The 144,179-nt window shown below is 45.5% G+C and overlaps 4 protein-coding genes and 1 pseudogene across 4 annotated transcripts in view; 1 reads left to right on the top strand and 4 right to left on the bottom strand.

Moving 5' to 3' along the window:
* The window catches only part of ambra1b (autophagy/beclin-1 regulator 1b), a 32,185-nt gene extending 16,447 nt beyond the window's left edge, over positions 1 to 15,738 (bottom strand). The window contains exons 1-5 of the mRNA XM_085780325.1: positions 15,624 to 15,738; positions 8,238 to 8,490; positions 7,336 to 7,394; positions 4,847 to 5,030; positions 459 to 631 (exon numbers count right to left, since the gene is read on the bottom strand). Coding sequence (XP_085636451.1) covers positions 459 to 631; positions 4,847 to 5,030; positions 7,336 to 7,394; positions 8,238 to 8,369 — 548 coding nt within the window. The 5' untranslated portion in view covers positions 8,370 to 8,490; positions 15,624 to 15,738. The remainder of the gene's footprint in view (positions 1 to 458; positions 632 to 4,846; positions 5,031 to 7,335; positions 7,395 to 8,237; positions 8,491 to 15,623) is intronic.
* A 7,881-nt stretch (positions 15,739 to 23,619) lies between these two features.
* nox5 (NADPH oxidase, EF-hand calcium binding domain 5) lies at positions 23,620 to 52,062 on the bottom strand. The gene is made up of 17 exons (XM_085780665.1): positions 51,929 to 52,062; positions 50,390 to 50,540; positions 48,845 to 49,055; positions 45,126 to 45,363; positions 35,823 to 35,976; positions 35,553 to 35,725; positions 34,072 to 34,254; positions 33,782 to 33,914; positions 33,230 to 33,372; positions 31,313 to 31,407; positions 31,063 to 31,165; positions 30,662 to 30,706; positions 29,251 to 29,375; positions 28,763 to 28,847; positions 28,251 to 28,350; positions 27,254 to 27,420; positions 23,620 to 23,933 (listed from the first exon to the last, which is right to left on the bottom strand). The coding sequence occupies exons 1-17, from the start codon at positions 52,046 to 52,048 to the stop codon at positions 23,802 to 23,804; spliced, it is 2,358 nt and encodes a 785-aa protein (XP_085636791.1). The 5' UTR covers positions 52,049 to 52,062; the 3' UTR covers positions 23,620 to 23,801.
* On the top strand, positions 41,529 to 42,701 carry LOC146986674 (general transcription factor II-I repeat domain-containing protein 2A pseudogene; annotated as a pseudogene).
* Positions 52,063 to 60,531: 8,469 nt separating the features above from the next.
* rpgrip1l (RPGRIP1 like) lies at positions 60,532 to 91,743 on the bottom strand. The gene is made up of 25 exons (XM_085780525.1): positions 91,647 to 91,743; positions 90,698 to 90,836; positions 89,470 to 89,801; positions 88,395 to 88,494; positions 87,062 to 87,205; positions 86,880 to 86,985; positions 85,661 to 85,807; positions 84,245 to 84,318; positions 83,997 to 84,136; positions 81,772 to 81,878; positions 81,605 to 81,655; positions 77,982 to 78,164; positions 76,524 to 76,641; positions 74,865 to 75,326; positions 73,767 to 73,944; positions 72,758 to 73,080; positions 71,792 to 72,030; positions 69,399 to 69,485; positions 66,778 to 66,831; positions 66,513 to 66,630; positions 65,836 to 65,927; positions 64,602 to 64,788; positions 62,803 to 62,887; positions 62,543 to 62,679; positions 60,532 to 60,804 (listed from the first exon to the last, which is right to left on the bottom strand). The coding sequence occupies exons 1-25, from the start codon at positions 91,723 to 91,725 to the stop codon at positions 60,647 to 60,649; spliced, it is 3,840 nt and encodes a 1,279-aa protein (XP_085636651.1). The 5' UTR covers positions 91,726 to 91,743; the 3' UTR covers positions 60,532 to 60,646.
* Positions 91,744 to 134,096: 42,353 nt separating this feature from the next.
* LOC146986671 (uncharacterized) overlaps positions 134,097 to 144,179 on the bottom strand; it is a 41,859-nt gene continuing 31,776 nt past the window's right edge. The window contains exons 7-10 of the mRNA XM_085780524.1: positions 141,431 to 141,517; positions 136,547 to 136,619; positions 135,223 to 135,318; positions 134,097 to 134,245 (exon numbers count right to left, since the gene is read on the bottom strand). Coding sequence (XP_085636650.1) covers positions 134,097 to 134,245; positions 135,223 to 135,318; positions 136,547 to 136,619; positions 141,431 to 141,517 — 405 coding nt within the window. The remainder of the gene's footprint in view (positions 134,246 to 135,222; positions 135,319 to 136,546; positions 136,620 to 141,430; positions 141,518 to 144,179) is intronic.

Here is a 144,179-nt window from a genome sequence, read left to right as displayed (position 1 = left end):
TGATTCTTAACTCATTGAGTGCCAACCACGTAATTTCTCGTTTTTCGTTCCAAAAACGTAATTTTACGTTTTTTGCTTTTTTTATTTATTATGAAACTAGACACTTTAACACACCGTATGTGTAAATTTGGGGACTCTATGATGAGCAGAACTGAAATAGATGACGATCAAAAACTCATGGAAGTTCTGGAAGTTTTTATCATAACTCGGCTTTTGCAAACGGAGTTCTGCATGTGGATGCAGCGCAGCTTCTCTGCTCTGGGGTTATGGTGAGAGGAGGACCTGAATAAATGTTGAACGGTCCCTTTAAGGTTTCTTTTATTTTGAAACTCTCCCTTAGCCATTAGCCGTTAGCCGCTGGCCGTTAGCCGCTAGCCATTAGCTATTAGCCGCTGGCCGTTAGCCGCTGGCCGTTAGCCGCTAGCCGTTAGCCGCTAGCCGTTAGCCGCTGAACCCACCGGACTCTCTCGGTGTCGCTGCCCGTCTTGACCACGGCGAAGGGCTCGGGGCGGCTCCAGTCCCAGAAGTGCAGCTCGTTGTTGGTGGCGATGAGCAGCAGCTGCGCCGTGGGGTGGAAGGCCAGCGAGGCGATGGCCACGTTGCTGTCGGTGAACCAGCTCTCACTGCCGCCCTGAGGACACACACACACACACACACACACACACACACGGGTCAGCTGACCTCATCGCCTCATCGCCATCACCCAGAGCACTGTGGGTAAACACCGTCACCGTGGAAACGTGAGCGGCTCGGCTCATTTCCATGTGCTAACAGCAGTTTTGAATATCTGGGATGACATCATCATCATCGTCGTCGTCGTCGTGCTGTGTGGTTATTAAAGTTATTCAAAATCCTGAATCTTGAGTATTTATTTCTAAACAACATCACGACTCCTCAGCCTTTAAGAGTATTTTATGTTTTAGGGACGGGCGATGGGTTTAGAATCATCCAATAGTCGTTCAAAGAAAAAGAAAAATCAAATTTGTTTATGAGACGATTTGTTCTAGGATGAGTTTACCACAAGTTGTGTGTCTACTTGTTCTGTTATTGGTCAGTGTAGCCCAAAAATGTAAAATGTTGCACACTAAAATGTGAATTTAAAACATTATAGTTTCTGCATTTATCAAAGTATTTATCAGTAATACAGTGAAATGAGAGGAAATGTGAAAATTTACTTTGCAAGTCGATTTCAGTGTGCACACCTGTCACCTGTCCAACACACTGTGACTTCATAAGACTAAAACTGTTTAGTGAGGTAGATCCTGGATGGCTGGCAGGGGCGCCGGAAGTGGGGGTGCGGCAGGGGCTGCAGCACCCCCTGGTGGCGAAAGTTGAAAAATTGCGATGACAATAAAATGATAGATTATAAATATTTGTGGTTGCTGTTTCTGTTCCACAACATTGTAAGCCATACTTGAGATGAACCACTTTTTGTTAACAATTGTGTCCCCACCACAAAATTAACTTAACATTATCCTAATGAAGAATGACGAAAAAATGTTGATAAACTATAGGCAGCCGAAGCAGTGTGCACGGCGCGGAGCTTCTGCCGGAGCCAACTCGCAACAATATAGCTTTGATTAGGCTACAGTAGTTCTCAGACTCTCTCTGTCATCTCCCCCTTTGGAGAAAGAGGAGTTTTCAAGCTGCACCGTGGGGAGGGGGGCGAGAGGGGTCTCTTGAGGGGGGCTGGTGGGGAGAGAGGAGGTCGATTGTACCGGATAAGACAGCATCCGATATGTTTGGGTGCAACAAAGTCACTGTTAACAAAATCAACATCTAATCTAATCTGTCCCTTCAAAATAAAGTTTGTAACGTGTGTTTGGAGCAGCTGCTGACAGATGTGCAGCTGACAGTGACAGTTTCCTCCCTCCCTCACGTCTTAACGACGGGACAAAGTCTCTTGGACATATAAGCCTATATTCTGTGTTTTTCCTCTCTTTAACCGTCTCATTTCAGTTTTTGCCGGTTGGAAATCATCTGGTGCGCACCCGCTGTTTCTCTGGCGCTTGCTCACTCACTCACTCTCGATGCGCATATGTTATAAAAAATAAAAATAAAAAGGAAAAAACACAGATGCGCAAATTGAAATGACCTACTGTAGTGAATGTAGTCTAACAATTCAGTGACCAGCTGATCACCAGCTTGTCGTGCCCCACCTGTCACGTCTGAACACAACTACGGGCTTCTTTTTTTTTTTTTTTGCCGTGGTCCGGTGCAGAATTAATAAAAACAAATAATGCTCGTCAGTCCGACCGCATGGGGTCCAGGGTCTAGGCTTCAACACTGGTCGGACCTGGTCGGGTATCTGGAGCCAGAACCGGTCCACTAAAGACCAGAGTCTGTTTGAGAACGGCAGCCTACTGTCTGGGAGACGTTGTCAGGTGCGGTGTTACGGTGCGACGGGGGGGGGGTACAGAACCCCCCCCCGCACCCCCTGGCGAAAACTTCTTCCTGCGCGTCTGATGGTTGGACGATGCTGAGAAGCTAAAACATCTTCTTCAATTTAATATATTTGCATTTTCTATATTTCTTGAAAAGTCCTGGGCAACGAGACGAAGAGCGACGTTCAGATGAGAACTGACAGGAATCTGAAGTTGTTTATTCAGCGGGTAACACCAACAGGAAGGACTAAGGTCTAGTTTTACATTTGTCAGTGAATGTGTCTTGTAATTCCATATGGGATGGATCCACAGTGGTGGCATGACACCAAAATAAAACATTCATTCATTCATTCCATGGGTGCAGATCCCAGAATTTCTGAAAAACATGAATTGTCCCCCCCAATAAAAATACCCCAAACTATTCAAAATTGAACAAATGTATTTTCAGACTTCACATTCTTCACATTTTAGATTCGCATCTAAAAAGAAATGGTGGAACATAATGTTTGACAAATATATTTCTGACTCCACATCCCATCTCTGGTCTCTGGTCTCCTCCACTACGATGCAGATGAACGGATAGTTTCTTACAGACATCAGCAGGCTTTAAAGAAACGACCCCCTCAATCTTAGGGCTTCATATTTGGATATTCATCCATATCGATTAATCATGCATAAAGTAGTCCCATACACTGGGAGAATAGGAAGATGGGGAGAAGAACTGGGGATCTGGGAGGGTCAGAGGGAGGCGAGAGATAAGAACGTGAGTAGATATTATATGTCTGAGACCCTTAACATTATAATTTACTAGTGATACGTGCTAGGCAATGGCAAGGCAAGGCAGTTTTATTAGTATAGCCCGTTTTTACCAACAGTTTGTCTCAAAGGGCTTTACATCCCATCATAACAACATCCTCTGTCCTTAGACCCTCACATCCACTGAGGAAAAACTCCATGGAAAACCCTTTTAACAGGGAAAACCAGGAGAAAGCTCAGGGTGAGCAACAGAGGAGGGATCATCACCCAGGACAGAGATGTTGGTACAGACAAGACAGCGCTGTTGGCTGTTTAGGACAAATAAACAAGAAAGATAAGCACAATAAATGATTCCCTGTGCAGGACTTTTTGAATGATATGGCGAGCCTCTACCAAGTTGTGATTTATGGCAGGGCTTGACGCTAAGCTTTTTTCCAAGTAGCACTGTGCTACCATGCTGAAAAATTTAGTAGCACACAACATTTTTTAGTAGCACAATAAAAATTTTGTAGTTTTGGTGAAAATATCATTTTCAAACAAATAAAGTAGATTTAGCCTATAATTCTAACCCTGTAGACTAATTTTTAATGTTTTAACTGGCTCTTTGCCTTAACAAAAATCAGGAAAGACAAACAAGGCAAATATGTGTGAGAAAATAGAATATTTATTACAACCAATATTAGTTTTTAGTTTTACGCTGTATGTGTGTGCATGTGGCCCAGGGGTGGGGGTATTGATGAGCAGTGAACCTATATTTCCCTCAGTATAAAAAGCTGAACATTACATACAGGGCTCTATACTACACTAAGATTTTTTAGGAGCACAATGAAAAATGTTGTAGCAGGCTGTTTAAGCCTTAAATAATGCTGAGGGTCCAACATGACCCATTTTTACATTTGAGAACAGTAAAAACACCAAACATGTTTCCTCAACAACCTGTCACACAAACGGCTCCATGTTGCCCCTGTGTGATGTTCAGGGACAGGTCAGACAGGGAGCTTTGAGGTTGAAGTTTATATGAATGTTGCACTGTGAGACTGTGACCACATGTCAGCTGTTCTCACCGCGACAAGCGGTTTTTTTTTTTTTGGATAGCTCCGCGGTAGCCTCGGAGGCCACGTACCACCTAAGGGCTTCCTTCACCTGGGGCAGAGCTCCGTGTGAAACAGTAGGAAAGACACAGCCCGAGACCGTGTACCGGAGGAAGAAGCAGGTCGAACGTGCACGGAAAAAAAGCGCTTCGCACCGAATGTGCGCTGCTACGGTGTCGCCTTGGCGTGCATGACGCGCGTCTACCTTGAAAGTAATGTGCGGAAAAGACGTTACATCTGAACGGCCCCGATGTACACAAGCTTTAATCAATGCGACGGCCAAAATCACCAAACAGGCAGGGGGGGCGGGGCGGGGGGGATACTGCTCACGTTAAACAGCATGCAAAGCGGTGCATGCAGTTTCTGTCCGAGTCGCACTGATGCGACTGAATGCAATTTTTTATTCGCACGGGCTATTATCAACTCGCAAATGCGAGCAAAACTGTCGCACTGTCGAGCCCTGTATGGTGGCATGTTATGAGTTGCATACGGGCAAAAAAAAATAAAAATCACTTTTGTGTCCCCCCCAATCCTGACATTGTATCTGCCCCCCTGATTCATTCATTCATTCATTCATTCACAGACCCACACCCAGAGGTGGAGGCGTGTACTCACGTGCAGGTCCCAGATGCGGACCTCTCCGTCCAGGCAGCCGGACGCCACCAGGCCGGGGATGGTGGGGTGGAAGGTGACGCACCACGGCGTGCGGCGGTGCCCCACCAGGGAGTGGAGGCACTTCCCCGTCTTCACCTCCGTGATGTAGATGTTGTGGTTGACGTGAGTCGAGGCCATGAGCGTCCTGCGGGCACAGACATGGTCACCGTGACGACTGACAGGACAGCAGTGATGTCACCACTACACATTCTATAGGTTCGACTACTGGCAGAGAAATAACCGCCATCACTAGGAATTTATTAACTTCACAACACTGTAGCTGTGTCTCAGTTCAGGGGCTGCATCCTTCGGAGGGTGGATTTGAAGGCCGATTACGTCACAGCGCTGCGTGAAGGCTGTCTTGTCCCAATTCGTCTAAATTCGAAGGCTCCTCCAAATGCGTCCTCCTTTCCCCTGCATTCGGAGGATGCATCGCTACTATCCTTCGCGGCCTCCCGTATCCCAAGATGCTTTGCTGCACTGTTGTTGTTATTAGCAACCTAGCCGTTAGCTATCGAACGGAGCAGCTCTGTGCTGTAGCCACGGTAACCCGGCTCTGCGGCCGGCTCAGAGGCGTGGCTGCCCGCTGCTGAGCTCTGCTCTGCTCTGGCTGCACAGGTGAGGAGCGGAGGCAAAGCATCTTGTGTGTGACAACTTTTAATAAGAAAGCTATGAAAACACATTACTCTGCTCTTTATTCTCTACTCCCTTAACAGCCTGAAGCTTAGCCCCCTGGCTGCTGTTCAATGGTTAGTTTATTAGTATATTAATGATAACTGCCCTTGTATTTATTCTACTTCTTTAAAAAAAAAAAGAAGTGAGGAGCGGTAGAGCCGTTGCAAGCGCCACGTTTAAATGTTTAACGTCCGGCCGTTGTTTACGTTCGGCCGTTGTTTACGTTGGGATCAGGAAATGCTCTGAAGGCTAGACCGTCACATTTACCGACCGTTGATGCAGCCGACGGAGGAGGCTCCGAAGCCGTTGCCTCCGGAGACCGCGTAGGCTGGGTCCTCCGAAGGCTGCAGCCCCTGAATTGGGACACAGCTTGTGATATATACATATACAGCTCTGTTTAAAATGAAGAGAGCACTCTGGTTTTACTCTTTATAGGTATGTGTTTGAGTTAAATTAAATTAAACATTTTGGTTTTATTCTATCAACTACTGACAACATTTCTCGCAAAATTGAAATAAAAATATTGTCATTTAGAGCTTTTATTGGCTGAAAATGACTAAACTAGTCTAAATAACCAAACTATCAAGTCTTTTCAGACCTTGAATAATAATAATAATAATGCAAAGAAAACATGTTCATATTTATTCCTAAGAATATTTGAACTCAGGAAGAGTTTATAAACCAGTTTTAGTGGGATAATGTCGATGTTTAATCCCAGCAGTGGTTTTTATTTATAATCTTCCTATAAAACCAGATGTGGTTCAGGTGATGACCTCATCAGAGTCTCATTAAGGAGAATGAGTTAAAAAAGAAAAGAGAAGAATGACTGTCATACATGTAGAGATGCTTTTATAAGAAACATTTGTGAAAGTGCTCTCTTAGTTTTTTCCAGAGCTGTATATATAGAAATATAAATACATTACTGATTATATACGCTAAATATTTGAAGTATCTATTAATATATAATCAGTTATTGATCCCCAGGGGAAATGTTTGAAATATTAAAGTCATTAATCATCATCTAAACCAAACGACAGAAGAAGTTTATGACGACGTGACGTCTGTCTTCAGGCCGTTGAGTCCATGTTTGATCACAAACTGAAACTATCCATCACAAAGGTTTGAGACATGTTTGGTTTCTTACATCTGTATAATGTAACTTTAAGTGAATAATGTTTAACTTGTCACGTTGCACTTAGAGCTGAAACAATTAATCGATTATTAAATGAATCCTCAACTATTCTGATAATCTAATAATCAGTTTGAGTAGTTATTAAATAAAATAAAAAGCTCCAGATTCTCTGATTGCAGCTTCTTCAATGTGAATATTTCTGGTTTCTTTGTTCCTTTATGACAATAAACTGAGTCTCTCTTTGGTTTGTGGACAAAACAAGACATTTGAGGACGATGTCGTCTGGTGGTTTGAGAAACACTGGTTGGTTTATTGACCAAACAACTAATCGATTAATCGTTTAAATAATCTACAGGTTAATCAATAATGAAAATAATTGTTAGTTGCAGCTCTAGTTTTTAGCACTGAAAGTCAAACCCGTGTCAGACCACCACACTAACATTTCCTACCAGTTCATTGTGGTTCAGTTCATCCTAAACGGTTCAGATTGTGGTTCATTATCTTTGTTGGAAAGTGACATACTGAGGAATCTTTATGGTTAATTAACCGTCTCGTTTCATAAAGGGTTAATAGTGAGAAGGAGTAAAGGTGACATCAGTGAGTGACAGCTGCTTTCAGATGATAAAGATGAAGATGATCTCACCTGTCGGGGCTGAAGGCCAGCAGGAAGGTGGAGCGGGGGCTGTCAGGCAGCTCCACTTTCTGTCAGACACAAACACACAGACATGATGACGTCATGTAAACAGGAAGTCCCTCCCCCTCCTCTTCCCAACCAGCCAATCAGAGGCTGCTGTTACCCCTCCTCTCTTCCCAATCAGCCAATCAGAGCAGGGTTCCTACAGCTTAAGCCAAGTTAAATTTAAGACTTTTTAAGACTTTTTTAAAGCCACTTGAAATGAAATTTAAGACCGACTTCATAATAAACACAAATGCAGAAAAAAAAAAAGAAAAACCCCACATCAATTACATCATAGGGTTAGGGACAATTTGACCCACTTTCCTCTGTGATCCAAGGTAAAGTGACTGCTACATGAACATTGGATTGTGTCTCTTTCCAGCTGTCCTTTCAAAATAAATGTCTCTTTCCAGCTGTCCTTTCAAAATAAATGTCTCTTTCCAGCTGTCCTTTCAAAATAAATGTCTCTTTCCAGCTGTCCTTTCAAAATAAATGCAGAAAAAACAAAAAACACTGACTCTGGAGCTGGAGGCGGTGAGAGATTTAGCGTTGACGGCCGCCACTAACTTCTCTATGTCTGAATATTACCAATTATTTTGAGATTTGAGACTAATTACAATCATAAAATACAAACTTACCAAGTGTTAACATTTTTAAGACTTTTGAAAAATTGATTTAAGACATTTTAATGCCAATTAAGGCCTTGTTTTTAGATTAATGAATTCAATGCCTTTTAAGACTTTTTAAGGATCCGTAAGTATTCCCTGCAGAGGCTGCTGTTACCCCCCTCCTCTTCCCCACCAGCCAATCAGAGGCTGCTGTTACCCCCCTCCTCCTCCCCACCAGCCAATCAGAAGCAGCGTTGTTACCTGGCTCTGCCACTTCATCCAGCGGACCTTCTCCTCCACCAGCAGCTGCAGGAGCCTCTGGGAGCCGCGGGTCTGAGAGCCTCGCTCCCGGCTGCACAGGATCCTCACCGAGTTCCTCTGACGGGTCGCCATGACGACGGCCGCCTGGCGGGCCGCCCGGCGGGCCTGGGGGGCGGGGCCTCGGTGGCCGGGGCCTCGGCTGATTGGCTGCTCACTCCCACTGCTGCCAGTCCGTCGCCATGCAGGGTTTAGGCTGGAGGGGGGCAAAGGTCAAGAGGTCAAAGGTCAAGAGGTCAGCAACACCACAAACACACCCACAAGACTGGATCTCTGAACCAGAACCAAGACCAGGTCTCCTGACACCTGGTCCTGGACCTGGACCTGGTCCTAGTTCTGGTTCTGTGGGAGATTTACAGACTGAGGAGGACGAGTTCAAAATGCAGAGAAGGATGGTGCGTCCGGTCGTGACTGAGCCGAGGAAAGAGGGCGGAGCCTATAAACAGTCTGTGGGCGGAGCTACTCATTTATTCATTAGAAGTTGAATGGAGCTGATTAAACTAGTGAATTACTGCATTTACATGCACTTCAGTACCCCGATTTCAATCGGGTTTTTTAAGTACCCCGAATTTGTGTTTGTGCATGGAAACACCATTTCCCGATTCCAGAAATCGGGACAAGCTCATATCTCAGAGACAGCAACCCCGTCTCCTGACGTGCTGAGCCAGCCAGACTACTCCGTCACCTCGGGAGAGAAGACGGCCGTTAATTAACTTACCCGTAGGTTTTTAGATGTTTACTGCCGGCTGGTTATATTATTTTTAGGAGATAAATGCTGGTTTCATTGATGAAATCTAATAATTGTGGCAGTTGCCTTAGTTTGTTTGAATGAAAAGTGAAGCTTCATGTGTGTATTGGAGGAGCAGCGCTGCCTAACGTGTGTACAGAAATCACCACTTTTACATCAATAAATGCATGTTTTACAATGAACCGATCAGTCTGCATTGAATTTACCTTTCTTTTATTAAGTTATATAACATGGCAGCATTTTTAATTTGTAAATTTTCGGACCTATATTTCCTAGTAGTTGCGCTTCCTGTTGTAAATAATAAACATGAATGAAACACACATACGCACGTAAGACGCAGTAATCAGAAACCGGGATACTGTATTTATCATGTATACAGAGATACTGAATAACCGGGGTTCTCTAACTTCATGTAAACACCATACCCCGAATTTGATCAATAATCGGGGTACTTAAAAAACCCGATTGAAATCGGGGTACTGAAGTGCATGTAAACGCAGTCACTGATGCTGCTCTGGATCGAGTCCTTCCTCCTGTTCTGACTCTGTTCAACAGCAACAACTAGGGCTGTGACAAGATTTAACTTGACGATATTTCTCGTCGCGTTAAAAATCTATCTCGCGAGATTTATTTATTTTTCCGGGGAATCCGAGTGTCCGAGTAGTGAAATGGCACAGGGGGGGGGGTCGCTGCTGCCACTACTTAAAAAATTCCTACAGGAAACACTGCACATAATATCCTATTGTTTGCACTTGAAAAAAAGAAAAGAATATTTAATTTTATTTATTTTATTTTAACTTTTATACATTTTAGTTTTAGTTTCAATTTGTGGAAGAAGTTAAAAGCTCATGCTTACATCATGCATGTAAAGACTAGAAAGATAATAAAACATTTCAAAATGCATGTGCAACTCGGTTAAATAAAAGTCTGTTGGTCCAGTCATAGATTTTGTCATTGTGTAGTTTTCTTAAAATCTCGTTTCGTCTCGTTCTCGTGAGATGAGTGTATCGTCACACCCCCAGCAACAACATAGCCAGGAGAGAAGAGTTTACTAAAGGCCTGTCCCATGTAGACGCCTCTCTCTCTCTCTGGTAGAAGACGGCTCAGTTCAGCTGATATTAAAGACAAAACCAAAAAACAAAACACCAGTTGTCAGAGGAATCTGGGTTTGGACCGTTAGAACTGGTTCTTCTCTTATAGATGATCATTATGAAGATCTAACGGATATAATCGATCCTGGAGAAGAATCCTTTAACTCCGTTGTTGTGGTCTGTGTTTCCATCACCACGACTCTGTCCCTGAGGAGCTTCACCACTTCTATGTCCGTCTCCTTGGTAACAGTAACCACCGGTAGTGGGATTTCAAAATAAGAGCGTCTTAAGGGTACACTACAGCCGTAACCAAGGTAACGCTCTTCTCACTATCTGGGCTCCAGGTTATCGTTGAGACGACACGTCATCTCTCCTGAGCAGGTGATTGGCCGGTAGAAGACCGAGGCCACGCCCCCCCACCGATGACAACAGAGAAGTCCTCGGTGCGTAATCTCTGGTTGATGACAGATCAGACTACACAGATATCACCATGGTAACATGGTAGATGATAAATAACCTTATCCACCGCTCCATGGATTCATTTCTCACCGGCTTCTTCATTTCTCTCCGACTTAACGGATCTAAACCATCTTTAAGGATAATAATTTTGTCTTCATGGCGCCTCCGTGTTAACTCGTCTAAGGTGTCGACGTGTTTCATGTTGTTTTTTGTTGTCATGGTGACGACTTTGTTTCCAACAAGTTCTCACGGTTCTTCAGGGTTTATCCGTACAACATGGCCGACACTCCCCTCAATGATGTCAATGAATACTACCTATAGGCGTTAATACGAAAAACCACAATAGTGTGGCGTCTGGACCTGCTGGGCTCGGATCATCAAGGTTGTGTCCGAAATCATTCACTCATTCCCTCCTCCCTCCTCCCTATATAGTGAATTCAATATAGTGGACTATATAGTGACTCACTGGTCAAATAAAAAAACACTTTCGGACACTACTCCGCCGCACAGTTAATGACGTATTACGTTGCGTAATTAAAACGTTCCGACAGCGATTGTAACAGCTGGTGCAGGTACCATGGATACAAACATGGCAACGGCCGGTGTAGAGGAGTAAAGCAATATATTCAGCGGTAATATATATATTTAAGCATCTAAGATGTTCAATCAAACCCACATAGTTTGAAACAACATTCAAAACACACACAGCCAGTGTCACACTAAGCATAAAGCCCGCTAGCTTAATGCTAACGTTAATGTAAAACACCATAGACGGGCTAACAGAAATTAGCCTCGCTATCCAGAGTCTGTGGTCAGTTTATAACTCTTGTTAGGAAATTTGCTCTGACGTTTGTTGTGGGAGTCTGTGGAAGCTGCAACCGGACAACTCTGGCAGCTGGACACATTTATTGAGGCTGCTGCACTACTGCATTTATTTGGTAGCTACACCGGTCGTTCTGGACCGGTGTGTTAACGGCGTCGATCCGTGACCGCAATGCATGATGGGATATCTTGCTCCGGTTAGTGACCATGGGATGTTCACTACATTTCGCGGTGAATTGTGGGATAGATTCAGTCACTATATAGTGAACATTAATAATCACTAAACATTCGGACACCACTACAAAATGGCGTGGTCACTATATAGTGAGTAGGGGGGGATTTCGGACACACAGCAAGACTTTTAATAACTTGGTCGGGTCGGACCAAGGACGACTTCTTTTTATTTTATTTTGCCGTGGTCCGTCTGAGACTGAATGCAGCGGGTCCAGGTTTCTACATCTGAGGACCGGACCTGACCGGACCGGACCGAACTGGACCGGACTGGACTGGATCAGACCGGACCGGGTCTCTGAGAACTGTAGCAGGATGATTCAGTGATTCAATGAGGTAATAAATGTCTCTGTGGTCACCGACAGGATTCCCACTCTTTTCTTGAAATCATTTTCCAGCACTTTTCCAGGACGTTTCCAGGACGTTTCCAGCTGCTCCAGTCTGACAGTATGACATCACGCCAACACATCCTCCGTCCCATTCAGGCTGTGGAGCTTATTATTTTGTACATTTAACCAGTTTGTTTTGTTTCTCCCTCATCCTCTCTCCCAGAAGTCTGGTTTAATAAAGATGTGCAGTCTGTGGCTCCAACTCATCTATGACACAATAATCTCTTACATGCTTAGAAATTAAGACAATTTTATCATAGAACAACGCAAAACCATGTTGTTTTAGTTTTTAAACCACAGCTACAACAGTTCTCTATCTGTCCCTCATCAGAGAAGAAACACTCAGCAACTCCATGTCCATAGTTTTCTCTCTAGGAACGTCTTTGGGACAGAAATCCTCCGTGAGGTCTGAAACAGTCAAACTGAGCTCTGGCAGCTGCTGTCATGATGGGATCAATCATTTTCCAGGACAACTCAAAGCTTTTCCAGGACATTTTAACTGTTTTTCTCAATTTCCATGTGTTTTCCATGACTGGAAAATTGGTCAACCATTTTCCAGGTTTTCCAGGTTTTCCAGGACGCGTGGGAATCCTGCACTGAGTGGTCTCTGTCACTACCCGATCTGTGACAGCTACGTACGGCAACTCCACTTGGACAAACTTAGTTGAATTGACTTAGGATCTTATTGACATAGGATTTTATAAAAAAACACTTTGGTAACACTTTACAATAAGGGTCCCTTAATTAACGTTAGTTAGTACATTATTAAGCATTAATTAACTGTTTACAGTTATATTAACAATCATTATTATGTATTACTTAGGATTAGGAAACACATTAATGAATGTAGTCTGTTAGTAAGCAGTTAATTAATGTTTACTACTCAAAGTTAGTTAATAAATTAAAAGTTGAATAATGTAATTAGTTATCATTATGTATGCATTACTCAGCATTAAGTAACACATGCGTTTATATATTAATGCTTAATAATGCACTAACTAACGTTAATTAAGGGACCCTTATTGTAAAGTGTTACCAAAACTTTATTAGTAATGTAAATTGAGGGTTGGTTGTGGTGGTTTGGATCTTGATGCTCAGAAAACAGGAACAGCGTCTTTTCTCGCCGGCCTCATCACCATGACAACCACAACTACCACAACGCAGCTGTCTTGTGACGGACGTCCGCGTTTTTTTTGTTTAAAAAAAAAAATCATTTCCACAGTAGGCTACCGCATTTTAAATGTACAGAACTTTAATAAGCAGACTTCTGCTTGTAGGTAAATCAGGCAGCGACCTGATGAAGTTTGTCCAAGTGGAGTTACCGTAGGCAGCTGTCCAAGATGGCGGCTGCGCAGACCAGTATTGTCACAAATCAGGTAGCGATGCAGATCGGGGAGTGACAGGGGGGTTGACCTCCTCTTCCTCCTCCTCCTCCTCCTCCTCCTCTTCTTCCTCTCTCTCCTCCTCTTCTTCCTCTCTCTCCTCCTCCTCTTCCTCTCTCTCCTCCTCCTCTTCCTCTCTCCTCTTCCTCCTCCTCTTCTTCCTCTCTCTCCTCCTCCTCTTCCTCCTCCTCTTCCTCCTCCTCCCCCTCTCTTCCTCCTCCTCTTCCTCCTCCTCCCCCTCCTCATCTCTCCTCTTCTTCCTCCCCCTCTCTTCCTCCTCCTCTTCCTCCTCCTCCCCCTCCTCATCTCTCCTCTTCTTCCTCCTCTCTCCTCCTCCTCTCTCCTCTTCCTGTCTCCTCCTCTTCCTCCTCTCTCTTCCTCTTCTTCCTCCTCCTCAGCAGGTTGTGTTCACCTGAAGGGGGCGTGGCCTCACCTGGCCTCAGGTGCTGCTGTCATCAGTCCCTGACCCAGAGTTACCATGGTAACTGACTCCAGCTCCATGGTAGTAGGCTACCATAACGACCAGAGTTAACCCTGAAGTTTCCTCGTTACCACGGTGATGCTGCTCCACGGACAGGACAATGTGTGTGTCTTTTTGTCTGTCTGTGTGAGCAGGGTTCCTACAGCTTAAGTCAAGTTAAATTTAAGACTTAAGACTTTTTTAAAGCCACTTGAAATGAAATTTAAGACCGACTTCATAATAAACACAAATGCAAAAAAAACAAAAAACGTCACCACATCAATTACATAGAGTTAGGGACAATTTGACCCACTTTCCTATGTGATCCAAGGTAAAGTGACAGCTACATGAACATTGGATTGTGTCTCTTTCCAGCTGTCCTTTCAAAATAAATGTCTCTTTCCAGCTGTCCTTTCAAAATAAATGTCTCTTTCCAGCTGTCCTTTCAAAATAAATGTCTCTTTCCAGCTGTCCTTTCAAAATAAATGTCTCTTTCCAGCTGTCCTTTCTAAATAAATGCAAAAAAAGTCAGAAAAAAAAAAAACACTGACTCGGGAGCTGGTGGCGGTGAGAGATTTAGCGTTGACGGCCGCCACTAACTTCTCTATGTCAGAATGTTACCAATTATTTAGAGATTTGAGATTAATTACAACCATAAAATACCACTCACCATGTGTTAACATTTTTAAGACGTTGGAAAAACTGATTTAAGACATTTTAATGCCAATTAAGGCCTTGTTTTTAGATTAATGAATTCAATGCCTTTTAAGACTTTTTAAGGATCCGTAAGAACCCTGGTGTGTCTTTCTGTTTGTGTGTCTTTATGTCTCTATTTGTGTCTCTGAGTGTGTGTGTGTGTGTGTGTGTGTGTGTGTGTGTGTCTCAGTTTGTGTCTTAGTGTGTGTCTTTCTGTCTCTGTGTGTGTTTGTGTGTCTTTCTGTCTCTGTGTGTGTTTGTGTCTTTCTGTTTGTGTCTTTCTATCTCTGTGTGTGTTTGTGTGTCTTTCTGTCTCTGTCTGTGTTTGTGTGTCTTTCTGTCTCTGTGTGTGTTTGTGTGTCTTTCTGTCTCTGTGTGTGTTTGTGTGTCTTTCTGTCTGTGTCTTTCTATCTCTGTGTGTGTTTGTGTGTCTTTCTGTCTCTGTCTGAGTTTGTGTGTCTTTCTGTCTCTGTCTCTGTGTGTGTTTGTGTGTCTTTCTATCTCTGTGTGTGTTTGTGTCTTTCTGTTTGTGTCTTTCTATCTCTGTGTGTGTTTGTGTCTTTCTGTTTGTGTCTTTCTGTCTCTGTGTGTGTTTGTGTGTCTTTCTATCTCCGTTTGTGTGTCTTTCTGTCTGTGTGTCCGTTTGTGTCTCTATTTGTATCTTGTCTCTTTGTGTCTGTCCCACATAAACACCCTGAAGCTTCGTTTCTACTCATCTGTCCCAATATGTCTATGTATCTCTGTCTTTCTGTCCCTCTTACGTTACCCGCAGCAGCTAGCAGCAGCTAGCCGCCGTTAGCCGCTGTTAGCAGCTACATTAGCTTGTAGCTTGTTCCGGTTTTCACCCAGAAGCAGAAAAAAAACAACAAACCTCCGATTTTTACAGGATTTTTCTCTCGAACCGACCAGATCAACATCAACCACCAGAACCAGAACCACCAGGCCCGGTAGGACAGAACCCAGTCTCTGTGTGTGTGTGTGTGTGTGTGTGTGTGTGTGTGTGTGTGTGTGTGTGTGTGTGTGTGTGTGTGTGTGTGTGTGTGTGGCCTACCGTCGCTCTCCGGCGCTGCTGCTGCCATCACATCACAGGAGCTAACAGGCTACTAACAAGCTAACAAGCTAACAGGCTAACGGCGGCAGAAAAACGGCCGTTTCTGCCTTGAACATCGGTGTGTTGTGTCGGTGAGGGGGGACTCGAACCGGGTCCGCCGGGCTCAGCAGCAGACCGCCTCCATCTGTGTGATCTGGACCCGGGACCGGAGCGGAACGGAGCGGGGATCGGGGCTTCTGGGTCCAGTGTTTGATTAGCTGCTGCTGCTGCACCGACACCCAACCGCTGCTGCAGCGGAACCAGCTAGCTCCTAGTTAGCCGTTAGCCACATACACAGGCTGAGCAGCAGAGCGCCGAGCGATGAACCAGCTAGCTCCCAGTTAGCCGTTAGCCACATACACAGGCTGAGCAGCAGAGCGCCGAGCGATGAACCAGCTAGCTCCTAGTTAGCCGTTAGCCACATACACAGGCTGAGCAGCAGAGCGCCGAGCGATGAACCAGCTAGCTCCTAGTTAGCCGTTAGCCACATACACAGGCTGAGCAGTAGAGCGCCGAGCGATGAACCAGCTAGCTCCCAGTTAGCCGTTAGCCACATACACAGGCTGAGCAGCAGAGCGCCGAGCGATGCAGCGGAACCAGCTAGCTCCTAGTTAGCCGTTAGCCACATACACAGGCTGAGCAGCAGAGCGCCGAGCGATGAACCAGCTAGCTCCTAGTTAGCCGTTAGCCACATACACAGGCTGAGCAGCAGAGCGCCGAGCGATGAACCAGCTAGCTCCCAGTTAGCCGTTAGCCACATACACAGGCTGAGCAGCAGAGCGCCGAGCGATGCAGCGGAACCAGCTAGCTCCCAGTTAGCCGTTAGCCACATACACAGGCTGAGCAGCAGAGCGCCGAGCGATCAACCAGCTAGCTCCCAGTTAGCCGTTAGCCACATACACAGGCTGAGCAGCAGAGCGCAGAGCAATGCAGCGGAACCAGCTAGCTCCCAGTTAGCCGTTAGCCACATACACAGGCTGAGCAGCAGAGCGCCGAGCGATCGATGCTGAACCAGCTAGCTCCTAGTTAGCCGTTAGCCACATACACAGGCTGAGCAGCAGAGCGCCGAGCGATGCAGCGGAACCAGCTAGCTCCTAGTTAGCCGTTAGCCACATACACAGGCTGAGCAGCAGAGCGCCGAGCGATGAACCAGCTAGCTCCTAGTTAGCCGTTAGCCACATACACAGGCTGAGCAGCAGAGCGCCGAGCGATGAACCAGCTAGCTCCCAGTTAGCCGTTAGCCACATACACAGGCTGAGCAGCAGAGCGCCGAGCGATGCAGCGGAACCAGCTAGCTCCCAGTTAGCCGTTAGCCACATACACAGGCTGAGCAGCAGAGCGCCGAGCGATCAACCAGCTAGCTCCCAGTTAGCCGTTAGCCACATACACAGGCTGAGCAGCAGAGCGCAGAGCAATGCAGCGGAACCAGCTAGCTCCCAGTTAGCCGTTAGCCACATACACAGGCTGAGCAGCAGAGCGCCGAGCGATCGATGCTGAACCAGCTAGCTCCTAGTTAGCCGTTAGCCACATACACAGGCTGAGCAGCAGAGCGCCGAGCGATGCAGCGGAACCAGCTAGCTCCTAGTTAGCCGTTAGCCACATACACAGGCTGAGCAGCAGAGCGCCGAGCGATGCAGCGGAACCAGCTAGCTCCTAGTTAGCCGTTAGCCACATACACAGGCTGAGCAGCAGAGCGCAGAGCAATGCAGCGGAACCAGCTAGCTCCCAGTTAGCCGTTAGCCACATACACAGGCTGAGCAGCAGAGCGCCGAGCGATCGATGCTGAACCAGCTAGCTCCTAGTTAGCCGTTAGCCACATACACAGGCTGAGCAGCAGAGCGCAGAGCGATGAACCAGCTAGCTCCTAGTTAGCCGTTAGCCACATACACAGGCTGAGCAGCAGAGCGCCGAGCGATGAACCAGCTAGCTCCCAGTTAGCCGTTAGCCACATACACAGGCTGAGCAGCAGAGCGCCGAGCGATGCAGCGGAACCAGCTAGCTCCCAGTTAGCCGTTAGCCACATACACAGGCTGAGCAGCAGAGCGCCGAGCGATGCAGCGGAACCAGCTAGCTCCCAGTTAGCCGTTAGCCACATACACAGGCTGAGCAGCAGAGCGCCGAGCGATGCAGCGGAACCAGCTAGCTCCCAGTTAGCCGTTAGCCACATACACTGGCTGAGCAGCAGAGCGCCGAGCGATGAACCAGCTAGCTCCCAGTTAGCCGTTAGCCACATACACAGGCTGAGCAGCAGAGCGCCGAGCGATGCAGCGGAACCAGCTAGCTCCCAGTTAGCCGTTAGCCACATACACAGGCTGAGCAGCAGAGCGCCGAGCGATGCAGAGGAACCAGCTAGCTCCTAGTTAGCCGTTAGCCACATACACAGGCTGAGCAGCAGAGCGCCGAGCGATGAACCAGCTAGCTCCTAGTTAGCCGTTAGCCACATACACAGGCTGAGCAGCAGAGCGCCGAGCGATCGATGCTGAACCAGCTAGCTCCCAGTTAGCCGTTAGCCACATACACAGGCTGAGCAGCAGAGCGCAGAGCGATCGATGCTGAACCAGCTAGCTCCTAGTTAGCCATTAGCCACATACACAGGCTGAGCAGCAGAGCACAGAGCGATCGATGCTGAACCAGCTAGCTCCCAGTTAGCCGTTAGCCACATACACAGGCTGAGCAGCAGAGCGCCGAGCGATGAACCAGCTAGCTCCCAGTTAGCCGTTAGCCACACAGGCTGAGCAGCAGAGCGCCGAGCGATGAACCAGCTAGCTCCCAGTTAGCCGTTAGCCACATACACAGGCTGAGCAGCAGAGCGCCGAGCGATCGATGCTGAACCAGCTAGCTCCCAGTTAGCCGTTAGCCACATACACAGGCTGAGCAGCAGAGCGCCGAGCGATCGATGCTGCAGCGGAACCAGCTAGCTCCCTGTTAGCCGTTAGCCACACACACAGGCTGAGCAGCAGAGCGCCGAGCGATGCAGCGGAACCAGCTAGCTCCTAGTTAGCCGTTAGCAAATACACAGGCTGAGCAGCAGAGCGCCGAGCGATCGATGCTGCAGCGGAACCAGCTAGCTCCTCGTTAGCCGTTAGCCACACAGGCTGAGCAGCAGAGCGCCGAGCGATGCAGCGGAACCAGCTAGCTCCTAGTTAGCCGTTAGCCACTTACACAGGCTGAGCAGCAGAGCGCTGAGCGATCGATGCTGAACTAGCTAGCTCCCAGTTAGCCGTTAGCCACATACACAGGCTGAGCAGCAGAGCGCCGAGCGATGCAGCGGAACCAGCTAGCTCCTAGTTAGCCGTTAGCCACATACACAGGCTGAGCAGCAGAGCGCAGAGCAATGCAGCGGAACCAGCTAGCTCCCAGTTAGCCGTTAGCCACATACACAGGCTGAGCAGCAGAGCGCCGAGCGATCGATGCTGAACCAGCTAGCTCCTAGTTAGCCGTTAGCCACATACACAGGCTGAGCAGCAGAGCGCAGAGCGATGAACCAGCTAGCTCCTAGTTAGCCGTTAGCCACATACACAGGCTGAGCAGCAGAGCGCCGAGCGATGAACCAGCTAGCTCCCAGTTAGCCGTTAGCCACATACACAGGCTGAGCAGCAGAGCGCCGAGCGATGCAGCGGAACCAGCTAGCTCCCAGTTAGCCGTTAGCCACATACACAGGCTGAGCAGCAGAGCGCCGAGCGATGCAGCGGAACCAGCTAGCTCCCAGTTAGCCGTTAGCCACATACACAGGCTGAGCAGCAGAGCGCCGAGCGATGCAGCGGAACCAGCTAGCTCCCAGTTAGCCGTTAGCCACATACACTGGCTGAGCAGCAGAGCGCCGAGCGATGAACCAGCTAGCTCCCAGTTAGCCGTTAGCCACATACACAGGCTGAGCAGCAGAGCGCCGAGCGATGCAGCGGAACCAGCTAGCTCCCAGTTAGCCGTTAGCCACATACACAGGCTGAGCAGCAGAGCGCCGAGCGATGCAGAGGAACCAGCTAGCTCCTAGTTAGCCGTTAGCCACATACACAGGCTGAGCAGCAGAGCGCCGAGCGATGAACCAGCTAGCTCCTAGTTAGCCGTTAGCCACATACACAGGCTGAGCAGCAGAGCGCCGAGCGATCGATGCTGAACCAGCTAGCTCCCAGTTAGCCGTTAGCCACATACACAGGCTGAGCAGCAGAGCGCAGAGCGATCGATGCTGAACCAGCTAGCTCCTAGTTAGCCATTAGCCACATACACAGGCTGAGCAGCAGAGCACAGAGCGATCGATGCTGAACCAGCTAGCTCCCAGTTAGCCGTTAGCCACATACACAGGCTGAGCAGCAGAGCGCCGAGCGATGAACCAGCTAGCTCCCAGTTAGCCGTTAGCCACACAGGCTGAGCAGCAGAGCGCCGAGCGATGAACCAGCTAGCTCCCAGTTAGCCGTTAGCCACATACACAGGCTGAGCAGCAGAGCGCCGAGCGATCGATGCTGAACCAGCTAGCTCCCAGTTAGCCGTTAGCCACATACACAGGCTGAGCAGCAGAGCGCCGAGCGATCGATGCTGCAGCGGAACCAGCTAGCTCCCTGTTAGCCGTTAGCCACACACACAGGCTAAGCAGCAGAGCGCCGAGCGATGCAGCGGAACCAGCTAGCTCCTAGTTAGCCGTTAGCAAATACACAGGCTGAGCAGCAGAGCGCCGAGCGATCGATGCTGCAGCGGAACCAGCTAGCTCCTCGTTAGCCGTTAGCCACACAGGCTGAGCAGCAGAGCGCCGAGCGATGCAGCGGAACCAGCTAGCTCCTAGTTAGCCGTTAGCCACTTACACAGGCTGAGCAGCAGAGCGCTGAGCGATCGATGCTGAACTAGCTAGCTCCCAGTTAGCCGTTAGCCACATACACAGGCTGAGCAGCAGAGCGCCGAGCGATGCAGCGGAACCAGCTAGCTCCTAGTTAGCCGTTAGCCACATACACAGGCTGAGCAGCAGAGCGCCGAGCGATGCAGAGGAACCAGCTAGCTCCCAGTTAGCCGTTAGCCACATACACAGGCTGAGCAGCAGAGCGCCGAGCGATGCAGCGGAACCAGCTAGCTCCTAGTTAGCCGTTAGCCACATACACAGGCTGAGCAGCAGAGCGCCGAGCGATGCAGCGGAACCAGCTAGCTCCCAGTTAGCCGTTAGCCACATACACAGGCTGAGCAGCAGAGCGCCGAGCGATCGATGCTGAACCAGCTAGCTCCCAGTTAGCCGTTAACCACATACACAGGCTAAGCAGCAGAGCGCCGAGCGATCGATGCTGAACCAGCTAGCTCCCAGTTAGCCGTTAGCCACATACACAGGCTGAGCAGCAGAGCGCCGAGCGATCGATGCTGAACCAGCTAGCTCCTAGTTAGCCGTTAGCCACATACACAGGCTGAGCAGCAGAGCGCAGAGCAATGAACCAGCTAGCTCCCAGTTAGCCGTTAGCCACATACACAGGCTGAGCCACATACACAGGCTGAGCAGCAGAGCGCCGAGCGATGCAGCGGAACCAGCTAGCTCCCAGTTAGCCGTTAGCCACATACACAGGCTGAGCAGCAGAGCGCCGAGCGATGCAGCGGAACCAGCTAGCTCCCAGTTAGCCGTTAGCCACATACACAGGCTGAGCAGCAGAGCGCCGAGCGATGCAGAGGAACCAGCTAGCTCCCAGTTAGCCGTTAGCCACATACACAGGCTGAGCAGCAGAGCGCCGAGCGATGCAGCGGAACCAGCTAGCTCCCAGTTAGCCGTTAGCCACATACACAGGCTGAGCAGCAGAGCGCCGAGCGATGCAGCGGAACCAGCTAGCTCCCAGTTAGCCGTTAGCCACATACACAGGCTGAGCAGCAGAGCGCCGAGCGATCGATGCTGAACCAGCTAGCTCCCAGTTAGCCGTTAACCACATACACAGGCTAAGCAGCAGAGCGCCGAGCGATCGATGCTGAACCAGCTAGCTCCCAGTTAGCCGTTAGCCACATACACAGGCTGAGCAGCAGAGCGCCGAGCGATCGATGCTGAACCAGCTAGCTCCTAGTTAGCCGTTAGCCACATACACAGGCTGAGCAGCAGAGCGCAGAGCAATGAACCAGCTAGCTCCCAGTTAGCCGTTAGCCACATACACAGGCTGAGCCACATACACAGGCTGAGCAGCAGAGCGCCGAGCGATGCAGCGGAACCAGCTAGCTCCCAGTTAGCCGTTAGCCACATACACAGGCTGAGCAGCAGAGCGCCGAGCGATGCAGCGGAACCAGCTAGCTCCCAGTTAGCCGTTAGCCACATACACAGGCTGAGCAGCAGAGCCTAGAGCGATGAACCAGCTAGCTCCTAGTTAGCCGTTAGCCACATACACAGGCTGAGCAGCAGAGCGCCGAGCCATGCAGCGGAACCAGCTAGCTCCTAGTTAGCCTTTAGCCACATAACCAGGCTGAGCAGCAGAGCGCCGAGCTGCTCATCGATCGATCCTCACACCAGCTCGGGTTTCTACTGGGATCAGATCACTGTTGTTGACATTGTGAATGTGAATTTTCCCGTAAACTGTGGCAAGATATTTGTAGATTCATTTTAGATAATATCTGCTGTGGTTTTGAGCTCCTCTGGCAAAATGTCCTTTTTGGATTTATAAAGAGTGACACTCCAGCTGAAAAAGAATATTTTTAAATTAATCTCATTTTAATTCTTGCAAAGTTTTATATCCACAAGTGTAAATTTGCCAAAGTAAAACTCATTTTTTGTGTTTTCATGAAAGAACTGGAGGTGTATTTCAAGTCAGTTTCCTCTGCTAATAACAAGAAAGCTATCAAAACTATAAGTCTGTGCTCCCACTTTAATATCTTTAATTCAATTTAATTTCCATTGCTCATATCCCCTGGTGTGTCTTACTTTTTTCTTCTCCTTTTTATTTTTATTTTTTTACTATTATTTATTTCTATTTATGTATGTATTTATTTTATTGTCACGTCATTTTGTTATCCAATTGTTATTAATATGATGCTCATCATATGGTTTTATGCACTGTTTGTGTATTTTGTAAAACAATAATAAAGTTGTTAAAAAAATATATATATTTATTACTTATTTGATTGTTTGTTTGATTTGTTTTGACTAGAAATGACATTTTGACTAGAAATAAGACAAATATTCTTGGTAAGATATTTGAGTTTTTGCAGTGTACCAAATTAGCCACTGTGGCTATAACTCTGGCACATTTACATTGATGGTAAAACTGACATGTTAATTAAAGTGCGCTGTCCCTGTTCCTGTCCCTAAATACATGAATTGAATTAAATATGTGCTAATTTGCATATATTTCCAGAACAGAAATCTGAACAATGGATAAAGCCACTTTGTTTTATTGTGTTGACATATTAGACTCTTTAGTTTTTACAGAGGAGGATTGTGGATATCTCTTTTTATCACTCTGTAAATGAGAAAATACTGTCACCAGCCCTAATCATCTTTATAAATACAATATTATAAAGGTCTGTTTTTATTAGTTCAGATCAACCCAGTAGAAGACGGTTTAGTTTGCAGCAGTGTGGGCGGCGGGCGCTCTGACATCGACTACACAACCTGGGAATAACTCATATTAGTCTGACTCTGGATCAGTTTCATGATAGAGGAGAAGTTTGAACTGGATTTTCATAAACGACAGTAAAAACACAGGAACTTAATTAATAATAATTCATGTTTTAGTTTGTTACTTCAAACTTTCTGTTTCTTCACTTCTTTGTTTTATATTGAAGACTTCATTTATCTGAATGTTAAAGTTCATGTAGATAACAGAGAGAGGACGACACATCATGTTGTATTATATAATTTAATATAATAATAAAGAGCATCAGTGTGAGGACACAACGTGGGCACAGACTGATGACATCATCGATGAGGTCACAGGTGAGACTTTATTATCTGACAGGTGTTTGTCACCTACACACAACTATTACACAAACCTACTGACAACAACAACACACTGAGGCAGGAAACACAGGAGCTGCTGGGCCCACACACATATACACACACACAACCACACACACACACACACACACACACAACCACACACACACTCACACACACACACACACACACACACAGACAGACACACACAGACACAACCACACACACACAGACAGACACACACACACACACTCAGCCGGGCCTCAGAAGTTCTCCTTGTAGAAGTGGAAGCCGAAGTGTTCACACTGAGCCTTGATGACTTTGGCCAGAGCCGGAGCTCCACAGTAAAACACATGGACCTTCCCCTTGTTCTCCTCCGACACCTTCTGGAACACCTGAACACACACACACAGAGAGACACACACACACACACACACACACACACACACACACACACAGAGAGAGACACACACACACACACACACACACACAGAGAGACACACACAGAGACACACACAGAGAGACACACAGACACACACACACACACAGAGACACACACAGGTTGAGCAGGTTATTCACAAGTTTATTTACAGGAACCAAAATCTCCCTGTCACTTTTCAAAATGTCTTTATACCTTCACTTATAATCAGTAGTGGAGTTGAGGGGGGATAAAAACAATCAAAATCATCCCCCCTGAAATAAAAACAATCAAAATCATCCCCCCTGAAAAAATGCCACCCCCCCTCTCCATCCCTCCCCTTTTTACATTAAATGTTGGACATATAACTTGTAATTATAGGCTGTCAAATCAATTTTAACAGCGTCAATTTCTTTTTATCTATTGATAGTTGATTTCATTAAAAAACATTTGCACAAATCAAGCCTATCCACTTTTCCATGTTGATAAAAGTATTAAAATGATAATTCAAGGGACATTTAGGCTATAATAGATAAAAATGTGAGATTAATTTGCGATTAATCGCGAGTTAAGTAAGTATGACATTCATGAGATTAATCGGGATCAAATATTTTAATAGATTGACAGCCCTCATTATTTCATCATTAGAGAGTTGAATAAAATAAATAATAAAATCTGAGGGCACAAATAAAAAAATGAAAATAAACTTGGCTTGATTTGATTTGAGAGGATTAAGAAGTCTTATTTTCAGTGTTTTGTTTTGATATTGAATTTACATGAATTATCCCCCCGTTTTTTTTAAGGTGAAAAAAATAGACCATCCCCCCTGAATTTTTTTTACAACTCGACTACTGCTTATAATGTACATTCTCACCGTACTAGACACAGTAATAATCTTACTCTATATTTACCCTTCACCCCACATCACACCATCAGTTTAATATGACTTATATGGAATGGACGACCTCCTTCACTAAGATCCATTTCTTCTTATTCACTTTTTAAAAAACAGCTAAAAATACATCTCAACTTCTCTTGAATTTCCTGCTCTTTCCTCTCTCTCTCTCTATTTCGCTCTCTCCATATCCCACATCCTCACTTTGTCTCTTTATGAGTTTAATGAATTAATTTTTTTTGTACCTTATCTCTATTGTCTCTATTTGTTACCGAATCACTTTGCACTTTATCTCTTTATTTTTTCTCATTTTTGTTCATTTTGCTCATATAACGTTGATTATGTACAGTACGCACTTAATCTCTTTTTTTTTTTCTATGTTCATTTGTTAGCCATTGAAATGTGTCTTGCTGTGATTTGTTATAGGGGTGGAACTTATGTACGAGCCAACCGGCTTCGTTCCCTCCGTGCACCGTTGAAATTTGTGTGCTAAATAAATAAACTCTAAACTCTAACCAGTGGTGTAGTCTAATGTTTCCTAGTGGGTTAACTGCTTTCTAGGTGGTAAACTGTTCATACTTGTATCACATAGACGCTGCTTCTCTAACTGTTTTATATCAAGGACCTAGACCACGGACCCCCATTGGACAAAACACCAGAAATACACAAACTATCAATGTAATGTTTAAATTAGGCGTAGCTACATTTTTGAAAGATTATAGGGACATTTCTGGAAAAAAAAGTGGTACAATTTCTCCACAAAAGTTGAAACATTTCTAAAAAACAGTGGTAAGATTTTCAAAAAAATAAACAAAAAAAGTTTAGAAAAAAGGGGTAAAATTTCTTTTAAAAATTCTAAGAAAAAGTGGTAAAATTTCAGTTGGGGACCCTGTCAGTGCCCGATCCGTACCCGGAACACCATCCGTTTCAGACGCTTCACTTCCCCCCTTCTTTAAGTTTACAGCGACACCGCGGATATGCATGAAAACAGAGACGTTCTATGAGGAAAAACACAAGCACGTCGCAACGAATTCCCCTCTGTTCTATTTCTGATTAAATTAAATGTGACCGATCAGTTAATATAAAACATTTATTTATTGATGTAAATGTGGTGATTTCTGCTCCTGAAGCTTCACTTTTCATTTACACAAACTAATCAATGAGACCATCAATTAATCTGCTCCTTTCTCCACCGGCATGACGACGTCTGGGTGACCGGTCGATCACAGGTTCGATCCCTTCAGCCGGCTGCTGCTGCCTCTGAGATGAGCCGAACTGACCATAGATAGGACTCTAAACTGTGACTTTCTCGCATTAAAAATATATTTAAAATGAATAAAGTGACGTTTTAACAACGCTACAGCGGCTTTTAGCTGCTCTACTGCTAGGCTAGCAGTTAGCATTGCTGCTAGGCTAGCAGTTAGCATAGCTGCTAGGCTATCAGTTAGCATAGCTGGCGCACGCGCAGAAGCGTCTGGAACAGATCTTGTTCCGGGTACGGATCGGACACTGACAGACCCCCTTGAACTTAAAGCAGAAGTAAGGTGAATGTTTGTGTTAATCTAAGTCTTAAATAGTTGTATCTTCCGACAGCAATCACTTCTATAGAGTGTTTGGTCTGAAACACGGGTCTGTCAGTCACTCTGCTCTGCTCTGAGCCCAGGAGAAAACTTTCCTTGTATCCTACAACCTTTATCCAATGAGGAGAGAGAACGGCATAAAGGGGCAGTCCTCTCTGTGTGTGCAGCCAAGGGATGCGCCTGAATGTGGTGACGTAGGGACGAGGACCAATAGATCCATGACGAGGGCGGGGGCTGCTAACTCCATCGGCTGACAAGACGTTATGGTGCGTTCAAGGCAGCCCGTAACTGGTGTTTTTCCGACCTGTGAAGTGGTACCAGTTCGATCTGGTACGAGTTCACGGGTCAGAAGTTACGAGTGGCCGTTATAGTGACTTTCACAGGTAAAACAGGTCGGAGAAACACGAGTGGGTTGCCTGGAACACTACAAAGTCGTAAGTTGTGACTTGAAGCTGTAATTTACGGTTTCAAAAGCCTGCCTGGAACGCAGCATTAGCCAAAACCACCGGATCGCTTACTTCTGCTTTAATAGTTTTGTTGTAAATATTTATGCCTTTTCAGTGGTATCACATAGACTACACCGCTGGCTGTACCAGACAGCAGCAGCCTCACCTTGGCCCACTCGGGTCTACACCACTGGGTTGTTGTTGTTGTTGTTGTTGTTGTTGTTGTTGTTGTTGTTTACCTCACCTTGGCCCACTCGGGTCTACACCACTAGGTTGTTGTTGTTGTTGTTGTTGTTTACCTCACCTTGGCCCACTCGGGTCTACACCACTAGGTTGTTGTTGTTGTTGTTGTTGTTGTTGTTGTTGTTTACCTCACCTTGGCCCACTCGGGTCTCCCCGGCTGGGTCCTGGTCCTCAGGCCGGTGATGGAGTCTCTCTTCTCCTTCTTGGCCAGCAGGTCCAGCGCCATCTGCAGGCCGATGGCCTTCATGTCGTTCTTACTGAGCGCCGACGTCATGTACATGTGCATCTCCAGGAACCGACCTGAGGACGACGACACGGACAGACCATAATATAATACATCCATGATGGGACACACAGACCTGGGGTCAGTGTTTCTGGAGGAGTCGTCTCACACTGACACCTCACCAACGTCCTGCAGACACAAGTACACTGCAAAAACTCAACATCTCACCAAGAATATTTGTCTTATTTCTAGTCAAAACAAATCTCATTCTACTTAAAATCAGACTCATCACATTAAAAGCAGCTTGTTTTTAGACACTTTTTACTTCTTTCAAGCAGATTTTCACTTGAAATAAGTAGAAAAATCTGACAGTGGATCAAGTTTTTCTTTCTTATTACAAACACAAAAAACTTGCTTTCACTGGCAGATTTTTCTACTTATTTCAAGTGAAAATTAGTTTGAAACAAGTGAAAATGATGTAAAAACAAGTTCATTTTTAGGTGATGAGTCTTATTTTAAGTGTAAAGAGATTAGTTTTGACTAGAAATGAGACATTTTGACAAGAAATAAGACAAATATTCTTCAAAGATTTTGAGGTTTTGCAGTGTAAAGAGACCTGGCTTCACTGAGACTGACTATTAAAGGTCCAGTCTGTAAAATGTTGGTAAAACTGTGATATCCAGCGTACAACCAGTTCACCAGGACTGAGACGACTGGGAGTATTTCAGGAGCGATGAGGTGAAGATATAAACCGTTTTACCACGTGTCTGCTGTTTCCTCCTCCTCCTCCTTCTCCTCTACCTTGCTGCCGACCCGCCGCTCACTCACTCACTCGGCCAACACAACATTGTGTCAAAGGAGGAACTAGAACTAATAAAGTTTTGTTTTGAAGGTCACTCCTCCTCACCCTCCGGCTCCTCGTCGGCCTGGTCCATCTCCAGCTTGGTCAGCAGACTGACGAACCACTCAAACGACTTCTGGTCCCGGTTGATCCAGATGAAGTCCACCTGCACACACACACACACACACACACACACACACACACACACACACACACACACACACACACACACACACACACACACACACACACACACACACACACACACACACGTTGTTTCACTGGGTTATGACACGTGGTTGAAGTAGTTTATTGTCGTAGGATAAGCCCTACACACAAAACATCAAGACATGACACAACTCAGCACAATACAATGAAAGGAAACAAGACAATACAGACAATAAAACAAAATAAAATAAAAAACAGACAAGACAGACAGATACAAAAATCACTTAGACAGAATTGCAACCAGAGTTTGAAAGTAGATGAAATACGGTGACAGAGAGACATGTCATGTGACATCACTGATGACATCACTGATGACATCACTGATGACATCACTGATGATGCTGTCCTACCTTGCGGAGCGTCATGTCGCTGTCCTTGATGTTCTCACACCAGGAGTAGCTGCAGCTGGGGCAGTTCTGCTTCCTGCGCCGGTACCTGCACCAGGGGGGAACGGACATGAGAACCAGGACCGGACCGGACCGGATCGGATCGGAGCAGATCTGTCCGGACCGGATGGGAGCGGATCGGATCGGATCTTTATTGTATTGTATTGTATTATATTGAATTTTTCTGTGTAATTTATATAACCTTGTTTTCACTTTTAGCACTCCCCCTCCCCCTTCCCCTTCAGGCTGCACTAGAAAATAAGAATTTTGTTCTTTTTAATTTGCTCGCCTGGTTAAATAAAGGTTAAATAAAAAATAAAAAAATTGGACCAGATCGGAACGGATCTGACTGGATTGGACCGGACCGGACCGGACCTCATGTAGCTCAGGCCACGCCCCCTTCCACCCCAGGCCACGCCCCCTCTCGCCCCAGGCCACGCCCCCTCCCTCACCTGTACATGATGCTCTGCAGGATGGAGGCGAAGGGCGTGATGCCGATCCCGGCGCCGATCAGGACGGCGTGTTCCGAGGCGAAGATCTGTCTGGTGGGAGTTCCATACGGTCCGTCCACGTAGCACTGAGGTTGTGTGTGTGTGTGTGTGTGAGGGAGAGAGAGACCACAACACAGTCAGAGTCAGCAGGAAGTCTGACCTTTAACCTCTAAACTAGGCTGCAGGTAAACGTCATCTGATCACCTGTGTCAAATCCAGTCCATTTGATAAAGCAAAAAAACTATTTCCTCTGGGACATTTTGACAGGACCACGGGGCTACTGCCGGGCATAGCATCTCTGTCAACATGGGAATCAAACCCACGATCTTAAGGTCAAGACAGAGCTGATCAGACAGACACATGATCATCTTTCTATAAGCACTGATATGGAGGAGCTGTAACCACATTAGGTTACCTGTGTGTGTGTGTGTGTGTGTGTGTGTGTGTGTGTGTGTGTGTGTTGGAGTGTGGGAGAGAAGTGCGCGCATACGTGCACGTGTGTATGAACCATAACGAGCTCTGGCCTGAGGATCAAAGAGGTTACCACGGCGATAGGGGCCCCCCCAGGCTGAGACAGACAGAAACGTGGAGAAAAAGAGTGATTTTCTGCCTCTGCACTGGTCTCACATTTAGGCTTACTGTGACAAAACGGTAACTCCTATCAGAACAAAACACAGATCAACGTTGCTGTAAGGACTTCCTGAACAATTTGGTACGATTTGGTGTTTCTACAGTAAATATTTTGCAGAAACGTGCAATTTTAAAACAGGAGTCCGTTCTGATTCTCTCAGAAAATATTTGTATTGGAGTCAATGAGGAGCAGAGACAGACGTGGCCGCACTCAGAAGCTGATAATTCAAATTCTGTAAATCTCGCTGATATTTTGAGCACATGGTGAGAGACAGAACAAGTTTGTCTACAAATTTGGAAAGAATCATGTGTGTAGAGTGTAAATTGTGGCCGGGCCGAGTGTGGAAAGAGAAAAATTCAGGAATTTTTCTGGCATCTCTCCCACTCTAACTGATGATGTCACGCACTCTGACACGAACATTCCGTGCAATACACAACCATTATAATCTCATAATTTCTCCAAAAATGATCATGGTCATTGATCAGGGATTGATCAAAAACTATATGACCTATCAAAACGTGGAGTAATACGACAATACACAAGACTTGTGTCTACTGTTTAAAGTTTAAATGGAGTCTCTAGGTGAAAGTATGCCTGAGCAGTAGACGTTTGTTAAACTCCAATGATCTTGAATCTTTTTCGCTCTTTTTTTCCGCCCGTCCCATTGACTTCAATGCAAAATTTTGCGCAGTTTTTCACGATTCACGTACGTCGCTCAACTCAGTTGTTGTGTTGTCTCACCTTGATGTTACAGAACCGGTGGTTCTCCCCAAACTTCCCAGGGATCTGCAGAGTAGAAGAACAGTGGGTCACAGACCTAAGACCAGAACCAGACAGTTTATCCTGTCTGGTTCTGGCCTCAGGAGGCGCTTCCATTGGACCGATGCTGTCCTTACTCTCTTTTACAGAGCTCTAGTTGATATTACATGGGGGGAAAAAACGATCTGTTATTATTAGCATCTGTCTGTAAATGCAATTGTAGTGTGTGAGAATTGTGTGCCTAAAAATAATTAAGCTTGGGCTTCTTCTAGAGAGGAAAGTAGCTAAAGTTAGGCTGTTATGTTAGGCTGTCTCTATGTCTAAAAATGAAGCCCCGGATGTGTCAAAATCCTAGAGTACCAGAGACCAAACCCCGTCTTTACCTCCCTGAGGGGCGGGGCCTCTCCTCTCTCTGCCGGTCCCAGCTCGTCTGATGGCGGCGGCTCCAGCTGAGGTCCACAGACCGGGGGCGGTGGGGCTGTGGGCGGAGCTACGACGGCTGTGGGCGGAGCTACGACGGCCGGGGGCGGAGCTACGACGGCCGGGGGCGGAGCTACGGCGGCTGTGGGCGGGGCTACGACGGCCGGGGGCGGAGCTACGACGGCTGTGGGCGGAGCTACAGCTACGACGGGCTGGGAGCCGTTCTGCCGGTACATGGTCAGCTCCACGGCGTCGTCCTCGTTAGACGCCACCACCTGGTTGGAGTCTGTGGAGCTGAAGAGTTCCTCCTGCAAGGCAAGGCAAGGCAATTTTATTAGTATAGCCCGTTTTTACCACCAGGTTGTCTCAAAGGGCTTTACATCCCATCATAACAACATCCTCTGTCCTTAGACCCTCACATCCACTGAGGAAAAACTCCAAGGACAGAGAGCAGCCACACACACACCAGCTGAGTGCAGGGCCGTTGTCTAGGGGAGAAAGGTGGTGATAACTCTAGGGGCCCAGCGCCCAGTGGGGCCCATAAAAAACCCCAGTAGTCTAATCTTTGTATGACTGATTTATTCTGCGTAAGACCCTGACTAATACTCATAGTACACTGTAAAAACTCTACATCTTTCCAAGAATATTTGTCTTATTTCTTGTCCAAATGTCTCATTTCTAGTCAAAACTAATCTCTTTCCACTTAAAATAAGACTCATTACCTAAAAATGTACTTGTTTTTAGATCATTTTCACTTAAATTCACAATAAATAGAAAAATCTGCCAGTGAAAGGAAGTTTTTTGTGCTTGTAATAAGAAAGAAAAACTTGCTCCACTATCAGATTTTTCTACTTATTTCAAGTGAAAATCTGCTTGAAAGAAGTAAAAAGTGTCTGAAAACAAGCTGCTTTTAATATGATGAGTCTTATTTTAGTAAGTAGAATGAGATTTGTTTTGACTAGAAATAAGACAAATATTCTTGCTAAGATACTTGAGTTTTTGCAGTGTAATGCTGCATTAGCATCAAAACAAAGAAGAAAAAAAAGGAAAAGTTAGGGGGGGGGGGCCCACTTTAGTATTCTTTAAGGGGGCCCAGAATTCCTAGCAACGGCCCTGGCTGAGTGAGAGTGTGTGTGTGTGTGTGTGTGTGTGTGTGTGTGTGTTTGTTTTCATGACAAATCAGTACATTTATATGATAACACACCACAACATCAGGACACGTGGAAAGATTAGGACATTTCTGATGCTCCCATGTTTTCCCTCCAACGCACTCCCAGACCCAAAACCTCTGATGTCACAACTATTTATGAAACTGAGTGTGTTTATCATTGTTGTTCATCTGCAGTGTCGCCCCCTAGTGGCCGGTTTTGGAAGTTGAAACACTTGTAACACATTTAGACCGACGTCACTCTGCTGGAGCTGCACTTTGTTCAGACACATTAACACACTCTCCAACATGAAGAAGATTTTAACATTACACACATTCATATTATTATATTATATTATATTGTATTATATATATATATATTTATAAAACGTAAAGGTGAAATCCGGCGATCTGATTGGTTGTTAGCCGTGGTATAATGAGCAGTTACCACGGCTACTATTCTAAAGCCTTATCACAGCGTAGGCTATCACTCCGCCTCAGGCACGTATGACTGGTATGAATGGAAGTTGTTGTCATGTATCCATGACAACGGACTGTTGCAGTCCGTAGCAACAGACAGTTGATGTTTTTACGATGTTAAAAATGTAGTAAAGTAGTGTAACTGACATGTTGAAGGTGAACTTTGACCTCCAGAGGGTTAACAATGGTAGAGGGGACTGAGCAGTGACAGAGCTACTTGGAGCTAACATCTGGACAGCTGGGAACAGCTTTTTATTGGATAATATGTATTTCTGGTGGAATAAAACTACATGAAATTGATGCGTATTCCTCTTTCATATTGTCATTATTGGTAACCGTTTTATAAAAGCAACATATCACTCCAGTCCGTGGTCTCTGCTCATTCTACCACTCTAAGGGGGAACAACGCCCCTTAGAGTGGTAGAATGAGCAGAGACCACCTGGAGTGATATATTGCTTAAATATATATATATGTGTGTGTGTGTGTGTGTGTGTGTGTGCACCTGGGCCTTCTGCAGCTGTCTGCGGTTCTTCAGGCTGGTGGCCAGTCTCTTGGGACTGGGTGTTGGACTCTCTGGTTGTCTGAAGTACTCGTACAGCCGGTTGGTCCACTGGCCCATGGAGCGCACATGGAGCCACAGGGTGTCTGAGGGTCAGAGGTCAGAGGTCACGGAGGTCACCTGGGCTGAGGGCTGAGCTCCAGCTACAGACTCAGAGTGAGTTCAGACCTGTGGTCCGTTTTGCTTTGTTCTGATTCAGCAGCTAAACCAAAACAATCGCTGCATTTTTCTTTTGAGTCGTCATTTCTGTTCCCATGGAAAAACCACCCGTCGCAAAGCCAAACTTTGGAATATAATTGTCGCATCAGTCGCATATTCCTGTCGCCGCCGGTGTGAATGGTTTTGATGCTAAATATTCGCCGCCGAATATTTCGCAATTTCGTATCGTTTATTCGTTACGTCCACGGTGTGAAAGGGCCTTCAGGCGAGGCTCAGGTGAGACTCAGGTGAGACTCAGGTGTGGTTCAGGTGAGACTCAGGCTCAGCGTAGCCTACCTGACTCCTCGGGGGCGCTGCTGATGGTGAACGGGTGCCACTCGTACTTGGCGATGACGGGGATGTTGATGTAAACGTAGTCTCCAGGTTTGAAGTGGAAGAACTGAGGACGTCTGATGACCAGGTGAGTCACCTGAGCACAGGGAACCAATCACAGCACAGAGACCACATCACCACCTCGCACCGTCAACCAAAGAAACACGGTGACTAGACTAAACTGAGGGGTTTAGTTGCTCTTTAAACTAAAAGAAACACAGTGAAGCTCAGGTCCTGGTCCTGGTTCCTCTCACCTTGGACGGCAGCAGGTTCACCTCCACGACGTAGAGGCCTCCGATCCGGGACACGGCGATGCCCACGATCTTCTCCAGCAGGAAGAGAACGCCCGGGACCACGAACCACTTCCAGAAGTTGGCACAGTGGATCATGAGCAGAGACCAGACCCACACGTAGGACAGGTGGGACCAGTAGAACACCTGCACCATGCAACAATAACATTAACCGTCAACTATTCTGATAATCTAATAATCAGTTTGAGTAGAAAAAAAGCTCCAGATTCTGTGATTGCAGCTTCTTCAATGTGAATATTTCTGGTTTCTTTGTTCCTTTATGACAATAAACTGAGTCTCTCTTTGGTTTGTGGACAAAACAAGACATTAGAGGACGATGTCGTCTGCTGGTTTGAGAAACACTGACGGATGTATTTAAACATTTTATTGACCAAACAACTAATCGATTAATCATTTAAACAATCTACAGATGAATCGATAATGAAAATAATGGTTAGTTGCAGCTCTAGTCATGTGAGCAGGGTTCAGTGCTGCAGTGACGGAGCTGAGACACCAGAGGGAGCCAGACACCTGTCAGTCACAAGACCAGGTTACCATGGAGACGACTCAGGGTCAGAAAATCAACCACAGTCCAGTGTGGAATTAAAAATGAGATACTTCAAGACACCTTCCAGTTCTTCAAAATATGACAAAAATATTACAGATCTATGTTGGAGGAAATGTAAACAGATCGGGGAGCAATCACATCTTTTGGTTATTGCCCCATATTGAATCCATTTTGGCCAGAAATTCAAAACATTTTGAAAATTAAAAGACCCCTGAACCCATTCTATACATTATGAACTGGGTTTGACTCCAGGGGAAGAGGAAAGTCCAGATATTACAGATTCTCCTACTTGTGGTGAGGGAAATGAAAATGCTAACACTGTCCTGGTTGTTGTTGCTTTTGTTCCTATTTGGGGCTTTGATTTATGGGATGTCCATTTGTGAATGTGGTATATCTTAAATTGGGTTTGTATGTTTGGTTGTTATGTTTTGTCTCTAAAGGGACAACGAGGAGTTTCTATTTGGTTATAAAAAAGTCTGATATTAATGTGGATGAATCTCCGTTACCACTTGTTAATGGTCCATTTTAGATAAATCTATGGTTTTGTCTCTATGGTTATTTTGTTATTATTAGTGGTGGTGGAAATGCTGGGCGAGCCGACCAGCGTTTCTTTACTTTCGGTTTCGTGGCGAGTCATGAGAATAACGCCGCCGAATCTCCGTTTATGGTGGGAACTACGACGGTATGTGATCGTCTTCCAACCTCTGACTTTAATTCTTGATGAATGAAAACATGAGTCTGTCTTGCGCCGGTCAAAGAATTTCACGGTGCGGAGGCTCATAAATGTAGTGTGGAAACACTTCACTTTAACAAAACTCCTGGTTGTCCCTTTAATGTATTGTTTTTATATGCATAAACATGTAAATCCGTGTCTCACCTCAAAGTGTCCACTGCGGCGGACGAAGGTGCTGGAGCAGAGCACCATGAGGCTGATGACGACCTGCAGCACGATGCCGGTCAGCGAGGCCGAGCCCTTCACCCAGCCGATGCCCGGCCGCGTGGTCAGCAGGTACTCCCACAGGCTGAAGCCGCTGGTCTCCGACAGCCGCGCTGAGGGACAGACAGACAGGGGACGTGAGGACTGAGGACACACCTGCACCTGAAGCTGCACCTGCACCTGCACCTGCACCTGAAGCTTCCTCCGTACCGAAGTTGAAGACGTGGGCGGTGGTGTGGACCAGCGTGTAGCAGAGCACGGCGTAGCCCACGATCTGGTGCAGCAGGATGTTCTGGTCCAGAGGCAAAACCCTCACCACCCAGGTGGCCCGAAGCCACGTCAGACAGCGCCGCAGCATCAACACCTGTACAGGTAGAGTAGAGAGTAAGGACTAGAGACTAGAGACTAGAGACTAGAGACTAGAGACTAGAGACTAGAGACTAGAGGCCCGAAGCCACGTCAGACAGCGCCGCAGCATCAACACCTGTACAGGTAGAGTAGAGAGTAAGGACTAGAGACTAGAGACTAGAGACTAGAGACTAGAGACTAGAGGCACGCAGCCACGTCAGACAGCGCCGCAGCATCAACACCTGCACAGGTAGAGCAGAGAGTAAGGACTAGAGACTACAGACTAGAGACTAGAGACTAGAGGCCCGCAGCCACGTCAGACAGCGCCGCAGCATCAACACCTGTACAGGTAGAGTAGAGAGTAAGGACTAGAGACTAGAGACTAGAGACTAGAGGCCCGCAGCCACGTCAGACAGCGCCGCAGCATCAACACCTGTACAGGTAGAGTAGAGAGTAAGGACTAGAGACTAGAGACTAGAGACTAGAGGCCCGCAGCCACGTCAGACAGCGCCGCAGCATCAACACCTGTACAGGTAGAGCAGAGAGTAAGGACTAGAGACTACAGACTAGAGACTAGAGACTAGAGGCCCGAAGCCACGTCAGACAGCGCCGCAGCATCAACACCTGCACAGGTAGAGTAGAGAGTAAGGACTAGAGACTAGATACTAGAGACTAGAGACTAGAGGCCCGCAGCCACGTCAGACAGCGGCGCAGCATCAACACCTGCACAGGTAGAGTAGAGAGTAAGGACTAGAGACTAGAGACTAGAGACTAGAGGCCCGCAGCCACGTCAGACAGCGCCGCAGCATCAACACCTGTACAGGTAGAGCAGAGAGTAAGGACTAGAGACTAGAGACTAGAGACTAGAGGCCCGCAGCCACGTCAGACAGCGGCGCAGCATCAACACCTGTACAGGTAGAGTAGAGAGTAAGGACTAGAGACTAGAGACTAGAGACTAGAGACTAGAGGCACGCAGCCACGTCAGACAGCGCCGCAGCATCAACACCTGCACAGGTAGAGCAGAGAGTAAGGACTAGAGACTAGAGACTAGAGACTAGAGGCCCGAAGCCACGTCAGACAGCGCCGCAGCATCAACACCTGTACAGGTAGAGTAGAGAGTAAGGACTAGAGACTAGAGACTAGAGACTAGAGACTAGAGGCACGCAGCCACGTCAGACAGCACCGCAGCATCAACACCTGTACAGGTAGAGTAGAGAGTAAGGACTAGAGACTAGAGACTAGAGACTAGAGACTAGAGACTAGAGACTAGAGGCCCGAAGCCACGTCAGACAGCACCGCAGCATCAACACCTGTACAGGTAGAGCAGAGAGTAAGGACTAGAGACTAGAGACTAGAGACTAGAGGCTAGGGACTAGAGGCACGCAGCCACGTCAGACAGCGCCGCAGCATCAACACCTGTACAGGTAGAGTAGAGAGTAAGGACTAGAGACTAGAGACTAGAGACTAGAGACTAGAGGCCCGCAGCCACGTCAGACAGCGCCGCAGCATCAACACCTGTACAGGTAGAGCAGAGAGTAAGGACTAGAGACTAGAGACTAGAGACTAGAGACTAGAGGCTAGGGACTAGAGGCCCGCAGCCACGTCAGACAGCGCCGCAGCATCAACACCTGTACAGGTAGAGTAGAGAGTAAGGACTAGAGACTAGAGGCCCGCAGCCACGTCAGACAGCGCCGCAGCATCAACACCTGCACAGGTAGAGTAGAGAGTAAGGACTAGAGACTAGAGACTAGAGACTAGAGGCCCGAAGCCACGTCAGACAGCGCCGCAGCATCAACACCTGTACAGGTAGAGTAGAGAGTAAGGACTAGAGACTAGAGACTAGAGGCTAGAGACTAGAGACTAGAGGCCCGAAGCCACGTCAGACAGCACCGCAGCATCAACACCTGCACAGGTAGAGTAGAGAGTAAGGACTAGAGACTAGAGGCTAGAGACTAGAGACTAGAGGCACGCAGCCACGTCAGACAGCGCTGCAGCATCAACACCTGCACAGGTAGAGTAGAGAGTAAGGACTAGAGACTAGAGACTAGAGACTAGAGACTAGAGACTAGAGACTAGAGGCCCACAGCCACGTCAGACAGCGCCGTAGCATCAACACCTGTACAGGTAGAGTAGAGAGTAAGGACTAGAGACTAGAGACTAGAGACTAGAGCCCATACCATAACGAAGGCGCAGTTGAAGTTGAGGCATTGCCCACAGCGACTAGAGACTAGGGACTAGAGACTAGAGACTAGAGACTAGAGACTAGAGACTAGAGACCCTACCATAATGAAGGTGCAGTTGAAGTTGAGGCATTGCCCACAGCGACTAGAGACTAGGGACTAGAGACTAGAGACTAGAGACTAGAGACTAGAGACTAGAGACCCTACCATAATGAAGGTGCAGTTGAAGTTGAGGCATTGCCCACAGAGACTAGGGACTAGAGACTAGAGACTAGAGACTAGAGACCCTACCATAACGAAGGTGCAGTTGAAGTTGAGGCATTGGCCACAGAGACTAGAGACTAGAAACTAGAGACTAGAGACTAGAGACTAGAGACCCTACCATAACGAAGGTGCAGTTGAAGTTGAGGCATTGCCTACAGAGACTAGAGACTAGAGACTAGAGACTAGGGACTAGAGACTAGAGACTCTACCATAACGAAGGTGCAGTTGAAGTTGAGGCATTGCCCACAGAGACTAGAGACTAGAGACTAGAGACTAGAGACTAGACAGTAGAGACTAGAGACTAGAGACTAGGGACTAGAGACTAGAGCCTAGAGCCCATACCATAATGAAGGTGCAGTTGAAGTTGAGGCATTGCCCACAGAGACTAGAGACTAGAGACCCTACCATAATGAAGGTGCAGTTGAAGTTGAGGCATTGCCCACAGAGACTAGAGACTCGAGACTAGAGACCCTACCATAACGAAGGTGCAGTTGAAGTTTAGACATTGCCCACAGAGACTAGAGACTAGAGACTAGAGACTAGAGACTAGAGACTAGAGACTAGAGACTAGGGACTAGAGACTAGAGCCCATACCATAACGAAGGTGCAGTTGAAGTTGAGGCATTGCCCACAGAGACTAGAGACTAGAGACTAGAGACTAGAGCCCATACCATAACGAAGGTGCAGTTGAAGTTGAGGCATTGCCCACAGAGACTAGACAGTAGAGACTAGAGACTAGAGACTAGAGACTAGAGACCCTACCATAATGAAGGTGCAGTTGAAGTTGAGGCATTGCCCACAGAGACTAGAGACTAGAGACTAGAGCCCATACCATAACGAAGGTGCAGTTGAAGTTGAGGCATTGCCCACAGAGACTAGACAGTAGAGACTAGAGACTAGAGACTAGGGACTAGAGACTAGAGACTAGAGACTAGAGACCATACCATAATGAAGGTGCAGTTGAAGTTGAGGCATTGCCCACAGAGACTAGAGACTAGAGACTAGAGCCCATACCATAATGAAGGTGCAGTTGAAGTTGAGGCATTGCCCACAGAGACTAGAGACTAGAGACTAGACAGTATAGACTAGGGACTAGAGACTAGAGACTAGAGCCTAGAGCCCATACCATAATGAAGGTGCAGTTGAAGTTGAGGCATTGCCCACAGAGACTAGAGACTAGAGACTAGAGACCCTACCATAACGAAGGTGCAGTTGAAGTTGAGACATTGCCCACAGAGACTAGAGACTAGAGACTAGAGACTAGAGACTAGAGACTAGAGACTAGGGACTAGAGACTAGAGACTAGAGACTAGAGACCCTACCATGACGAAGGTGCAGTTGAAGTTGAGGCACTGGCCACAGAGACTAGACAGTAGAGACTAGAGACTAGAGACTAGAGACTAGAGACCCTACCATAACGAAGGTGCAGTTGAAGTTGAGGCATTGCCCACAGAGACTAGAGACTAGGGACTAGGGACTAGAGACTAGAGACTAGAGACCCTACCATGACGAAGGTGCAGTTGAAGTTGAGGCACTGGCCACAGAGACTAGACAGTAGAGACTAGAGACTAGAGACTAGAGACTAGAGACCCTACCATAATGAAGGTGCAGTTGAAGTTGAGGCATTGCCCACAGAGACTAGAGACTAGAGACTAGAGCCCATACCATAACGAAGGTGCAGTTGAAGTTGAGGCATTGCCCACAGAGACTAGACAGTAGAGACTAGAGACTAGAGACTAGGGACTAGAGACTAGAGACTAGAGACTAGAGACTAGAGACTAGAGACCATACCATAATGAAGGTGCAGTTGAAGTTGAGGCATTGCCCACAGAGACTAGAGACTAGAGACTAGAGACTAGAGACCATACCATAATGAAGGTGCAGTTGAAGTTGAGGCATTGCCCACAGAGACTAGAGACTAGAGACTAGAGCCCATACCATAATGAAGGTGCAGTTGAAGTTGAGGCATTGCCCACAGAGACTAGAGACTAGAGACTAGACAGTAGAGACTAGAGCCCATACCATAATGAAGGTGCAGTTGAAGTTGAGGCATTGCCCACAGAGACTAGAGACTAGAGACTAGAGACTAGAGACTAGAGACTAGACAGTAGAGACTAGAGACTAGAGACTAGAGACTAGAGACTAGAGACTAGAGACCCTACCATAATGAAGGTGCAGTTGAAGTTGAGGCATTGCCCACAGAGACTAGAGACTAGAGACTAGAGACTAGGGACTAGAGCAGACATGGGCAAACTACGGCCCCCGGGCCATATACGGCCCGTTAGGCTTTTTAATCCGGCCCGCCGAACTTGTCCAAATTATAGTAAAATCCCATGGATGTGTAAAAACCTCATTCATTTCCCTTTCCCCTGCAATACCCTCGTTTCCCCGATAGATAGCGCACTAGTCTAGACTAGAGACACATTGACCTTTGTTGGAGTCAAAGGTTGGAGTGCAACTTTCCAGCTGCCATTTTCCCCCTTCTGTAAAAATGAGCGGACCAAAGAAAAGAAAAGTGGACACTGAGTGCCGAGTGTTTAAAAAGGAATGGACAACAAAATATTTTTTTACTGATGTCCGATCAACGGCTGTATGTCTTATATGCCAAGAAACGGTTGCAGTTTTCAAAGAGTACAATATCAGCCGTCACTTTGCCACAAAGCATGCTAACTACGCTAACAAGCAGTCGACACAAGAACGGGAGGCTACTGCTCAGAGGTTGGTAGCTAATTTACAGACTCAGCAGAATTTTTTTCACCGACAAACTGCGATTCAAGAGTCAAGTACCAAGGCAAGTTTTTTGCTGGCATTCAAGTTAGCAAAGGCTAGCAAACCTTTCTCCGAAGGCGAGTTTTTGAAAGAATGCATGGTAGAGGCAGCAGATCTCTTGTGTCCGGAAAGCAAAGGCAAGTTTGAAAAAATCAGCTTATCACGCAGGACAGTAATTCGCCGTGTGGAACTGATTGACGAAGATATTGTCAGCGAGTTAAACAAAAAGGCGGAGTCCTTTAAGTTTTATTCACTAGCACTGGACGAAAGCAACGACGTGAAAGACACTGCTCAGCTCCTCATTTTTATCCGAGGGATAAATGACAGTTTTGAGATAACGGAGGAGCTTTTGAGCATGGAATCGCTGAAGGGGAAAACGCGAGGAGAGGACTTGTATGAACAGGTGTCTGCTGTCATCGAGAGAATGAAGCTGCCTTTGAGTAAACTTGCCGGTGTCACCACGGATGGATCGCCAAATTTAACCGGAAAAAACGTCGGGCTGCTGAAAAGAATCCACGATAAAGTGCAAGAAGAAAACCCTGACCAGGATGTCATTTTTCTTCACTGTATCATTCATCAAGAAGCTCTATGTAAGTCTGTATTGCAGCTTGATCATGTCGTGGATCCAGTTGTAAAACTTGTTAACTTCATACGAGCAAGGGGACTTAATCACCGCCAGTTCATTACGTTCCTGGAGGAAACCGATGCGGATCACCAGGACTTACTTTACCACTCTCGTGTCCGCTGGTTAAGTTTGGGGAAAGTGTGCCAACGAGTGTGGGAGCTCAAAGACGAGATTCTGTCGTTTTTGGAGCAAATGGGGAAATCCGACGGATTCCCTGAGCTGAGCAATGAGGACTGGCTTTGTGACTTTGCGTTTGCTGTGGATATATTGTCACACATGAATGAGCTGAACATTAAGCTGCAGGGGAAGGATCAGTTTGTGCACGACATGTACACAAATGTAAGAGCCTTCAAATCCAAGCTGATTTTATTCTCCAGGCAAATGTCAAACAAATCTTTCACTCATTTTCCCACACTGTCCACGCAGAAGGCCACCCGAAACGTGAAGAAATACTGCAAATCACTGGACGACATGCACAGAGAATTCTGCCGTCGGTTCACTGATTTTGAAAAAATTGACAAGTCACTTCAGCTGGTGTCCTCTCCCCTGTCACAAGACCCCGAAACAGCAACGCATGAGCTGCAACTGGAGCTGATCGATCTTCAGTCTGACAACGTCTCAAAAGAGAAATTCAAATCTCTTAAACTGAATGACTTTTACGCTTCACTTAACGAAGCCACATTTCCAAACCTGCGGAGGACGGCACAGAAGATGCTGGCATTGTTTGGCTCGACTTACGTGTGTGAGCAGACTTTCAGCGTCATGAACATCAACAAAGCCCGTCACAGATCCCGGTTAACTGACCAACACCTCAGATCTATTCTGAGAATCGCCACAACGAAACTAACTCCAGACTTTGATGCACTGGCAAAAAAAGGAGAACAACAACATTGTTCCCACTGAAATGTGAGTTTCTCTACTGTGTTAAAAATAGCAACTTGCGCATTTACGCACAGCAGTACAGTTACAGTAGCTTAATTAACATGTCGCACATGCTCTCAATTTAAAGACCCCTTTCTTTCGTTGGGTAATAACATGTTCTGAATGTTGAAAGTGATTCCATTGATGTTTTTCCAGTAAATTTCTTTAAATTTGCACCTTCAATTGTGTCTGTTTTTCATACATTTCAATCCCCAGGTTTGATAAATTGCATTGCGTGTCCAAATGCTCCTGGCCCGGCCCCTCTGTCAAATTTTAGAGCCCATTCTGGCCCACAAGTCAAAAAGTTTGCCCACCCCTGGACTAGAGACTAGAGACTAGAGACTAGAGACCCTACCATGATGAAGGTGCAGTTGAAGTTGAGGCATTGCCCACAGAGACTAGAGACTAGAGACTAGAGACTAGAGACTAGAGACTAGAGACTAGAGACTAGGGACTAGAGACCCTACCATAATGAAGGTGCAGTTGAAGTTGAGGCATTGCCCACAGAGACTAGAGACTAGAGACTAGAGACCCTACCATAACGAAGGTGCAGTTGAAGTTGAGGCATTGCCCACAGAGACTAGAGACTAGAGACTAGAGACTAGAGACTAGAGACCCTACCATAATGAAGGTGCAGTTGAAGTTGAGGCATTGCCCACAGAGACTAGAGACTAGAGACTAGAGACTAGAGACCCTACCATAACGAAGGTGCAGTTGAAGTTGAGGCATTGCCCACAGAGACTAGAGACTAGAGACTAGAGACCCTACCATAACGAAGGTGCAGTTGAAGTTGAGGCACTGACCACAGAGACTAGAGACTAGAGACTAGAGACCCTACCATGACGAACGTGCAGTTGAAGTTGAGGCATTGCCCACAGAGACTAGAGACTAGAGACTAGAGACCCTACCATGACGAAGGTGCAGTTGAAGTTGAGGCATTGCCCACAGAGACTAGAGACTAGAGACTAGAGACTAGGGACTAGAGACCCTACCATGATGAAGGTGCAGTTGAAGTTGAGGCATTGCCCACAGAGACTAGAGACTAGAGACTAGAGACTAGAGACTAGAGACTAGAGACCCTACCATGATGAAGGTGCAGTTGAAGTTGAGGCATTGCCCACAGAGACTAGAGACTAGAGACTAGAGACTAGAGACTAGAGACTAGAGACTAGAGACTAGAGACCCTACCATAATGAAGGTGCAGTTGAAGTTGAGGCATTGCCCACAGAGACTAGAGACTAGAGACTAGAGACTAGAGACTAGAGACTAGAGACCCTACCATAATGAAGGTGCAGTTGAAGTTGAGGCATTGCCCACAGAGACTAGAGACTAGGGACTAGGGACTAGAGACTAGAGACTAGAGACTAGAGACCCTACCATGATGAAGGTGCAGTTGAAGTTGAGGCATTGCCCACAGAGACTAGAGACTAGAGACTAGAGACTAGAGCCCATACCATAATGAAGGTGCAGTTGAAGTTGAGGCATTGCCCACAGAGACTAGAGACTAGAGACTAGAGACTAGAGACTAGAGACCCTACCATAACGAAGGTGCAGTTGAAGTTGAGGCACTGACCACAGAGACTAGAGACTAGAGACTAGAGACCCTACCATGACGAACGTGCAGTTGAAGTTGAGGCATTGCCCACAGAGACTAGAGACTAGAGACTAGAGACCCTACCATGACGAAGGTGCAGTTGAAGTTGAGGCATTGCCCACAGAGACTAGAGACTAGAGACTAGAGACTAGGGACTAGAGACCCTACCATGATGAAGGTGCAGTTGAAGTTGAGGCATTGCCCACAGAGACTAGAGACTAGAGACTAGAGACTAGAGACTAGAGACCCTACCATGATGAAGGTGCAGTTGAAGTTGAGGCATTGCCCACAGAGACTAGAGACTAGAGACTAGAGACTAGAGACTAGAGACTAGAGACTAGAGACTAGAGACCCTACCATAATGAAGGTGCAGTTGAAGTTGAGGCATTGCCCACAGAGACTAGAGACTAGAGACTAGAGACTAGAGACTAGAGACTAGAGACCCTACCATAATGAAGGTGCAGTTGAAGTTGAGGCATTGCCCACAGAGACTAGAGACTAGGGACTAGGGACTAGAGACTAGAGACTAGAGACTAGAGACCCTACCATGATGAAGGTGCAGTTGAAGTTGAGGCATTGCCCACAGAGACTAGAGACTAGAGACTAGAGACTAGAGCCCATACCATAATGAAGGTGCAGTTGAAGTTGAGGCATTGCCCACAGAGACTAGAGACTAGAGACTAGAGACTAGAGACTAGAGACTAGAGACTAGAGCCCATACCATAATGAAGGTGCAGTTGAAGTTGAGGCATTGCCCACAGAGACTAGAGACTAGAGACTAAGGACTAGAGACTAGAGACTAGAGACCCTACCATAATGAAGGTGCAGTTGAAGTTGAGGCATTGCCCGCAGCCCTTGGCCACCATGAACCAGAAGCCGCCGTGCCGGTGCTGCAGCACGGCGGCGGTGAAGAGCAGCAGGCTGAGCAGCGCGTACAGGACCAGGAACAGCAGCTTGCGGCTGTTGTTGTGCCAGTAGGCGCGGGTCAGGTAGCGCGGCGTCTGGCGCTTCTTCTGGTCCACGTCCGGGGGCTTCAGCCAGTTGGCAGCACTGGGGAGGGGGGGGCAACATGATGATGATGAAGTGGTGTAGTCTAGTGTGTTGTAGTGGGTAAACTGCTGTTACCTAGCAACCAGCGGTGTAGTCTAATGTGTTGTAGTGGGTAAACTGCTGTTACCTAGCAACCAGCGGTGTAGTCTAATGTGTTGTAGTGGGTAAACTGCTGTTACCTAGCAACCAGCGGTGTAGTCTAGTGTGTTGTAGTGGGTAAACTGCTGTTACCTAGCAACCAGCGGTGTAGTCTAATGTGTTGTAGTGGGTAAACTGCTGTTACCTAGCAACCAGCGGTGTAGTCTAATGTGTTGTAGTGGGTAAACTGCTGTTACCTAGCAACCAGCGGTGTAGTCTAATGTGTTGTAGTGGGTAAACTGCTTTCTAGGTGGTAAACTGTTCATACTTGTATCACATAGACGCTGCTTCTCTAACTGTTTTATATCAAGGACCCAAAACTGACACAAACTAGACCACGGACCCCCATTGGACAACACACCAGAAATACACAAACTATCAATGTACCTTTAAATTAGGCCTAGCTACATTTTTGAAAGATTATAGAGACATTTCTGGAAAAAAAGTGGTACAATTTGTCAAAAAAAGTTGAAACATTTCTAGAAAAAAGTGGTAAAAATTATCACAAAAAAAAAACAATTTTTTTTTTTTGAAGAATCTGGTAAAATTTCCTCAGAAAAAGTGGTAAAATTTCAAAAAAAAAAAAAAAAAAAGTAAAAATTGTATAGACCATTTCTATGTTTATAAACATTGATGACGTATGTTGTGGGCGGGGCTTCACTGGTGGCAGAACGTGACAGCTGATCTGGTGTCAACAGTGGAAAGCGGCATCAAGAGCGATCAAATCAGAGGAAGATGAATCATACAGAGGCCTTCTCTGATTATTTTAATGTTTTGTCAACAGAAAACAGGTTGTCATACCTGAGTAGGCTAAGTTAACGATTAGCAACGGAGTGTGTTGTGTGTTACGGACCGACGTAGGCTACTGCCTAGGGACACAAAACGCTGCGTGGGCGATCATCAACAAGTCCATCAACTACGGTATGACAGCAAACTGTAGCCTACTTGTATGGCTGTATATTACAGTTTATTTAACGGATCCATGTCTGTTATTTCTGTATTAGTCAGACCGTTGTTAGGCTATATATCACAGACCGTTGCTAGGGACACCGCTCATGACCCGATGTGTGTAAAAATGAATGAATGAATGTCAAAATAAATGAATAAGAGGGTGAACGTGTACACGTGTTAACGTTTACACTGAATGAAACAGTAAATGTTTAATAAAAATCCCTAAACGATGCACGCAATATCTAGGGTGAAGTCAGGTAAAATGGGCCACTTTTTGGTAAACGATTAATAAGACCATCAAAAACGCTATGCATGAAATCCATTGATATTTTTAAAAATCGACATAGGTCTCTTAAATGTTTCTGTGTGAAAAAAAAATTAAAAAGTATAATTATTTTGGAATTATGAGAGTTAAAGTATCGGGATATTCTCTCTCGAGGTACGATGACGGTTCAGGTAAAATGGGCCAGCCGTTCAGTTAAATTGGGCCAAGAGAGAACAACACAGTAATTTTAGCAGAAATCATTTAAATTTTAATAATTAATTGACACTACTACTAAACTACAACACTAAACTTAACATTAACAGTGAATACATAAGAGGTTGAAGACATTTTTTAATCTTAAAATGCATTTTAAAATTACATGATCATGTTGTTGCTATGCTCTTTGTTAACTGACTATGTTATAGGCTCTTTTACTGTGTGTGTATGTGTGTGTGTGTGGCATTATAGATGCCATTTTTTCCCCCACAGTGCTAATGGCACCATGAGTGGCACTGACCAACCTTGGATATATATCTAACTTTGAACATGTTTTGCACCCTCAATTTCTGTGTAACTTCAGTGTGAGACTGTGTTTTGTATGTGGCCCATTTTAGCTGAAATGCATGGCTCAATTTACCATGATGCATTAAGGTAAATTGAGCCACCCACAAAAAATGCATTTAAATTAAAAATAAGTAAGCTTAGCAAGAATTTTGCATTCTATCCAATGGGGGGAATCACAATATGTATTATAAATCACATTTTTTATTGTAGATCTGTTTTTTTACGGAGTTATCAACCTTATCAGTTTCAAGTGAAATTTGTTTGCCAGGCCACTTTTGGCACACTTCTCCTCAGCAGGCTGGATATAAAGCATTGTCCCACCCACAACAGCAACCAGAGACTCAAATCAATTGTTTTTTGTCAAGTACAGTTGTAGCAACAATTTGAAATCATTTACAGCCATTGCCTGCAAAAACTTAAAAAGCTAGGAGGCTCAAACCTTAACTGGCTCATTTTACCTGATGGCCCAATTTACCTGATGTCACCCTACATATAGTTTATACACTGACTGATAAGAGTATTTTTTCCGTTGAAAAAAGTTGTAAAGGACGGGTCGTCTTATATTCGGGGTCTAGATATTGTAGCCTACATGTGCAAATCAGCGGGTGACACCAAACAACGTCTGCCCAAGCAAGTCAGAGCTTTTATTTCTCTCACACTCACACACCAGTGACCTAGAGATGCAGCCATCTGAGGGGACGATGGCGCGTGTGTTGCCGCTTCTCCACTACACAGTTACAGCTCGGCTCTACTCCACTCGGTTTAGGTCCTAGTTTAAATCACAGCTGAGTTCTTTATAGTTCCTCCTCAGCAGTCGTTGTATCACCCCAATTTCCACCGGGTCCGTCAGCGTGGCGGTCACCACTGATCACTCCTCTAATCAGCATTTCACCGGTCTCGCCGCGGCACGACTCTCTTTTTTCTCTCCTTTCGTCAGCTCCAAACTCACTGTTCTGCACCGCGATTACGAAAATTAAATAAAATTCACCCTCTAATGTGGCTCATCATCACAGCTTAGGGTCGTGCTGCAGCCAAGCAGCTGCTGCTTTTTAAAGTTGAGCTGTATGTCAGGACCTATGGTCAGGACGTGTATTTGTTGCTTACTTCCGGTATTTTTCTGCCACCAGTACGTCACTGTGACGTCGACGCCGAAGTGGTCTATATAGTAAGTAGTAAAAAATTGAGAAGAAACTGGTAAAATTACTAAAGAATTCTTGGAAAAGTGGTAAAAGTTTTCAAACAATTCTAGAAAAATGTGGTAACATTTCTCAAAAAAAGGGGGGGGGTGGCAAACAATAATACAAAAAGGGGTAACATTTCTTTAAAAAAAAATAGCAAAACGTAGAACAGAAAAATTGAGAAGAAACTAAAATTTCTTGAAAAAATTCGAGGAAAAGTGGTAAAATGTCAATAAAAAGTAGTGGAGCCCCTTGAACCCTGTCAACCCTCCCACTCTGAGAACCATTGACATTTACTTTAGTTAGATAGTTTAGTTGTAGGCCTACTGGGAATACTGCAGTATTTATACTGAGTATACAGAGTATCATAGTACTACTGTCAGACCTGATGGTGAGGTTCTCCATGACCTCGGGGAAGGTCTCCAGCTCGGCCTTCAGCTCCTCGAAGGTGATGGCGCCGCTGTTGTCCTTGTCTGCGGACTCGAACAGGGCCAGCGTCAGGTCGTCCAGCTTCTCCTCCGGCAGAGAGATGGCGCTCTCACGCAGACACGACTTCAGCACCGTCCGCAGCTCGTCGGGGTCGATGGAGCCGCTGCCTGAGGACACGGGGGGGGGGTAACCTAGCAACCGGTAACCTAGCAACACCTGAACAAATGCCATTTCACATCTGGATGGTTTTTTTGTGCCCCGACGAACTGAGGACGGTGCTGAAGTCGTCTTCAAAATTCAAATATGTTTCAGTCTCAGGAGTTAAAATGTGGAATAAGCTCAGTGATGAGTTGAAGACATGTAGTTCTTTGTTGAGTTTTAAGAAAGCCTTGAAATGTGAAATAATGAAAAATTATAAAATACAGTAATGATTACTTTCATCTTATTATTTTGGACTGTTGACATTCTAGGTAATTTAACTTCATAGAGTGTAAAGGAGGCAGATATAAGCCTCGGGCTTCAGCCTATTCCCTTTTCGGTCACTGTACGATATTTTCTTTTTTGTTGTGTGTGTGTGTATGGTTGCAATTGTGTATTATATGTGCTGGCTAAACTGTTCACACAAAATGGTTGATTTTGATATTGGTGTTGTATGACTGAAATAAACAAATTTCAATTCAAAATTCAATTCACTAATTCACACGTTAATATTTTTCACCAGTCTTCTCACACAGACTGTGAATGTTACGCGGCGATAACAACATCTTTTTTTTTTTTTTGCACTGATGTCGATTTTTCTGAGCTTTCGCCTGCGAATAAACGTTACTCATCTACGGTACTAAACGGAGTTAAAGGACAATTCCGGGCAAATTCAACTCGGGGCTGTATGTTCCTAACATTTTAGGTCTAACAGAAGGAATCTGAAGATGTTCAGTTTAATGTCTCCTGTTTTGCGGTAGTTGTGTCTGTCCCCGCGTCGCCACGGCAACGATGAATGGGAGCGGATTGAAGTTCTGCTGCTTAGGCTGTTTCCATCCCTCAAAGCCACAGACAGCGTCAGATGGAGACTCAAACATGCAGCCAGAAGTTTATTTACTTCAAGCTTCAAGTCCAGAGTTGATATTCCTGTGTTTCTGACACCAACGGGAGCTTCCCACTGCACCTGAACACACCGAGCGTCAACTTGGGTCTCGACTCCGCCAGACTTTGAATTAGATCTAGTTTTACAAACATGTCGGCTTGTTGAAGTAAATAAACTTCTGGGTGCATGTTTGAGTCTCCATCTGACGCTGTCTGTGGCTTTGAGGGATGGAAACAGCCTAAGCAGCAAAGCGAAACTTTGGTTTATAATTGTCGCCGCCAGTGTGAATGGTTTTGATGTGCAATTTGGTTTTTCGTCACGTCCCCAGTGTGAAAGGGCCGTAACTGATACAGGCAGGTGTGTGTGTGTGTGTGTGTGTGTGTGTGTGTGTGTGTGTGTGTGTGTGTGTGTGTGTGTTACCGTCCACGTCGTACACCTGGAACAGGAAGCGCAGCTTGTCGGTCTCGTTGCCGTGGATCAGCAGGTCCAGAGCCTCCAGCAGCTCGTCCAGGCTGATGGAGCTGCTGCCGTCCGAGTCGAACAGGGCGAAGAAACGCTCAGCGAAGAAAGACTGAGCAGAGACACACAGAGGTCAGAGGTTAAAGGGATATGCCAACATTTTTTTTTTCGTGTCTTGCCTCACTCCCGAGTCCATGACCAGCAGATAGACACCATCCTTTCCACTGTGCGTGCAGTAACCATGGAGATAGAGCCGTATCGTCCGTAATTAGCTTAGCTCAAACACTGGAAGTGTATAGGTAGTGTTAGCCTGCCTCCCACCTAAAGTCGCTAATTAGCTTAGCTCAAACACTGGAAGTGTATAGGTAGTGTTAGCCTACCTCCACCTAAAGTCGCTAATTAGCTTAGCTCAAACACTGGAAGTGTATGGGTAGTGTTAGCCTGCCTCCACCTAAAGTCGCTAATTAGCTTAGCTCAAACGCTGGAAGTGTATAGGTAGTGTTAGCCTACCTCCACCTAAAGTCGCTAATTAGCTTAGCTCAAACGCTGGAAGTGTATAGGTAGTGTTAGCCTGCCTCCACCTAAAGTCGCTAATTAGCTTAGCTCAAACGCTGGAAGTGTATAGGTAGTGTTAGCCTACCTCCACCTAAAGTCGCTAATTAGCTTAGCTCAAACGCTGGAAGTGTATGGGTAGTGTTAGCCTGCCTCCACCTAAAGTCGCTAATTAGCTTAGCTCAAACGCTGGAAGTGTATAGTTAGTGTTAGCCTGCCTCCACCTAAAGTCGCTAATTAGCTTAGCTCAAATGCTGGAAGTGTATGGGTAGTGTTAGCCTGCCTCCACCTAAAGTCGCAAATTAGCTTAGCTCAAACGCTGGAAGTGTATAGGTAGTGTTAGCCTGCCTCCACCTAAAGTCGCTAATTAGCTTAGCTCAAACGCTGGAAGTGTATAGGTAGTGTTAGCCTGCCTCCACCTAAAGTCACTAATTAGCTTAGCTCAAACGCTGGAAGTGTATGGGTAGTGTTAGCCTGCCTCCACCTAAAGTCGCTAATTAGCTTAGCTCAAACACTGGAAGTGTATAGGTAGTGTTAGCCTGCCTCCACCTAAAGTCACTAATTAGCTTAGCTCAAACGCTGGAAGTGTATAGGTAGTGTTAGCCTGCCTCCACCTAAAGTCGCTAATTAGCTTAGCTCAAACACTGGAAGTGTATGGGTAGTGTTAGCCTGCCTCCCACCTAAAGTCGCTAATTAGCTTAGCTCAAACACTGGAAGTGTATAGGTAGTGTTAGCCTGCCTCCACCTAAAGTCGCTAATTAGCTTAGCTCAAACACTGGAAGTGTAATTACGGGCGATACGGCTCTATCTCCATGGTTACTGCACGCACAGTGGAAAGGATGGTGTCTATCTGCTGGTCATGGACTCGGGAGTGAGGTAAGACACGTAAAAAAATGTTGGCGTATCCCTTTAGAGGTTAAAGGTCAGAGGTCAGCAGCTGGTTGTCACCTCTTTGACCTTCAGAGCCGTCTTGAACTCGTCCAGGTCGATCTCCTTGTCGTCTCCAGCGATGCTCTCAAACTGCCTGGTGACCCACTCCAGCCAGCGCGCGTCCTCGTCCAGACTCATGGTCACGGCTCTGAGGACACACGGTCATCATCACCATCATCACCATCATCATCATCATCATCATCATCATCATCATCATCATCATCACCATCATCATCATCATCATCATCATCATCATCATCATCAGTCTGTTAATTGTGCTGCGTTCGAGACGGAACGCAGCTCTGGAACGAGCTAGATGAGAGCTTGAAGGTGGAGACGTCCATCTCCATTTTCAAGAAAAAGCTAAAAATTAAATTGCTTGATTTATATATAGGTGTATAAGCTGCAACCACAGAGCATCTGATACACAGTAAATTGAATGTAAATCTAATTGCCAACTGTTTTCATATTTACATGTTTTGAAAAAGCTTCTGTTGTTACGCAAGGGGTCCATGTTGCCTAATGTCTGTTAATGTTTAATGTGCTGTATTGTTAGTTTTGTATGTGCAGTATTGTTCTGTGTTGTATGTATCCAGGCTCCCCCAATAAGCTTTCCATTAGGGCTGGTGACGATATGCTTTTCTCCCGATTCGATTTTTCTACGATTTTTTGGATGGCGATTCGATTTAAATTGTGATTCTACGATATTGCCGATTCTCTCGATTTTTAGTCTTTAGCATTTTTAACATTTATCTGCACACAAATACTGTAGGAGCCTATAAATTAACATACTCCGTTATAAAGTGAACTTAAACCCTTTTCAAAACCTGGACTCTCTGGATGTAAAAAAGGCGAACAAATGCACATTGCACAATATTTAAAAAAAGAAAAGAAAAAACAAGAAAATTAAAAAAAAAAAATTCGATTTTTGGAAAAAAAAATCGATTTAAAAATCGTCAAAAAAGATATTGCGATATTTATGTGAATCGATTTTTTCTCCCACCCCTACTTTCCATAGCTTCAATGGGAGACCTGATTCACACAAAGTACGTTGTGTGTGTGTGTGTGAATAAAAACAATGTTGAAATGTTGAAATAGGTCTTTCCAACCTCCTACTTGAGGTTAAGTGTGTTTGAACGCCGCCTCATGTCGGAGCTCCTCCCACTCTGGGAAGTCATAGAAACTAAATCTTCTCGACTTCTCTGAGAATCAGTCGTCTGAGGTCACACAACAACCTGCACCACGCAGAACCACGTCACCGTCACCGGTAAAACATCGATTAAAATGTATTTAAATGTCAAAACACATTAAAATGTTACTTTTTTTAAAGGGACAACCAGGAGTTTCTATTTGGTTCTAAAAAAGTCTGATATTAATGTGGATGAATCTCCGTTACCACTTGTTAATGGTCCATTTTAGATAAATCTATGGTTTTGTCTCTATGGTTATTTTGTTATTATTAGTGGTCGACTCGTCCAGCGTTTCCTAGTTTTGGTTTCATGAGAATAACGGCGCTGGATCGCTAGTCGGCATCGTTTATGGTGAGAACTACGACGGTATCTTATCGTCTTCCAACCTCCAACTTTCATTCTTGATGAATGAAAACATTCTTGCTAAATGTTTTCTCTTTCGTCCGTCTTGCGCCGGTCCAAGAATTTCACCGTGTGCGCTGAGGCTCATGGGAAATGTAGTGAAAACACTTTGCTTTCTGAAACTCCTTCTTGTCCCTTTAAATAGTTTTTGTGTCCTTTCTAATGTTTTAATGTTTTAGCTAGGTGAAGACCTTTGAGTGCAGAGTTTGTCCCGGTCCGACATGTTTGTGGTTTCAGTGTCATTCACCTGTTCACATCATGATGTCATTACTTTCAGTCACATGGTTCAGAGTCAGAAAACTTTATTAATCTCAGAGCTGCAGCTCACTTCTCCTTCCAGCCCGTCCATCATAAACAGAGCTGTCATCTATCTATCGTCTACAGCGTCGTCCTCCACACAACAACATCAGCACCAACCACTCACTCAGTGAAGAAGAGAGATGCACAAACCAACACCAGTGGGTTTTGCTTGTGTGTATTTTGGGCATTTAAAGGGATAGTTCAACATTTAGTCAAATTGTCCCATTGCCCATAATCCCTATAGTCATAGCAGTAGGTTCGTTACCTTTAAAGGACAATTCCGGGCGAATTCAACTCTGGGGTGTATTTTCATATCATTTTAGGTCTAAAAGAATGAATCTGAAGGTTTTCAGTTTAATGTCTCCTGTTTTGCGGTAGTTGCGTCTGTCCCCGCGTCGCCACGGCAGCAATGAATGGGAGTGGATGTAAGTTCTGCTGTTTAGGCTGTTTCCATCCCTCAAAGCCACAGACAGCGTCAGATGGAGACTCAAACATGCACCCAGAAGTTTATTTACTTCAACAAGCCGACATGTTTGTAAAACTAGATCTAATTCAAAGTCTCCCGGAGTCTCGCGCGAGACCCAGTTGCCGTGCGCGGTGTGTTCAGGAGCAGTGGGAAAAGCTACCGCTTGTGTCATAAACACAGGAATATCAACTCTTTACTTGCTTCAAGTAAAAAAAACTTCTCGGTGCATCTTTGAGTAGCCATCTGACGCTGTCTGTGGAAAAAAATGTACACTTCAAGCAAGTAAAGAGTTGATATTCCTGTGTTTATGACACAAGCGGTAGCTCCCACTGCACCTGAACACACCAACACTGCAACTTGGGTCTCGCGCGAGACTCCGGGAGACTTTGAATTAGATCTAGTTTTACAAACATGTCGGCTTGCTTGAAGTAAATAAACTTCTGGGTGCATGTTTGAGTCTCCATCTGACGCTGTCTGTGGCTTTGAGGGATGGAAACAGCCTAAACAGCAGAACTTACATCCACTCCCATTCATTGCTGCCGTGACGACGCGGGGACAGACACAACTACCGCAAAACAGGAGCGATTAAACTGAAAATCTTCAGATTCATTCTTTTAGACCTAAAATGATATGAAAATACACCCCTGAGTTGAATTCGCCCGGAATTGTCCTTTAATTGTCGGTGCAAGCTGTTTTTAGAACGGCGGAGCAGAGCCGTGAGCTGCTCAGAGCTACGCTACGGAGGCTCATTATGGGATTTCTTGGTTTCCCTCATCATCAACTCATCAAATACACAATCCAACAACTCCACAACGCTCTGGTGGACAAGTTGTGAGCTGCACATTCACCACGCTATGAGATAATAACACAACGTTACCACACAGAGTTGTTTTAGAGGGAAATTCATGCAAAACCTCTGATGCGTGTTGCCTTCAGGGACAGTTTTTCATCAACAGTCAAACATCAATAGATAAGTGTAGAAAACAAGTCTAAAATGACATTTTGTCAGATTGCTTTTAGAGCACAAATGTTGTCATTCTGCCGTTCTATTTTCACCAAATGTCTCAAATGTGAGATAAAAGAAGCTGAATATTGACTTCACATTACATATAAAGCTCATAGCTGCACGTGCAGACCTCAGGATGTTTAAATGACTTGATAAACCCCGGTACCTTTCTGATCATGTGGCCCCCCACCTAACGGCTGTGGCCCTGAACAACCACATAGAGGGTTTATACCAGGGGCCGGGCCTGGAGGAGGGGACAGTTTTTCACCAAGCAGTCTCTGTATTTCCCTCTAAAATAACTGTTGTTGAACTATCCCTTTAAAAGACTGAAGCTTTTAACAGCACCCCCCCCCCCCTCTCACCTGTAGAAGCTGCAGGTGAGTGAACAGAGTAAAGAGTTGATGTAGTTACCTGCTGCAGCGTCTCCGTCCTCTCTGCTCAGCGTCCACGTCTCCGTCTGTTCACCACCACCGTGTCAGCTGCAGCTGACCACCACACACACACACACACACACACCCCTCCCACTGAGCCCCTCCCCCCTCCCCCACCTACACAGCAGCAGCAGCAGTGATGAGACGTGACAACCAGAGTGATAGATATAGATATTATACCACTGCACTGACCCCACTACAGTTTTTCTCAGTTGCTAAAACACTAAACCCTGTTGTCTGAACCCACTGATTGAATCAGTCTCTTTTGGCAAAACCATCAGCACTTTTCACCTGTTTAGACACAACTTACCAACACATTTTCATTGTGATGCACCTGTGTTGCAAAATGCTGAGCACAGGTGGCAAAAGTCAAACACAAGTAAAGCACAAGTTTCACCGGTTGAACACAACAACTCAATCTGATCACACTTGTGTCCACTGATGTGAGGGAACATCTACTGTAGCTAGTTCAGGATGAAGTCCTGTGGCCTGGTCCAGTACAGAGAAATGATGCTGTGGCTGAGTTGTGCACTTCTCATTTCTATATTTTTGTACTTTATTTTTACGTAGGCTTACTGTATACAAGTACTAAATGCACAAGATTTCTGGTTTTTGTACTTCTTTTTTTTTTTTTTTTTTTACAGTACTATGTACAAGTGCTACTGTAAATGCACAGGTTTTTTGTTTTGCAAGAGGAGAAGATGAGAGACGACAGGGTGAAGGAAGAAAGGATGAGGGAGGGAGGGAGGGAAGAACTGGGCAGAAAAAAAGAAGGAAGGAAAAGGGGATGACATGGATGTGGAGAGGGAAGGAGGAGGGTGAAAGAAAGGGAAGGAGAGAAGTGCTACAGTGTAAATGTTTTTTGTTTTGCAACATGCATTTAGCTACAGTGAACAGTAAACATTTATTTCTCCAGCTTCATGTGCTGAGCTTTGTGTTTTCTATTTGTCTATGTAGTGTTTAGTGGCTGCTCAGTAGTGTTTTTAATGTTGATTTGACAACAAAGTTCAGGGGCCTCATTTATCATTGTGGATACACCTTTTTTTACACCATTTTTCCCTCGTTTTGTGCGTACGCACTTTTCTCCGCCAAATTTGGGATCTATCAAGCCAAAACCTGACGGGGAAAAGTGCGGACATTTACACCCATTTTGACCCTGGCGTACCGTGATTTACACCTGTTTTGAGGAACAGGAGGAATTGGCGACACCGTTGCTGAGTCAGAGAACTGCAGTGTGAGAGGGAGAGAGGAGCGGAGTACATTTAGAAGAGACAGTAGGATTTTTTGAAGTAATTGTGGTAGTGGTTGACAGTTGCTGCTGGCAATCCAACCCGCTCTATAATAACACTAGGCTTTATGTTCATTGATAAACAGAGCGGATTGTGGATTTTGCTTTTTTGATTAGGCTGTGTGTGACGTCTGACAAGGATCAAACCCTCCAAGTTTAAAAACACACCGGCAGCAGGGCACACTGATCTGCAGACTAGACTGTTATTATTCTGTCACCTGAGTTAACGAGGTGCACGTGAGTTTGGAGCTGACGAGAGAAGAGAATAAAGAGCGAGACAACGCGGCCCTGAGGAGGAACTGTGAAGGACTCAGCTGTAGCCTAATGGAAAATGACCTAAACCGAGTCCAGAGCTGTAACTGTGTAGTGGAAAGGCGTGCAAAGTAATGGTAACTATCGTCCTGCTTCCTACATTGTTTTAACATCTAGGTAAAAAAAAAAAAAAAAAGATTTTCTGGGATAAAGGGGCAGATTACATAAGATTCTTCTTCTTTCTGCTCCCTTTTGTTGAGATTTGGGAGGTTTTTGTTTTTATTGTAGCTTATTAAAATGCAAGATCATTTTTCTGACTGATTTATTGCCCGGGTATCTGCTTTCGGAGAAGCGGAGAAGTTCTGCTTCTTTCCCCCGTCCTCCGCCCGTTGTCTCCGTTGTCACTTTGTTGTCACTTGTTGCCGCTCCACAGAGCACATGGCTAATTAAATATGCACGTGCTGACCATATATAGTTGTATATAGGCGTTCCGGGGGCGGAGTAAGAGCTGTGTTCACGTGTGCACCATTCTTGAGTCCTGTGTCATGTATTGCGGAGAGTTGTGCGTACGCACAGTTTGATTGATGTGAAAAAGGTGTAAATATTTAGGGTGTACGCCATTTTCGTCTTTTCGCCGTACGCAAATATTTAGTAGCAGTTTTACACCCTCTTTGATAAATGAGGCCCCAGTTTTGGGCACAGATTGAACTGTTTTGAGGTGAAAGTTTGGTTTTGCAAGAAGAGTCTGAGGTTTTGTGAATGTAGCTTGAAAATTGGGGTTTGTGTTCACAGTTTAGAGAAAATGAGAGAAGCTTTAGAGAAATGTGTCTTAGCAATCGAGAAAAACTGTAAAGGTGCAATATGTAAGAATGTGGCCAAAAATGGTCGCTGCAGTCAAATTTAAAACACAGTGATCTGTTTTTTTCTCCCAGCTGTAGCGGCAGCTCAGTGGACCAGTCCTGAGTCTCTGTGACATATTAGGAGGATTTTACGGCCAGTTGCTTTAGATTTCTTACATACTGTACCTTTAAAGTTAAAAGCCCAACAATAATATGAGCTGAAAGATAAAAAGCAGTGCTACCTGCTGCATATTCTAGGGTTCATAGCAGCTTTATGATGGACTGCACCTAACAATCTGTTTTAAATGGCTGTGAAAATACATTGACTCATTTACTTATGATGCACCTAATGATATATCATACTTTAAATATGATTATACAACAGTTACTACAACTTATTCAATGTTTAAATATATGAAAGAACTGAACAGCAGCCTAAAGAACACATAGGCAACAATGGGTTGTGCAATCCCCAGTGGGAAATATGCAATATCTTTTTATTTTGTGGACTAATGTTCCATATTATGCTTTTATATTGATATTTCATGATGTTTTTATAGGTTTTATAAATGTTTTGTATTTATTCTGTCTTGTGTGTGTTGTGTGGTATCACAGCGGGGAAGCAACGGGAATCTCGTTGAATTCTTTTTTCAATGACAATAAAGGCAATCAATATATCTATCTATCTATCTATCTATCTATCTATCTATCTATCTATCTATCTATCTATCTATCTATCTATCTATCTATCTATCTATCTATCTATCTATTATTGTGTGACATTAAATATAATATATGTAGACATGTATTGACATTATGACTACTGACCTGAGAGCTGTCTGGTATTGTCTGTAGTGTGTACTGTTGTGTTGTGTATCTGTTTATATATTTATTTTTATTTTATGTAACTTTATTTTTTGTGTTTTATGTTTTATTTGAACATGGATTATAGTGTATGAGACATAAATTGCATTGATACATTGTAAAGATGTTGTATGGACCCCAGGAAGAAGAGCGTTGGCATCGCCATTCCAGCCCATAGGGCCCCATTGTGAACCCGGAAATGTTGAGTACCCCAAAGTTTTATGTTAGAAATAGATAGTATGGGTCCCCAGTATTCAGAAACTGCCGGATGCTAACTTATATATATTGGACAATTAGCATAACTGACATAATTAGCATAAATTAGCATAATTGCCTATATGGGCAATATTTCAACAAAATTGACTTGGCTGATCTGGGCAATATTGGAGTGGTTTTAGGGGTTATTGATGATGCTGAATCCATTTCTGACATTTTCAAAATTCAAAATGGCTGTCTAAACCGGAAGTGACCAGATTTTGAAATCCATCAAAACCGGCCCACTGGCGGTTAAAATCTGGTCACTTCCGGTTTAGACAGCCATTTTGAATTTTGAAAATGTCAGAAATGGATTCAGCATCATCAATAACCCCTAAAACCACTCCAATATTGCCCAGATCAGCCAAGTCAATTTTGTTGAAATATTGCCCATATAGACAATTATGCTAATTTATGCTAATTATGTCTGTTATGCTAATTGCCCAATATATATATAAGTTAGCATCCGGCAGTTTCTGAATACTGGGGACCCATACTATATATTTCTAACATAAAACTTTGGGGTAGCCTACTCAACATTTCCGGGTACTCATTGTTGGCAAGTAGACTAATAGCTAACGGGGATCTGAATAAATCAAAAATAAAATAAAAAAAAACATTTCCATGTTTCCCACATTCTGTGTTATAAACTGTTGTCTTGTCTGTAACAACATCTCTGTCCTGGGTGATGATCCCTCCTCTGTTGCTCACCCTGAGCTTTCTCCTGGTTTACCCTGTTAAAAGGGTTTTCCAACACTGCAAAAACTCAAAATCTTTCCAAGAATATTTGTCTTATTTCTTGTCAAAATGTCTCATTTCTAGTCAAAACTGACCTCTTTCCACTTAAAATAAGACTCATCGCCTAAAAATGAACTTGTTTTTAGATCATTTTCATTTGTTTCAAACTAATTTTCACTTGAAATAAGTAGAAAAATCTGATAGTGGAGCAAAGTTTTTTTGTGTTTGTAATAAGAAAGAAAAACTTGCTCCACTATCAGATTTTTCTACTTATTTCAAGTGAAAATCTGCTTGAAAGAAGTAAAAAGTGTCTAAAAACAAGCTGCTTTTTATGTGATGAGTCTGATTTTAAGTAGAATGAGATTAGTTTAGACTAGAAATAAGACAAATATTCTTGGTAAGATGTTGAAGATGTTGCAGTGAAGGAGTTTCTCCTCAGTGGATGTGAGGGTCTAAGGACGGAGGATGTTGTTATGATGGGATGTAAAGCCCTTTGAGACAAATCTGATACTAATAAAACTGCCTTGCCTGTTGCTATAGACGACGGATGTCAGAGCTGAAGAAGAGGAGGATGAAGCTTGGTGTAAAACAACTTGTTTATTAGAGATCAATAAGGAAACAGACTCATCAATAACATCAAGCAATAAATAAATCAGCTGTCAATCATCTCCCATGGCAACGAGGAGCTCCTCTTCTTCTTCTTCATCATGATGGAAGCAGAGACAAGACGGGGGTCTCCTGGTCCTGGTCCTGGTCCTGGTCCTGGTCCTGGTCCTGGTCCATGATGGACCTCAGAGCCTCCAGAGCCTCGACCGACACCGTCAGAGTCCCAACCACCTCACTGCTGTCCTCCACCCCCACCACTGACACACACACACACACACACACACACACACACACACACACACACACACACACACACACACACACACACACACACACACACACACACACACACACACACACACACACACACACACACACACACACACACACACACACGGTTGTAAAAGATGATGATTTACGAGGAAAACTCAAATTGCAACAGCAAAGTGTAAGATCGACTCTTAAAAGTCAGTATGTGTGTTTCTGTGGGAGGGGTTATTCTATGGAATAGTTTAGATGTAGAGATTAAACTCAGTAAAAGTGTTCATCAATTTAAAAGTAAGTTTAGAAAAGGAGAGTTTGAAATGTATAACAGAGAGGAGGAGAGATAAATGATGTAAACTGATGGTGTAATTGATAAGTGCTATTTCAACAATTCATATATCAAAACGTGCAGCTTTCTCTGGACATTTCTGCTATGACTTTTCTCTGTCTGTCTTTTGTCTGTCTGTCCAAAAAGTGTTTTTTCGACAAAAGAGATCTAATTTCTCCAAATTGGGATATGTCATCTGGGGGGCCGAGGGGAGTCCAACACAGAAGTTTGGTTGAAACCGGGCCAGAGGCGATTTTAGAAGATTTTTAACCCCCGCGGGTGTCGGAAAAGTTTTTTTTGACCAAAAATCAATTTTTTTCAAATTTCTCCAAATTCGTCCCCCTCTCTCTCTGTCTTTTTACTCCTTTCTTTCTACCCCTCTCGCTCTGTCTTTTTCTTTCTTGTTAAAGGGACAGTTCAACATTTAGTCAGACCCTCCTCTCACCGTAACCCCTATAGTCATAGCAGTAGGTTCATCATGTTGTTTTGAGATGGGCGGGGCAGAGACGTGAGCTGCTCAGTGAACAGTCCAGGTCTCCTGTCCCTCATCAAACTCATCAAATACACAATCCAACAACTCCACAACTATGAGATAATAACACAACGTTACCACACAGAGTTGTTTTAGAGGGAAATACAGCCGGAACTACATCCCAGACACGGCTGCTGCTGGGCGGAGGGATTTCAGAAGAGAAAGTAGTTCAGAGTATTTGCTTCAAATATATGTACATTATTATCTCATAGCGTGGTGAATGTGTAGGTCACAACTTCTTTATTGGATTGTGTATTTGATGAGTTTTGAGGGAAAGGTGAAGGTACAGATTCGAGAGCAGCTCACGGCTCTGCCCCGCTGATCTCAAAACAACATGCACCCATAATTAAAGGAGATGAACCTACTGCTACAACTATAGAGGGGTTATGGTGAGAGGAGGAGCTGACTAAATGTTGGACTGTCCCTTTAAACATGGGCTAAAAACCCATCTTTTTAATCTGTCTTTTATGCTTTAGTCTCATGGTGATTGTATTTTATTTTACAGATTTATACTCTTTCTTATTGTTATCTTTCTCCTATTTCTATCCTGCATTTTATTCTATTCTATTTTATAAAATGTTATTGTTGTTAAAAGCTGTTATTTTATTTATCTATTTTCTATTGCTATATTTTATTTTATTGTTGTTTTTAATCTTGGTGCATTAGTCTCCATGCTTTGTCTTGTTTTACCTCCTATATAATATATATTGATCAATCAAAATGTAAAGCACTTTGAACGGCATCTATTAGCTTTGAAAGGTGCTGTATGAATAAAATGTGATTGATTGATTTAAGGTGCTGTCGGGTGTGTGTGTGTGTGTGTGTGTGTGTGTGTGTGTGTGTGTGTGTGTGTGTGTGTGTGTGTGCTGACCCGTCAGGCTGGCCTCCATCAGGTCTCTCTGGTCTCTGATGATGTCACCGAGGCTGACGTAGGCCACGCCCACGTCCTCACAGTCCTGGTCCTGCTGCTCCTCCTCCGGGGGCTCGCTCACCACCGTGAACCGGATCCTGCAGCGCACACACACACACACACACACACACACACACACACACACACACACACACACTCAGCACCGGTACACCTGTGAGTGTGTGTGTGTGTGTGTGTGTGTGTGTGCTGCAGTGCCTCACCTGTCCATGTGGGGGCGTCGTCCCTGCAGCACGTCCCTCAGCAGGCTCCTCCTCTCCGCGTTGTCCTGAGCGTCCACAGGAAACACTGAGGAGGACAGGGATGCAAACGGGTCAGGACCAAAGAAGAGAGGAATTGTCTGGAAGTGTTTACCGTAAAACTTCAAATAATGGCCGAGTCCCAGTTAACCGCCGGGTGTAGCAAAATATTTTTTATATTAAACGCCCATCCCAAATAAACGCCGGGTCAAACATTGTTTTTCTGGTTGCCAAAAAATATTCTATGCAAATATAGCGGGTGTCTCTAGACATTAAAGTCGGCCGAGGACCGACGAGACGTCAGCTGGTTGCTCCTGCCCGGTCTGTCCACTCCTCTCATCCGCACTTCAGCACCTGTCCTGGGCTGCACCGTGTCGGCTCGGCTCGGCTCGCTGCTCGTTTTAAATAATAATAAAAAAAAAAAAAGGACGGTGGTGCGAGCCAACCGGTGCTGAAGTGTGGGAGAGGAGTGGAGAGACCGGGCGTCCGCGGGGTTTTTGCAACTTGCGGCGGATCAGAGAGGGCGGAGGACCGACATGATGGGGGGTCTCAGTCTCCTGGTACCTGTGCGGGCCAGGACCACGGAGGTCAGAGAGACCGAGAACGAGTCCGCCCCGGCCGTATTTACAGTAATGCCTCGAGAAACGCACGTATCATTCCACCGCCGCCTGCCGCCACAGAGTGAAGCCTCTTTCCCCAGAAGGAGGTCCAGGTTGAACACTATTAACAAACGCAGGTCCCTAATAAACGCAGGTCCCTAATAAACGCCTGTTGATTTGAGCGATTTAAGCAAATAAACGCCCGGGCCCTTATTTGGTGTTTTACGGTAGTTCAACCCCTACCAAGTATTGAGTGCATATAGATGGACATAGTTTTCAGAAGGCTAGGGATGGGAACCGAAATTCTGTACTTTTTTGGTACCGACCGAATTCCCACCAAAGTACCGAGTATCGATTCACATAAAGTCAATCGGTACCACATTTCGGTACCTGAACGCACCTTCATCGTGCGTCAGCGAGAGAGAGAGCAGTCTGCATGAGCCCCGCACACTCGCGCCCGCCCCCTCCTCTCTCTCTCTCTCTCTGAAATGAGAAGCGGTAGCGCCAGCCCGTCGTTTTAAATCACTACCTGAAAAACAGCCGTCCGTCATTTAGTTTAGAGTTTAGAGTTTAGAGTTTGCACTGCAGTTTCAAACTCTGCACTGCAATTTCAGTTGAAATCGGGCCATTGTTTTTGGAGAAAATGTCCGAGGCGATTTTTGAAGATTTCTAAGCCCTGTGGGTGTCGGAAAAGTTTTTTTTGACCAAATATCAAATTTCTTCAAATTTCTCCAAATTCGTCCCTCTCTCTCTGTCTTTTTACTCCTTTCTTTCTTTCTTTATTTCTAACCCCTTTCTCTGTCTTTTTACTTCTTTCTTTCTTTCTTTCTTTCTACACCCTTTCTGTGTCTTTTTACTCCTTTCTTTCTTTCTTTCTTTCTTTCTTTCTTTCTTTCTGTCTCTCTTTCTTTCTTTCTTTCTTTTTTTCTTTCTACCTTCTTTCTCTGTCTTTTTGCTTCCTTCTTCAGCTGCTTTCAGCATTCGCACACATTTCCTTCAGGAAATGCTATCTTTTCCTAGTTTATTTTATTAACTCTTTGTTTGTGTTTTGTCTTATTCTCTTTTTTTATTTTTTTTATTTTCATATTCGAAATAAACACTTCAATCAATCAATCAAAAAACGCGTACGGACACACATTTCCTTTAACCACATTAACATCTCACCGTTGCTGTAGTTGTAGCTGCTGCAGCAGCCCGGCGGCGGCTTGGGCAGCGACAGCGGCGTCTCCTCGGTGGGCGTGTCCAGGAAGCTGTACTCCACAAACAGACGCTGCACGCTGTCGTCACACGCCACCGCCGACCCCTCCCTCAGGGTCAGGGACACCACCTCCACCCGCACACGCTCACACGCCTACACACACACACACACACACACACGATCAGCTGTGTTGTTTTGAGCCTCGTATGAGGATCAGTACGTTGAAGCAAACTGAAGACCTACCTTTTTAGCCTTGCTTTTAACTGACTCGTACTATTTCTATTTCTATTATTCTGAAACATGCATTTAATTTAATTTATCTTATTTTGTTTGCTATTATTATCTTTTTATTCTATTTTAATTCATCCATTCTTTTCTCTATTTTATCCCACTACACCTGCCTATTTTACTTTTTATCTATTTTACCTCATTTGATCTAGTATCTCTCTTATCTTCTCATTCTATCTATTTTACTTCATTTTATCTAGTGTTTTCCCCACTGCAAATGAGTGAGTATTAGATAGCGTTTCCCCGATAAAATCCAATGTTCTAAAATTATTGTGTGAATGTGTATGTGTTTGCGAATGTCTCCCTAACATGTGTTCCCTTTATTGCTTGTTTTTAAGATGTGGAGCACTTTGAGCTGCCATGGGCATGAAAAGAGCTATACAAATAAAGCCTGATTGATTGATTAAAGGGACAATGAGGAGTTTTGTTAAAGTGAAGTGTTTCCACACTACATTTATGAGCCTCCGCACCGTGAAATTCTTTGACCGGGTCAAGACAGACTCATGTTTTCATTCATCAAGAATTAAAGTCAGAGGTTGGAAGACGATCACATACCGTCGTAGTTCCCACCATAAACGGAGATTCATACGGCGGCGTTATTCTCATGACTCGCCACGAAACCGAAAGTAAAGAAACGCTGGTCGGCTCGCCCAGCATTTCCACCACCACTAATAATAACAAAATAACCATAGAGACAAAACCATAGATTTATCTAAAATGGACCATTAACAAGTGGTAACGGAGATTCATCCACATTAATATCAGACTTTTTATAACCAGATAGAAACTCCTGGTTGTCCCTTTAATGATTAACTGATTTCCTGAAAGGACGATGAACTGGACGTTTGTTGTTGTTGTTGTTGAGGTGTGATGTCAGCAGGTGTGTGGTCAGGGGGGCGGAGCTTCACTCACCTTCCTCCCTGCAGCCGAACCCTGAACGATGCAGTCGTCGCTGTCTGAGTGGCTCGACTCGCTCTCATCCTGATTGGCTGCTGAGGCCTCGTCTGGACGCACACACACACACACACACACAGAGACACACACACACACACATCAACGTGTTGTATCGAAGAGTCTCAATAATGAATAACCACTAATACACCGAGTCGGTAACCAAGGAAACGTCCCTTCCGGTCAGAGCCGTGGGGGAAAACAAAGCGATTCCCCCGTAGACATACAGTACGTGTGAAAACGCAGCATTTTAAACCTTTGTCTAACGCTTGTCTGCTGTCATGTCTTAGTTTGAATCACTTGTATCTGCTGACAAAGAGCTAGAGATTAAAAACGACTGTGAAAGAGCCAATATTTTAAAATGTACGGACAACAATGGACCCGGATCATGATGAGTTTTTTAATCTCTAGCTCTTTGTCAGCAGATACAAGTGATTCAAACTAAGACATGACAGCAGACAAGCGTTAGACAAAGGTTTAAAATGCTGCGTTTTCACACGTATGTCTACGGGGGAATCGGTTTGTTTTCCCCCACGGCTCTGACCGGAAGGGACGTTTCCTTGGTTACCGACTCGGTGTGTGAGTGCTGTGTGGCTGTGTGGTTGTGTGGTTGTGTGGTTGTGTGGTTGTGTGCTGACCTGGGATCAGCTCCTCAGAGAGCTCAGAGTCGTCTGAGCTGACAGGAAGCAGCTGTCCCTCAGAGACATGAGACTCCTCCTCTTCCTCCTGGGGGGCGGAGCTACGGACCAGCTGAGGCTGCACCGGGACCACAACACACACACACACACACACACTCTGTTACACACACTGTTACACACTGTAACACACACAGGAAGTCCTCCACCGTGTGCATCAGCGACATGTGAGAACAGGAAGTGAGAACAGGAAGTGGGCGGAGTCTACCTGTCCACCAGGTGATGATGTCATCTCTCTCCTGTCAGCTGACCTCCTGGTGTCCTGAGGAGAGAACCGGTTCAGACTGGTTAGGTAGCGCTTAATTAGTTAGTAGTTAGTTGGTAGTTAGCAGTTAATTAGCTGTTAGTTAGCTGTCAGTTGGTAGTTGGTTGGTAGTTAAGTGTTAGTTGTCAATTAGCTATTAGCTGTCAGTTAGCTGTTAGTTAGCTGTTGCTAGCTGGTAGTTAGTTAGTTGTTAGCTAGCTGGTGGTTAGTTGTCAATTAGCTGTCAGTTAGCTGTCAGTTAGCTGTTAGTTGGTAGTTAGCTGTTAGTTGTTAGTTAGCTGTTAGTTAGTTGTCAATTAGCTGTCAGTTAGCTGTCAGTTAGCTGTTAGTTGGTAGTTAGCTGTTAGTTGTTAGTTAGCTGTTAGTTAGTTGTCAGTTGGTAGTTAGTTAAGTGTTAGTTGTTAGTTAGCTGTCAGTTGGTAGTTAGTTAGCTGTCAGTTGGTTGGTAGTTGGCTGTCAGTTGGTTGGTAGTTAGCTGATAGTTAGTTGTTAGTTAGTTGTTAGTTAGCTGTTAGTTAGCTGTCAGTTGGTAGTTAGTTAGCCGTCAGTTGGTTGTTAGTGAGCTGTTAGTTGGTTGGTAGTTAACCGTTAGTTGTTAGTGAGCTGGTGGTTAGTTGTTAGTTAGTTGTTAATTAGCTGTTAGTTGGTAGTTAGCTGGTAGTTAGCTGTTAGTTGGTAGTTAACCGTTAGTTGGTAGTTAGCTGGTTGTTAGCTGTCAGTTGTCAGTTAGCTGTTAGTTGGTAGTTAACCGTTAGTTGGTAGTTAGCTGGTAGTTAGCTGTTAGTTGGTAGTTCGCTGTTAGTTGGTAGTTAGCTGATAGTTAGCTGTTAGTTGGTAGTTAGCTGGTAGTTAGCTGTCAGTTGGTAGTTAGCTGTTAGTTGGTAGTTAACCGTTAGTTGGTAGTTAGCTGGTAGTTAGCTGTCAGTTGTCAGTTAGCTGTTAGTTGGTTGGACTAGTTAACCGTTAGTTGGTAGTTAGCTGATAGTTAGCTGTCAGTTGGTAGTTAACTGTTAGTTAGCTGTCAGTTGGTCGTTAGTTAGCTGTCAGTTGGTAGTTAGTTAACCGTTAGCTGTCAGTTAGCTGTCAGTTGGTAGTTAGTTAACCGTTAGCTGTCAGTTGGTAGTTAGTTAACCGTTAGCTGTCAGTTAGCTGTCAGTTGGTAGTTAGTTAACCGTTAGCTGTCAGTTGGTAGTTAGTTAACCGTTAGTTGTTAGTTAGCTGTCAGTTGGTAGTTAGCTGTTAGTTAGCTGTCAGTTGGTAGTTAGTTAACCGTTAGTTGTTAGTTAGCTGTCAGTTGGTAGTTAGTTAACCGTTAGCTGTCAGTTGGTAGCTAGTTAACCGTTAGTTGTTAGTTAGCTGTCAGTTGGTAGTTAGCTGTCAGTTGTTAGTTAGCTGTCAGTTGGTAGTTAGATGTTAGTTAGCTGTCAGTTGGTAGTTAGCTGTTAGTTAGCTGTCAGTTGGTAGTTAGCTGTTAGTTAGCTGTCAGTTGGTAGTTAGCTGGTAGTTAGCTGTCAGTTGGTAGTTAGCTGTTAGTTGGTAGTTAACCGTTAGTTGGTAGTTAGCTGGTAGTTAGCTGTCAGTTGTCAGTTAGCTGTTAGTTGGTTGGACTAGTTAACCGTTAGTTGGTAGTTAGCTGATAGTTAGCTGTCAGTTGGTAGTTAACTGTTAGTTAGCTGTCAGTTGGTCGTTAGTTAGCTGTCAGTTGGTAGTTAGTTAACCGTTAGCTGTCAGTTAGCTGTCAGTTGGTAGTTAGTTAACCGTTAGCTGTCAGTTGGTAGTTAGTTAACCGTTAGCTGTCAGTTAGCTGTCAGTTGGTAGTTAGTTAACCGTTAGCTGTCAGTTGGTAGTTAGTTAACCGTTAGTTGTTAGTTAGCTGTCAGTTGGTAGTTAGCTGTTAGTTAGCTGTCAGTTGGTAGTTAGTTAACCGTTAGTTGTTAGTTAGCTGTCAGTTGGTAGTTAGTTAACCGTTAGCTGTCAGTTGGTAGCTAGTTAACCGTTAGTTGTTAGTTAGCTGTCAGTTGGTAGTTAGCTGTCAGTTGTTAGTTAGCTGTCAGTTGGTAGTTAGATGTTAGTTAGCTGTCAGTTGGTAGTTAGCTGTTAGTTAGCTGTCAGTTGGTAGTTAGCTGTTAGTTAGCTGTCAGTTGGTAGTTAGATGTTAGTTAGCTGTCAGTTGGTAGTTAGCTGTTAGTTAGCTGTCAGTTGGTAGTTAGATGTTAGTTAGCTGTCAGTTGGTAGTTAGCTGTTAGTTAGCTGTCAGTTAGCTGTTAGTTGGTAGTTAGTTGTTAGTTGGTAGTTAGTTGTTAGTTGGTAGTTAGCTGTCAGTTGGTAGTTAGTTGTTAGTTGGTAGTTAGTTGTTAGTTGGTAGTTAGCTGTCAGTTGGTTGGACTAGTTAACCGTTAGCTGTCAGTTAGTTGTTAGTTAGCTGTCAGTTAGCTGTTAGTTGGTAGTTAGATGTTAGTTGGTAGTTAGCTGTTAGTTAGCCGTCAGTTGGTAGTTAGTTAACCGTCAGTTGTCAGTTTTCTGTCGTCCGTCTCACAGACGTGTCCTCTGTCCTCTGGTCTCACCTGCTCTCCTGAGTCGATGAAGGTGACTCTCTTAGCAGCTGCTCCGTCCTTCAGCTGAGACTTCAGTCTGAGCTGGGACAGCGACGCCTTAACAACAACAACAACAACAACAACAACATGAACAACAACAACATCAACATCAACAACAACAACATTTTTTTTTCTGGACAAGTTGAATCGTAGGCAACTGGACTTGTATTTGTCTGGGAAGACGTCTCACTCGGACTAGTGAGACTTGTAGCGTACGAACTGATGAAGCCCCTTAGCCTGACCATCCAGACTACATCATGAACATGTCTAGTAGTGATGTTTGATACCACAAATTTCCTTTCCGATCCGATACTGAGTAAAATTCAGGCTGGTATCGGCGATACAGATCCGATACCGATACTTTGTGCAAATGCACCTAATGTGCCTGGTAAATCTAATAAAATTAAAAAAGTGCTGTATTTCAAGTCATAGCTTCCTAAGGATGCAAGACTTCAGAGTAACGTATTTATTTTAAACTATGAACTATGTAGTGGCCTTGTTTAGAATAGAGCCGAAAATAGTGTTTCAAACACTAAAAAAATAACATAAGTAAAATAATAAAACCATTAATTAAATAAGAAAATGATAAACAAACATATTTTTTTAAATTCATGCATTTATAATATTATTCATAATTTTCCCACAGATATTACAGACTTCATCTTCACTATTTGTGGCACTGAAATAGCTCCACACCTGACTCCTTTCCGCTCCGCCATCGACTCTACACAGACTGACTTTGTGAGCAGCTTACGCGTTACGCACTTAGGTGGAAGAAGAAGTAGTTCCTAGCCTACCAACCGTGTGTCATTTAAACAAGATATTAATAGTTTAGTTACTTTCCATGTTAATGACATGCATAACCAAAAATGACTGAAGTATCAAAAGTATCGATATTTTCATTTGAGTATCGATTCTAGAGCATATACAGACCTGGTATCGGAAGTATCGATATTTCAGTATCGATCTGCACATCACTAATGTCTAGTGTGTCAACGAGCGGTAGACCTCAGCTTAATCCAGGGGGCGGGATGAAGGCTGTCTGTCAAACTGCCTCTGCACCAATAGGGTAGCGCTACGACCAATCAGAGCAAAGAGCAGGACGACGTTAGCCTGACCAGCCAATTAAAATGTATGTCGTCATGGCGTTAAGCCGCCCAACGACTCTCTAAACAGATAGAGCGCTGTGATTGGTCAACACAAACGGTGTTCCAGACTCAAAAAGTTCCTATGGCTCGTTTCTAGACCCACCTACGGAGCAAAGAGATCTGCTGCTGCTGGGGGGCAGAGAGATTTATAGGCTAGGAGCCCCTTGGATCAGAGGAGAAACGTCTTCCCAGACAAATAGTCCAGTTGCCTACGACTCAATCTGCCCAGAGAAGAACGACAACCTGGATGAATGAGAATATCCACAGACAACATCAACACAGTGCCTATGTGTAGTGACCAGATAGTTACTGCATATGTAGTATAGGCATTGAGTATTCTGTCATGTATCTTCCTATATGTAGTAACCAGATAGTTATAGTGATTAGTTTAATGAATCCTGCTCCTTAATACTATGTATTGCTGAAGCCCTGTGACGGCAGCACTAAGAACTGATTATATTAGAGCACTAACGACCTTGTGCCATCACAAACATGTGTTATTGTCTTACAAATGTATATTTATTAAACCAGCACTAAGTAACTTTTCAACCTTCATAAAATATTTTCATAACTTTTGTGATGATACATCGACTTACAACAAGTTGAATGACACCTCTGTCGTGGCCTGAGGGGGTCTGTATCATTATGGTCTGTATCTCTTTCTCTGGCACTAAGCAGCTTTGAGGAGCATGGTAGGAACCCGGCTCTCACTTTACTTTCACTTTTGCGAGTCACAACAAGGAGGGAACAGGCAAAACGGCACTTTAGCAATGGATTATGTTTGTGTTTTCACTTTGAAATGATCCACTGGAAACAGAAACTTAGTTTTGATGTCTTCTGTTCATTTTAATGCAGGATATTTACAGGGCTTCACGCTAGTGTTCATGGGAAATGGAGTCTTCCTTCAGGCAAAACACTACCGCTTTGGTCCACAGGCGCCGCCAAACTCAACCAAAACTGAAAGTTCTTTAGTACTGCTTTAATGTGTCTTTGGTATTTTACCTCATTGTTGCATTTTTTTTTAAGGTTGTCTTTTACCATCAGGCAGAGGGACTGGTGATGAAAACTAGCTTTTTTATCTAACTCGGGTGCATTTACATTTGTTTTTTACAATGTTTTATTAATGTACATTGTCCCTTGTAAAATAAAATAAAACTAAACTAAACTAAACTAAACTAAACTAAAGTGTAGCTTCAGTTGTGTATCTGTACTCACCTCGGCCTCAGACACCGGGGGGAGGGCCAGAGGGGGGAGGGAGGGGGTGAGAGGGGGGAGGTCTCTGTTCTTCAGCTGCTGCTCCTCCTCCTCCTCATGCAGCTCCTCTGGTTCCTCGGGGGAGGGGGGTGAGGGGGGTGAGGGGGGTGAGGGGGTGTAGTTGTAGGGAACCTCCCACCTCAGAGTCAGCTGGACGTGTCCGGCCGGGACTCCAGACGGGTCCATCAGCTCAAACTCACCTGAGGAACCAGACCAGACAGACAGACAGGTGAGACAGGTCCTGCCGTCTCCATGGAGACAGAGCTGAGTCCTGATTATTGGCTGTAGCTCTGAACCAATCAGAGTCATGCAGCCACGTCTGGGTAACACTTTACTTGAATAGGTATTGATAAGATTGACATAACAGCTGTCATAAACATCAATGAATACTACATATAACCTCAAACAATATAACATTGTTAGAGATGTTTTTGTTCTGACAACTTGACATCATTTTTAAAGTTTGTCCATTAGGTCTGCTATGACAGTTTAAATTGTCTTTATGTCAAGTTGTCAGAACAAAAACATCTCAAACAATGTCAACTTTGCATCAAAAGTGACATAACTTAGTGAATGACACTTAACCACAGCTGTCAGAAGTATTCATTGATGTTTATGACAGCTGTTATGTCAATCTGATGAAGACCTATTCAGGTAAAGTGTTACCCAGGTTTGTTTATTGTTTATTGCTTATTATTCGGAAAGCTACTATTCTTCCTGGGGTCCAGCAATATCAATTATACAGTAAAAAAATACAAAAACAGAAACATTATAAAAACTAAAAACAAAGAAAACAAAAAACAAGTGAGCAATACGCCTCACCTAACAAAACAAAACAAAAACAGAGTGAGCGTTTCTACTTCGTTACTGTGCTTTATCCATTTTTTGTTAGTAATTAATCACATACTAATAAAAGCTGAGTCTGACCTGTGAGGGTCTGGTTCTGGACCAGCGGCAGCAGAGGGACTCGGGCCTTCCCCAGGTACAGGTCCATCTGCTCCTCTCTGCTGTCGAACACGTAGACCTGCAGCAGCTCGGCCCTCAGGTACCGGTCCAGACCTCCGTCCATCGGCACCGAGTAGCAGCGCAGCTCGTCGAAGACCGGGTCACACCGGTCCTGGACGGTGGCGGAGGCGGAGTCAGAGAAGTCCAGGAACCTGTAGACCACGTAGGGACTGGGCTGCAGCGAGGTTCTGGACCGCAGGTCTCGACAGCTGTGGACCGTGATGAGGAGCTGGTTCCAGCTGCTGCTGAGCTCAGGCTGACAGGTGAGACAGGTGAGACAGGTAGAGACAGGTGAGACAGGTAGAGACAGGTGAGACAGAGAGGTAAAGACACAGGTGAGACAGGTGAGACAGGTGAGACAGGTAGAGACAGGTGAGACAGGTAGAGACAGGTGAGACAGGTAGAGACAGACAGGTAGAGTCACGGCTGAAATACACTGGGAACGCGCGGCGTTTCTCTTTCTTTTTCGCACCGGGTCTATTTTATTTCCTCGTCCCTCCAACAGGTAGAAAACTACAGAGAACTGTGTATAAAACCAATATATTAGGTTTAAAAGTGATTAAAATAAATGTCTCATGTACCAGAAGCGAAGCCAGTAGCAGAGCAACATTATGGGGTTTGTTTTTTTACATTGTGGATCCATGATCGTGTAGTTAAACAGTTAATTGATACCATCTAATATAGCCTGCACTTCCAAACCCTACATAGTCAGCAGATTACCTGTGAAAAAGGTTCTGTCAATCCATTTTAACAGGAGGGATGTGAAAATGTGTTGAGATGCATAAAGTCACTCATTGACTGCAGCTTGACAAGGTGAAGCTGAAGCTGCAACAACAAACACAGTGAAGTCGTGTCGCGTCGCGTCCGTGCCTGGTGAAGCAGTTAAAAAACTCCGCTCCGTTCCCAGTGTATTCCTGGCGTCAGGTGAGACAGGTGAGACAGGTAGAGACAGGACTCAGGTAGCAGCAGGTGGTCTACCTGTGAGCTGACGTGGTCCACGGCCTTCAGCTTCTCTCTGTACCGCTGGACGCTCTCCGTCACCGGGACCTTCAGCCTCAACCAGAACTCCACCGAGCCCACCACACCCAGACCTTCTCCTGGTCCGGGTCCTGCAGACACACACAAGACCAGGGATGTGAACGTGTACTAAAATATGTACACGTGTGTACACTAGGGCTGGACACTAGGAAGAAATCGATTTCCGATTACGATTTTTTTGTTAAATGACAAACTATTTTGTGTGCTGTTTGTGTCTTTTTAAATGGACCTAATGGACCGTGAGAGTGGAAAAGGGCCGTTGGTCTTTTTGGCAACGAAATCCTCACTGGTCACTTAGCAAAATGGCGACATGCTTGTTTCCAGTGTGTGGGGAGAGGAGAGCAGTGGGAGAGCGTGATGGGAGGAAGGAGGCAGCAGTCATTACGGTAATTCAGCACAGCCCAGATTCATGAACGGGGGCTTACCGTAATTACCCTAGTTAGAGTAAAAAATCGACTTTTACGATTTCAAAAAATCGCGATTACGATTTTAAATCGATTAATCGAACAGCCCTAGTGTACACTGTGCAATTCTTTCCGTGTACACGTGTACACGCTTCAGGACCGCTATAGGTTGCTACAGCCTTATCTTTGTTTAGTCTGATATGTGCAGCCGGTGGAAGCACTGACACTGCAGCCACCGTGCCCGTGTTACACCGGAGCGGAGGAGACCCGACGGCGGATTCGTCGTTAGGGGAAAAAAAACGCACTCACACACATTTTGTCTGAAGGAGGGAAGCGCGTCACAGCATCATTTCTATTAAATCCTAGTTTTCTCTAAATTAAGACAGTGTGAGGGACTATTTTTCACTCAGCCCCCCCAAAATGTAGCCTATGTATAAAAATATGAAAAAAAAAATTGTGTGTTTTGTTTAGGGATTTTCTACTAAACGTTTACTGTTTTATTCTGTGTAAATGTTTACACGTGTACAAGGTTACACACCCCTACACAAGACCAAAGACCACTGAGTCCTGTTGTCATGGCGACTCACCGAGCAGCGTGATGCTCCCGTGTATTTTCCCATGATGCTCTAGCAGCGGCTGCAGCCTGAGCCGTCCCGTCCCCAGCGTCCTCCAGTCCAGCCCCAGCGCCTGGTGCATCTCCACGGTGACGGAGGAGCCGCTGACGTAGTCCAGGAAGCCGTCGTCCACGGCGACCAGGTACCTGGAGGTGAAGCCGTAGCGCGGCTCGGCCCCCGTGGCCAGCGGCGTGGCGTGCAGCTCGAAGCCGTAGAAGCAGTAGGTGCAGAAGGTGGACGGCGCTCCGTCCCCCAGCGTCTCCAGGACGGACGGCGTCAGAGCGGCGCCGACCAGCTGCAGCTCCACCACCGTCTCTCCTCGCCGCGGCAACACCGCATCCTCGTCACCGTCGTCCTCACCGTCCTCCTCGTCCTCCCCGACGTCTGTCCTGAGGCCGTAGGTCTTGGTGCCGTAGGCCACGTCCCTGAGCTGGGCTGAGGACACACACGTCAGGGGTTAGGTGGCGTGTTGTTATTACAATTATTATTATAACCTTTATTTAAAGCAGAAGTAAGGTGAATATTTGTGTTAATCTAAGTCTTAAATAGTTATATCTTCCGACAGCAATCACTTCTATAGAGTGTTTGGTCTGAAACACGGGTCTGTCAGTCACTCTGCTCTGCTCTGAGCCCAGGAGAAAACTTTCCTTGTATCCTACAACCTTTATCCAATGAGGAGAGAGAACGGCATAAAGGGGCAGTCCTCTCTGTGTGTGCAGCCAAGGGATGCGCCTGAATGTGGTGACGTAGGGACGAGGACTGTTATGGTGCGTTCAAGGCAACTCGTAACTCCTGTTTTTCCGACCTGTGAAGTGGTACCAGTTCGATCTGGTACGACTTCACGGGTCAGAAGTTGCGAGTGGCCGTTATAGTGACTTTCACAGGTAAAACAGGTCGGAGAAACACGAGTGGGTTGCCTGGAACGCTACAAAGTCGTAAGTTGTGACTTGAAGTTGTAATTTACGGTTTCAAAAGCCTGCCTCGAACGCAGCATTAGCCAAAACCACCAAATCGCTTACTTCTGCTTTAACCAGGTTTGTCCCATTGAGATCCAAGATCTCTTTTGCAAGAGAGACCTGGCCAAGAATGACAGCACATAGTTTCAACACATAGTCACATTAATTAAAGACACAAAACAAACGAACAAACAAAAAAAAAAAAAACAAATAAAAACAACTGAATTTTCAAAATTAGTTAAAAGAATTCATCATGGACTTGAACACATTCAGAGAAACCAGACTTTGGACTTTGAGCTCTGACTGCAAACTGTTCCATGTACTCGGAGCAGAAAATCTAAAAGCTTTCTTCCCCATTTCTGTTCTCACCTTAGGAACAGTAAAATGACAAAAGTCCTGAGAGGAGACTGTAGAGACTGTTAGTCAAGATTAGACGGGATGATAATAAGATGGAATCATCTGAAGAACAGCCTTGTAAATCAGCACATACCAATCAATGGCCGAGCCGGCGCACATATAAAGATGGCCAATTTACTTTACTGTACAAGACACAATGATGAGTTAGAGCTCCACAGTTTGTAATAAACCTCAGAGCACCATGATACACACTATCCAGCATGTGTAGCCATGACAACAGACCAGCAGCCAATCAGAGGAGCAGCGGCGTCTCTCTGACCTTCCAGCTTGTGGATCTTCACCGTCTTGGCGTCCGACAGCTGCGTCTGTCTCTGCAGCTTCAGCTCCATGTCGGCCTTGTCTCTGCTCGTCTTCTGGCTCAGCACCTGCAGCTCCGCCTGGACGACATCATCACCATCATCATCATCAGGACAGTACTTGCGTTTCCATCCACCTGTTTTTATTCGCATTTTCAAAAATTGCAAATAAATACTTGAATGGAAACGCCAGAAATTTGAAAAAAGGCAGTAAATGCGCATAAAGGTTTTTACGCTTTGGGGGGGGTGGATTTGTCAACGTATCGATTAAATGAAAATGTGAGTTTTTGTTATGGAAACAGATGATGTGAATTGAGGCAGAGTTTGTGGGTGAAGCTGCTGGACTTCACCCAGCGGCGCCCCGGTGTCCCAGCTCTCCTCTCTGCACCGCAACACAAACGCTCCGTAACCCGTAATGTTTTGTTTATGACCGGCTTTGTTTCACCGGCTTTGTTGTAAACAGATGCACATGGAGGAGAGGAGCGTAACCAGAACAGACTGTCACAGTTTCTACTGTCTTTCTGTGTGAATATCTCATGTTACAACATGAAAACCTGAGGCTTATATTCAAGTGCGGCCTATAGCTATGTACAGTATTTTCTTTTAAAATGTAGCTGGTGCGGCTTATACAGGTGCGTCTAGTCCGGAAAGTACGTAACTTGTCCATGATGTTGAGTGTCAGCTGAGTGTCAACTGTTGTCATGGATACATTCACGCTCTCTTATGACGTAATCTCACGGCGCACTCCTCCTAATCGCAAAACACTAATGAATGGAAACGGTCATAAATTCGCATTTGCTTTTTGCGCATTTTCACAAAATCACAGGAAGTGACACAGGAAGTTAACCCTTGGAGGTCCCTTCATTTTGTCAAACCACCTCAGTCCCTTAAAATGTCCATTAAAGGGACAACGAGGAGTTTTGTAAAAGTGAAGTGTTTTCTCACTACATTTATGAGCCTCCGCACCGTGAAATTCTTTGACCGGTGCAAGACAGACTCATGTTTTCATTCATCAAGAATTAAAGTCAGAGGTTGGAAGACGATCACATACCGTCGTAGTTCCCACCATAAACGGAGATTCATACGGCGGCGTTATTCTCACGACTCGCCACGAAACCGAAAGTAAAGAAACGCTGGTCGGCTCGCCCAGCATTTCCACCACCACTAATAATAACAAAATAACCATAGAGACAAAACCATAGATTTATCTAAAATGGACCATTAACAAGTGGTAACGGAGATTCATCCACATTAATATCAGACTTTTTTATTGTCGCGGAATTTTTCGTTCTGCCGATGGAGAAACTCCTCGTTGTCCCTTTAATCATTTTGAATTTCTAACCCTTTAATTATCAATATGTTTTTTTTCCAATTTTTTTTATGAAAGCCATAATGAAAACTAAACGTTAAATTCACTCCACCTTGTAGTCCCTGGTGATCCTGGTCTCCATGCTCAGCAGGTTCCTGGTCTTCTCCAGCTCCTGGATCGTCTCAGCGTGAGCAGCTCTCAGCTCCCTGATGGACACGTCTCGGTCCTCCTTCTCCTCCTGCTGCTCCTCCTCCCTCAGGAAGCCCAGCTCCCCCCTCCTCTGGGCCCGCCGGCTCTGTGGGGGAGGAGGAGGAGGAGGAGGTGAGGAAGAGGAGGAGGAGGTTGGTACTTCTTACCAACGCTTTACTTCCTACCAACGCTCTACTTCTTACCAACGCTCTACTTCCTACTTCTTACCAACGCTTTACTTCTTACCAACGCTCTACTTCCTACCAACGCTTTACTTCTTACCAACGCTTTACTTCTTACCAACGCTCTACTTCCTACCAACGCTTTACTTCTTACCAACGCTTTACTTCTTACCAACGCTTTACTTCCTACCAACGCTCTACTTCTTACCAACGCTTTACTTCCTACCAACGCTCTACTTCTTACCAACGCTTTACTTCCTACCAACGCTCTACTTCCTACCAACGCTTTACTTCTTACCAACGCTCTACTTCCTACCAACGCTTTACTTCTTACCAACGCTTTACTTCCTACCAACGCTTTACTTCTCACCAACGCTCTACTTCCTACCAACGCTTTACTTCTTACCAACGCTTTACTTCTTACCAACGCTTTACTTCTTACCAACGCTCTACTTCTTACCAACGCTCTACTTCCTACCAACGCTTTACTTCTTACCAACGCTTTACTTCTTACCAACGCTCTACTTCCTACCAACACTCTACTTCCTACCAACGCTTTACTTCCTACCAACGCTCTACTTCTTACCAACGCTTTACTTCCTACCAACACTCTACTTCCTACCAACGCTTTACTTCCTACCAACGCTTTACTTCTTACCAACGCTTTACTTCCTACCAACGCTCTACTTCTTACCAACGCTTTACTTCCTACCAACGCTCTACTTCCTACCAACGCTTTACTTCTTACCAACGCTCTACTTCTCACCAACGCTTTACTTCCTACCAACGCTTTACTTCTCACCAACGCTCTACTTCCTACCAACGCTTTACTTCTTACCAACGCTTTACTTCTTACCAACGCTCTACTTCTTACCAACGCTCTACTTCCTACTTCTTACCAACGCTTTACTTCTTACCAACGCTCTACTTCCTACCAACGCTTTACTTCTTACCAACGCTTTACTTCTTACCAACGCTCTACTTCCTACCAACACTCTACTTCCTACCAACGCTTTACTTCCTACCAACGCTCTACTTCCTACCAACGCTTTACTTCTTACCAACGCTCTACTTCCTACCAACGCTCTACTTCCTACCAACGCTTTACTTCTTACCAACGCTTTACTTCTTACCAACGCTCTACTTCCTACCAACGCTTTACTTCTTACCAACGCTTTACTTCTTACCAACGCTCTACTTCCTACCAACGCTCTACTTCCTACTTCCTACCAACGCTCTACTTCTTACCAACGCTTTACTTCCTACCAACGCTCTACTTCTTACCAACGCTTTACTTCCTACCAACGCTCTACTTCCTACCAACGCTTTACTTCTTACCAACGCTCTACTTCTCACCAACGCTTTACTTCCTACCAACGCTTTACTTCTCACCAACGCTCTACTTCCTACCAACGCTTTACTTCCTACCAACGCTTTACTTCTCACCAACACTCTACTTCTTACCAACGCTTTACTTCTTACCAACGCTTTACTTCTTACCAACGCTCTACTTCTTACCAACGCTCTACTTCCTACTTCTTACCAACGCTTTACTTCTTACCAACGCTCTACTTCCTACCAACGCTTTACTTCTTACCAACGCTTTACTTCTTACCAACGCTCTACTTCCTACCAACACTCTACTTCCTACCAACGCTTTACTTCCTACCAACGCTCTACTTCTTACCAACGCTCTACTTCCTACCAACGCTCTACTTCCTACCAACGCTTTACTTCTTACCAACGCTCTACTTCCTACCAACGCTCTACTTCCTACCAACGCTTTACTTCTTACCAACGCTTTACTTCTTACCAACGCTCTACTTCCTACCAACGCTTTACTTCTTACCAACGCTTTACTTCTTACCAACGCTCTACTTCCTACCAACGCTCTACTTCCTACCAACGCTTTACTTCCTACCAACGCTCTACTTCTTACCAACGCTCTACTTCCTACCAACGCTTTACTTCTTACCAACGCTCTACTTCTCACCAACGCTCTACTTCCTACCAACGCTTTACTTCTTACCAACGCTCTACTTCTTACCAACGCTCTACTTCCTACTTCTTACCAACGCTTTACTTCTTACCAACGCTCTACTTCCTACCAACGCTCTACTTCCTACTTCCTACCAACGCTCTACTTCTTACCAACGCTCTACTTCCTACCAACGCTCTACTTCCTACCAACGCTTTACTTCTCACCAACGCTCTACTTCTTACCAACGCTTTACTTCCTACCAACGCTTTACTTCTTACCAACGCTTTACTTCTTACCAACGCTCTACTTCTTACCAACGCTCTACTTCCTACTTCCTACCAACGCTCTACTTCTTACCAACGCTCTACTTCCTACCAACGCTCTACTTCCTACCAACGCTTTACTTCTCACCAACGCTCTACTTCTTACCAACGCTTTACTTCCTACCAACGCTTTACTTCCTACCAACGCTCTACTTCTTACCAACGCTTTACTTCCTACCAACGCTCTACTTCTTACCAACGCTTTACTTCTTACCAACGCTCTACTTCTTACCAACGCTTTACTTCCTACCAACGCTTTACTTCTTACCAACGCTCTACTTCTTACCAACGCTTTACTTCCTACCAACGCTTTACTTCCTACCAACGCTCTACTTCCTACTTCTTACCAACGCTTTACTTCTTACCAACGCTTTACTTCTTACCAACGCTTTACTTCTTACCAACGCTTTACTTCCTACCAACGCTTTACTTCCTACCAACGCTCTACTTCCTACTTCTTACCAACGCTTTACTTCTTACCAACGCTCTACTTCTTACCAACGCTTTACTTCTTACCAACGCTTTACTTCTTACCAACGCTTTACTTCTTACCAACGCTCTACTTCCTACTTCTTACCAACGCTTTACTTCTTACCAACGCTCTACTTCTTACCAACGCTCTACTTCTTACCAACGCTCTACTTCTTACCAACGCTCTACTTCTTACCAACGCTCTACTTCTTACCAGCGCTCTACTTCTTACCAACGCTCTACTTCTTACCAGCGCTCTACTTCTTACCAACGCTCTACTTCTTACCAACGCTCTACTTCCTACTTCTTACCAACGCTTTACTTCTTACCAACGCTCTACTTCTCACCAACGCTCTACTTCTTACCAACGCTTTACTTCCTACCAACGCTTTACTTCCTACCAACGCTCTACTTCTTACCAACGCTTTACTTCCTACCAACGCTCTACTTCTTACCAACGCTTTACTTCTTACCAACGCTCTACTTCTTACCAACGCTTTACTTCCTACCAACTCTCTAGGAGGAGAGGAGGAGGAGAGGAAGAGGAGGAGGAGGAGGAGGAGGAGAGGAAGAGGAGGAGTCCACTCACCTTGACCAGCAGCAGAGCTTCAGTCAGTTCAGACGCGTCGTACTCGTTCTCCTGGATAAAACACAGCATCACATCATCAGTCAGCTGTTCAGAGGCCACGCCCCCCAGCGTGATGATGTCACCTGTTCAGAGGCCACGCCCCCCAGCGTGATGATGTCACTGCTCACCCTGCCGTAGACGTTGAGACGCCGGCTGAGCTCCTCCTGCTGCTGCTGCTGCTCCAGCACCTGGCCCTGCAGCCTCTGGTTCTCCTCCGACAGCTTCTCGCTCCGCGCTGCAACGACAGGTCACATGTTTTCATGAAGTAATATTCATGCAATTAAATATATGACCACATATTTTACATTTGACCCCTAAAAAGCAGATACTGCGCTCTGCTGCCAGGTTTCCTTAAACAGATAGACAGGTAATGCTGAGGCAAAGTGCAGTAACTACAATGTTGTTGTTTCCTTCCAGCTTTCATTACTTAAGTGATTAATAATTTGACAGTACAACCTTTAGTGAGCTAACATTTAATGTCCAGTGTTTAGCTAAAGTGTTATGTGCTGGTGCTAACCTGCCGAAGCTAATGTTAGCTAGCTACCGTAACTGGCTAGCAGTGTGTAATAGAGCAGTAGCTGCAGCTGAAGTGCAGGGGAAAAGAGGCAGAGTTACTGCGGTCTGGCTCAGTTTCAAGAGTGATTTTGTAGTTACTGCAATTTTATATATCTCTAAAACTGAGCAACATTGACCGCTGAAAATTTTACACAAGATAAAACATTTATTGACAAGTTCAAAAAACTCAATTTGGAATTTTCACGTAGTTACTGTGCGTTCACACCAAAAGCTTCCAAAGCGTCACAAACGCTTGAGGCTGGGCGTCAGACAAGACAGCTCCCAAAACGGCAAATATTTTCAGCTGCTTTGGTCGCTCGTCACGTGACTGACGTCAAAGTTCGATCGCGCTGGTCATTGGGGAGCCGAAGGACGTCTCTATTCTGACAGGTTGCCGCTGGTTGCCGCCGGACCGTGTCATAGCTAATTACCCTAAAGTTAACCAGGGCTCAACTTCTCGTCTGGTGACGCTTTGGACGCTTTGGAAGCTTTGGACGCTTTGGACGTTTTGGACGCTTTGGAAGCTTTGGAAGCTTTGGAAGCTTTGGAAGCTTTGGACGCTTTGGAAGCTTTGGAAGCTTTGGACGCTTTGGACGTTTTGGAAGCTTTGGACGCTTTGGAAGCTTTGGACGCTTTGGACGTTTTGGACGCTTTGGAAGCTTTGGAAGCTTTGGACGCTTTGGACGTTTTGGAAGCTTTGGAAGCTTTGGAAGCTTTGGACGCTTTGGACGCTTTGGAAGCTTTGGAAGCTTTGGAAGCTTTGGACGCTTTGGACGTTTTGGAAGCTTTGGACGCTTTGGAAGCTTTGGAAGCTTTGGACGCTTTGGAAGCTTTGGAAGCTTTGGAAGCTTTGGAAGCTTTGGACGCTTTGGTCGCTTTGGAAGCTTTGGAAGCTTTGGACGCTTTGGAAGCTTTGGAAGCTTTGGAAGCTTTGGTCGCTTTGGAAGCTTTGGAAGCTTTGGTCGCTTTGGAAGCTTTGGAAGCTTTGGACGCTTTGGACGTTTTGGAAGCTTTGGAAGCTTTGGTCGCTTTGGAAGCTTTGGAAGCTTTGGTCGCTTTGGAAGCTTTGGAAGCTTTGGACGCTTTGGACGTTTTGGAAGCTTTGGAAGCTTTGGAAGCTTTGGAAGCTTTGGACGCTTTGGACGTTTTGGAAGCTTTGGAAGCTTTGGTCGCTTTGGAAGCTTTGGAAGCTTTGGACGCTTTGGACGTTTTGGACGCTTTGGAAGCTTTGGACGCTTTGGAAGATTTGGAGGTTTTGGACGTTTTGGACGCTTTGGAAGCTTTGGACGCTTCGGAAGCTTCGGAAGCTTTGGACGTTTTGGAAGCTTTGGAAGCTTTGGAAGCTTTGGAAGCTTTGGAAGCTTCGGAAGCTTTGGGCGCTTTGGAAGCTTTGGAGGTTTTGGACGCTTTGGACGCTTTGGACGTTTTGGACGCTTTGGAAGCTTTGGAAGCTTTGGAGGCTTTGGAAGCTTTGGACGCTTTGGACGTTTTGGACGCTTTGGAAGCTTTGGACGCTTTGGAAGATTTGGAGGTTTTGGACGCTTTGGACGCTTTGGAAGCTTTGGACGCTTTGGAAGCTTTGGAAGCTTTGGAAGCTTTGGACGCTTTGGAAGCTTTGGACGCTTTGGAAGCTTTGGAAGCGCGGCGACGCCTGTTGACGCTTTGGCCGCTCAGTGTCGCCGGCTCTCATTGAAAATGAATTGACTTCCGGCGTTTTGACGCTTTGGAAGCTTCTGGTGTGAAGGCACAGTTACTGCGGTCTGGCTGAGCGGGGCAGAGTGAGTGGGCGGAGTCGAACCTCTCTCGGCTTGGACCTTGTCGAGGATCTGGTTCTTGTCCAGCAGGTCGTTCTTCAGCGCCGCCTCCAGCTGAGACACCTGAAGCCGCAGCTGCTGCTCCTCGAGTCGCCGCCGCTGCTGCTGGGACACGTCTAGGGCGCTACACACACACGCACAGACACACACACACACACACACACAGACACGACATGACTACCTGGTTACTGTGACAACCCGTCAACATCAGGAGTGACGCTCAGATGTTCACCTGTTCACCAGCTTCTCATTGTTCTCCTTCAGGAGGTCACGTTCCTGCTCCAGCTCCTTCACCTGCTCCTTCAACTGGAGAGGAGGAGGGAAGGAGAACACTTGGTAAGAGCTCAAACATCACCATCTCTCATAACGATAATAATAATAATAATTCTTTATTTATATAGCACTTTTCACAGCACAAAGTCACAAAGTGCTTCACAAAACATAATAAAGCATGGAGTTCAAAGGCCTGTCTAAACAGGTAGGTTTTTAACTGCGCCTTGAAGACTTCGACCGATGGAGAGGCTCTTAAGTCTGGGGGAAGAGCGTTCCAGAATCTGGGGGCCACCGAACGAAAGGCTCGGTCCCCTTTCGTTTTGAGGTCGGTCCGGGGAAGAGCCAGGAGCCCCTGGTCGGAGGACCTGAGGGACCGAGTGGTGGTGTAGAGCTGGAGGAGGTCGGAGATGTAGGTCGGGGCAGACCCATGCAGGGCATTGAGGGTGGTTACCAGTATTTTAAAATGAAATCTAAAAGCTATGGGGAGCCAGTGTAGGGCGCGGAGGATAGGAGTGATGTGGCAGGACTTCGGTGAGCGAGTTAGCAACCTGGCGGCAGCGTTCTGTATTAGTTTTAGACGGTCCAGAGATGATTTATTAAAGGGATAGTTCACCCTAGAATGATATTTCGCTCATTATCTACTCAAGGTAGATAATGAAGCCCCAAATTGCGTAATTGTCCCGAAAAAAATTAAATAAGTCTATATTTTAAGCTTGTTTGTAGCGGAAGCTTCTCGAAGCTCCTCTTCCTGGTCCGTCCAAATCTCGCGTGATTCGCAGTAACCGCACTGACGCCGGCGCAAATCACGCGAGATTTGGACGGACCAGGAAGAGGAGCTTTGAGAAGCTTCCGCTACAAACAAGCTTAAAATATAGACTTATTTAATTTTTTTCGGGACAATTACGCAATTTGGGGCTTCAGCACAAGACGGACATTACATACGAGCATCATGGAGGTATTTGGATGTTTTTTTGTGTGTGTTTTTTTACGAAGAGCTCTGGTGTCCCTTTGCAACCGTTGCATTGAAATGCACTGCTACGCTGAGACCCCCTGTAACTCAGAGAAGGGACGGAGGACTCTGAAAATTCTTCCAGCCCTTAGTCAACATGAGGGTGAGTAGATAATGAGCAAAATATCATTCTAGGGTGAACTATCCCTTTAAGGCAGGTAAACAGTGAGTTACAGTAATCGAGTCTGGATGACATGAAAGCGTGGACGGCCAGTTCAAGTTCTGAGTGTGATACCATGGTTGTAGATGAATGTAGAGTCTCTACAGAGATTCCTCCAGGGGGGTTAGGGTTACGAGGAGGAGGGGAGGAGAGTTCAGACCTGGACCTGGTACAGACGACCCCCCTCCCACCTGGGACTGACTGACCTGCTCCTCCCTCCTCCTGCTGAAGGAGGAGGTCTGCAGCTTCTGCTCCAGCTCCAGACTCTTCAGTCTCTCCTCTCTGAGCTGCGTCGACAGCTCGTCCACCTTCAACATGGCGCCGTCGTGAGCCGCCTTCAGCGTCACCTGACTCTGGAACACACGACCACATGACCACACGTCAGCCACCACTTCCTGTTTGCTCCGTCCTCAGACCAATCAGATCGATCAGAGACCCTGGCTGTGTCCTAACCCCCCCTACCAAATAAATGAAGTAGTGACCGGTGTAGCTACCAAATAAATGCAGTAGTGACCGGTGTAGCTACCAAATAAATGCAGTAGTGACCGGTGTAGCTACCAAATAAATGCAGTAGTGACCGGTGTAGCTACCAAATAAATGCAGTAGTGACCGGTGTAGCTACCAAATAAATGCAGTAGTGACCGGTGTAGCTACCAAATAAATGCAGTAGTGACCGGTGTAGCTACCAAATAAATGCAGTAGTGACCGGTGTAGCTACCAAATAAATGAAGTAGTGACCGGTGTAGCTACCAAATAAATGAAGTAGTGACCGGTGTAGCTACCAAATAAATGCAGTAGTGACCGGTGTAGCTACCAAATAAATGCAGTAGTGACCGGTGTAGCTACCAAATAAATGCAGTAGTGACCGGTGTAGCTACCAAATAAATGAAGTAGTGACCGGTGTAGCTACCAAATAAATGCAGTAGTGACCGGTGTAGCTACCAAATAAATGAAGTAGTGCAGCAGCCTCAATAAATGTGTCCAGCTGTCAGAGTTGTCCGGTTGCAGCTTCCACAGACTCCCACAACAAACGTCGGAGCAAATTTCCTAACAAGCGTTATAAACTGACCACAGACTCTGGATAGCGATGCTAATTTCTGTTAGCCCGTCTATGAGGTTTTACATTATACGTTAGCATTAAGCTAGCAGACGTTATGCTTAGTTGTGACACTGGCTGTGTGTGTTTTGAACGTTGTTTCAAACTATGTGGGTTTGATTGAACATCTTTGATGCTTAAATATATATATTACCGCTTAATATATTGCTTTACTCCTCTACACCGGCCGTTACCATGGTTGTATCCATGGTGGAGTAGTGTCCGAAAGTGTTTTTTATTTGACCAGTGAGTCACTATATTGAATTCACTATATAGGGAGGAGGGAGGAGGGAATGAGGGAGTGATTTCAGACACAACCGTGGACTCACCTGCTGCAGCTGCAGGAAGCGACTCTGCAGCTCCGTCACAGCGTTGGACCTGACGGAGATCTGCTGCTGCAGCTTCACCATGGAGACGCTGGAGTTCACCTGAGACCTGACACACACACGATCACTGATCAATAACAGCCCGGTTCCCTCTGAGCTCCAGGTAAACATGTGTGTGTGTTTACCTGAGTTTGGAGGTGTGTTGCTGTCGCAGCTGCAGCAGCTTCTCCTCGTGCTCCGCCTCCTTCCTCCTCAGCTCCGCCCTCAGCTGCTCCGACTCCGCCTCCAGCTCCTCCAGGTGGCCGTGCTGCGACGCCACCACGTTCTCTCTGCACACACACACACACATGAATCAGTATGTGTGTGTGTGTGTGTGTGGCTGCGTTCCGATCCACAGTTTACTTGGACAGAGCCCCCTACTCCCTACTCCCTGCTCCCTACTCCCTGCTCCCTGCTCCCTGCTCCCTGCTCCCTGCTCCCTGCTCCCTGCTCCCTACTCCCTGCTCCCTACTCCCTACTCCCTGCTCCCTGCTCCCTGCTCCCTGCTCCCTGCTCCCTGCTCTCTACTCCCTGCTCCCTGCTCCCTGCTCCCTGCTCCCTGCTCCCTGCTCCCTGCTCCCTGCTCCCTGCTCCCTGCTCCCTACTCCCTGCTCCCTGCTCCCTGCTCCCTGCTCCCTGCTCCCTGCTCCCTGCTCTCTACTCCCTGCTCCCTGCTCCCTGCTCCCTGCTCTCTACTCCCTGCTCCCTGCTCCCTGCTCCCTGCTCTCTACTCCCTGCTCCCTGCTCCCTGCTCTCTACTCCCTGCTCCCTGCTCCCTGCTCTCTACTCCCTGCTCCCTGCTCCCTGCTCTCTACTCCCTGCTCCCTGCTCCCTGCTCCCTGCTCCCTGCTCTCTACTCCCTGCTCCCTGCTCCCTGCTCTCTACTCCCTGCTCCCTGCTCCCTGCTCCCTACTCCCTGCTCCCTGCTCCCTGCTCCCTACTCCCTGCTCCCTGCTCCCTGCTCCCTGCTCCCTGCTCCCTGCTCCCTGCTCCCTACTCCCTGCTCCCTGCTCCCTGCTCCCTGCTCCCTGCTCCCTGCTCCCTACTCCCTACTCCCTACTCCCTGCTCCCTGCTCCCTGCTCCCTGCTCCCTGCTCCCTGCTCTCTACTCCCTGCACAGGGAATCTGCCGTAGGAAACTTCACTTAACCGATATAACACCAATCGGAACACCCTGCAACCTCACAGCTGTTTCCGGTCAAGTTTAAAAATAAAGTTTTTAAGTTTCAAAATGTTTCACGCCACTATCACCGTTTAGACAGATCTGAAATGATTGAAGAAACATTACTATTTCTGTGTGCACAAGCAAAGCAGCTTTGTGTTGCAATGCGGGGTGTCTAGAAAGCATCAGTAGCTGCAGCTGACAGGAAAGCTGACGGCTGTCGCTAAGCTAACGGCGGCAGCTAAACTAACAGCAGGACGTGTGTGTGTGTGTGTGTGTGTGTGTGTGTGTGTGTGTGTGAGTGTGTGTGTGTCTCACAGGTTGCGTATCTCGGCCCGGGCGTCCTCCAGCAGACTGTGTCCGTAGCGCGGCAGCTGGGAGGTGGGAGGTCGCCCCGCCCCCTCCAGACTCCTCGTACCTGCAGAACCAGAACCAGAACCAGAACCAGAGAGACCGGGTCAGAGACGGTGACGTAACCAGGCAACCTCTGACCTCTGACCTCTGACCTCTACCTCCTACCAGCGCTCTACTTCCACACACTTCGCTCTGTCACTGCCCGATTTGTGACAGCTACGTACGGCAACTCCACTTGGACAAACTTCGTTGAATTGACTTAGGATCACTGCCCTGTGTGCGTCGCCAGAGACCGTTTATCTTTTTATTAAAAAAAACAAAAACTTTATTAGTAATGTAACTGAGGGTTGGTTGTGGTGGTCTGGATCTGGATGCTCAGAAAACAGGAACAGAGGTAGAGACTTTTAGTGTTTACTGTCCTCTTTTCTCCCCAGCCTCATCCAGTATAATACATCCATGGCCTTATCACGACACCATGACAACCACAACACTCACTGAATAAACGAGTCTGCCGCGGACCTCCTTATGGTCCTTCTTATGACGGACCTCCGCGTTTTAAAAAAAAATCATTTTCACAGTACCGTATTTTAAATGTACAGAACTTTAAGCAGACTTCCGCTTGTACGCAAATCGGGCAGCGCCCAAATGAAGTTTGTCCAAGTGGAGTTGCCGTAGGCAGCTGTCCAAGATGGCGGCCGGTCTGCACATGCGCAGACCAGTATTGTCACAAATCGGGTAGCGATGCAAATCGGGTAGTGACACGCTCTACTTCATTTTAACGCTCTACTTCATTTTAACGCTCTACTTTCTGCCAACGCTCTACTTCCTACTTCCTTCCAACACTCTATCTACTTCCTGCTTCCTATCGTTTGTCCTCTGCCAGCTGCCGTAGAAGCTTGTTCATCTCTCTCTTCTCGTCTCTGTAAACATCACTTCTTGTTGGTTGTTTTGCCACCGGTGTGTGTTGCGTTCCAGAGGTCACACTGAGGTCAGAGGTCACTCTAAGGTCAGATGGTGTCGTATCAAACGTGTGTCTTACTCTTGGGCCGAGCCTGTGAGGGGGAGGGGGAGGGGGGGTCGTCTCGGGGCCTCTTGGACCCGGCGTTGACCCGGGTGTGGACGCGGGGCTGGACGTGTCCGTAGGGCGACGTCCTCCTGCTCTGGGAGTTGATGAGCTGCTGTTTGGCCACGAGCAGCCGCTGCTTCAGCCCCTGGTTCTCGGCCTGGAGACCCCGCACCTTCTCCTGCAGCTCCTCCATCACCTCCTCCATCTCCACGTCCCTCAGCCGGCCGCCCGGGGGGGCCCCGCCCACCGCCAGCTGCTCCAGACGGCCCCGGTCCTTCACCAGCCGCATCAGCTTGGTGCCCAGCCTGAAGGGGGGGGGGGGGGACATACACCGTCACAGTTAGTGTTGCTGAAATTTCCTCTTGAAAAAAAATGTTTTTTTTTCTTTGTAGGAGGAAAAAACACGTGTCACACACTTCCCTCCACATTAAACCAACTGCGACACTTGAAACAAGTAACAGTGATAAAGTTTACCCTGGGCTCACATTAACAGCCTGATGTTCCTACAAACTCACTTTTATAAAGAAGCAGACCAACAACTTTACACCACGTTAAAGGGATAGTTCACCCAAAATTGAAGCTCCTCTTCCCAGTTTAGTTTAGTTTTAGTTTAGTTTAGTTTAAGTTTATTTGTCCCCATGGGGAAATTTGTTTTCACAGACTGCACAATGAGAGACAATACATCACAAGACAGACAATGGTATACACAACAACACAACAGTTCGTCAAATTTGGAAGAACCAGGGTCTGTCCTCTTCCCAGTTCGTCCAAATTTGACGAACCAGGAAGAGGAGCTTCGAGAAGCTTCCGCTACAAAACAAGCTTGAAATATAGACTTATTAAATTTTTCTTCAATACAAGACGGACATTACAGACGAGCAGCATGGAGGTATCTGGATGTTTTTTGGTGTGTCTTTTTGTTACGAAGACAGTTGGTATCCATTTGCAACCGTCATATGGACATGCACTGCTACGCCGAGACCCCCTGTAACTCAGAGAAGCCACGGAGGACTCTGAAACTTCTCCCAGCCCTTAGTCCACATGAGGGGGAGGAGATAATCAGGGAAATTTCAATTTTGGGGGAACTATCCCTTTAATGTGACGTAAAGGAAAGATCTCCAAAGGGAAACACAGTTCATTATGTGAGTGTGTGTGTGTGTGAGTGTGTGTGTGTGAGTGTGTGTGTGAGTGTGTGTCTCACTTCCTGATCTTGTCGTCCTGGTCATGGCTGTGCTGTTTGAGCAGCAGGTTCTCCTCGTGGAGGCGGAGGAAGCGGTCCTCCAGCTCCTCCCTGGACACCCGGGACACGTCCTGTCGCTGCCGGACGGAGAGGGACGGGTCTGTGGACGGAACACACACAAACACACAAACACACAAACACACTGGTTCAGGTGGTTCAGGTACATAACATAAAGGGTTAAGGTCTTTGCACACTGACTCCGTTTTTTTCGCATGCGTTTTTCGTATCCGTCATCCGACAAAAAACGTAACGTGCAGGCTCCTTGCACACTGAGTCCGTTGCGTTTTATTCACATGCGTTTTTATTTTGTGTTCCAAACTTCGGAGAGGGAGACAAAATCGTCACGCAGTGATGATGCACGTTGTGGTTCTCTTGTCTCACTTGTTGAGAAATGAAAGAGAAAATTTTAAATATTGTGTCCATCCTGAGAGGAGCCAGTAGGGGATCTGCTGCTTGTAAATGAGCAGTGGATCCATCATGATCACTTCAACAGGTTATTATAGGATGTCAGTGGTCCAGTTTGATAGATAGCCTATTGATTATTAGCTCACACATTAAACAGAAGACGGACAATTTCCATGATCCTGTACAGCGGCTGGCGCACACACACACACACACAGACACACTCAGCGGTGATCCCCCTCCCCACCCTCCCTTCTCTCTCTCCCCCTCCAGCCTCCAAACTCTGATGTGATTGGTCAAAAAGACTTTTCACGGATGCGAAAAACGCATTAAATCGAACCTGTTCCGAAAACTTTTATGACGGACGAAAGTTTGGGACTCGGTGTGTAAACATGATCGACACAACATGAAGTCGAATTTATTTTCCGACGTGCGGCAATTTCGGACGACAAAAACGGACTCAGTGTGCAAAGGCCTTTACTATGGTTACAGCAGCAGCATCACTCACCAGCTGCAGGTCTGGACAGGTGGACGGTGACGTCTCTGACCGGGACGTCGGCTGACGTGTCATCGAGCAGCGTGGACATGGTCTCAGTCTGGAGGGAGAGAGGACACAGGTCTAAACAGGTCAGCTGGTGAAATGAGACTTTCTCTTTGTACAGTTAGAAAGGAGAAGGAGTTAAAGCTGTACAGAAAAGAAAATTTAATTTAAGCCCACTCTGGATCATAAAAATAATGTAATAACTAATCTATCAGACGATGTCGGCCAAACTTTGTGTAAAATTCTATTTTTGAGTAAATCCGGGATGAAAGTGTGTTTTTTTTTTCCGCATTGGATAATGCAGGAACACGGATTATACGTCAGCCTGCTCACGATTCACCAGCCACTGATATTGACCATTTCTGTACACCTTTAAAACTCTGTCTCTATTCTTCTATTATTCATTTTTCTAATGTCATCTTAGCACTTATGATATTTGTGTAAATGATGTGTAACAAATAAAGTTTAAATATATATATATATATTAAAAACAATCTGAAAGGAAAGGGGGTGGATAGTTGAGACACCTGGAGGATGGAGCCCACAGAGATCCACTTTAAAAACACACAGTTATTATAATAGAGAATAGAATAGAATAATACTTTATTAACCCTTTGCAGGAAATGATTGTGTCACAGCAGCTCCAACAGAACAGAATTTTAAAAAATACAGATATGATAATTGGGAGAATAAAATAACTTAGGCTTTATCAATAATATTAAGAATACAGTAACAAAATCTGTATAAAATTATAAAGAGACGCAAATTTTTTTTACAGTAATTCAATTAATTAGTTATTCAACATGTTTTAGTGTTTGAAAGAAGTTGACAGAGTTTCATCATGTGTTCAGTGAGTCTGAAGAGCTGTAACATCCATAACTTCTCTCTACATCCAAAGGGTCGAAACATTTCATATTGCAGGCTAATGTTTATCCCAAGAAGTGTAACCAAAATATATATATATTCAATTTTCTAATTCAGATCAATGCCTTTTTTAAAGCTTTTCAAAGCTTAGTCTCCAGTTTTCTCTCTGAAGGTAACATCCATAAAGCAGGATGAACAATTGGTCCTTTAAACCAGAGCAGCTGAGTGAGTTAAACATTGAGCCGAAGTGAAAAACCATCTTTAATCTCGAGTCACCGTGTTGATTCATTTGTCTGAGTTATTAAATAAACGTTCATTTTAACGGTAAACAGTGAAATAGGTGATGTTTTACCGGGAGTCTGGAGAGTAGTCTTCTCTATAGTGAACTACGTGTTACCAGACTGCAGCAGGATGAACTGTATTTAATATAAATGTAGAATAAAGAGTGAGAGGTTGAACTTTACTCTGTTGTTGTGTCTGTTTCTTCACAGTTTAACCAGCGAGGAGCTAGTTAGCCTCGTTAGCTCCGTTAGCTTCCTGTAGAATGACCTCATTCTGATCACATTAATCAATAACCATGTAATCGATGACCGACAGGACGTCCTGTTGGACCCAAACAGGCGAGCTGAGCCTCATTAAAACATTTCTCACCTCTTTATCAGGACTTTATCCAAAGTCCTTCTAGGCAAGTCAGGCCACTCGGCGGCCATATTGGCGACGCTTCGAAAAGCCCAAGAAGACCAGACCCCTATCTAATTGAATGGAGGGGTGGTCAAATCCACCCTTTAACGTGATAGCAGGACGGAAAAAACATACAGACGTGCTAGCCAGTGAAATAAGATACAAATAAAAACCAAAAAAACATAGACTTTACCGCAGAATGACGTTTAAATCGCTATTTTTCCACAGGGAGTACTCAACTGCGCATGCGCGCGGATTTACGACACAGCCGTTACTGTACGGCTGTAACGGCTAAATCCGTGATCTAGCAGCAGCCCGAGCATACCTACACCGGTCTGCCCCTGGTCTGCCCTGCTCTACCTGGAGACATATCGGCTTGAGTCTGGAGATTTTTGCTAAAAAATAAACGCTAGACTTACATGAAATCCGTCTTAATAATCACCTATGGGCTCCTAGTTCTGTGTGTGGTGACTGTGTCTGCTCCCCCCTCCCACGATCCCCACAAACGTTAGCTGTCTCGGATGCTATCGAATGCTAGCATGGATGTATTAGTGCTAGCATGTCGTCTCAGCAGCAGCAGCAGTCAGTTAAAAATAAATAAATACAGTCCGAGTGAACCGCTGGAGCCACGGACTGATTACCGACCATCACTAACAACTAAAGCCTCGACCGGTAACAAGTATGAGGGGCGTTCGTTGTGCTGAGCTAGCTCGATGCTAACTTCGACTAGCGGTAGCGTTAGCATCCGCCGCTAGCTTCGGTTAGCATCCGCCGCTAACAGCCGCTTCTCAGCTCACAACAAGCCTCTCGTACTCGGTACAATAAAACGAGAGGCTCTCGTTAATGGTGACGGTGTCTATCGGTCCACGGCTCCAGTGCTTCACCCGGACTGTGTGTGTGTTGTTGTTGTTTTTTGGAGTGGACTGCTGCTGCTGCTGCTGCTATCATGGACAGGAGGCTAACGCCCCCAGGGGAAGGGGCCCAGTTTGAATGTTTAGGTTAAAAAATGAAACGAACAAAACTATACATTCAAAAGTTAAATGAAAGAAAAGGTGGACTGATCGGTTCATTGTAAAACACTTATTGATGTGAATGTGGTGAATTCTGTATACGTAGCGAGGTAGCTCTTTCGTTCAGCAGCACAGACCTGAAGCTTCACTTTTCATTAAGACCAACCAATGTGGCTGCCAAATTAACAAGCCGGCAGTAAACCTCTAAAACTCCGCGGGTAAATGTAACAGCTTTCCTCCAGGATGAGGAGCCGCTCCCGGTCGCCGGTGGCTTTTCCGAAAACCTTAGAGTAAATGTTCAACCTGACCAGTGACCACATACAGTACACACGGTGCTAAAGCCGTGTTGTTGTTGCCACCAGGTAGGTTTGTCTGTCGTAAATCTACTTGTGCGCATGCGCTGGTGCAACAACATGATTGGCCTAGTTCAGCTCTGGCAAAGCAGGTGATTGGCTGCTGGTGAAAAGGGGCGGGACATGCGCCATCTTTGGCGTCGCAGCTTTCCCCATTCAAAACGGGCAGAGTGGTCTGTCTCCTCATATTAGAACGTCTCTGCTTTATCCCGCTCAGAGCTACGGTTGCCATGAAAACAATCGCTGGGACTTCAGGTCGTCATGACGCCACTGCGCAGGCGCGCTGCGGCGAGGAGGCTTCTGGGAAATGGAGTTCACTTACATCGGACCGGAAGTTGTTTTGTTTTAGCTGCTCGTTCCTTGTTTTTTACACGTTTTAGCTCCATAGATGTAACATTTAGTTTTTAATCACATTTGAATTTAATTGTAGAATTAAACTACAAGACGAAAACATTTAGTTTATATATATAAGTATATAAGTTCAGTACACCTTGTTCCCTCAATGAGAGACTGGCCACTAGGAGGCAGCAGCAGCTCACTGACAAAACACACCGGAAACAGTCCACTGTTATTCACTTTTTTTTTTTTTTTAGAAACTTTATCAAGTCAGCATGGTGCAATACAATTCAATACACCAACAGAACATCGCCAGGGGGTTTCAATACAGACAATACAATGCAGAGACAAGCTTTCATACAAAAACATTGTAAAGTTACATACATTCAAAGTTTTTATAGCTTTCATGTTGATGGATTTTTTAATAGACTTAATATAGCCTATTGTTTGGCTTCATTTTCAAAAATAAGAAAAAGTGGTTTTTGATTAGTGTAACGACATTTATGAATGTGCCATTTGGCTAATTGATGATATAGTATTGTTTTTCTTTAGAAGATGGATTGTCAGTGAAGCCAAACAATACAGTAGGCCTATATGTTCAAAGCTGCAGGGAAAAAGGAGGTTCAATCGAAAAACAAATCAGGTTACAAATATCTTCCCATAATTTAGATGAGAAGGGCAAGACCAAAATAAATGAAAAACATCTTCAGATTAGAGTAGTAACAGGTACTAATACTACGATTAGAGCACTAACAGGTACTAATACTACGATTAGAGCAGTAACAGGTACTAATACTACGATTAGAGCACTAACAGGTACTAATACTACGATTAGAGCAGTAACAGGTACTAATACTACAATTAGAGTAAATAGATAGATAGATAACAAGTTTATATGGATGTATATAGTGTTTTTTTTCTTACTTGTTATATTATATTATATTACATTACATTACATTATATTATATTATATTACATTACATTACATATTACATTACATTATATTATATTACATTACATTACATATTACATTATATTATATTACATTACATTACATATTACATTACATTATATTATATTACATTACATTACATATTACATTATATTATATTATATTACATTACATTACATATTACATTACATTACATTATATTACATTACATTACATATTACATTTTATTATATTATATTACATTACATTATATTACATTACATTACATTACATTACATTACATTACATTACATTATATTATATTATATTATATTACATTATATTATATTATATTATATTACATTATATTATATTATATTATATTATATGTATTGTGCGCTGGATACTTGAATTTCCTTTGGGATCAATACAGTATTTCCAAGTCTCTAAGTGTAAATCTGTAGACGTATATATATATATATATATGAAGAGTTCATTTGCACAAACAGATAAGTGCCATTTTGAAAAAAAATTAGCTGATGCTTTTGAATTATTCTTAACATAGTGTTGTTTTCAATAAAGCTTTATTTTTTTGAGTTACATCTGTTTTTGTACATCTCATCTCCTTGGTCAAAGCCACTCAACTTTGGTTTGACTGATATCACCTGGTGGAAATAATAATTAAAAATGTTCAAATTTTTTTTTTTAAACTGAGTTATCTGCTTTTGAAAACGAACTCTTCATATATATCTATATCTATATATAGATATATATAAACTGTGAAGTGATGGAAGCGAGTCCATCCACACACACACACACACAAACACACACACACACACACACCACATCCACGTGGGGCCTCGGACCAATTTAAAGCCTCTGTCTGACTTTACATGTGAGTATCTGGTGTCTGGGGGGGGGGCTGTGTGATTGACAGGTGCTGTCAGATGTTCTGTCGTCATGGCGATGGGTCTAATTTAGGAGGAGCATCTCTCTCTCTCTCTCTCGTCGTCGCTCGGCCGTGACGCTCTCATCAGCCTGACCTTTGACCCCCCCCCTTCCCCCTCGGCCTGTCGGTGAAATCTGTGATGCCTGCAGGCCGACCCCCCCCCACACACACACACACACACACACACACACATTGTAATATAGGCAGATTCCTGTCACTGGTCTGAGCTTCACTCTGTGTATTCAGATCAGTGGGGGGGTGGGTCAGAGAGTCAGACCAGACCACTTACAGTTTCTCTCTCATCTTCTGAAAGCACGATGCCTCACACTCTCACAACTCTACACACAAATCCTCTGGGCAAAACCCCTCGTCCCACTCAAATACAGTAACAAATTAAAGGGATAGTATCATTTTTTAAAGTGGGGTTGTATGATCTCCAAATAGCCCCTAAGTACTTTAATTGCAGTAGAAGACTCTCTGCACTCCTCCCGTTAGCAACGCCAGCCCATAATAGCCCTGCCCAGAGATTTACAACATACAGTGTTGTGAACAGACCCAAAGAAACGGCCTATTTTCACGGCCTAAAAGAGGTTTTACCTGAAAAAAAATACACAGTTCCATTGTTCACTATAATATAATTTTTTCAGGAAAAACACAGTTTTTATTTGGACCTAACCACCTGCTGATCGGCGGGCGCTAACCCTGGGCGGAGGGATACGTGAGTTGGTTAGGTCCAAATAAAAACTGTGTTTTTCCTGCACTTTGAAGGGCTGGAAAAAATTATATTATAGTGAACAATGGAACTGTGTATTTTTTTTCAGGTAAAACCTCTTTTAGGCCGTGAAAATAGGCCGTTTCTTTGGGTCTGTTCACAACACTGTATGTTGTAAATCTCTGGGCAGGGCTATTATGGGCTGGCGTTGCTAACGGGAGGAGTGCAGAGAGTCTTCTACTGCAATTAAAGTACTTAGGGGCTATTTGTAGATCATACAACCCCACTTTTAAAAAAAATGATACTATCCCTTTAAATGCGTGAAGACGAGGTGGTTGCGTGACGATGCAGCCGTGCTGATGTGACCACAGAGAAAAAGAAAAGAGTTGGTCGAGGTCAGCTGGTTTATGGACGGACAGTTTAGAAAGACTGAAGACATAATGTTGATGGGATCAGACTACAGTAACATGTAGCTCACCTAGTAGAGCAGAACTCTCTGGAGTCAAAGACTTTGTTCCAGGAGGTGTATCTCATGCAGGGGAATTTCTTTCTTTCTTTCTTTCTTTCTTTCTACACCCTTTCTCTGTCTTTTTACTCCTTTCTTTCTTTCTTTTGTAATACTCTGATAAATATCAGTGGTATTTATTTCATTATTTTCATGGGAATAAGTTAAGTATAAAATGCCAGTTCATGGTGAAGTTAAGATCTACATAAATAACTATTTCATATAAACAAGGTATTAAAATGTATAAGTAATTAATGTTTAAAATGAGTGACTTTAAAAACATCATTTCATGAGGTGTGTGTGCCTTTAAAAGAAGTTAAAAGTGATTCTATTACGTTACATTATGTGCGTGAGTTCATGCGTGAGGTCATGACCTGAATGTTTACACTTCCGGGGAGAGACTCGAGCGAGGAAGAAGAAGGAGCAACGTGTTAATGGCGTAGAGCGGAGACTTCGGGACTGTGTGTGTCGCCAGTGTGGAGTTTTAGGAGTGAGTGACTGTGAACTGTAGTTGAGCGACGTGTTCGGAGTGTGTTTAGTCCGACTCTCCACCACTGCTTGTGTTTTGTGAACCCGAAGACGAGTTCGGTTCTGTTAGCTAGCAGGAGCTAGGCTAACACCACGGGAGCTAGGCTAACACCACGGGCCTCGCTGAGGGAAACGCCGCCTGCACGGACGGGAGGAGCTTCGGGGAGTCGTCTCGGGAGAGAGTCGTCGACGGAGGACGCTTCGCTGCTGCCGTGGGAGACGGAGGTTCGCCGCTGCGAGCTGCTGCGAGCGGAGACGGTCGTTACCGCAACGAGCGAGCGATTCATCAGCTGCGGCCTGGTCTGGCTGACTTCACAGACACACGGGAGTACAGGTATCAAAAAGGTTTCCATCATGAGCTCCAACTAAGCGCGCCAACGAAAGTAGAAAAGAGTGCACTCAAAATAAAATTAGACAGTTTGAGAAAAGACAAAAACTCTAAAACCCCGGGGTTATACTTTTTTATTTTCTATATCTCTCTTCCATAGAGAACGGTTTTGATGTGTGTTTTCCCTGCATCATTAATACATTTCCTGAAACTGAGATTATTGTGTTTGGTTTTATTAAATTGTGTTTCATTATTGAAGTATTAAGATACATACAGGTCAAGTGTATTCCCTACAGTCTCCAACGTTATTTAAGAGTGAGAATCATACATTACCCTAGACTGTATACTATTTGAGATGTGACTTTTACCATAATACATTTGATAAGCGTTAAAGCTTCATCTTCATAACATAAGGTGGGTTTTAATACACGAGCCGGTGGTAAAAGGGTTACATTTTTGGGGGCTCGTCCGGGATTTGTTTTTGTTGTAACTGACCTGTTTTTTTATTTTCTTTATTCAAAAAAAAAAGAGAGAGAGAATTTTTTCCGAGACTGCTAATGTAATTATCCTCATTGCTAAAAACGGGGAATTATTAAGTGTGTTTACATTTATTGTGAAGTTTTGCTGCTTGGAGCTAAAAAAAAAAAAATGGAAGCAATTGAAATTGAAGCTTGGTGCAAAAGGCAGCAGTTAGCCTATGAAAATGCAGTTGTTTTGAGTGATGTTGACCCAGATGTCACAGATGCAGTTCTGCTAACAGCTTTAAGTCAGGTTAAAGTATTTGGGAAGTCTGAAATAGTTGATCGTTGTCTTGATACAGCTTCTAAAACACATTTTATACTGATCAAGACTTCCACTGACTTGACTAAACAAACCCTACCTGACGTTGTTGGACTTCCTGGGGAGGCTGGTCCATGGCCTGTTCATGTGCTCACCGCTCCTGCAGAAAATGAAGAGTTTCAAGCTAAACTAATGTCGTTTCTGAAGACTGAAGGTAAAACTCTCACTGATGTTAGCGGCTTACTCCAACCTTCACCCCTTGACATGAACACTGCACTAATACACGCCATCAGCTCCCTAGTGGATAAATGTAACACCACATCTGCTGATTCTCAGAGTTATCGCAAGCTGCGCATGTTCTCTGGTGTGAAACCTACGCCCAGTGGCGAGGAAGAGTATGATGCATGGGCAGAACAGACAACGCATTTGCTAGAAGAGTGGCAGTGCAGTGACAATACAAAGAAACAGAGGATAGTGGAAAGCTTAAAAGGTCCAGCTGCTGACATTGTGAGATTTTTGAGAGTGCAGAAGCCCACTGCAACTTCATATGACTACATGCAAGCTTTGGAAACAGCTTTTGGGACAACTGAGAGTACATCTGATCTCCTGGTGAAGTTTAGACACACATATCAAAATGTTGGTGAAAAACTGTCTACTTACCTGTTGAGGCTGGATAAACTGCTGCACTGTATTTTCAGAAAAGGAGGCGTGGCACTGTCTGACATGAATCGATTACGGATGGAGCAGGTTGTGAGAGGAGCACTGCAACAAGACATGATCGCTCTACGTCTCCGCATGACCCACAAGCTGCGAGAACCTCCTTCTTTCAGTGAGTTGCTAAAAGAGGTAAGGGAGGAAGAGGACATGCTCCAAAGCAGAAACGATGTCAAGAACCCAGTAATGTCACAGTCTGTAACTCCTGTTTCCAAGCCTGCACCTGAACCGGAAGTCGATCCTGAAGTAGCCAACCTGAAAAAAGAGATCAGTGTCATGAAAGCTGAAATGATTAGTCTTAAAGCTGCTACAGCATCACATCCAGACACACAGAGTCCACAACTAGAAATCCCTGCCAAGACAACCTACAAAAAAAATGCTACCCCACAAAGGTCTGGCTATCAAGAGGATAAACCTGGGATATTTTGCTATAGATGTGGGGAGGATGGACATTTTAAGAGAGAATGTGAAGGTGAAGAAAACCTACTCAAAGTCAACAAGCGCCTCATTAAACTGACAAAGAAATCGGGAAACTACCGCGGGGTCCAGTAGAGGAACGGCCTGGCATCCCGGTGGTTGCAACACGTTCCACCAAGTGTAAAAACTCAGAAAGAAAAGTGATTGACACTGTACCTGAAGGCTTAGTGGGCCCAAGCTCTGTCGTGTCAGTACAGATTGAAGGCATCTACTCTAAAGCCATACTCGACTCTGGTTCTCAAGTAACTTTGCTGTACAGATCCTTCTACGACAGATATCTGACACACCTGCCATTGACGTCTATCAGCACTTTGCAGATATGGGGTCTTAGTCCTGCTGAGTACCCTTATGATGGCTATTTGTCACTTAGGCTGGAGTTTTTGGAAGCGGACGTCGGAGTGAGTGAGACCATTGATGCACTTGTGTTGGTATGTCCTGACCCAGTTGTGAGAGGTGAAGCTTCCATGCTCGTAGGCACAAACACACCCACTGTGAGACGACTGCTTAGCCACTGTAAAGAAAAGGGAGGAGAAAACTTTGTGAGAACTATGCACATTCACCCAATCTTCAGAAAAGTTTTCAGTGAGATCTCACTTCTGCCACCTGACACTGACAACAACAAGAGAGGAACTGTGTGGTTCACTCAAACCAAACCTGTCACTTTACGGCCTGGGGGAGTCGCCAGAGTGACCGGTGCAGCAAAGTTTCAGGGAGCGCCGAGCACTCAGACCATCCTCGTGGACTCACCTGATGACCCTGCGAATGAGTCACGGTTTCCAGATGAACTCCTGGTGAGACCAGAGTTACAGACATCCCCTGGTGTGATGGCTAAGAAAATCACTGTTCTAGTCAGAAATATGTCAGCACGAGAAATTACCTTGACCAGAGGAATGCCGATCGCTCATCTGTTTCCAGTCGACGTCGTGTCATCTCCACCTGAAAAGAAAGAGTCTGATGTTGAGCCACCTGGAAAGTTGACGCCCTCCTCTTTCAACTTTGGAGACTCACCAGTTCCTAAGGAGTGGAAAGAAAGGTTGGTGACAAAAATGATGGAACGGAGCGAGGCTTTCTCTCTGCATGAGTTTGATGTAGGATGCAGCAAAAGCACCCAGCACACTATCAAAACCACAGACGACAAACCATTTCGTGAGAGGTCTCGTCGGCTGCCGCCTGCAGATGTGGAGGCATTGCGAGAGCATCTGTCGCAGCTAAAAAATGCTGGTGTTATTACAGAGTCACGCAGTCCTTATGCCTCGCCCATTGTGGTCGTGAGGAAGAAGAACGGGAAAATAAGGATGTGTGTGGATTTCAGGACTCTAAACCGTCGCACTGTCCCAGACCAATACACAGTGCCAAAAATTGAAGATGCTTTGGCCTGTCTCAGTGGAAGTAAGTGGTTTAGTGTGCTCGACCTTCGGAGTGGATACTATCAAGTGCCAATGACAGACTCTGACAAAGACAAGACAGCTTTCATCTGCCCGGCTGGATTCTTCCAATTTGAAAGAATGCCACAGGGAGTGACAGGGGCTCCCGCTACGTTTCAGCGGATCATGGAACAGACTGTCGGAGACATGAATCTGCTTGAGGTATTGGTTTATCTCGATGATCTCATTGTGTTTGGAGCAACGCTTGAGGAGCATGAGACCAGATTGTTGAAGGTGCTTGACCGCTTGAGAGATGAAGGACTGAAGTTGTCACTGGATAAATGCCAGTTTTGTCAGCCATCGGTAACCTACGTCGGACACATCATATCACAAGATGGGGTCTCTACTGATCCAAAGAAGACCGAAGCTGTAACCACATGGCCGAGACCGAACACTGTGACTGCTTTGCGGTCGTTTCTTGGATTCTGTGGGTACTACAGACGCTTCGTGAAGGATTATTCCAAAGTAGCTCACCCGTTGAACCAACTGTTGTCCGGTTACCCACCAGCTGCAAAGAAATTCAAAGGTAAACAGGAGAATACTTACCTCAACCCTTCAGAGCCTTTTGGTCATCGGTGGGATGAAAAATGTGAAGCAGCCTTTGAGGAACTGAAGCGACGGCTTACTCAAGCTCCTGTGTTAGCTTTTGCAAATCCTCATCTCCCCTATGTGCTGCATGTCGACGCTAGCCGAGAAGGGCTAGGAGGAGTGTTGTACCAGGATCAGGGTGAAGGATTGAGACCCGTGGCTTTCGTCAGTCGAAGCTTGACTCCTTCAGAAAAGAATTACCCAGCCCATAAATTGGAATTTTTGGCGCTGAAGTGGGCGGTAGTGGACAAGCTGCATGATTATCTGTACGGGACTAAGTTTGAGGTGAGGACAGACAACAACCCTCTGACATACGTGTTAACGTCTGCCAAGCTGGACGCGACGGGTCACCGTTGGCTTGCTGCCCTATCTACGTATGACTTCAGTCTCAAGTACAGATCCGGTGTCCAAAACATTGATGCCGACGCCCTCTCACGTCGTCCACATCCCAGTCCAATACAAAAATCAGAGTGGAAAGACATTCCTGCAGCAGGTGTGAGAGCCATGTGCCAGATGTCTGCGGTGACAGAACACAGAAACCCACAGTCTGGAAGAGCCATTGACCTTTTGGGGGTTTCTCCACAAGCTATCCCACAAGCTTATTGTAATTTGGCTTCTTTGAGTGTCAAAAATATGCCTGTTGTGAGTCTCACTGAGTTGTCAACCGCTCAGCAGGAAGATCCCGGCATAGGACAAGTGTGGTCGGCTCTGAGAAATGGCAATATCAACCAAGTTGACAAGACAAAACATCAAGCTTGCTCTTTGCTGTTGAGAGAGTGGGACAGGTTAAAGATGCAGAAAGGAGTAATGTATCGCATTGTAACTCCACCAGGAAAATCACGCTGTTCTCAGTTGGTACTACCAGAAAAGTACAGAAACACAGTAATGAAATCACTGCATGATGACTCAGGTCATTTGGGCCTCGACAAGACATACGGCCTGATTAAAGATCGGTTCTACTGGCCCCGGATGAAGTCAGAGATCGAAGAGTATTGCAAGTCTTGTGTGAGGTGCATAAAAAGAAAGACTTTACCCAAAAGAGTTGCACCTTTGTCTCATCTGCAAAGTGATGGACCATTTGACCTTGTTTGTATGGACTTTCTGTCCATTGAGCCCGATTCGAGCAACACAGAAAATGTCCTGGTCATTACTGATCACTACACTCGCTACGCCCAAGCCTTTCCAACAAAGGACCAAAAAGCCTCTACAGTGGCAAAAGTGTTACTGGAGAAATATTTCGTCCATTATGGATTGCCCAAGAGGATGCACAGTGATCAGGGCAGAGATTTCGAAAGTCGCCTTGTCCACGAAGTGTTGAGTTCACTCGGAGTTGAAAAATCAAGAACGACGCCCTATCATCCTCAAGGAGACCCCCAACCCGAGAGGTTTAATAGGACATTGTTGGACATGTTAGGGACTCTGGAACCAAACAGGAAGAAAAAATGGAGTCAGCACGTCATACATTTGGTTCATGCTTATAATTGTACTCCGAATGAAGCTACAGGATTTTCTCCCTATTTTCTTATGTTTGGGCGTGAAGCCAGATTACCTGTGGATCTATGTTTTGAGACTTCCAGTGACGGCACACAACAGAAAACTTACCTCAAGTACGTTTCTGACATGAGGAAAGAGTTGAAGGCTGCTTATGAACTAGCAGAGTCCATCGCTGCCAAGCAAAATGATAACAACAAGCAGAGATATGACAAAAGAATCAGATTTACACAGTTGTTACCTGGAGACAGAGTCTTGCTACGGAACCTTGGATTACAAGGGAAGCATAAACTGGCAGATCGCTGGGCATCGAAACCATATGTTGTGGAAAGCAAGATGCCGAACTTACCAGTGTTCCGCTTGAAACCTGAAGATGGTGATGGACCAATCAAAATCCTCCATCGAAATCACCTCCTGCCTCTCGGGAAGAGGATATGTCCAGATCCTGTATCTAATACAGATGTTACACCTACAAGGAGAGTTCTTCGACAGAGAAAACAGAAAGAACACACAGACAAGCCTGAAAAGGAAAAGACACAATCACAGAAAACGCCAGATAAAGACTCTGAAAGAAGAGAAGTTAGACCCAGTGATCCTGTTGGAAAAGAGTACACTGACTCAGAGGATGAGGACTATGGACTGTGGTATGATTCCACTATTGAACCTCTCAGGAACAACATGGATGATGATACTCTGGAACCATTCAGTCTGGATTTGGATATCTTCTTAAGCGACTTGACTGGACAACCAAAAGCAGTTGAGCCAGCAGAAACACAGGAATGTGTGGAGGAACCTGAAATGTACAGTGGAAATGAACTTGAGTCAACTGAGACAACAGAACCTGAATTACAAGAGACATGTGAGAACCATGAAGAGACTGAAAGAGACAAAACACTGACTGAAGACATTCACTTACAAGAAGAAGACATTGACCTTGACTCTGAGACTGATCTTGACTCTGACGCTCAGACCAGACCTCAGAGACTAAAGAGGGCTCCTTTAAGGTTAACTTATGACACCCCAGGTCATCCAAGTGTCATAGCAGCCCCTACGGTGAAGTTTGTTTCTTGTATTTACAAGTGGATAGGTACACCTATAATAGCTTAATTGTGTGTTTCACTCACCAGATATGCCATATTGGTTTTATGTTTTCAAGGTACAAAGTCATGAGGGCATGCTTTTATTTTGGTGGGGGGAGAGTGTAATACTCTGATAAATATCAGTGGTATTTATTTCATTATTTTCATGGGAATAAGTTAAGTATAAAATGCCAGTTCATGGTGAAGTTAAGATCTACATAAATAACTATTTCATATAAACAAGGTATTAAAATGTATAAGTAATTAATGTTTAAAATGAGTGACTTTAAAAACATCATTTCATGAGGTGTGTGTGCCTTTAAAAGAAGTTAAAAGTGATTCTATTACGTTACATTATGTGCGTGAGTTCATGCGTGAGGTCATGACCTGAATGTTTACACTTCCGGGGAGAGACTCGAGCGAGGAAGAAGAAGGAGCAACGTGTTAATGGCGTAGAGCGGAGACTTCGGGACTGTGTGTGTCGCCAGTGTGGAGTTTTAGGAGTGAGTGACTGTGAACTGTAGTTGAGCGACGTGTTCGGAGTGTGTTTAGTCCGACTCTCCACCACTGCTTGTGTTTTGTGAACCCGAAGACGAGTTCGGTTCTGTTAGCTAGCAGGAGCTAGGCTAACACCACGGGAGCTAGGCTAACACCACGGGCCTCGCTGAGGGAAACGCCGCCTGCACGGACGGGAGGAGCTTCGGGGAGTCGTCTCGGGAGAGAGTCGTCGACGGAGGACGCTTCGCTGCTGCCGTGGGAGACGGAGGTTCGCCGCTGCGAGCTGCTGCGAGCGGAGACGGTCGTTACCGCAACGAGCGAGCGATTCATCAGCTGCGGCCTGGTCTGGCTGACTTCACAGACACACGGGAGTACAGGTATCAAAAAGGTTTCCATCATGAGCTCCAACTAAGCGCGCCAACGAAAGTAGAAAAGAGTGCACTCAAAATAAAATTAGACAGTTTGAGAAAAGACAAAAACTCTAAAACCCCGGGGTTATACTTTTTTATTTTCTATATCTCTCTTCCATAGAGAACGGTTTTGATGTGTGTTTTCCCTGCATCATTAATACATTTCCTGAAACTGAGATTATTGTGTTTGGTTTTATTAAATTGTGTTTCATTATTGAAGTATTAAGATACATACAGGTCAAGTGTATTCCCTACAGTCTCCAACGTTATTTAAGAGTGAGAATCATACATTACCCTAGACTGTATACTATTTGAGATGTGACTTTTACCATAATACATTTGATAAGCGTTAAAGCTTCATCTTCATAACATAAGGTGGGTTTTAATACACGAGCCGGTGGTAAAAGGGTTACACTTTCTTTCTTTCTTTCTTTCTTTCTTTCTTTCTTTCTTTCTTTCTTTCTTTCTTTCCGTCTTTCTACACCCTTTCTCTGTCTTTCTTTCTTTCTTTCTTTCTTTCTGTCTTTCTTTCTTTCTTTCTTTCTTTCTTTCTTTCTTTCTTTCTTTCTTTCTTTCTGTCTTTCTTTCTTTCTTTCCGTCTTTCTACACCCTTTCTCTTTCTTCTTTCTTTCTTTCTTTCTTTCTTTCTTTCTTTCTTTCTTTCTTTCTTTCTTTCTACACCCTTTCTCCATCTTTTTCTTTCTTTCTGTCTTTTTTTCTACACCCTTCTCTGTCTTTCTTTCTGTCTTTCTTTCTTTCCATCTTTCTACACCCTTTCTGTCTTTTTCTTTCTTTCTTTCTTTCTTTCTTTCTTTCTTTCTTTCTACACCCTTTCTCTATCTTCTCTTCTTTCTTTCTACCCCCTTTCTCTGTCTTTTTACTCCTTTCTTTCTTTCTTTCTACACCCTTTCTCTATCTTCTTTTCTTTCTTTCTACACCCTTTCTTCTTTTCTTTCTTTCTTTCTTTCTACACCCTTTCTCTATCTTCTTTTCTTTCTTTCTTTCTTTCTACCCCCTTTCTCTGTCATTTTGGTGATCAATGCATTTTCTTTTCTCATCATCATTATGATCACTGCTACTGTGAAGCAGGAACTGAGCTGTAGTTGATCAGCTGGTTCAGGTGTCGGTGCAGGAGTTACATGAGTTACATGTGGAGGTCAGTGAGTAGATCTGTGTGTAGACAACTGAGAACAACTGGAACATATTACACACACAGACACACACACACACACACACACACACAGACACACACACACACACACACACACACAGACACACAGACACACACACACACACACACACACACACACACACACACAGACACACAGAGAGAGAGGGAGGAGCAGTTCCCTGAGCAGACAGCAGGTGGCAGCAGATCAACACGTCTGAGCAGCTCAACACAAGTTGTCTGGTGTCTTTTTGTTTTTCAGTCTCACTGGTTTTCACCTGTAAGAGACAGATGAGACGACGTGTGGAATCTTTCATGACCTAGAGGCTATTGAGCTAACATGCTAATATTTAGGCTACATGGCCTGTAAAAATTAATAAAAAATTGTGAATAGATGTAAAATGTAAAAACAAGAGGTGTATCTCATGCAGGGGAATTTCTTTCTTTCTTTCTTTCTTTCTTTCTTTCTTTCTTTCTTTCTTTCTTTCTACACCCTTTCTCTGTCTTTTTACTCCTTTCTTTCTTTCTTTCTTTCTTTCTTTCTTTCTTTCTTTCTTTCTTTCTACCCTCTCTCTTTTTCTTTCTTTCTTTCTTTTTCTTTCTACCCCCTTTCTCTGTCTTTTTACTCCTTTCTTTCTTTCTTTCTTTCTGTCTTTCTTTCTTTCCATCTTTCTACACCCTTTCTCTGTCTTTTTACTTTGTTCTTTCTTTCTTTCTTTTTCTTTCTACCCCCTTTCTCTGTCTTTTTACTCCTTTCTTTCTTTCTTTCTTTCTTTCTGTCTTTCTTTCTTTCCATCTTTCTACACCCTTTCTCTGTCTTTTTACTTTGTTCTTTCTTTCTACCCTCTCTCTCTCTATCTTTTTCTTTCTTTCTGTCTTTCTTTCTTTCTACCCCCTTTCTCTGTCTTTTTACTCCTTTCTTTCTTTCTTTCTTTCTTTCTTTCTTTCTGTCTTTCTTTCTTTCTTTCCATCTTTCTACACCCTTTCTGTCTTTTTACTTCGTTCTTTCTTTCTTTCTTTCTTTCCATCTTTCTACACCCTTTCTCTGTCTTTTTACTTTGTTCTTTCTTTCTTTCTTTCTTTCTTTCTTTCTTTCTTTCTACCCTCTCTCTCTCTCTATCTTTTTCTTTCTTTCTTTCTGTCTTTCTTTCTTTCTACCCCCTTTCTCTGTCTTTTTACTCCTTTCTTTCTTTCTTTCTTTCTTTCTTTCTTTCTTTCCATCTTTCTACCGCCATTCTCTGTCTTTTTGCTTCTTTCTTCAGCTGCTTTCAGCATTCACACGTATTTCCTTCAGGAAATTCTATCTTTTTCTAGTAGTTATAAAGAGTTACCGTGTGTTCAGTGTGTTTGTGTAAAAACTTGTCACAGATCTAGAATCAGCTGATCAGAAACAGCTGCAGGGAGGATTAATACTGTGTGTGTGTGTGTGTGTGTGTGTGTGTGTGTGTGTGTGACTGGGCTCAGTGAATAATTAAAGTAAACATCAGACCTTCACCCCCCCTCTGTAAACAGATGTTGTTGTTGTTGTTGTTGTGCCACCTCAGCTTCACTGACTCCGCCCACTGTGATGTCACATGTGAACAGGAAGCTGGTGAATGTCATGATGTCATGGTGTGTGTGTGTGTGTGGGCCTGTCCCAATATACACACTCCATCACACTTACACACTTGGCCACTTGGTGTGTGCGTTCATGTTCTAAAGGTCTTTCCACACTGAGTCCGTTTTTTTCTCATGCGTTTTTCGTATCCGTCATCCGACAAAAATCATTACGCACACTAGGCTCCTTGCACACTGAGTCCGTTGCGTTGTATTCGCATGCGTTTTTATTTTGTGTTCCAAATTTCGGAGAGGGAGACAAAATCGTCACGTAGTGATGATGCACTTTGTGGTTCTCTCACTTGTTGAGAAATGAATTGTGTCCATCATGAGAGGAGCCAATCTGCCTGCTTGTAAATGAGCAGTGGATCCATCATGATCACTTCAACAGTTTATTTTAGGATGTCAGAAGTCCAGTTTGATAGATATTGATTATTAGCTCACACAGTAAACAGAAGACGGACAATTTCCATGTATTATGTATTAAATGTTATGTAGTATGTATGTAATGATCCTGAACAGCGGCTGGCGCACACACACAGACACACACAGACACCCAGCGGTGATCACCCCACACCCCTCTTTCTCTGTCTCCAGCCTCCAAACGCTGATCTAATTGGTCAAAAGACTTTTCACGGATGCGAAAAATGCATTGAATCGAACCTGTTCCGAAAACTTTCATGACGGACGAAAGTTTGGGACTCTGTGTGTAAACTTGATCGACACAACATGAGGTCCAAGTTATTTTTTGACGTGCGGCAATTTTGGACGACAAAAACGGACTCAGTGTGCAAAGACCTTTAGTGTCAGTTCAGTGTGTCTCGTTTCTCCAGCGACTGAAAGTGCAGCGTGTTGATTTGCACTTTACCCACACTGAAGGTCAGACGCATCCCAGCGGTGTTTGGCCAAGTATAAATCCCACAATGCACCACGGTGAAGTCCGCCGTCACCGGGAGCAACAAGTCACGTTTAGGAAATGTGATTGAATTAATCTCAATAAAATGAAATTAACTTTAATCTCATAATTATGACTTTTTAATGTCATATTTTTATATTCTTTCTTTCTTTCTTTCTTTCTTTCTTTCTTTCTTTCTTTCTTTCTTTCTTTCTTTCTACCTACCCTCTCTCTCTATCTTTTTCTTTCTTTCTTTCTTTCTTTCTTTCTTTCTTTCTCTCTACCCCCTTTCTCTGTCTTTTTACTCCTTTCTTTCTTTCTTTCTTTCTCTCTTTCTTTCTTTCTTTCTTTCTTTCTACCCCCTTTCTCTGTCTTTTTACTTCTTTCTTTCTTTCTTTCTTTCTTTCTTTCTACCCCCTTTCTCTGTCTTTTTACTTTTTACTTTCTTTCTTTCTACCCCCTTTCTCTGTCTTTTTACTTCTTTCTTTCTTTCTTTCTTTCTTTCTTTCTTTCTTTCTTTCTACCCCCTTTCTCTGTCTTTTTACTTCTTTCTTTCTTTCTACCCCCTTTCTCTGTCTTTTTACTCCTTTCTTTCTTTCTTTCTTTCTTTCTTTCTTTCTCTCTTTCTTTCTTTCTTTCTTTCTACCCCCTTTCTCTGTCTTTTTACTTCTTTCTTTCTTTCTTTCTTTCTTTCTTTCTTTCTTTCTTTCTTTCTACCCCCTTTCTCTGTCTTTTTACTTCTTTCTTTCATTCTCCCCCCTTTCTCTGTCTTTTTACTTCTTTCTTTCTTTCTTTCTTTCTTTCTTTCTTTCTTTCTACCCCCTTTCTCTGTCTTTTTACTTCTTTCTTTCTTTCTTTCTTTCTTTCTTTCTTTCTTTCTTTCTTTCTACCCCCCCTTTCTCCTTTTTATTTTATGTTTTTCGTTTTTCTTGTGTGTGTGTGTGCGTGTGTCATAGTTGTGTTAGTGTACACAATGGCACAGGCTGCACTTGTCAAGTTTGTCCCGATTGCCTTTAAATCTCCCCCCACACGCGTGGCCACTTAATCCATGCTGAACACTATATGCAAATATACGTTCGAGCGGCAAAACGTCACCAAAGTGGTAACCAAGCGCACTGAGCCAAGTGTGGAGACATGGGACAGGCTGTGTGTGAAGTCCTTGTCCTGTCTTCCTGTGTCTCTCCCTAACCTCGATGACCTCATGTGTCTCACCTGTCTGACTGCACCAGGGCGGCTGTGGCTCAAGTGGTAGAGCGGGTCGTTCACTAACCGGAAGGTCGGTGGTTCGATTCCCGGCTCCCCCTGTCTGCATGTCGAAGTGAGAAGACACTGAACCTGCACCTGCCCTGTGTGTATGTGTGTGAATGATTATCTCCCAAAGCCTGTCTGCGAACAGTGCTTGTGTGAATGTGTGTGAAAGGGTGAATGCGACCATTACAGTGTAAAGCGGTGGTCCTAGTGACTAGAAAAGCGCTATATAAGTGCAAGTCCATTTACCACCACCTGTGTCTCGTTTCCTCATGTGTACGTATGTAACCTCTGTGTTTCCCTTTTATTTGTCGTTGTCACTGTCGCAGGGTGTAAAATTAACACCAATGGCAGATAAAAAATTAGTTTGGCGTGTAAAACAAAAACACACACCCGCCAGTGGCCGATGGAACATTTTGAACTGCACTTCCTTTGCCACAGAGTTTATTTCTGAATCTGAACAAAACCCCGATACAAACCGTCAGGGTTCTGTTCTGTCCATCTTGTTGGGGTTTATTGCTCATCATCCCCCTAATTATGAATTGCCTGATCACCGGCGATGCAAACTTTTATGCACTTCATGCAGACTCACAACCCAACACAACGCCATAGTGTTGCATTCGATGACCTGCTCCCTCAGGTTGTGTCTCTCCTACTGTTTCTGTCCTAGCTCTGCCACGTCTGAAAGGTGAAGGAAGCCCGTATGTGGAAAGATGTCGCCTGTTTTTTTTTAAGTATATTTTTGGCTTTTTGCAGTAATATTCCCAGCTGCCAGGATGTGCAGCTTTTTAAATGTTGCTTGGGTTGGATTTTTATACTCAAAACGTAAGGTAATTACTTTTAGTCAAACAAGGCATGATTTTTTCATTTGGTCTTTTCTTTTGTACTTTGATTGCTAACCTGTTCAGGACTTAGGCCTGTTGACATTTTAGTTGCTACTTTGTGTTTTTGTTTCCTTCCATTGGACTTTGAACCCCCGTGTTGTGTTTTACCTTGGTTTCTTTAAATAAATAGGCTAGTTTTTGTTGCTTTGCACCTGGCTGTCTGCATTTGGGTCCTGTTTCCCCACAGCCGGACAACGAATCAAAAGGTGCCTTCATGTGCTATGGTAATTATGGTAAATACCAAAAGACGAGGTGAAAAGTGCACATGAACACCCTCTCATGTGGTATTTTCCACTGGGAAACTCGTAGAATGTTTTGATGCCCGAGCTGCCGAGATGAGAATAACCTTTGACCTTTTCAACATGGCGGCGAGCAACGCAAGATTGGTTAATGGTAAGCAAGGCAAGCCTTTAGAAAACAGTTAGCAGCTATTCACTTTATGTATCCGTGCATGTAAAAAAAACGCTTTTAAAAAGCTAGCCAAATAGCCAGAGCTAAATCTCCATGAATATTAATATTTAAAAATTGTGTTACCCAAGTAGCTAACAAGTCTGATTCTGTGTGTCCACCATCTTTATTTTCTCTGTACAACAACAAAAGCACATGAACACAACGCACTGGTAAATACCAGGTCACAAGTGGAAAATACCATCTGTACCATAGCACATGAAGGCAGCAAAAGATGGCGTCTGTTCTGTTCTGTTAAAATAGTTTTTAAACTCCTCTGCCTATGTCGTGGTCGTCGTGGTGCGGCGCCATCATGTGATCACAGCGAGGCGTCGTCCCGGCTTGTCACCGTGGAGACAGACGAGTGTGTGTGAGATGAGCGGTGACATCGCGCTTCGCTCCAAAGCGGCGGCGGTGACACGTTGTCGTCTCAGAGGTCAGAGGTCACGGCTGATCTGACGGCGCTGATGGCTGTTTAATGTGTTAAAGAGACGGCGTCGCTTTAAAGGAGGAAACCATTAAACTGTTTTTACAGCTTGAAGGAGGAGGTCACTGTTGTTTACTGCTGTTTACTGCTGCTGTCAACAACACACACACACACACACACACACACAGTATCAGAGTCACTATGACATCATCAGGGAGAGAGAATGTGAACGTTTACAGATGTAAAACTATGACATGTTTTTATATGTTAAACACAAAACATTAATATTAATATTAATCATCTATTTTTAATCAATAAAGTAACACAAACATGTTTCATGTTTACTTCACTCTACGTGAACTCACAACTCGTTTTACCTCGTTTACTGAACATCTCAACACATGGCTGTTGGAAAAACCAGATCCTAAGAGTGAGAGTCTAAGAATGTTAATTGTATGGGGCACCACTCTATATTTTTATTTCTTTTTTTTCTGTACATTGTATAGGCTACTTACGTATTTCAATTTCTTACAATAGTGCCTACATAATACATTTATGTATACAAATTCAGTGCAATATTAGACACACATCTGCATGTGCAATTGTGTGCCATGGGCATAGTGCAATTTAAGTCAATCCTGCACTTTATTGGGGCATTGTGCAATCAAAATAAATGTAATCTTGCACTCGTCACTTTAGCACAGAGCACTTTAAAGAGGAACTAAGCAGCTTCACTTCCTGTCTCCTAAAGTTATTTTATCCTGATTTGTTTTTCATGTCAAAACATTCAGTAGAGATGTGTCTTGTGAGAAATGAGTCCAACTTCAGTGAAGCGAAAGAATCGACCAGAATCTGAGCTCACGTTCACTTCTCCCAAGTCAATAGACTGAAGACCTGCTGCTGCTGCTGGTCTCCTAAAGGGGGCGGAGCCACGGCCTGCTGGTCTCCTAAAGGGGGCGGAGTCACGGTCCGCTGGTCTCCTAAAGAGGGCGGAGTCACGGTCTGCTGGTCTCCTAAAGGGGGCGGAGTCACGGTCCGCTGGTCTCCTAAAGGGGGCGGAGTCATGGTCTGTTGGTCTCCTAAAGGGGGCGGAGCCACGGCCTGCTGGTCTCCTAAAATGGGCGGAGTCACGGTCTGTTGGTCTCCTAAAGGGGGCGGAGCCACGAGCTGCTGGTCTCCTAAAGGGGGCGGAGTCACGGTCTGCTGGTCTCCTAAAGGGGGCGGAGTCACGGTCTGCTAGCTGGTCTCCTAAAGGGGGCGGAGTCACGGTCTCCTGGTCCCCTAAAGGGGGCGGAGTCACGGTCTGCTGGTCTCCTAAAAGGGGCGGAGTCGTCTGCTGGTCTCCTAAAGGGGGCGGAGTCATGTTCTGTTGTCTCCTAAAGGGGGCGGAGTCACGGCCTGTCGGTCTCCTAAAGGGGGCGGAGTCACGGTCTCCTGGTCTCCTAAAGGGGGCGGAGTCACGGTCTGCTAGCTGGTCTCCTAAAGGGGGCGGAGCCACGGCCTGCTGGTCTCCTAAAGGGGGCGGAGTCACGGTCCGCTGGTCTCCTAAAGAGGGCGGAGCCACGGCCTGCTGGTCTCCTAAAGGGGGCGGAGTCACGGTCCGCTGGTCTCCTAAAGAGGGCGGAGTCACGGTCCGCTGGTCTCCTAAAGGGGGCGGAGTCACGGTCCGCTGGTCTCCTAAAGGGGGCGGAGTCACGGTCTGTCGGTCTCCTAAAGGGGGCGGAGTCACGGTCTACTGGACTCCTAAAGGGGGTGGAGTCACGGTCCGTTGGTCTCCTAAAGGGGGAGGAGACACGGTCTGCTGGTCTACTAAAGGGGGCGGAGTCACGGTCTGCTGGTCTCCTAAAGGGGGCGGAGCCACGGTCTGTTGGTCTCCTAAAGGGGGCGGAGTCACGGTCTGCTGGTCTCCTAAAGGGGGCGGAGTCACGGTCTGCTGGTCTCCTAAAGGGGGCGGAGTCATGGTCTGCTAGCTGGTCTCCTAAAGGGGGCGGAGTCACGGTCTCCTGGTCCCCTAAAGGGGGCGGAGTCACGGTCTCCTGGTCCCCTAAAGGGGGCGGAGTCACGGTCTGCTGGTCTCCTAAAGGGGGTGGAGTCACGGTCTGCTGGTCTCCTAAAGGGGGCGGAGTCACGGTCTGCTCGTCTCCTAAAGGGGGTGGAGTCACGGTCTGCTAAAGGGGGCGGAGTCACGGTCTGTTGGTCTCCTAAAGGGGGCGGAGTCACGGTCTGTTGGTCTCCTAAAGGGGGCGGAGTCACGGCCTACCGGTCTCCTAAAGGGGGCGGAGTCACGGTCTGTTGGTCTCCTAAAGAGGGCGGAGTCACGGTCTGCCGGTCTCCTAAAGGGGGCGGAGTCACGGCCTACCGGTCTCCTAAAGGGGGCGGAGTCACGGTCTGTTGGTCTCCTAAAGAGGGCGGAGTCACGGTCTGCCGGTCTCCTAAAGGGGGCGGAGTCACGGTCTGTTGGTCTCCTAAAGAGGGCGGAGTCACGGTCTGCCGGGATGACTCATTACATACTGCTGCAACGATATGAAATGTTCCAGGATTTCTCCCGTGGCTCTGCTACATTTTTACCTTCATTAGCACTGTAGCACTTTATAACTGTTCTGTAATCTCTTGGTCCCCTTAATACCTTTCTGGCCAATTCATATACGTATGTTGTTCATGTCATATATGTGTGTGTCAGATGTCAAGGTGTTATCATGATGCATTGTTCTGTTGTCCTAGTCCTGCCTCTTGTGCTTTTATCTTCATTGTTTTTATGTTTAACATCAACCTGCCAATGGGACTGAGGAAGGAAATGAGCCACTTGGCAACAACCTCACATATTTACACAACAGTTCATCAATATGTAGCTACTGTTCCCGTTTTAAAAATATTATTATTAATATAAACATGACATCACTGATGGACCAGACATCACATGACTATACATGACACTGTTCATATGGAGGTGTGTGTAGCTGTAGCTGTGTGTAGTTGTAGTTGTGTGTAGTTGTGTGTAGCTGTGTGTAGTTGTGTGTAGCTGTGTGTAGTTGTGTGTAGCTGTGTGTAGTTGTGTGTAGTTGTGTGTCTCCCCCCTTAAGGCTCGTTCAGCTCTTGTTAATTATCCAGATGGATATCAGGGGGAGGGGGCGGAGCCACTAACACCTAGAACAGCTGATTTATTATGTTCTGTGTGTGTGTGTGTGTGTGTGTGTGTGTGACTGAATGAACTGGTGTTGATGGACTAACTAATACACAACACTCAGATCTGAACACACACACTGAGAACAATGATGGAGTCTTCATTCGAAGTCTCAGTTCTTTATTTAATCTGAACCCTAAACTCCTTCAGAATAAAGGTAGATGTTTGTGTTAAAGCTCCTTCAGAATAAAGGTAGATTGAAGAAAAGCGAATCTCCCTGCACAGCCACAGTTCTTCAGGTGCAGGTGAGTAGAAGGAGTGCGTAAAAGCAGCAGAGTCTTATCAGTGTGCGATGGTCGTCTTTTTCTATTAATAAAGGTAGATGTTTGTGTTAAAGCCCCTTCAGAATAAAGGTAGACGTTTGTGTTAAAGCTCCTTCAGAATAAAGGTAGACGTTTGTGTTAAAGCTCCTTCAGAATAAAGGTAGACGTTTGTGTTAAAGCCCCTTCAGAATAAAGGTAGACGTTTGTGTTAAAGCCCCTTCAGAATAAAGGTAGACGTTTGTGTTAAAGCCCCTTCAGAATAAAGGTAGATGTTTGTATTAAAGGTAGAGTTGTAGATCCTGGAGAACTAGTTCCATCAGGCCACATGTTGAACATCCACAGGTCAAAGGTCACAGCTCAGCTCACTTGTTGAAGACTCTGATCGCACACGTGATTAGTGCAGTAAAGAGGAGGGAGGGACAGATGGTGGTTTGATTGACACATCATGATCCAATAGACTTGAACGTGGTGTTCAACATGATTGGATGCTGTTTTTACAGGATGGTCCGTCCCACAGGTGACTGACTGTTTTCATTTTTGTAAAAAGCATTTAATTAATTGGTTACAATCGGAGTGTGAAGAGGATTTGAATGCAACTGTAGTCAAGTGGTTAGATCACTGGGCTGATGATCCTAAAGGTCTACGGACCATGAGCTTGTGGGTTCAATTCCTCCCTTGGTCGTACCTTTGCATGTTGATCACTACTTGCACTATTTGTCAATTGCCTTAGTTTGCTAATTCAGCAATGGCGCTCAGCTGCTTTCGGCATTCGCACGTATTTCCTTCAGGAAATACAAATTCTTTGCTTTAATATTCTTCACCTTTGTACACTGGAGCGCTGTGACGAAATAATTACCCAGATTAATAAAGTAGGTATATATTCTATTCTATTCTATTCTATTCTATTCAATTCAATTCTATTTCAAACTGTTTAGTAAGAACTGCTCCAGAATCAGATCTCCAGCCCTCTGACCTTTAAACAATGTTTAATGCAGCGGTTCACATCCCTTTTTGGCTCATGGCCCCGTTTTAACATCACAAATTTCTGGCAATCAAGATGTGCAGGCTCAGATATTTTTATACACTGCATTTTATTTGAAGAATAATAATCTGTTAAAAAACCAGACATTCCAGGTGACTCCACGTGTAGTCTGCACCCGACACTGTAAAAACTCAAAACCGTACCAAAATGTTTTGTCCTATTTCCTTTTTTTTAACAATATTTTTTATTGAAATTTCAAATGCATTTCAAACTCAACATTGAATGTACAAACGTTTTCACCCATATCCCCTCGAACAGACAAAACAAAACAAAAAAGAAAAGAAAAAGAAAATGGACAGTGACATCAGACTAATGGAGAATATTTGTCCTATTTCCAGTCTAAATGTCATTTCTAGTCAAAATAAATCTCATTCTACTTAAAATAAGACTCATCACATTAAAAAGTAGTTTGTTTTTAGACACTTTTTACTTCTTTCTTATTACAAACACAAAAAACCTGCTTTCACTGGCAGATTTTTCTACTTATTTCAAGTGAAAATTAGTTTGAAACAAGTGAAAATGATCTAAAAACAAGTTCATTTTTAGGTGATGAGTCTTATTTTAAGTGGAAAGAGGTTAGTTTTGACTAGAAATGAGACATTTTGACAAGAAATAAGACAAATATTCTTGGAAAGATTTTGGGTTTTTGCAGTGCACGGTTGAAAAACACTGGTTTAATATCTCTATAGTAATGACCTGCATGTTGAAGCTGGTCTCCTCTTACAGTTCATGTTTCCACTCAGATCCACTGATGAAGTCAAGTATCATACAGTAGCCTATCATCCCATAATAATCAGGTGAGAGCACCTTGTCCTCCCATAGGAGCAGCGACGTGTTAATTGTGCTGTGATGGACAGATAATGGTATATATCAGCATGCGGAGACGCTGCAGCTGCTGTGTGTCTCTAATCTCTGACTGGGGGACAGTGTGTGTGTCTGTGTGTGTCTGTGTGTGAATGTGGCGGTGCGTTCAGGCGTCGTCGGGGCTTATCAGCGCCCGGCCGGCCGGATCAACCCACGTTCAGCTCTAAGCCTCATTACAGCCGGAGACAGAGGGACGAGACGTCTCCTCTGTGGACACGTCTTCCTCTTCGTCTCCTCTTTCTCTTCATCTGACGTCCACCACGCTAAGCTGCTCAGCCGGCGTTACCACGGAGACCCTGGCTGACACCGCCACACAAAGACCACGCCAACATGTCTCCTGCCATCTACCTTTCTCCTGCTTTGTCCCCCATCAGTCCGTTTTCAGTCTGTCTTCAGTCTGTGCCTCAGTCAGTCAGTCAGCTAGTAGCCCATGGGCTACCACCACAGCAGGGCCCATATTGACCCACGTAGCGTTGCTGGCTGGGAGAGACAAAGACGTAACATACAGACTTCATATGTTCTTACTTTACTCTCTGGCTTACAGCGTTTCTATGTCCTTTATAGTTGTGTCCTTTTGTCCTCGTTTCTTTACTTTCCTCTTTATTCGCGGCCAAACTTCACTGGTTGTTGCGTCGTTGCGTAACCTGATGATTGACACCGACCTGTCAATCAATTATTTTTTCGTTTCCCACCTTCTTTTCTTTTTTCTCAGATTTAAATGCATCCAGAGTAGCAAACAGACGATGTGTGAGTAACTTCATAGAGAAATAAAACACAGACACAGAGAGACAGAGAGACAGACCCATTCAGACCTGTTCAGGATCCAATCAAACAGGTTCACTGTAAAAACTCAACATCTTTCCAAGAATATTTGTCTTATTTCTTGTCAAAATGTCTCATTTCTAGTCAAAACTAATCTCTTTCCACTTAAAATAAGACTCATCACCTAAAAATGAACTTGTTTTTAGATCATTTTCACTTGTTTCAAACTAATTTTCACTTGAAATAAGTAGAAAAATCTGCCAGTGAAAGCAAGTTTTTTGTGCTTGTAATAAGGAAGAAAAACTTGCTCCACTATCAGATTTTTCTACTTATTTCAAGTGAAAATCTGCTTGAAAGAAGTAAAAAGTGTCTAAAAACAAGCTGCTTTTTATGTGATGAGTCTTATTTTAAGTAGAATGAGATGAGTTTTGACTAGAAATAAGACAAATATTCTTGGTAAGATTTAGAGTTTTTGCAGTGTTCTTACTGGATTCGGCACAAATGAAGCGCTGTGTGTGGAAGTGATGAATACAGAGATGAGACGGTGCTGATGCTTCTTCCTCCTCCTCCTCCTCCCCGGGAGTCTGAGCTGGTTTGTGTTGTGGTGTTATTGTGTTATTGTGGAGCTGCAGGTGGAGCAACAGTAAACAGTGGAATCTAAGAGTGTAATGAGTCTCAGCTGGTCTGAGGTCAGTGCAGCTGTAAACTCAGAGTGAAGCTTCATGTGAACGATCACAACCAACGGGTTAATGGACAGAACCGCTGTGACTGAGTCGTGTGTGTTTGTCCCAGTGGAGCTGCCGTAGTTGAAGTTATCGTATCGATCCACAGCTCAACGTTCACTTTCTGTTTCTGGCTCAGGTGTGTTTCCCTTCAGATGAACTTTCTTCCAGTAGTTTTCATTTTGAGCCAGTAGCTTATAGCATTTTCAATGTTAAGTTAGCATTGAGCTAATCAGTGGTTGCTGCTCTGTGATTTTTCTCCTACAAGTTTATTTTATATTTATCTGATTTTATATAATGTGTGCTTGAATTGATCATTTTCAAAAAACTAAAAGATGTGTTTCCATCTGTTGTCCAAACGTAAAACACAAAGCACCGTACAACCAAACACAAACATCCAATACACATCCAGGTTGGTGTGTTGTGTGTGTGTCTTCTGTTTGTGTTTTCACCGCTGTTAGTATGTGTTTGTGTTCTATCCTATGTCGTACAATATTTTATTCCATTGTTGTTCTTTTTAAAGGTTGCCTTGTACGAACTGGCAAAGGGACAATCGATGAAAACTAGCTTTATAAGCTAATTCGAGTGCATTTACATGTGTTTTTTTCTTTATACAATGTTTATTAATGTGTTTTGTCCCTTTCAAATAAACTAAACTGAAACTGAAACTGAGGCTGTTAGCTCTGAGGCTAGAGGCTATCACATCCACACCCACATCCGTTCAACATGGGCGGCCATCTTGGAGAATGGGGCCTTTTGGAATATCAAATCGCTAGTTGTTTTAGTTAGTTACTGCCTTCATCAACTCCTGCTAACATTTCCAGTTTTTCCTCAGTCGATGTGAGGGTCTAAGGACAGAGGATGTTGTTATGATGGGATGTAAAGCCCTTTGAGACAAACTGTTTGTAAAAACGGGCTATACAAATAAAATTGCCTTGCCTTGCCTTGCCTAGTTAGTTAGTTAGTTTTAATTAAAGCCTAGAGTCTGCAGTTCCTCTCCTGACCACTAGAGACTCAACAATTGACCTCTGGCTAAGCCCCGCCCCCTCCACTCACTTGGACAAAACAGTCAACATTCGGTGACAGTTGCTATGGCAACAGCTGTCACAGTAGAGACATTTCACAGGAGGAGACAGAAAGATTAAATATCATCTGGAAGTCACCAAAACTTCACTTAGCTTTACTGCTATGGCTGTCGGTTGCTGTGAAACGCCGATAGCGACGGGCTAATGTCTGTTAGCCTGTCTATGGGGTTTTACATTATACGTTAGCATTAAGCTAGCGGGCTTTATGCTTAGTTGTGATACTGGCTAACATCTAAACATCTCTGACAATATGTTGCCTCAAATACGTTGTTGACTTAACTTAGAACAGATGTAGACATCCTTGTTCAGTTTATCCAGGTTTAGTTGGTGTTGTGGTCTACTGCATAACTTTATCCAGAGCAGACACTTCTCTGGGTTGAGATGTGGCTTGGGAAAAGGTAAAAAAATCCCCCCCGTGGCCTCTCAGGATACCTAGTGTCAGAGTTGCATGTACCCCATGAACACCGTTTGACCATTTTAAACTTAAAATGTCAAGAAAAAACATATAAAAATGGATGAAAACTGACTAACTGCAATGCATTTCAATGGACGTGGAAGCAGAGAATGTCCCAGTGTATGGGCTAGCTATGAGCACTGTGATTGGCTCATCGCGTTTGGGGGCGGGGCTTAGCCAGAGGTCAATTGCACAGCTCAGTGTGAATAACTGGGGTGTTGCATGAATCTGTCGTGTCTTCTTGTTTCTCTGGGACCCTGAACGTCTCATCGTCTGCTCCGTCGCGGCTCAGCGCTGTGATCAACACGCGCCCCTGAACGCCTCCTCAGAGGTTTTCTCTCTGTCTACAGATGTTGAGCAGATGCTGACGACCAGGGTCAAAGGTCAAGGTGCTGCTGAGACAGACCCGAGGCCGTTGAACACAAACACCACCAGATTAAACCACCGATCAGAGCGTGGAGGAGAGGGGGGGGCGGGGCCTCGGGCCTCAGCCTCGGCTCTAATAGGTGAATATTAATAACATCCTGCAGCCACGGGCGCCGTCCTATCAGATCAGACGAGCCGCAGACGAGCCGCTAAGCGCTAATCGTCTTAGCCATTGTTTGTCTTTATCTGCTGCATCAGTCGTCCGATCAGATCTCTGATAAACGCTGCAGCTTTTATCTGCTCTGAATATTCAGCAGCGTCTCATCGTTTCATTGTTTCATTGTTTCTCCACTCTTTGCTCTTTTCTCTCACTGACATCCTTTTCTTTTCTTTTCTTTTAAAACAAAAACACCTTTTAGAGCCTGAATGAAACTGGAGGAAATCGTTCAGCAACATCTTAGCTTAGTTTAGCTTAGCTTAGCTTAGCATAAACACTGGGGACAGAGGGAAACTGTACATGTTGATGTGAGCACTGCAAAAACTCTAAACCTTACCGAGAATATTTGTCTTATTTCTAGTCAAAATAAATCTCATTCTACTTAAAATCAGACTCATCACATTAAAAAGCAGCTTGTTTTTAGACACTTTTTACTTCTTTCAAGCAGATTTTCATTTGAAATAAGTAGAAAAATCTGATAGTGGAGCAAGTTTTTCTTTCTTATTACAAGCACAAAAAACTTGCTTTCACTGGCAGATTTTTCTACTTATTTCAAGTGAAAATTAGTTTGAAACAAGTGAAAATGATCTAAAAACAAGTTGAGTTTTAGGTGATGAGTCTTATTTTAAGTGGAACGAGATTAGTTTTGACTAGAAATGAGACATTTTGACAAGAAATAAGACAAATATTCTTGGAAAGATGTAGAGTTTTTGCAGTGTTGGAGCTGCTGCAGTGACCTTTGACCTTTGACCCTCGTCTCCTCCCTGGAGGTCAAAGTGTCTCAGAGCGTCGGGATTCGAACCTGCGATCATTTCAGCTCACTGTGGTCTGAACTCAGACGGACGCTGCTGTTGTTTCTCCTCATTTATTCATGGAGGTGGTGAGCAGCGTGTGTGTGTGTGTGTGTGTGTGTGTGAGTGTGTGTGTGTGGGCATCAAATATTCAGCCAGACAATAAACCCTCACAGAGGAGGAGAGAGGAGGAGGAGGGAGAAGAGAAACAGAAACAGAAACAGTTTGTGCAGGAAACATCAAACAGCTCAGAACTAATTCCCTTCACAATAAAAGAACTTATTCCCTTCACAATAAAAGCCCCAGTAAACAGAAACAAATCGACAGAATCCAGAAGAAAAACAAAACTGAGCAAATGATGGTTTGTTATGAAGCAAGATGGAGGAACGGAGACACAGAGGAGGAGGAGGAGGAGGAGGGGGAGGAAGAGGAGGAGGAGGAGGAGGAGGAGGAAGAAGAGGAGGAGGAGGAGGAGGAGGAGGAGAGAGGAGGAGGAGGAGAGGAGGAGGAAGAGGAGGAGGAGGAGGAGGAGGAGGAGGAGGAGGAGGAAGAAGAGGAGGAGGAGGAGGAGGAGGAAGAAGAGGAGGAGGAGGAGGAGGAAGAGGAGGAAGAGGAGGAGGAGGAGAGGAGGAGGAGGAGGAGGAAGAGGAGGAGGAGGAAGAGGAAGAAGAGGAGGAAGAGGAGGAGGAAGAAGAGGAGGAAGAGGAGGAGGAAGAGGAAGAAGAGGAGGAGGAAGAAGAGAAGGAGGAAGAGGAGGAGGAGGAGGAAGAAGAGGAGGAGGAAGAAGAGGAGGAGGAAGAAGAGGAGGAGGAGGAGGAGGAAGAAGAGGAGGAGGAGGAAGAAGAGGAGGAGGAGGAGGAAGAAGAGGAGGAGGAGGAAGAGGCTCTCTCCTCTGTCTCCTCCGTCCTCTGCAGCCTGTGGCCTGTGGTGCGTTCAGGTCTGCAGGGACGTTGCAGCGTCTCATTCATCACCTGTGGAGAGTTAAGCCCCGCCCCCATCGCAGCCTGACGGACAGGTGCGTCTGTCTGTGAGACAAACAGAACTGTGACTCCGTGGTGCCAGTGAACGCACCGCGGCTGTGACTCTATGATGCCATGAGCTTCTGTCATGCTGTATGTCAGACTTCTTACCTGTTCTACTTGTTATTATGAGCTTTTACTAGGTAGAGTGTTATGGAAGTTGTGTTTTTAAAGTACTTAATTGTTGCCCCTTTTTTGGCTTTTAGGTTGCCTTTAAAGGGTAACTTCGGTTTTTTTCAACCTGGGCCCTGTTTTCATATGTTTTTCTGTATATGTGAGTGATGGATAATAGTTTTTTTTTTTTTTTTTTTTTTATTGAGGTGGCTGCAGTATTGAGCCGGGCAGGCAGCCTGCAGCCCAGCTAACACTCTACCATGGGGCAAGTGGCTCCTGTCAAAGTTCGCCCTATAAACCTGCATTTGTTTCACACCGACAGGCTCAGATAGTTACAATGAGTGTCTGACAACAAACTAGAAAGGAAAAATGAACGTAATAGTCTCTACCTTTAGCTGGAGGTCGCTGTTTGTTGTGATCTGTGTCCAAATCTCACCACGCCAGAAATCTCGTTCTGAAATCTCGCGATAACTCGCGGCAAAACACCGGTGGGGAAACTGTTACCTGACTGAGGTGAAGAGAGACGACCGGAGAATTTACAAACTGTAACAACAAAATGTTGGACTGCTCTTAGCGCAGCTTTCACGTGTTAGAGCTAACAGTTAGTTGTGCTACAAATGGATGCTAACACTCCTGTTGATGCACTGCGCCGTCGCCGTGCCGACCCCTGGTCTGCTGTGACCACTTGGACCGGGGATGAGTACTGCCAGTCAGAAGAAGAACCTCAATAAAAGTATTATCCATCACTCAGATGAAAAACATATGAAAACAGGGCCCAGGTTGAAAATAACCAAAGTTGCCCTTTAACATCTGGCCAGGAGGGAAACTAGCCTTGTTGGCTCTAACTCTGGCCCACTGACAGTTTCTCTTTTAACTCTGTTGATTAGTGCTGCACTGTCCCTATGAAATAAACTAATAAATGAAATGAAACACAACACAGCTGTGACTCCGTGATGCCAGTGAACGCACCACAGCTGTGACTCCGTGGTGTCAGTGAATGCAACACGGCTGTGACTCCGTGATGCCAGTGAACGCACCGCGGCTGTGACTCCTCCGTGGTGCCAGTGAACGCACCGCGGCTGTGACTCCGTGGTGTCAGTGAACGCACCACTGCTGTGACTCCGTGGTGTCAGTGAACGCACCACTGCTGTGACTCCGTGGTGTCAGTGAACGCACCGCGGCTGTGACTCCGTGGTGTCAGTGAACGCACCGCGGCTGTGACTCCGTGATGCCAGTGAACGCACCTCGACTGTGACTCCGTGGTGTCAGTGAACGCACCACGACTGTGACTCCGTGGTGCCAGTGAACGCACCGCGGCTGTGACTCCGTGGTGTCAGTGAACGCACCGCGGCTGTGACTCCGTGATGCCAGTGAACGCACCGCGGCTGTGACTCCGTGGTGTCAGTGAACGCACCACTGCTGTGACTCCGTGGTGCCAGTGAAGGCACCGCGGCTGTGACTCCGTGGTGCCAGTGAACGCACCACGGCTGTGACTCCGTGATGCCAGTGAACGCACCGCGGCTGTGACTCCGTGGTGTCAGTGAACGCACCACGACTGTGACTCCGTGGTGCCAGTGAACGCACCGCGGCTGTGACTCCGTGATGCCAGTGAACGCACCGCGGCTGTGACTCCGTGGTGTCAGTGAACGCACCACGACTGTGACTCCGTGATGCCAGTGAACGCACCACGACTGTGACTCCGTGGTGCCAGTGAACGCACCGCGGCTGTGACTCCGTGATGCCAGTGAACGCACCGCGGCTGTGACTCCGTGATGCCAGTGAACGCACCACGGCTGTGACTCCGTGATGCCAGTGAACGCACCGCGGCTGTGACTCCGTGATGCCAGTGAACGCACCGCGGCTGTGACTCCGTGATGCCAGTGAACGCACCACGGCTGTGACTCCGTGATGCCAGTGAACGCACCGCGGCTGTGACTCCGTGATGCCAGTGAACGCACCGCGGCTGTGACTCCGTGATGCCAGTGAACGCACCACGGCTGTGACTCCGTGATGCCAGTGAACGCACCGCGGCTGTGACTCCGTGATGCCAGTGAACGCACCGCGGCTGTGACTCCGTGGTGTCAGTGAACGCACCACGACTGTGACTCCGTGGTGCCAGTGAACGCACCGCGGCTGTGACTCCGTGATGCCAGTGAACGCACCGCGGCTGTGACTCCGTGATGCCAGTGAACGCACCGCGGCTGTGACTCCGTGGTGTCAGTGAACGCACCACGACTGTGACTCCGTGGTGCCAGTGAACGCACCACGGCTGTGACTCCGTGATGCCAGTGAACGCACCGCGGCTGTGACTCCGTGATGCCAGTGAACGCACCGCGGCTGTGACTCCGTGATGCCAGTGAACGCACCACGGCTGTGACTCCTCCGTGATGCCAGTGAACGCACCGCGGCTGTGACTCCGTGATGCCAGTGAACGCACCGCGGCTGTGACTCCTCCGTGATGCCAGTGAACGCACCGAGGCTGTGACTCCGTGATGCCAGTGAACGCACCGCGGCTGTGACTCCTCCGTGATGCCAGTGAACGCACCACGACTGTGACTCCGTGGTGCCAGTGAAGGCACCACGGCTGTGACTCCGTGATGCCAGTGAATGCAACACGGCTGTGACTCCGTGATGCCAGTGAACGCACCGCGGCTGTGACTCCGTGGTGTCAGTGAACGCACCACGGCTGTGACTCCGTGGTGCTGTGACTCCGTGGTGTCAGTGAACGCACCGCGGCTGTGACTCCGCGATGCCAGTGAACGCACCACGGCTGTGACTCCGTGGTGTCAGTGAACGCACCGCGGCTGTGACTCCGCGGTGCCAGTGAAGGCACCACGGCTGTGACTCCGTGATGCCAGTGAACGCACCGCGGCTGTGACTCCGCGATGCCAGTGAACGCACCACGGCTGTGACTCCGTGGTGTCAGTGAACGCACCACTGCTGTGACTCCGTGATGCCAGTGAACGCACCGCGGCTGTGACTCCGTGGTGTCAGTGAACGCACCACGACTGTGACTCCGTGGTGCCAGTGAACGCACCGCGGCTGTGACTCCGTGGTGCCAGTGAACGCACCACGGCTGTGACTCCGTGATGCCAGTGAACGCACCGCGGCTGTGACTCCGTGGTGCCAGTGAACGCACCACGGCTGTGACTCCGTGATGCCAGTGAACGCACCACGGCTGTGACTCCGTGGTGCCAGTGAACGCACCACGGCTGTGACTCTGTGATGCCAGTGAACGCACCACGGCTGTGACTCCGTGGTGTCAGTGAACGCACCGCGGCTGTGACTCCGTGATGCCAGTGAACGCACCGCGGCTGTGACTCCGTGGTGCCAGTGAACGCACCGCGGCTGTGACTCCGTGATGCCAGTGAACGCACCGCGGCTGTGACTCCGTGATGCCAGTGAACGCACCACGACTGTGACTCCGTGGTGTCAGTGAACGCACCACGACTGTGACTCCGTGGTGCCAGTGAACGCACCACGGCTGTGACTCCGTGGTGCCAGTGAACGCACCACGGCTGTGACTCCGCGGTGCCAGTGAACGCACCACGGCTGTGACTCCGTGGTGTCAGTGAACGCACCGCGGCTGTGACTCCGTGGTGCCAGTGAACGCACCACGGCTGTGACTCCGTGGTGTCAGTGAACGCACCACGGCTGTGACTCCGTGGTGCCAGTGAACGCACCGCGGCTGTGACTCCGTGGTGCTGTGACTCCGTGGTGTCAGTGAACGCACCACGGCTGTGACTCCGTGGTGTCAGTGAACGCACCACGACTGTGACTCCGTGGTGCCAGTGAACGCACCGCGGCTGTGACTCCGTGATGCCAGTGAACGCACCGCGGCTGTGACTCCGTGATGCCAGTGAACGCACCACGGCTGTGACTCCGTGGTGCCAGTGAACGCACCGCGGCTGTGACTCCGTGATGCTGTGACTCCGTGATGCCAGTGAACGCACCGCGGCTGTGACTCCGAGGTGCTGTGACTCCGTGATGCCAGTGAACGCACCGCGGCTGTGACTCCGTGGTGTCAGTGAACGCACCGCGGCTGTGACTCCGTGATGCCAGTGAACGCACCGCGGCTGTGACTCCGCGATGCCAGTGAACGCACCGCGGCTGTGACTCCGAGGTGCTGTGACTCCGCGATGCCAGTGAACGCACCGCGGCTGTGACTCCGAGGTGCTGTGACTCCGTGATGCCAGTGAACGCACCGCGGCTCTGACTCCCAGGTGCTGTGACTCCGCGATGCCAGTGAACGCACCGCGGCTGTGACTCCGTGATGCCAGTGAACGCACCGCGGCTGTGACTCCGTGGTGCCAGTGAACGCACCGCGGCTGTGACTCCGTGATGCCAGTGAACGCACCGCGGCTGTGACTCCGTGATGCCAGTGAACGCACCGCGGCTGTGACTCCGTGATGCCAGTGAACGCACCGCGGCTGTGACTCCGTGATGCCAGTGAACGCACCGCGGCTGTGACTCCGTGATGCCAGTGAACGCACCGCGGCTGTGACTCCGTGATGCTGTGACTCCGTGATGCCAGTGAACGCACCGCGGCTGTGACTCCGTGATGCTGTGACTCCGTGATGCCAGTGAACGCACCACGGCTGTGACTCCGTGGTGCTGTGACTCCGTGATGCCAGTGAAGGCACCGCGGCTGTGACTCCGTGATGCCAGTGAACGCACCGCGGCTGTGACTCCGTGATGCCAGTGAAGGCACCGCGGCTGTGACTCCGTGATGCCAGTGAACGCACCGCGGCTGTGACTCCGTGATGCCAGTGAACGCACCGCGGCTGTGACTCCGTGGTGTCAGTGAACGCACCGCGGCTGTGACTCCGTGATGCCAGTGAACGCACCGCGGCTGTGACTCCGTGATGCCAGTGAACGCACCGCGGCAGCAGCTTAAAGCCCAGAGCAGCAGAGTGTTTAGTTGGTTAATTCAGTGATTAGACTGAGTGAAGCGTGAAGACGCCTTGAAACTGAATTAGACACAGAGGTTTTCAGGATCTCACGGAGCATTACACACACACACACACACACACACACACACACACACACACACACACACACACACACACACACACACACACACAGCAGACTTTATCTGTTTGAGATGAACTACTCTGAGTATCGGCCTTATTAACAGTTAGCTTAGCATTTTCAAGGTTCATCATTTGTTTCTCTAATTCTCTATTATATATATCAAGTAGCCTATGCTGCATTAAAATCTAATTTTGATATATATTTTGGATCTCATATCATTAAGTCTTAACACATTTAAAGTGTTTCAAAGTGTAATAACAGATGATATAGTTGAAATTCTCCATAAATTAATGTTTAATAACGTTCTTGTTTTGTGGACAAATGAAATGAATGTAACTTTTATTTTAAAGTGCCTATATATGGGCATACGTGAGATAAAGCACCGTGGCTGCCCACTGCTCCTCAGGGATGGGTTAAATGCAGAGAAAGAATTTCACTGTACTAGCTGTATATGTGACTAATAAAGTACCTTTACCTTTACCTTTAAGATGATTGATAATATATTAGAATAAATTCAGCTTCAGTTTAGTTTATTTGAAAAGGGACAATGTACATTAATAAAACACTGTAAAAAAAAAAAAAAAAGAAGAAGCTAGTTTTCATCGTTCGTCCCTTTGCCAAAAAAAAGGCAACCTTTAAAAAGAGCAACAAAGAAATAAAATACAATACCACATGGAATAGAACACATTCTATACACATAATAAATACACATTTGGACGAGTCAGTGCTCACATCTTTGGGTGTCTACAGCTAAATTAACTTATTGTATAAACCAACTCACGTATCCCTCCGCCCAGGGTTAGCGCCACCGATCAGCAGTTGGTTCGGTCCAAATAAAAACTGTGTTTTTCCTGAAAAAATTATATTATAGTGAACAATGGAACTGTGTTTTTTTTTCAGGTAAAACCTCTTTTAGGCCGTGAAAATAGGCCGTTTCTTTGGGTCTGTTCACAACACTGTATGTTGTAAATCTCTGGGCAGGGCTATTATGGGCTGGCGTTGCTAACAGGAGGAGTGCAGAGAGTCTTCTACTGCAGTTAAAGTACTTAGGGGCTATTTGTAGATCATACAACCACACTTTAAAAAAAATGATACTATCCCTTTAACTTTGGAGGATTAAACATTTGTGGATGCGACTGAAGTAAAAAGAGTCGTGACATCGTGTTAAAGCTGCAGTTGGTCTGAGGATGAAGAGGTCAAAGGTCGACGGTGACATCACCTGATGATGATGATGATGAAGAGGAAACAGACGGCGGCGCCCGCTGAAGGTCACCGGGACCGAGCGGCTCAGTCGCTCACGTGAGGAATCAGTTGATTAACATCCCACCCAATCACAAGATGTCATAACTTAGCTCTCAGGTTGGTAATGAGGTCTAATGCCCCCCCCCCCTACCCCCTCCCTCCCCCCGGGGGTAATTCCCCCGCCGGACGGAGGACTGATCAGATGTTGAGCTGTGGAATTAGAGGCAGAGAATCATTAAGAGCTGTTCAAACAGAGAGAAGAGGAGCAGCAGCAGAGTTAATGGTTTAATTACAGAGGAAAGCTCCCAGGATGAGCTGGATCAGACCAGAGTTCAGCTGCTGAACATCTGAACAAACTGATCCACGACCAGCAGACACTCAGAGTCAAAGGGGAAAAGTTTCTGCTAAAGCTCCGTCAGAATAAAGGTAGATGTTTGTGTTAAAGGGATAGTTTACACCCAAAATTGAAATCTCGGCGTAGCAGTGCATGTCCATATGACGGTTGCAAATGGATACCAACTGTCTTCGTAACAAAAAGACACACCAAAAAACATCCAGATACCTCCATGCTGCTCGTATGTAATGTCCGTCTATTGAAGCCCCGACATGAGAAATTGTCCTGAAAAAAATTAAATAAGTCTATATTTTAAGCTTGTTTTGTAGCGGAAACTCCTCTTCCTGGTCCGTCAAATTTGACGAACCGGGAAGAGGAGCTTCGAGAAGCTTCCGCTACAAACAAGCTTGAAATATAGACTTGCAACCGTCATATGGACATGCACTGCTACGCGGAGGACTCTGAAACTTCTTCCAGCCCTTAGTCCACATGAGGGGGAGGAGGAGATGAGGGACATTTCAATTTTGGGTGAACTATCCCTTTAAAGCTCCTTCAGAATAAAGGTAGATGTTTGTGTTAACGCTCCTTCAGAATAAAAGTAGATGTTTGTGTTAAAGCTCCTTCAGAATAAAGGTAGATGTTTGTGTTAACGCTCCTTCAGAATAAAAGTAGATGTTTGTGTTAAAGCTCCTTCAGAATAAAAGTAGATGTTTGTGTTAAAGCTCCTTCAGAATAAAGGTAATTGTCCCGGTGAATGTTTATTGTGTGAATGTCCCCCCCCCCCTCCCCTCCAGACAGTTTCCTGGTTGACTTCCTGCCATATGGCGGCAGCTGAGCGCGCGGCGGCGTGGCGGCGGTGCAGTAATGGCGTCCAGCTGGGCCCCGCCCCTCTTTAATCAGCGCGCCGCTCTGTGTGGCTGGTGGCTCCGCAGGGCATGCTGGGAAATCCTTCACACGGGGAAACAGGGCGCCGCGGGACGGGCTGCCAATCAGGACGCTCCGCTGTGAGGGCGGAGGGGGGCGGAGCTAAGAGTGACAGGCGGCGGCGCAGCGGCGGCGAGGACGACTGAGGACACGGGGCACGAGGACCAGCGTCTCTCCGGCTGCAGACACTCAGGCTGTGTAGTAAACCTCCTCCTGTCATGATGTAGTTACTAACTATCTAGTGTGTTCAACATGTTGTAGTGTTGTTTGAATTCTCCGTGATTTCATCCACTATGTAGTAGACGACAAAACACCCACAATGCACCGCAAAATTGAGTGAAGAAGCGATGTACACTACTTTCTACTCCCGTATCCCACAATGCAATGCGGTCGTGTTTTGCCAGAGAAGAAGAGCGAGCTAATAGAGAGCCTAAGCGGAAGCAGGAAGTAACGGTCACCATGGGACCTCAACTCTGAAAAACTCTCCATTCAAATGAATGAGACTGAAAGTTTTATTTCGTGATCCGTTTGAATTGCGCCATGAGAAACAACTCAGTCCTCTACCTGTTTAAAACATCACGTTTCATGAAGAGAAACCAGCTGTTTGTTGTAAAACTATTGTAGAATAAAATTCAGAAGAATCTGTAACCATGGCGACCACATGCCGCCCTTTCCCGTGTCAGTTGGTGACGTATTTTCTGTGGGACACAGATCTGTAGTTCTAGAGCGTCTTTACACTAAATACATTCTTCTGTTGCTGTTTTATGATAAACGGCTGATTTCTCTTCATGAAACGTGATGTTTTAAACAGGTAGAGGACTGAGTTTTTTCTCATGGCGCAATTCAATCGGATCACGAAATAAAATTTTCAGTCTCATTCATTTGAATGGCGAGTTTTTCAGAGTTGAGGTCCCATGGCGCCGTTACTTCCTGCTTCTGCTTAGGCTCTCTATTAGCATGTTAGCTAGGATTTCTTTAGGTTATTTAGCTGTAAACTCTTGGCTCCGTTTGCCTGAGCAGCAGGAGTTGGACAGCAGCATCCCAACAATAACAGGCAGCATTAAATCAATCTAATAAAGAAACTGGAGTAGAATATGGAGGAAATACCAGCTAACCAGCTAAGCTAATAGCCACAGCTAACGAGCTAAGCTAATAGCCACAGAGCCGTTACGGCTCACGGTCGGGATCACACAACAGTAGTTGACCAAACCAAACTAACGATATTTCAACAGTTTATTGTAGAGAAACACAACCACACAGAATCACATCCTCAAATGTTCCACAAGGGTCTGGTTTTTATTATTTTATTTTTATGTGTCCGGTTTGTTTACATGATTCTCGGTGCGTCTGCTACGTAGCAGCAGTAGGCTAACACGCTAACACGCTAACACCTGGAGCATCTGCTACGTAACCATGTTCAGAGAGTCACCGTGTAGCGTCTGAATCCTCCTCCCGTCATTCCTACATGATGTAGTGGATAGGGAGGGAGGGGATGAGTGGATGATTTACAACACAGCTAAAGTGTTCGTTTGTGTTTGTTGCTCGGAGTCGGTGACAGTCAGAGCAGCCGCCATCTTGTCTTCAGGTCGTTCATCACCTCTGACCTTCGACCTCTAACGTCCAGTCACTTCAGCTGCGTCCGAAAACACTCACTGTTCACTTTCTAGTGACGACGCCGTTATGTAGTGAGTATTAATATCAATAATAGCAATGAACTAAGAGGGAACTCGCTAAAACTTCGACCGCAAATGTGTCGTTCTGACAAAAGAAAACGTTTTTTACAGTGTAAAAGAGTTACGGAACGAGCTTCCAGAGAATGTAGCGCAGTTTGGGTCAAATAAGGACTTTCTATATAAGTATAAAGCAAGGTTATGACTTTTATTGTATGTATTTAAAGGGATAGTTCAACATTTAGTCAAACTGGCCCATTGCCATAATCCCTATAGCCATAGCAGTAGGTTCTTGCTCTTAAACCGGATTATCAGCAAATGTAATCAAAACAAAGATCAAACGTTTCAACAAGTATTTATTAGAACATCTGGAGACAAAGAGACAAACAGCTGGACACGAGGAGACAGATGTGCAGAACCTCTGGATCTGTGTGTGTGTGTGTGTGTGTGTGTGTGTGTGTGTGTGTGTGTGTGTGTGTGTGTGACCTCATTAACAGTGACATACTCACGCTGCCGTTTCACCTCATTAACACAGGTAACGAGCTGTGAGCCAATGAGCTGGAAGCTGATGAGAGTGGGAGGAGCCTGGACTCAGCTCTGGTAGTAGTTTAAAGGGATAGTTCAACATTTAGTCAAACTGGCCCATTGCCATAATCCCTATAGTCATAGCAGTAGGTTCGTTACCTTTAATTGTCGGTGCAAGCTGTTTTTAGAACGGTGGAGCAGAGCCGTGAGCTGCTCAGAGCTACGCTACGGAGGCTCATTATGGGATTTCTTGGTTTCCCTCATCAAACTCATCAAATACACAATCCAACAACTCCACAACGCTCTGGTGGACAAGTTGTGAGCTGCACATTCACCACGCTATGAGATAATAACACAACGTTACCACACAGAGTTGTTGTAGAGGGAAATTCATGCAAAACCGCTGATGCATGTTGCCTTCAGGGACAGTTTTTCATCAACAGTCTCTGTGTTTACAGCAGCAGCTCGTCTCTGAGACGGAGACTTCAGAGCTGCAGGTCCAACACGTCGTGAGAAGACGACTGAGACAACGTCCCGAAGTCCAGGTTGAGTTGTCCCTGAGAGCGCGAGCGAGACAGTCGCAGAGACGGGAGGATGTAGCGCTGAGTACGGCGTCCTCCAGAGAACCGCCCACCTGGACACGGAGACAGAGAGACAGGTGAAGACGGAGAGACAGAGAGACAGGTGAAGACAGAGAGACAGGTGAGTGACTGGTAGATGGATCACCTGTCCTTCAACAGCTTCAGGTGAAACGTTATTAAACCACAGCACGCTTCCTGCAGGTGGGGCGTCCTGGCTCCGCCCCCTCAGGTCACTTTATCTTCCCATGATCCATTGCGTCACACCACAAGGGAAGTGGGTTTTAGTAGCATTCTAGCGAGCGGCTAACTGGTAGCGTTAGCCACCGGTGTAGCTACCAAATGTGGGGGCTCCGGGCTGCCAAAACCGTTTGGACTAAATCTGATGTTTGTTATGTCTAGAAAACTAATTATTGAACAAACATTACTATTTCTGTGTGCACGTTTTTGTAATTAGTCATGGTTATCGTAGTTGTTAGCTTTGCTGCTGCTGACAGCTAACAGCAGCAGCAAAGCTAACAGCAGCAGCTAAGCTAACAGCAGGACGTCAGCTGTTAAAACCCTCCCGTTGTGGGACACGACATGAAACTACTCCAGTTAGCTCAGTCATGTTGGAACTAGGATATCCGCTGGAGAAAATATTTTTTTCATGGGCCGTTTATTGAGTTATTGTTTATTAACACTGCTAACGGCTAACGGCTAACAGCTAACGGTTAACCCAGCTAATCTAAAATGTTTGTTCAACAATTGGTTTTATAGACTTCATAAACATCAGAGTAGTCACAACGGTGATATAGTGACGTGAAAATGTGACATAAAGCTAAAACCTCGTCCGTATTGTTCTCATTAGAATTGTTGTGATGATTATAAATAAAGTCATCACGGCCGATGTCTATCAACCAGTCTATGCTATCAACAACACAGTAACGGTGGGATGGAGCGTCATGGCAACACCCAGCGTCATTCTCTGGAAAGTGGTGGATAGCAACACCACCACCAACAACAAACGGTCATGATGCGTTTCCTGTCTCACCTGACGCAGCGTCTGGTTTGGTGAAGACGTCGCTGCAGCCGCTCCAGTAGTGGACGGCCATCTTGCCGTGGTAATCTCTGAGGGCGGCTTTAGCATCTGGGACAGAGACGAGGAGACGAGGAGACAAGGAGACAAGGAGACGAGGTCAGTGACTGCTACAGAACTAATAGTCCAGGCAATTTAGCTCATTTTGGACCCAGAAATAGAACTAATTGTCACAGAATGTTTTTCACCATCCATCATTTCTATGAGGTGTCTAGAACAACATACTAAAAGTCCTAAGAAATCCTAGTTGGAGAAATATGTTTAATTCTCATCATTATTTACTGTATAAAGTCTATGGTGCCGACAACAATAGAGAGTTTGCAGACCTGCAGAACATGCTCTGACTCTGTGTGTGTGTGTGTGTGTGTGTGTGTGAGTGTGGGGGGGGGGGGGGGGGGGGGGTCTGGTGGTTGAGCTCATTAGCAGCCTCTCCTCTTCCTGTGGGGGGGGGGCTGTCAATCAAAGGGTCTGACTGGATCTGCATCAGTGACTCTCAGAACATCTGTCAGCGTGTAGAGATCAACGCTACAAACCTCACGTGTTACTGAGGAACGTCAGCAAACACGGCGACAGACAGATGATGATATTGATCACTGATCAGAATGATTCACTGTGAGTTCATTGTGGAGTTGTAGTCAAAAAGCAACTGGACTTCTTTTCTTGCTTGAAGACGTTTCACCCCCCTCATCCAAGAGGCTTCTTCAGTTCTGAGACTAATACCAGAAACCCAGAGTGGGGGGTCCTCTGATTGGTTTGTAGTGAAACCAAAGTCACATGACCACACCCCTGAAACTGGAGGGGGGTCATGTGACTAGGAGTCTCATGTCTCCAGGTGTGTATGGGGTTTAAATTTCCTCCCAACACAGCCTTGTAGGTGGCAGTAGGTGGCAGATAGATTGTGTCTTAGGCCACCACCTCTGTTTAGAGAAGGTTTCTCTGAGTGGACATAGATGGCTTCCTTCACCCCTCTCTCAAACCATCTGTCCTCCCTGTCCAACACAAGGACATTGGAGTCCTCAACAGAGTGACCTTTCTCCTTCAGATGCAGATGTCCAGCTGAGTCCTGTCCCCATGGAGACGGCTCTTCTGTGTTGTGCCATGCGTCGGTGGAGGGGCTGTTTGGTTTCCCCTCTGTAGAGGTCTGGAAGGTTTCTGGTATTAGTCTCAGAAGTGAAGAAGCCTCTTGGATGAAGGGTGAAACGTCTTCAAGAAAGAGAAGACGTCCAGTTGCTTTTTTACTACAACTATGACTGAGAACCTTCACGGACATGTAACTCACTGTGAGTGTTGATGAGGCTATGGACGATGTGCTGGTGTCCGTGGATGGAGGCGAGGTGGAGCGCCGTGTAGCCCTGGCAACACACACACACACACACACACACACACACACACACACACACACACACACACACACGTTTGTAGTGATTGTCAAACACCAGCAGTCTCGCAGACAGACAGACAGACAGCTTCATGTTGGTGATGGTCGTCTACGGTCGTCTCACATGTGACAGCAGCAGTGTTGTTATAGAGAGCCTAAAGCCTGGTTTATGCTTCTGCATCGCGGCGACGGTGTAGCGACGCAAACCACAAGGACTGTGATTGGTCCGCTCAGAACGTCAGTGTGGTAATTCACCCGTTCAGCCTCGACTGGTCAGACAGACAACAGACCATAACCTCTGCAAACGTCTTCTCCGTCACCTGCGCTTCAACATTTGCAATAAAAGCGTTTGTTTTTCAGTTGCCGTTGTTACTGTGACCTGAAGCAACGTGTTCCCTGGACGCAGAACTTCCAATGCTCAACGACTGCGTCGGGTCTATGCTGTAGGTCCGCCGTCGCCACGACGCAGAAGCATAAAGCAGGCTTAAGCGGAAGCAGGAAGTGACGTCGCCATGTGACCTCAAGTCGGAAAAAGTTGAGGCTCTCTATTAGCTGTAGTTCAGTTAAACAGTAGAAGTATTAGTTGTAGTGCAGCAGCATCACCAGTACTGGAAGTCAGTCCTATGAGCATCAGTGTAGCAGCAGCTGGTGAGTGAACAGTCGGTGTGTTACTGAGCTGAGATCAGCTGCTGCAGCAGAATGAGACAGATGTTGGTGTTTTAACCTGAGTGACAGCTGGCTGGTGGATCATGTGACCAATCAGCTGAGTCCGTCAGCTGCAGTAACGGAGCCTCAGTCTGACACAAACTCTCAGTCTGTCGTTTGTTCACATTAACACGTCGAGTCCCGGAGGAGCTGCCGTCACCGCGGAGACAAACAGACGCTGGCGTCCTGTCAGTCCAACCCAGAGACGACAGAGCGGCCGTTTGAAGTCGGCGTCGATTAGCGGGAGGAGCGTGGAGCTAACGCAGCTGTAAACGGGCCCTGGAGGACGTTTGAAGTTCACAACAAAGAGCATCAAACACCGTCGCACACGGCTGTCAACAGCTTCATCTGCATCTGCACACACTCCTGAACCACTCACACTCTGTATGATGACACACGTGTGTGTAGAGATGATGGAGTCAAGTGACAACACGCTGACGGATCAGAGCTGATGGACGGAGACGTCTGGACAAACTGCAGCTAAACACTCAGACTGAACTGTGACAGCAGCAGCAGAGAGGAGCCTCAGATCCTCAGAAACACAACGACAATGACTGATACACAGTAAAACTACTGTCAGACAGAGAAATACACACCCACAACAACTGATACACGATAAAACTACTGTCAGACAGAGAAATACAACCAGACTACAGCCAGTTGGTAAGAAGTAAAGCGTTAGTAACTGTGCGTTCACACCAAAAGCTTCCAAAGCGTCAAAAACGCTTGAGGCTGGGCGTCAGACAAGACAGCTCCCAAAACGGCAAATATTTCCAGCCACTTTGGCCGCTCGTCACGTGACTGACGTCAAAGTTCGATCGTGCTGGTCATTGGGGAGCCGAAATACAAAAAAAAGAAAAAAAAGGCAGCCGACGGATATCTCTATTCTGACAGGCTGCCGCCGGTTGCCGCTTAACCGCGTCATAGCTCATTACCCTAAAGTTAAGCCTGGCTCAACTTCTCGTCTGGTGACGCTTTGGAAGCTTTGGAAGCTTTGGAAGCTTTGGAAGCTTTGGAAGCGCGGCGACGCCTGTTGACGCTTTAGACGCTCAGTGTCGCCGGACTCTCATTGAAAATGAATTGACTTCCGGCGTTTTTGACGCTTTGGAAGATTTTGGTGTGAACGCACAGTAAGAAGTAGAGCGTTGGTAGGAAGTAAAGCGTTGGTAAGAAGTAGGAAAGCGTTGGTAAGAAGTAGAGCGTTGGTAAGAAGTAGAGCGTTGGTAGGAAGTAAAGCGTTGGTAGGAAGTAAAGCGTTGGTAGGGGGTAAAGCGTTGGTAGGAAGTAAGGCGTTGGTAAGAAGTAAAGCGTTGGTAAGAAGTAAAGCGTTGGTAAGAAGTAAAGCGTTGGTAGGAAGTAAAGCGTTGGTAGGAAGTAAAGCGTTGGTAGGGGGTAAAGCGTTGGTAGGAAGTAAAGCGTTGGTAGGAAGTAAAGCGTTGGTAGGAAGTAAAGCGTTGGTAAGAAGTAAAGCGTTGGTAGGAAGTAAAGCGTTGGTAGGAAGTAAAGCGTTGGTAAGAAGTAGAGCGTTGGTAGGAAGTAGAGCGTTGGTAGGAAGTAGAGCGTTGGTAGGAAGTAAAGCGTTGGTAGGAAGTAAAGCGTTGGTAGGAAGTAAAGCGTTGGTAAGAAGTAAAGCATTGGTAGGAAGTAAAGCGTTGGTAAGAAGTAGGAAGTAAAGCGTTGGTAAGAAGTAGAGCGTTGGTAGAAAGTAAGGCGTTGGTAGGAAGTAAAGCGTTGGTAAGAAGTAAAGCGTTGGTAGGAAGTAAAGCGTTGGTAAGAAGTAAAGCGTTGGTAGGAAGTAAAGCGTTGGTAGGGGGTAAAGCGTTGGTAGGAAGTAAAGCGTTGGTAGGAAGTAAAGCGTTGGTAGGGGGTAAAGCGTTGGTAGGAAGTAAAGCGTTGGTAGGAAGTAAAGCGTTGGTAGGAAGTAGAGCGTAGCTAGACTACAACCAGACTATAACCTGACTACATCTTTGATTTGATGAAACTCACCCCCTGCAGAGTTATGGGATGGGGGGGGTCAGAGAAACAGTGAAGGTCAGAGACTGAGTTGACTGTGATTTGACTCCAGTTAATATTTGTTGGGGGGTCAGTGACTCACTTACATGCTGAGGTGCAGTAGGTCCAGTTGGGAGGGGGGGTTAAAACAGAAACAAAACACATCAGTGACAGCATCTGAGCTTCCATCTAAAATCTTCTGTGGATGAAGAAGAGCGTGTAGCTGTGTAGTTAGCGTGTAGTTACAGTGTAGTTACCGTGTAGTTGTGTAGTTAGCGTGTAGTTACAGTGTAGTTACCGTGTAGCTGTGTAGTTAGCGTGTAGTTACAGTGTAGTTACCGTGTAGTTAGGGTGTAGTTACCGTGTAGTTACTGTGTAGTTACTGTGTAGTTAGGGTGTAGTTACTGTGTAGTTACTGTGTAGTTACTGTGTAGTTAGGGTGTAGTTACTGTGTAGTTACTGTGTAGTTACTGTGTAGTTAGGGTGTAGTTACTGTGTAGTTACTGTGTAGTTAGGGTGTAGTTACTGTGTAGTTAGGGTGTAGTTACTGTGTAGTTAGCATGTAGCTGTGTAGTTAGCGTGTAGCTGTGTAGTTAGCGTGTAGCTGTATAGTTACTGTGTAGTTAGCGTGTAGCTGTGTAGTTAGCGTGTAGTTACTATGTAGCTGTGTAGTAAGTGTGTAGTTAGGGTGTAGCTGTGTAGTTACAGTGTAGTTAGCGTGTAGCTGTGGAGTAAACAGACTTCATCAGACTGGTCCGGTGTGAGAACAGGAAGTGTGAGGACGGTGTGGAGCTGTGTAGTTAACGTGTAGCTGTGTAGTTAGCGTGTAGCTGTGTAGTTAGTGCGTAGCAGTGTAGTTAGCGTGTATACTGTGTAGTTAGCGTGTAGCTGTGTAGTTAGCGTGTAGCTGTGTAGTTAGCGCGTAGCTGTGGAGTTGTGTAGTTAGCGTGTAGCTACAGTGTAGTTAGCGTGTAGCAGTATAGTTAGCGTGTAGCTGTGTAGTAAACAGGCTTCATCAGACTGGTCCGGTGTGAGAACAGGAAGTGTGAGGACGGCGTGTAGCTGTGTAGTTAGCGTGTAGCTGTGTAGTTACAGTGTAGTTAGCGTGTAGCTGTGTAGTTAGCATGTAGCTGTGGAGTCACAGTGTAGTTGTGTAGTTAGCGTGTAGCTGTGTAGTTAGCGTGTAGCTGTGTAGTTAGTGCGTAGCAGTGTAGTTAGCGTGTAGCAGTGTAGTTAGCGTGTAGCTGTGTAGTTAGCGCGTAGCTGTGGAGTTGTGTAGTTAGCGTGTAGCTACAGTGTAGTTAGCGTGTAGCTGTGTAGTTAGCGTGTAGCTGTGGAGTAAACAGGCTTCATCAGACTGGTCCGGTGTGAGAACAGGAAGTGTGAGGACGGCGTGTAGCTGTGTAGTTAGCGTGTGTAGCTGTGTAGTTAGCGTGTAGCTGTGTAGTTAGCGTGTAGCTGTGTAGTTAGCGTGTAGCTGTGGAGTTAGCGTGTAGCTGTGTAGTTAGCGTGTAGCTGGGGAGTTAGCGTGTAGCTGTGTAGCTGTGTAGTTAGCGTGTAGCTGTGTAGTTAGCGTGTAGCTGTGTAGCTGTGTAGTTAGCATGTAGCTGTGGAGTTACTGTGTAGTTAGCGTGTAGTTGTGTAGTTAGCGTGTAGCTGTGGAGTTAGCATGTAGCTGTGTAGTTAGCGTGTAGCTGTGTAGTTAGCGTGTGTAGCTGTGTAGTTAGCGTGTAGCTGTGGAGTTAGCGTGTAGCTGTGTAGCTGTGTAGTTAGCGTGTAGCTGTGGAGTTAGCGTGTAGCTGTGTAGCTGTGTAGTTAGCGTGTAGCTGTGGAGTTACTGTGTAGTTAGCGTGTAGCTGGGGAGTAAACAGGCTTCATCAGACTGGTCCGGTGTGAGAACAGGAAGTGTGAGGACGGCGTGGAGCTGAAGGAGGTGATGATGCTGCTGTGTTTGTTTATGCAGCAAAGCTCCAGCTGAGCTTATTAAAGTGCAGCACGCACACACACACACACACACACACACACACACACACATGCACACACACAGACACACACACACACACACACACACACAGACACACCACTCACCGATCTGATGTTGACGTCGGCACCAGAGCGAAGCATCATGTCCACGGCGTCCTGACGGCCCTGCTTGGCTGCCCAGTGAAGAGCCGTCTGGTCACACACACACACACACACACACACAGACAGACACACACACACACACACACACACACACACACACACACACACACACACACACACACACACACACAGGTAAACAGTTACTAGCACATACACACACATGAACACACGTACACACACCTGTGGCGGTGGTGAGGGAGTTCACCGTGGTAACCATGACGGTGGTTTTGGGGGTAAAGTAGCTTTAACTGTAAGTTCATCGTCAACGCCGGAGGATCTTTGTCGTCATGGTTACACAACTACAACGCCAAACGGTCCACCCGTCACCACGACCACTAGGTGTCGCCTAGCAACAGACCGGACAAGTGTCCATCACTGTCTTCACTGCAGATGACTGACTGACAGGTGGAGGTGTTGCTGAGGCCGACGCCCCCTCATTAATTATTCATGAACCAGACATGAGGCTCAGAATCTGTGTGTGTGTGTGTGTGTGTGTTGTTGTGTGTGTGTGTGTGTGTTGCTGTGTGTGTGTGTGTGTGTGTGTGTGTGTGTGTGTGTGTTGCTGTGTGTGTGTGTGTGTGTATCTCAGAGTTGAATCTGTTTAAACTAATGAAGCATGAATTGACTTCAAAGCAGGATTTTATTCAAATGAGCTAGAGACACACGCACACACACACACACACACACACACACACACTGCAACACAAATGTAAAATATAGGATCATTTTAAAATAATGTCACGTTACATTATATTAGATTTACGACGGAGTATTAGGGCCACATTGAGAAAAAAACAAACACACAGACTTCAAGAATAAAGCCGTAAATTTACGAGAATAAAGTCGTACATTTCCTACGAGAAAAAAAGTCATGACATTACAAGAATTAAGTCGTAAATTAACGAGAATAAAGTCGTACATTTCCTACGAAACAAAAAGTCATAACATTACGATAATAAAGTCATAAATTTACGAGAATACAGTCGTAAATTTATGAGATAAAAATCGTACATTTCCCTTCGAGAAAAAAGTCATGACATTACGAGATTAAAGTCGTAAATTTATGAGATAAAAGTCGTACATTTCCTACGAGAAAAAAGTCATGACATTACAAGAATAAAGTCGTAAATTAACGAGAATAAAGTCGTACATTTCCTACGAGAAAAAAGTCATAACATTACAAGAATAAAGTCGTAAATTTACGAGAATAAAGTTGTAAATTAACGAGAATAAAGTCGTACATTTCCTACGAGAAAAAAGTCATAACATTACGAGAACAAAGTCGTAAATTTACGAGAATAAAGTTGTAAATTAACGAGAATAAAGTCGTACATTTCCTACGAGAAAAAAGTCATAACATTACGAGAACAAAGCCGTAAATTTATGAGAATAAAGTTGTACATTTCATACGAGAAAAAAGTCATGACATTACGAGAATAAAGTCATAAATTTACGAGAATAAAGTCGTAAATTTACGAAAATAAAGTCGTACATTTCATACGAGAAAAAAGTCATAACATTATGAGATAAAGTCATAAATACGACTTTATTCTCGTAGATGTATGACTTTTTTCTCGAAGGAAAATGGTTGTAGAGAATAAAGTTATAGAGAATAAAGTCGTACATTTCATACGAGAAAAAAGTCATAACATTATAGATATATTCTCGAAGTTTGTGATTTTTTTATTTGTCAATGTGGCCCTAATACTCCGTCGTATAAATTATATATTATATATTATATTATATTAAATGTATCAGTTGAACTGCTGCAGGTGAAAACATGTTCATAACACTAACTACACAACAACTACACACTGACACACAACACTAACTGACAGCAGAAACACACACACAGACACACACACACACACACACACACACACACACATAAAACAACAGTGAAAGTCATGAACTTACAAACTTGAAGAGTCCAGAGAAGGCATCAACACACACACAGACACACACACACACACACACACAGACACACACAGAGAGACACACACACAGAGAGACACACACACACACACACAGACACACACACACACACAGAGACACACAGAGAGACACACACACAGAGAGACACACACACACACACACAGACACACACACACACACACACACACACACACACACACACACACACGTTAGAGCTCATTCATTAAACCATGCAGAGACATGTGTTGACCCCCCCCCATGTGAACTCTGCTCGAGGTCGTCACGGCGACAGGAGGAAACAACCTGTCGTCATGGTGAGAGGAAACTAATGGAGGGTTATTTTGGCAGTTTTCATTAGAAGGTGCTAACTGAAACACACACCCCCCACTGGCACGCACACACACACACACACACACACACACACACACACACACACACACACAGACACACTGAGCAGAGCTGTCACCGTGTGTGTGTGTGTGTGTGTGTCAGGAAGTCCCAGGCTTTTCAAAGTAAGAGCAGTCGGTCCTGCAGCCTCACTGGACTTCACTGGAACATTCTGGTTTGTTCATCTGCTTTTAATGTGAAGGGTCGTGCTTTTATTTTCAGTAACAAGACGATTTCTACGAGGTAGACGTTGTATTTTATAGATCGGCTTTATAGTTAATTATAGTTCATACATTTACAAATTATTATATTATATATAGATAAATATATATATATATATATATATATATATATATATATATATATTATA

The sequence above is a fragment of the Trachurus japonicus genome, chromosome 6, assembly GCF_045865225.1.
Source record: "Trachurus japonicus isolate A0001 chromosome 6, Traja_1.0".
Taxonomy (NCBI): domain Eukaryota; kingdom Metazoa; phylum Chordata; class Actinopteri; order Carangiformes; family Carangidae; genus Trachurus; species Trachurus japonicus.
Note: the sequence above shows the minus strand (reverse complement) of the source record. Positions and strands in the feature narration are given on the sequence as shown.

Bases quoted from the DNA above. Each gene is read 5' to 3' on its own strand.
- rpgrip1l (XM_085780525.1), bottom strand. From the start codon at position 91,725: ATGTCCACGCTGCTCGATGACACGTCAGCCGACGTCCCGGTCAGAGAC. The intron at 90,837-91,646 runs GTGAGTGATGCT...TTCCGTCCACAG, and splicing joins CCTGTCCAGACCTGCAGCTG to ACCCGTCCCTCTCCGTCCGG. The intron at 75,327-76,523 runs GTCAGAGAGACG...GTGTGTCCTCAG, and splicing joins GAAGATCCACAAGCTGGAAG to CCCAGCTCAGGGACGTGGCC.
- nox5 (XM_085780665.1), bottom strand. From the start codon at position 52,048: ATGAGTCTGGACGAGGACGCGCGCTGGCTGGAGTGGGTCACCAGGCAG. The intron at 28,848-29,250 runs GTGAGGGAGGGG...CCCCTGGTGCAG, and splicing joins CTGCAGAGCATCATGTACAG to GTACCGGCGCAGGAAGCAGA. The intron at 23,934-27,253 runs GTGAGGTAAACA...GTGTGTGTTCAG, and splicing joins GGAGACCCGAGTGGGCCAAG to GTGTTCCAGAAGGTGTCGGA.